This window comes from Prionailurus viverrinus, chromosome C2 (assembly GCF_022837055.1).
Source record: "Prionailurus viverrinus isolate Anna chromosome C2, UM_Priviv_1.0, whole genome shotgun sequence".
Lineage (NCBI taxonomy): Eukaryota > Metazoa > Chordata > Mammalia > Carnivora > Felidae > Prionailurus > Prionailurus viverrinus.
Window position 1 is genome coordinate 117,372,876 of NC_062569.1, and position 144,179 is coordinate 117,517,054.

A 144,179-nucleotide genomic window follows, 5' to 3' on the forward strand; every position below is an offset into this window, starting at 1 on the left:
CATCAGTACTCCTGTATCCCTTGGATAAATTCCTAGCAGTGCTATTGCTGGGTCATAGGGTAGGTCTATTTTCAATTTTCTGAGGAACCTCCACACTGCTTTCCAGAGCGGCTGCACCAATTTGCATTCCCACCAACAGTGCAAGAGGGTTCCCGTTTCTCCACATCCTCTCCAGCATCTATAGTCTCCTGATTTGTTCATTTTGGCCACTCTGACTGGCGTGAGGTGATACCTGAGTGTGGTTTTGATTTGTATTTCCCTGATAAGGAGCGACGCTGAACATCTTTTCATGTGCCTGTTGGCTATCCGGATGTCTTCTTTAGAGAAGTGTCTATTCATGTTTTCTGCCCATTTCTTCACTGGGTTATTTGTTTTTCGGGTGTGGAGTTTGGTGAGCTCTTTATAGATTTTGGATGCTAGCCCTTTGTCTGATATGTCATTTGCGAATATCTTTTCCCATTCCGTTGGTTGCCTTTTAGTTTTGTTGGTTGTTTCCTTTGCTGTGCAGAAGCTTTTTATCTTCATAAGGTCCCAGTAATTCACTTTTGCTTTTAATTCCCTTGCCTTTGGGGATGTGTCGAGTAAGAGATTGCTACGGCTGAGGTCAGAGAGGTCTTTTCCTGCTTTCTCCTCTAAGGTTTTGATGGTTTCCTGTCTCACATTTAGGTCCTTTATCCATTTTGAGTTTATTTTTGTGAATGGTGTGAGAAAGTGGTCTAGTTTCAACCTTCTGCATGTTGCTGTCCAATTCTCCCAGCACCATTTGTTAAAGAGGCTGTCTTTTTTCCATTGGATGTTCTTTCCTGCTTTGTCAAAGATGAGTTGGCCATACGTTTGTGGGTCTAGTTCTGGAGTTTCTATTCTATTCCATTGGTCTATGTGTCTGTTTTTGTGCCAATACCATGCTGTCTTGATGATGACAGCTTTGTAGTAGAGGCTAAAGTCTGGGATTGTGATGCCTCCTGCTTTGGTCTTCTTCTTCAAAATTCCTTTGGCTATTCGGGGCCTTTTGTGGTTCCATATGAATTTTAGGATTGCTTGTTCTAGTTTCGAGAAGAATGCTGGTGCAATTTTGATTGGGATTGCATTGAATGTGTAGATAGCTTTGGGTAGTATTGACATTTTGACAATATTTATTTTTCCAATCCATGAGCAGGGAATGTCTTTCCATTTCTTTATATCTTCTTCAATTACCTTCATAAGCTTTCTATAGTTTTCAGCATACAGATCCTTTGCATCTTTGGTTAGATTTATTCCTACGTATTTTATGCTTCTTGGTGCAATTGTGAATGGGATCAGTTTCTTTATTTGTCTTTCTGTTGCTTCATTGTTAGTGTATAAGAATGCAACTGATTTCTGTACATTGATTTTGTATCCTGCAACTTTGCTGAATTCCTGTATCAGTTCTAGCAGACTTTTGGTGGAGTCTATCGGATTTTCCATGTATAATATCATGTCATCTGCAAAAAGCGAAAGCTTGACTTCATCTTTGCCAATTTTGATGCCTTTGATTTCCTTTTGTTGTCTGATTGCTGATGCTAGAACTTCCAGCACTATGTTAAACAACAGCGGTGAGAGTGGGCATCCCTGTCATGTTCCTGATCTCAGGGAAAAAGCTCTCAGTCTTTCCCCGTTGAGGATGATGTTAGCTGTGGGCTTTTCATAAATGGCTTTGATGATGTTTAAGTATGTTCCTTCTATCCCGACTTTCTCAAGGGTTTTTATTAAGAAAGGGTGCTGGATTAAAAAAAAATTTTTTTAAAATGATTGACTGTAAAAGTTATTTCAGCAAAATTTTATTGTTATAGTGGTTCTTCAAACTTTTTTTTTTTACTATTATTCATATAAACCCAGCTCCAGTCTCTATTAATAACCTTCTTCTAAAATATATATCATGTTTAAAAAGTTGAAGAAAAGAATGCACAAGAAATGAGATAATGTCTTCCATCCTTTTATTGAGTTTCTATAGTTATTTCAATGAATATATTCAAATACTATGAACTAGTTACTTAGGGGAAAAGATAAGTGAAAAACAAATTGTTTCAGAAAAAAGGATTCTCATTTGAAACTAGATTGTACATTAGCAACCAGAAGTCTTTATTACCTGGATGGTAATAACCAGCTGGACATAGCTGTTTCTCCACTTGTTCCACAGATGTCCCTCAGAAACAAAGAAATATCCATTCCCCCCTCACCATTATTGGTGCCAAATGAAGAGCGGGGTAAGTTTCGGTTAAAGTAGAAAGGTAGACTATGTAAGGTTAAATTTTCCCCAAGACTTCCTTTCAATCTGGAAAAATCCAGGTCAATAAATCTGAACCCCATCTGAGATTGGGACCATGGAACAGTCATTGTTGGGGTCAGGTTCACACCAGCTCTATCCTTCAATCACTGTGCTGACCTGAATAAATTCAATCAGAAGGCTTTATTCAATTCCAACTGAAAAAAAAAATCTCTTAAAAAGTAAAAAGCATCTCTTTTTATACATCTACCCTCACACTTACATCTACCTTTCTATCAAGAGAAAAGGATTATCAGAATAGATCATGATCCTAATACCACGTTTTTAGAATCAGCTTATCCAGGCAAGAGTTAATGCACTTCACCCGGTAAACTGTAAAAGAAATAGCAGTCATTGCCCTCCTAAACCTTAGAAGAAATGAAGAATTTCAGTCTTCAGTGCTGTCAAACTGACACCATTCATCATCCTTGAATTGGCTTTTGGCTTTAAGATAAATAAAACAAACCAGAGAACCTCTTCAGACCCCCATAATAAAGGCTACTCCCTACTGCAGCTCACCTTGGGTTTGGAGTTGATAGCAAAAAAAAAAAAAAAGATTTCAAGTCCTTAATACTCCCAAGACTTCAACTCACACTGGAGTCAAACAATCTCAAGGAGTTACTGAACTCAGTATTGATTGCAAACACTAGGGTTGTTTGTTATTTGATTTTTCAATTTTCAAGGAATGAGGTGAAATTCACATCTCTCCGAAAGCAAGCATGCTCTGGTTCCTGGAAGCTAGAGTTTACGTGACTTGAGTTCACGTAAAGAGAATAATTTATATTGGCATGAATAAACAGTTGCAGGGAGTTCTAACTATCTAAACATGATATGTAATGCTCAGAAAAAATTTGGACCACGTTGTAATGGTACCTGTGTTTTATGTTATGGACAACTACACCATCGGTTCAAAATCACCTACCCACTCAGGTTTTTAAAGCTGGATTTGTGGCATCCTGGCATCAGTTAGAGGCACAGGGGCAGGTCATGTAATCAACTGTCTCCTTGCTAAACTTGCCTGGTAAACTTTACAAGGGGTATCAGCTTGACATTGTGCCCTTTTATCAAGCCTCTCTTCATGAGAAATAATAGATATGTACAAAGTGAGTTTTTAGAAAACCACAAACCAAATTGCTTGGTTTGAGAGAGAATATTTCTGCATCTTTAAATTAATTTGTAGTCGGAAACCTCCCCAGCTGTTACAAATTAAGTCCTGCTCACTGCTTCTTGTAGATGTTTTTGGACTGAATGCATTTGCAGGTTTTATCTCCTTTTGTTTATATTAAATCTTAACTAAACCAATTCCAGTGAATTAACCTAATAGCAGTTGACTAATGAGCGCTGTCCTTCTAAATTCTCTCGTTCACAAATCAGACTTTCTTTTTTTTTTTAATTTTTTTAACATTTATTTTTTTTGAGAGAGAGAGTATGAGCAGTAGAGGCGCAGAGAGAGAGGGGGTCACAGATTTGGAAGCAAGCTCCAGGCTCTGAGCTGTCAGCACAGAGCCCTACATGGGGCTCAAACTCAAGAACGGGAGATCATGACCTGAGCCGAGGTCAGATGCTTAACCAAGTGAGCCACCTAGGCGCCCCTTCAAATCAGACTTTCATTGCTAGGGGGTCAGTAGGAATATTTATGTCATTAAATCTAGAAAAAAGACAAAATTTAATTAATGTGCTCTAATTTTAAGGATTGAAGGTACCTGAAAAGGTAAAAACTGGCTTTTTTTTATTTCAGTAAATGACCAGAGAGGAGAGTTGCATAGCTCGAAAGGAAGAGCACGGACCAGGAGTGAGGAAATGTTAGTTCTGATCTCTGCCACTTAGGAGCTCTGGGAACTAAGAGCAGGCGTTTGGCTGAGTCTCACTTTTCTTATCTAAAAAGTAAGGATGATGGGCTGAGATCCTGTCTAGCACTAAAATTCTGTGGTGAGCTAAGGCTTGCGCTGAGCTATTTTAGATTTTACTATCCTAAAGGGATAGCAATAAATTTATTTTTCTTATGTAGAACTCTTAGTGGAGGCATTTGTGAGTAATGGAATTTTACAATAATTTGGCCCCACGTTTACACAGACCATTTCACCAACACGTTTTCACTTCCAGAAATCTACTTTATTTTCACTGCTGAGACCTAAAAAATTGTACTTATAGCAATGATGTGAGAATCACATTAACGAAGATGTCATTGAAATCCAATGTGGTTTCTGAATTTTGAATGCCAGGTTGTTATCTAAAGTATGGGAGCCTAGGGGCCCCTGGTTGGCTCAATCAGTTAAGCTTCCAACTCTTGAACTCTTGATTTCGGCTCAGGTCATGATCTTGTGGTTCACATGATGGAGCCCCGTGCTGGGCTCTGCACTGAGAGTGGTGGAGCCTGCTTGCGATTATCTCTCTCTCTCTCTCTCTCTGCCCTTCCCTTGCTTGCTCTCCCTCTAAAAATAAATAAATAAACTAAAAAAGAAAATAAAGTATGGGAATATATGCCAAATCTTATTCTGCATGTTATATAACATATATTGTTGTTTATGTGTTGTCGTAGGCTCAAAAATAATGCCCCCCAATAAGCCACTGGAACCTGTGAATATTACTTTATGTTGGGAAAAAAAAAAAGTGTTTGTACATGTACATGTGATGAAATTAAAGGTATTGAGATGGGGAGATTATTTTAGATTATCAAGATAGGCCCTAAATGCAATCACATGTATCTTTATGAGAGGGAGTCCGATAGAGATTTTTACACAAATACAAGAGAATAATGCAATGTAACAATGAAGGCAGGGTGATGTAGCCACAAACCAAGGAACTATTATTTTTAGCCAGCAAAGTTGTGGTCATTTATTACAGCAGCCATAGGAAACTCATACATATGCTAATATATTTTTTCCACTCATCATCTAAGAGCACGTGCAATGCAAGTTTTGGTAAACAGCTGGACTCTAGGCACCTTTGCTTCTATTTCACTTCTTTGGACATCTCTTCCTTATTACTTATAGATCCCACAGTTAAGGAGAATTTATTTTTTTTAGAGTACTCTTAGGAAAACAGTGTTCATGATGGTACGTGTGACACTTACTTTTGATAATGAAGAGTATACAATGAGTTTTTCTTGGGTGTTTGGTCTCAAGGAAGCTGAATGTGAAATATAAATGGTTTGCCTCTTAACCATCTGAATATGGTGATGGGCTCCATGGATGTATATGGAGAGAGCAGCTCATCGGCCACATACATCCATCTCCTGATTCCATCTGCAGGTAGCTGTTAGACACTGTCCCCACCCCTAGATTGTCAGGGAGTTAAACCTACCCACTCTCTGTTTAACTATCTCGGGCATGATTTGTCCCCTGTCCTCTGTGTTGCTCAATTCCAGAGAACACATTTCAAAGTCGTCAGAGTGGTCCTCTTGAAACATATCACCCCTTTGAGATGAGGAGAAAGACATCCTTCCATTAGGGTGAGTGAAAATAGCTTTCCCCAGCAATATTTTCCTCATGACATCTTTACTCTTTCTCCACACTCTGACGTTTTTCATTGGTCCCTGATTTGTTGAGAAGATTCAAGAGCCATAAAATCAGTTCACAGTGGTGTGAATATCTATATAGGTGTAACCCTCTCACACTTCCCGTGCGTTTGTTCTCTCCGGCACTGACACGTCAATTTCTGAAGTAGAAAGAGTTGCATTCAAAAATTCTAATAACCTGTGATCCTTCACACAAAATCATGTAGAAGGCATCCTAGAACACAAAAGCCTAGAACGCCTTCTCAGACTATGAATCACAACCTGTGTGGTTCAGCAACTAAAAAATCCAAATTTTGAAGGCCCAAGAGATAAACCTGAAAGGCTGTTAGGGATTTTTTCATTGGTAGGTACTTTCAAGGAAGCATAATGATGTGACATTCATGAATATTTGGGCCTCTTTGGTAGAAAAGTCATGAATATTGTGAATGATGTTTTTAAAAATTCTACAGTTTGTACTCTAATATTTTATATTTTTATTTACAAGACTGTGGCAAATTCTTAACAATACCTCGATAGAGAAATTATTAATGCATAACATCTTCTCCTTTTAAGCAATTTGGATTTTCCTTTTAATTTCCTTTTACTGCCTAGTCATTTAGCAGATAATCAAATATATATTACATGTATCCATAGTTTCTTGGTGTGTGTCATTGCTAAAGAGGCTAGCATTTGTGGAAAGACCATGGTTTCACTCACTTTTTAAATTCAGAACCTTTTCTGAGGCTTCTATTCCCCTAAACACAGTCATAATATTGAAATATGTTTTGATCTACTTCCAGAGAAATAAAGATCTCCAGGAAACTCTGCCTCCAAATGTATAACATGAAAAAAATGTATACTATATGATATTCCAACTAAGAATCATAATTAAACACGTGAGGCAGCCAAATAAAATTTATCAGAAAGAAAAGCATTTGCTCTCCTGATTTCATTGGTGCCATCGTGCCTTTGGATAGAATGCAGAAGCCACTTGATATTACTATGAAGATTTGGGCAGTGTCACTATTGAGTTACTAAATCAATCTTGAAAGTAAAAGATACTTCACGCGAGTATTTTACTCAAGGACTTGTTTTGATATATTTAAACTCTGCTCACACTTGAAAATCTTAAACCACAATATTAAATCTGGAATCAAGTAAGAATTACATTTACATATTTCCATGGGCAGATAAAAGTTCATATTTAAAGTCAGTAACAACAGGCAGTCACCCATGTGGAGTGACTTAAGGGGCTGTGTGGGCACAGTGAAGTTCATAAATATCAGTGCTGATATTTTGACATTAGAGTATTTCTCCTTGGTTTCCCTCTCAAAGTACAAATATTTTACATGCCCAATTAACATGTTATGATGAATGTAATTCCCAAAACTTTATTGGGAATAAATTTGCCAAATTGATTTTCTTTTTAACAAGGAGAGAGATGACAGATAAAAGAACTGAGAATCTGGAGACCCAGAAATGGCAACACAGAGAGGGCAGGAGCCCAAAGGTATTCTTGACTTCATCAAAGATTTGCCTTGGATGACTCTTTTTATTTTAAATCTTATTTACTCCCATGATTCTACTACCATTGTGTTAGTTATCTATTACTATGAAACAAATTACCTCAGAACTTAGTGGCTTAAAATAGCATACCACATGTATTATCTCACAGATTTTGTGGGTCAGAAACCTGGCTCCGGTTTAGTTGGGTGGTTGGCTTTAAAGTCTTCTATAAGAATGTAACCAAGGTGTCAGCCAGGGTTGGAGTCTCACCTGAGGCTTACTGGGGAAGAATCCTCTTTGAAGCTCAGACACATGGTTGCTGGCAGGATTCAGTTCTTTAAGGGGTTATTGGACAAAGGGCTTCGGTTCCTCACCAGCTGTTGGCTGGAGGCTGTCCTCAGTTTGTGCCATGTGGGCTTTTCCAACATGGCAGCCTGCTTCATCAAAGTCAGCAAGAGAAGGAATCTGCTAGCCAAGTGGAAGTCAAAATTTTTCTAACCTAATTATGGAAGTGTCGTCCTATCACCTTTGCAATATGTTAGTGGTGAGGAGCAAATCCTTGGTCCATTTCATTGTCAAGGGGAAGGATTACACAGGATATGAATTCCAGAAGATAAGAATCATTGGGGGCCATCTTAGAAGTCTGCCTTCTAAAGCCATCAACACGCTAAGGATCTTCAAATCTAAATCTTCAGCTAAGACAAGCAAACATATGTGGATTCACTCAAGAACTGTAGCCCAAATATATCCAAATCTGCTTCTCTTCTAGTCTTTTTAAACTTCAGTTAAAGCATCACTAGCCACTCAGCTTCTCATGCTAGAAATTTGATGTCATGCTCAATATTTCTTCATTTTCTCTCACTACCTACATCCAGTTCATGCCTAAGTCAGGTAGGTGCTTTAACCAGAAATTTCTTGAATCTCTCTGAGCTACCCAACTGTCACTGTTCTCTACAGATTATCTTTTACTGGGACCATTGTATGAGTCTTCCAAGATTTCCATAAGTCTTCACTCTAATTAACCACATCCATAATTTCGTACCTTGCTTGGGTTATTTCTTCTTCAGGGACTACTCCTTCCTATCATCATTCCTTGCCCAGAAAGTTATTATTTATTCATTAAAACCAAGTTGAAATGGGTCAAATTAGTGAAAAAAGGATTATACCACATTTAATATAGCAAAGGTTCTATCTCTGAAATGTTAGAGACAGGTGATATATAATAATAATAATAAAGGGGCGCCTGGGTGGCTCAGTTGGTTAAGCATCCAATTTTGGCTCAGGTCATGATCTTGACGTTTGTGGGTTTGAGCCTCGCATCAGACTCTGTGCTGACAACTCGGAGCCTGGAGGCTGTTTTGGATTCTGTGTCTCCCTCTGTCTCTCTGTGCTCCTCCCCTGCTCATGCTCTGTCTCTCTCTCTCCCTTAAAAATAAATAAACTTTAGGGAGTAGCCAAGATGGCAGAATGGCATGGGAGCTTTTTGTGTGTCTTGCGTCCATGAAATACAGCCAGACCAACACTAAACCATCCTACACGCCTAGAAAACTGATTGGAGGATTAACACAACAATCTGCACAACCTGAACCACAGAATTCAGCAGGTACGCGGTGCGGAGAGCTGAACTTGGGGAGCAAGAAGCCATGAAAGGTAGGGAACCACTTTTGTGGGTGGAGAGAGGACAGAGACTGGGGTGGGAGGTAGAATACCGGAAAAGCACCCCTCCCCAAAAGCAGCTGGAGAGAAAGCAGAAAATTGGAAACAGCTGCAGGGACTAAACTAAAAAGGGAGAAAGGAGAAAGCAGAGGGTTTAAATTCCATTAAGACTGTAAACAAGGGGAGTGCAAAGGCTGCAACTCCACCACTCAATACCTGGCAGTGCTCTGGTGGGAAGGCCGAATCCCCAGGAACAGAGTGGGGTCTGGGAGGTTCTCGGGCCACACGGGGAAAAGCAGTTCCACTGCTGGAAGGACATTTGGTAGAGACTGTTGGAGCCACCTGGTCCCAGGAGAACCCAGAAGGCAGCCACATTTGCTGGTGCTGGGGCAAGGTCGTTAATGGTGAAGCCTGGTGCCAGATGTGTGTTGTGATTTTCCATAATCCCTGAAACATTGCTGCTACACTGTCTTGCGAACATTTTCTGGGACAGGCTGGCTGCAGTCTCGGGGCACTAGCAGCACCAGGGTCCAGCGGGTGTTCCTGGGTGCAGCTGATACTCAGCCATTGCTCATTCGGCCATTGCTCGGTGAGACACTCCCACAGAGGGGCAGAGTGGGTCAAGTCCGAGTCCTTCGGAAGTAGGGGGCTGGGGAAAAATGGCTGCATCTGAGACAGAACTTGGGAGAGAGGTACTGCCTGGGGCCTGGTCATGGAGAGTGAAAAAGTAGGGAGTGGATGAGAGCTGAAGACGGAGGACGGGTGCGTGATTGCTGATCTAGGAGAACAGACTGGGTAGCTGGGTGGTGCCATTTTCTCCACTCCCATGCATGCGCATTCGCACCTATGAGCACAGCAATAATCCACCCCAGTAGGCTAGCAGCACCATCTAGTGGAGAGTGGAGCTGTTACACTGAGCCCCACCCAACGGGGCCAACTTTGCTCTTCAAGAATATAAGTCTTACTGCCGGCTTAATTTATGGACTATAAAGAGCTACATAGACTGACTTCTAAGGGAAAATGAAGCAATTTCAGTCCTACTTCAATCTGTTAGCAGGTTCACCTATTCAATTTTCTTTTTTTTTCTTTTTCCTTTTTCTCTTTTACAATTCTTTTCCCTGAATACAGAAAGAGGAAAAATTCATTTTTATTTTCAATTTTTATTAAAAATATCTTTCTTTAATTTTTATTATTATATTTTTTAATTTGTGTAAATTTTTTCAAATTCTACTTTACTTCCATCATTTTATTTTAGTCTACTTCAGTGTAGTCACCTTTTCAAATTTTCAAACAATTTGCTTTTTTTTCTTTCTTTTTCCTTTTTTATTTTTTTCGTTTCTTTTCTTTTTCTTGAATACAGAAAGAGAAAACCTTCATTTTTACTTTCAATTTCTATTAAAAATATTTTCATTTAATTTTTATTACATTTTTTGATTTTATGTGAATTTTTCAAATTCTATTTTACTTCCATCGTTTTATTTTAGTCTACTACAGTGTATTCACTTTTTCAAAATTTCAAATGATTTCTTTTTTCTCTTTTTTCTCTTTTTCATTTCTTTTCTTTTTTCTTAAATACAAAAAACAAAAAAATCATATCTATTTTTAATTTTTATTAAAAATATTTTTCTTTTTTTTTTAAATTTTTTTTTTCAACGTTTATTTATTTTTGGGACAGAGAGAGACAGAGCATGAACGGGGGAGGGGCAGAGAGAGAGGGAGACACAGAATCTGAAACTGGCTCCAGGCTCCGAGCCATCAGCCCAGAGCCTGACCCAGGGCTCGAACTCACGGACCGCAAGATCGTGACCTGGCTGAAGTCGGTCGCTTAACCGACTGCGCCACCCAGGCGCCCCAAAAATATTTTTCTTTAATTTTTCCTACTATATTCTTTACTTTTGTGTATATTTTTTCAAATTATATTTAACCCCCATCATCTCATTTTAGTCTACTTCAGTGTATTCATTTTTTCAAATTCTCAAACAATCCCCTCCCCCCTTTTCTTCTCTAATCTGTCAAATCACTTTCAACACCCAGACCAAAATACACCTAGGATCTAGCATCACCTATTCGATTTGTGTGTGTGTTTAATTTTAATAATTTTAAAATTTTAATTTGTTTTAAATTTCAATTTTTCTACACAATTAATTCCTTTTCTCTCTTCAAAATGACAAAACGAAGGAATTTACCCCAAAAGTAAGAGCACAAAGACAGAGCCAGGGATTTAACCAACACAGATACAAGCAAGATGTCTGAACCAGAATTTAGTATCTCAATAATAAGAATACTAGCTGGAGTCAAAAATAGATTAGAATCCCTTTCTGCAGAGATAAAAGAAGTAAAAAATAGCCAGAATGAAATTAAAAATGCTATAACTGAGCTGCAATCACGGATGGATGCAGCAGCGGCAAGGATGCATGAGGGAGAACAGGGAATCAGCAATATAAAAGACAAACGTTAGAGAAAAATGAAGCAGAAAAAAAGAGGGAGATTAACGCAAAAGAGCAAGATTTAAGAATTAGAGAAATCAGTGACTCATTAAAAAGGAACAATATCAGAATCATAGTGGTCCAGAAGAAGAAGAGAGAGAAATAGGGGTAGAAGGGTTATGTGGGCAAGTCATATTGGAAAACTTTCCTAACCTGGGGAAAGACAGACACCAAAATCCAGGAAGCACAGACGATCCCCATTAGATTCAACAAAAACCAACCATCAACAGGGCATATCATAGTCAAATTCACAAAATACTCAGGCAAGGAGAGAGTCATGAAAGCAGCAAGGGAAAAAAAAGTCCCTAACCTAGAAAGGAAGACAGATCAAGTTTGCAGCAGACCTATCCACAGAAACTTGGCAGGCCAAGAAAGGAGTGCAGGATATAGTCAGTGTGCTGAATCTGAAAAATATGCAGCAAAATAGAAGGAGAGATCAAACGTTTCCCAGACAAACAAAAATTAAAGGAGTTTGTGACCACTAAACCAGCCCTGCAAGAAATTTTAAGGGGGACTGAGGGGAGAAAAGATTAAAAAAAAAACAAAACTGTGTGTGTGTGTGTGTATAGAGAGAGAGAGGGAGAGAGAGAGAAATAAATAAATAAACACCAAAAGCAACAAAGATTAGAAAGGACCAGAGACCACCACCAAAAACTCCAACTCTACAAGCATCATAATGACAATATATTCATATCTTTCAGTATTCACTCTAAACGTCAATGGACTCAATGCTCCAATCAAAAGACATAGGGTAACAGAATGGGTAAGAAAACAAGATCCATCTATATGCTGTTTACAAAAGACCCACTTTAGACCTAAAGACACCTTCAGATTGAAAATAAGGGGATGGAGAACCATCTATCATGCTAATGGTCAATAAAAGAAAGCTGGAGTAGTCATACTTATATCAGACAATCTAGACTTTAAAATAAAGATGTATCAAGAGATGCAGAAGGGCATTATATCATAATTAAGGGGTCTATCCACCAAGAAGACCTAACAATTGTAAACATTTATGCGCCAAATGTGAAAGCACCCAAGTATATGAATCAATTAATCACAAACATAAAGACACTCATCGATAGTAATACCATAATAGCAGGAGACTTCAACACCCCACTCACAGCAATGGAAAGATCATCTAATCAAAAAATCAACAAGGAAACAATGGCTTTGGATGACACACTGGACCAGATGGACTTCATAGATATATTCAGAACATTTCATCCTAAAGCAGCAGAATATACATTCTTCTTCAGTGCACATGGAACGTTCTCCAGAATAGACCATATACTGGGACACAAATCAGCCCTAAGTAAGTACAAAAAGATCGATATCATACTGTGCATATTTTTAGACCACAATGCTATGAAACTCGAAATCAACCACAAGAAAAAATTTGGAAAGGTAACAAATACTTGGAGACTGAACAATATCCTACTAAAGAGTGAATGGGCTAACCGAGCAGTTAAAGAGGAAATTAAAAAGTATATGGAAGTCAATGAAAATGGTAACACCACAACCCCAAACCTCTGGGACACAGCAAAGGTGGTCATAAGAGGAAGTATATAGCAATCCAGGCCTCCCTAAAGAAGGAAGAAAGATCTCAGATACACAACCTAACCTTACACTTAAGAAGCTGGAAAAAGAACAGCAAATAAAACCCATTATAAAATCCACGTGCAATTTAAAGTAAAGAATGCTATCTCCAGTTAATAAGCATTGTCTAGAAGAGTAACATTTTTCATTATGTGGCTTTTCTGCTTCTTTTGCTCCAGATCAGTTTAACACCATGGTTAGCAAAACATACCAGCATTTAAAAGTTATTTAGCAACAGAAAGTTGAAATACCCAGTTTCACAAAATTCACTCAATTTTGTAAACACATTAAGAAAACTATTCTCTGAAGCATTATGGTGTAGCAGGTAAAATATGGGGACCAAGAGACCCAGCTTTTAGTGCTAATTCAGCCACTAAGTGGCTTTGCTGCCTGGAGAATTATTTTTCCATGATGGTTAAGGGTCTTTATAGAATAAAGGAATGGGTCCAGATCAGTGTTATTTAACGTCTATTCTTCAGAACCCTAGGCTGGAAGTGCTTTAAGGGTTCTGAAATAGGGTCTTGATCACAGAAGACTCATTAAATACATGTTTACGTGCTTACCATTCCTCTTCTCTCCACCACTAAGTGTAGTTTAACCTCCGCTAATGATGGCTGCTGCCTCTTAGTTTTTGCTGCCACCATCATGTGAAAATGAAGAAGGCTGGAGTTTGCCGTCCTTCCTCGCCTCACTGCTCCTCTCTCATTGTTCTTGGCCTCAGGACGCTCCGTCTCCACAAATATTTCCTTATAAGCAAATTACTTTTCAGAGAACTTGGGTCTAAGAGCTGTCGTGAACTGAAGTATATTCATACCTGTTGACGGCTACAGAACTGCTAGCTCTGAACAAGTTAGAATTCTTAAAAACAATTATTATAAATGCAAGCTACCCCTTTATTTTTATTCAATACATTGATTTATCCTTTTTGTGGCTTTCTGTATCACAGTTCAATTTCCTGAAAATTTAATGTCGAAAAAATGAAATCATCTTACAGTAATTGCTTTACTGTAATTGCTTTAGTTAAAAGTCCAAGACTCAAACTTGGCCTACCATGCTGATTATTATATGACATATAGAATTAACATACACATGAATTTACATTAGGCTAACCTTAGACTCTGATCATGAGCAGATTGGGAGTGTTCCTTATCTTTCTACTTATTCATTAGAGTCAGGAAAATACTTTGTTGTGAGGGGTGTTATGATTTAGCATTAATATTTTTAGGGGATTTTGTTTTTCTGTCCTTACCTGCTATATTTTTGGTAGTGATGGAGGGAGATGTAGTGTTGAGGTGCAGAAAAGGAAACATAACGATAGTATTATTATTATTAGAGAGAGAGAGAGAGCACGCTCAACTGAAGTGGGGCCCAAGCTCACCCCATGTAGGCCTCGAACTTACGAATTTTGAGTCAAAGTCATATGCTCAACTGACTGAGCCAGCGAGGTGCCCAATATAAGGACATTATTGGAAAAATATTGCTGCAGACCCACTTGTTTCTTATAGCAGGTTTTACTTGTTTTGTCTTGCAGTCAATGTAATTTCTTATTTAGTTATTAGGGTGATCTATTAAGAAGTTGACTGAGAGTAGACACTAATTCCCTATTGAGAAGTTTGAGTGAGCAACTAAATGGGACTCAAGACATGGAAGCTGAATAGCTCCTGTGTCAGAAATGATTTCCTTGAGGGGCACCTGAGTGGCTCAGTCAGCTGAGCATCTGACTTCAGCTTAGGTCATGATCTCGTGGTTCGTGAGTTCAAGTCCTGCCTCCAGGTCTTGAGGCAGCTCAGAGCCTTGAGGCAGGCTCTAACAGCTCAGAGCCTGGAGCCTGCTTTGGATTCTGTGTCTCCCTCTCTCTCTGCCCCTCCCCCACTCATGCTCTGTCTCTCAAAAATGAATAAACATTAAAAAAAATTTAAAAATTATTTCCTAGATACATGATGCATGGAAGCTACATAAGAGATTTTATTCTGCATGTAACAGATGAGACAGCGAACTCCCAGGAGAGCTGCTGTAGCTCTGCCGATCAGGAAACGCCAATATTTCACATTTGAAGATCACTTGTCGGCCTGATTCATCACAGATTTGGATATTTAATTGCTTTGTGCAATAATTGAAAACCTACTTCTCACATGAACCCTGATCCCTTGATGATAAATATAAATTTTACAAGAAAAATCAATATTAGTTTAATAAGAAGAATCAATAGCCTCGTGAAGTCATTGTAATACTAATTTGGAATTTTCAGGATTACTTTACACTCATTCAATATACGTTTATTGAATGAATAGGTACTAGCTTCAAAGGTGGTTGCTACATAATTGTTATTACAGGAGGGTATCTCGCCATGCAGGGGGAGAGATGCTGAGAAATGGCCAAATATTTCATTAGAATCTCTCCTACCACTTCAGATCCTGTAGACAGACTATGACCAGTGAACTATTGGGAGGACTCTGGCAAGGCCTATTTTTTCCAGCTTGGACTAGACATCTTTTTATTATATTATTAAAGTGCTTCCACTCACTGCCAGAGCTGGCGTCTCAGGGCCTACGAGAGGTCACGAGCAAAAGCAGGAAATGCGAGTTCATCTGTGTTAGACATATAAGAAAATCTATCAATGTATTGCAAAGGAAATAACTTTTGAATAAGAAAGACTAAGAAGCATGGGGTGAACACCTGTATTAATGCTGTAGACCAGGTCAGGGGAAAAAAACTTAGTAAAAGTTGACTGTTCAGAAAAATGCTATGAAGTGCCTTGAGGTCTACCTCGAATTTTGCTGTCGTGATCAGCGCTGTCTGTGAGTTATCTGTAGCCCAGGAATTACCAGACACTATCATATTTGTATTTACTCAACTGACTTAAATGCATTGTTAGTCAGGAATGCCAAAGTGAAAATATTATGACTTTGGAGTCGGATTTAACTAGTGTTCAATCCTGGCTCTGATACGAGGCAAATTATTTACCAACTCTGTCTCCATTTTTTCGCTTGTCAAATGGAATAGTACCTATCCCATAGAGTACTTGTGATGATTAAATAGAATAGCGCGATACTTTTGGTGGCCGAGTGCTGAATGAGTCAAATGAATACATGTAAAGCCCCACGTCTAGTTCAAACATGTGGACAATAAATGTTGGTCTCCGTTCCCTTCACATCTCTCTGCATGTGCTACAATTTCTACTGACTCCGTGCTTTTTCAGAAAATTATCTAAGAATGAGCTGATGCATCTAATTGGGTAGCCCTGATCTCGGCTTAGAGGTTTTGCAAAGCTCAGCTCTGATAATTGGGAAACTGAGTGACTATGAGCCTCAGTCTGTAAAATACAATCTCCCTTATGGAACTGATATGAGAATGACATGAATTAATGTATTTAGAGCATCTAGCATATAGTAAGCCCTTTTAAATGGTTTATATTGATAAAATGTTTTTATTGAGATATATTTGATGTACAACATTTTTTAAAGTTTAAGGTATACAACATACTGATTTGATGGATTTATATTGCAGGATGATTGCCATTGTAGCATTAGCTAACTTCTCTATCCCATCGCATAACTATCATCTCTCCTAATGTTGGAAACAATTAAGACCTAATCTTAGCAAGTTTAAGGTTTATGATTCAGTTTTGTTGTCTGCAATCAATGTGCTATACATTAGGTCCTTAGGGTATAATTACCTACTAGTTGCAAGTAGGTATCCTTCCATATCTCTCCTATTCTCCCACCCCTGGTAAGCACCATTTTACTCTCTGTTTTCATGGTTGTGTTTTGTCTTATTTTGGATTACACATATAAGAGATATCACACAGTATTTGCCTTTGATTATCTTGTTGTATAATGTCACCAGGAATATTAGCTCAACATTAACAAAAGACAACTAGGTTATTGCAAAGAGCAACATTTTTTTTTTAAATGTTTACTCATCCTTGAGAGAGAGAGAGACATAGTGCGAGCAGGGGAGGGGTTGAGAGAGCTGGAGAGACAGAATCCGAAGCTGACTCCAGGTTCCAAGCTGTCAGCATAGAGCCAGATGCGGGGCTTGAACTCACGAACTGTGAGACCATGACCTGAGCTGAAGTCGGATGCCGAACCGACTGAGCCACCCAGGAGCCCCCAAAGAGCAACATTTTGAAGCCAGAAGTCAAAATCTTAGTCTCACCTTTACACCTGTTAAATTTCTAAATCAAGGTGATTAATTTACTAAACCTTAGTTTCCTGTTTATAAAATTAGGTTAGTATTACCCACCTGTCCAGCCTATTTTATAGGGACAAACTAAATGAGATTGTGTAAGTCCGATGACAACCATGTTTTGAGCAATGTCATCATCCAAGGAAATGTTGTCTTTACAATCTACCCATGTTGTAAGAAAATAATTTATTAAATAATTATGCACTGTTTTTAAACTCTGAAGAGCTGAATTACATGTGCACTCAATCGCATAACCACCAGATCAGGAAGACAAACATGGACGTCTTCAACTATGATTCAACTTATGCCTGATACCTTATTTTCCTCTTCCATTTGCAACTTTTCTTTGAATAATTACTAATTTGTAAAGATTTCTTTTTAATTCTGAGGAATAAACTCAAGGCAGATTATTATTATTTTTTACTTTTTTTGCTAGCAAAATGTAATTATGTGAACCCAGTAAAGAAGGCATTTCCACAAGTAAAATATTTAAATTATTCTGTAAAAGCTTAACATTTCAAGGGCTTTAACCTACTTAAAAGGAGTGAGTGGTGTGCTGGGATTAAGCCAAACCAATTAATTTGTGGAAAACATACTGAAGATGTTTTTCTATATGCAAGAATGAAAAGTGATAAGGCTGTGGACAGAACGTGGCTGATCTTCACGGTGAATTAATCTGAACCTTCCCGCCTTTTTCCCCTCAAATGCTCACTGCATGATTTCTTTCCAACCTCATTAACTTTAAAGTGAATGTCGTGTACAAAGAAGATAAACAGAGTTAGAAGAAAAAGGACTGAGGAAAGAGAGGCAGGTTTGCAAGGTGAAAAGACTTGTATTGATGCCTTCTATACAAAGAATTTAACTGGGTCCATTTTGGGAAATTCTTTGAATTTATTTATTATGTTTAGATCCCTTAATTTTCTATACACAAGATCTTTTCAATTGTGCTGTTGCCTGTGATATATTTTTAAAATGAGGTCTATTTCTATGATTGCCTATGAAGTTGCTATTTTTTTTTAAGCAGTGTGTCTGGACACACCCTAATTGTCCTTGTTACTATGGTTCAATTAAGTCTAGTTATGCAATCCTGAAAATTTTTTCTTTAAAAAAATTTTTTTAATGTTTGCTTTTGAGAGAGAGAGGCAGATTGTGACCAAGGGAGAGGCAGAGAGAGGGAGGCACAGAATCTGAAGCAGGTTCCAGGCTCTGAGCTGTCAGCACAGAGCCGGACATGGGGCTCAAACCCATGAACATGAGATCATGACCTGAGCTGAAGTCGGACACTCAACCCACTGGGCCACCCAGACGCCCCCTGGCAATTTTTTCATATATAGCTGGAGTCATTATTCGTGAGGATGTAAATAAAACCTTCCCCTTTTGTCAATAGGCCTCTGTTTTCTGTTTCTTTTCTTTTATCTATCTCTCTTGCTGTCTTTTTGTTAACCCTCTCATCATCTTCCAGACTAACTTACTTAAAAAAAAAATTCTTCCTCTTCTAGGATTAGAGTTCAGAATTGAGTAAACCTCAGTCATACATATGTATTTGAATAGATTATATCTCCAAGTAATAAACTTCTGAGCATAATTTTGGGCATGTTTTAGAGTCTTGCATGTATGTGTGTTTGTCTGTCTCTGAAGTGAAAGAACTGGACAGACCATCTCCATGTTTTCATATGCTCTTTTCAAAAGTGATTTTCTGAGAATTCAAACAATTTTAAAAGATACTGAGAGGGATGATTAATTTTATGTGTCAGCTGGGCTACCCTATGATGACCAGTTGTTTGGTTAAACACTAGTCTGGATGCTGCTATAAAGGTATTTTACAGGTCTGATTAACATTTATTGTCAGCTTACTTTAGGAGAGGAGATTGTCGTTGGTAATGTGGATGAGCCTCTGTAATCAGGTCTTAAGAGCCCAAACGTAGGTTTCCCAGAAAAGAATGAATTCTGCCTCAAGATTATGACACAAGACTCTTGCCTGACTTTTCAGCCTACTTGCCTGCCTTGATTTTGGACTTAACAGTCCTCACAATCACATAAGTAAATTCCTTAAAATAAATCTCTCTCTCTCTCTGTATTTATCTGTCCCCTTTTCCCTATATCTCTGTCTGTCTCTCTTTCTTTATATATACATATATATATTAATATTATATATTAAATACCATATATAATTGAAATGAGGTCTATTTCTATGATTGCCCATGAAGGCAAGAATAAATCTGTAATTGGTTCCATTTCTTAGGAGAGCCCTGAACTGACTGATGCATTGAGGCATGCATCATCATATTCTATAGTTTTCATTAAAATCGGCTATTTCATTGGATTGATCTTTTCCAGGGTCTCTTGCTTTTTCAAGAAGGAAGCTCTAGCTAGACATGTAATTCACAAAACTCTCTGCATGGAAGGAAACATTCCTTTACAGGAAATTGGCAAGCAGCCTGGCTGCGTCCAGTACCCCCAGCTCCACCATGTAGTTTGGGGCTGGGACTCAGCGTGTCTGCAGTTGAAAATGAGGTGGGTGCTGTTCAAGACGCTCTACCCAGGTACCTGAACAGACCACGCCTCCACTCCTTGCAGCCTTCACACACTTCACTGTCCCCTGAAATTATGGACTTTCTCCCCACTTACGGCTTCAATCTCTAATAGTAAGTTAGAGATTTCTTTTGTTATCCTTCTAATCTTGAAATATCATGAAGTAAGCAAACGACTACATTGTTATGATGAAACTATGGACAGTAAAACACTTCAGTTCGGTTATTCAACATGACGTTTTTCTTCGTTTGTTCAGCCTGTTATAACGAAGCACTATAGACTTGGTGGCTTATGTAAACAACAGAAATTGATTTCTCACAGTTCTAAAGCCTGGAAGAGTGAGATGAGGGTGCCAGGATGGTCAGCTTTGGGTTCGTATTCTCTTCCAGGTTTCAGACTGCTGACTTCTCACTGTATCCTCACGGGATGAAAAGAGCAGCGAGAGAGGAATCAAGCTCTCTTGTGCCTTTCTATTAAGGGTGTTAATATTATTCACGAGGCCTTCACCCTAATTACCTCTTACAGGCCCCATCTCCTAATAGCATCACATTATTAGGGATTAGAATTTCAACAAATAAATTTTGGGGGACACAAACATTCAGTCCATAACAATGTTTACACTCAATTCATCGGGAAAATAGTACTATGACTATCATATGACTGTATATTGGTAAATTTGGTAGAAGTAGGAGATTATTGGAATTCAACTTACTTAAGTTAGCATAGCTGGTAAGAAGCAATGCCAGGAGTTAAGGCCTGGATCTGCCAGACTCCAAAACCAATAAACCTTTCTGAAATCAGTAAAAATTGATTTCTGGAAAATGTTAGGTTAGGCCAGTGGCTCTCAAAATGAGGTCCCAGAATGAGTACCACCTGGTTAACTTACAATTCCAAAATGTTAGCTAACCTAATGTTCTCCACTTACATCCTTTTTAAAAAAAATTTTTTTAGCGTTTTATTTATTTTTGAGACAGGGAGAGACAGCATGAACAGGGGAGGGTCAGAGAGAGGGAGACACAGAATCTGAAACAGGCTCCAGGCTCTGAGCTGTCAGCACGAGCCCGACGCAGGGCTAGAACTCACGGACCACGAGATCATGACCTGAGCCGGAGTCGGATGCCTAACCGACTGAGCCACCCAGGAGCCCCTCCACTTACATCCTTTACTCTCCTGCCTTACACAAGTAGATCCTTGACTTTGTGTTTACTATAATGGATGAAAAATAATCCAGTGCTAAAAATAGAAGAGAAAATGTCTCTCCAAATTTGAATCCATTACAGACTTATACAATAGTTACTTTTGAGGAAAACTTAACATGTAGGATAAGAGGTCAGGCTGACCCTTCTCTCTCCCCTCAGAAAAAAAATATTTTCCTGGAACCAGGGCTGGGTGAAGCAGGATGCCATGAGCAGAGATGTGTGGGAAGTGACAAGAGTAGACCCTGAAGAGGAAAGGATTGAGTAGGGGCTAGTCTCACAGAGGTCATTTGCCACAGCTTTAAAATAGAAAAGGGATTCTTGTCCACTGGGCCTAGTGAAGAGAAGGCAGGGCAACCACAGGAACTGAATAGCAAGTGTAGATAGGAAGGGAGGGGGGACCTCCAGAGGCAGTAACTGTGGAAGCAGATGAGAGAGTTAGGTGGGGTGAAGAATTCCTCAGTCCAGGCAAGCCTTGTAGGATGACTCAAACCTAGGAAGGTCAGACTCCTTCATGCCCTGACACCAACTCTGTCTTCCCATCCATCCATCCATCCTCACCAGGTTAGACACATCCCTGGAGAAGGGAAAACCTAGAATTTACTGTATTCATTTTCTGTCATTTCAGTGAAATGTGACTCAACATAGAAATGAAATTGAGTAATAGTTTATAAAGTCATGTTTCTTTTTTAAACTTCATTTTTAAGTTATTTCAAACCTATAAAAAACTTGCAAGAATAGTTCAAAGAACTCCCTCATCATATTTTCTCAGATTCAGTCTGTGTTTTATCAGCCTTTCTTGCTCTATGTATATATCCACTGTCATTTGTCGAACCATTTGAGAGCAAATTGCAATTGTGATGCCCCATTACCTCTAAATATTCCAATATCTACTTCTCCAACACAGGGACACCCTCTTACAGAACCTTCACACTGACCCCCATATTAGGAAATCAACAATGAAAAAATACTATCTTCCAATCTATAGGCAGCATTTAAATTTCACCAATGTCTCCAACAATGTTGCTTTTTCCTTTGTGATCTAGAAACCTGTGTTTCCCTTAGTTGTCATATCCTTTCAGTTTTGTTGAGTCTGGAAAAATTCCTCAATGTTTCCTGGCCTCTTAGGACTTTGATAATCTGAACCTCAACATGAGTCCAAATGATGCTTTCTCTTAACTGTAGTTAAGCCTTGCATTCTTGGAAGAAATAACACAGTGCTCTTCTCAATTCGTGAGAATGTAGGCATATCAGTGAAGTTGTCCTACCACTGGTGATATTAATCACTTGGTCAAGACAGAATATTCCAGGAATCTCTACTTTCCCCTTTGTAATTTATTAGTTTTCTGCAAGGAGAAATTCTATTACATTACTGACTTGTTACTTACCAAAATGTCGACCAGTCTTAGCATCCATTGATGACTTTCTCCTGAATTAGCCACCAATCTATAATGGTTGTCAAATGGGTGATATTCTAATTGTCTTCATTTATTAGTTATTCTATTGTAGTAGAGAGATTTTCCTTTTTATTATTATTTGTTTATATTATATGGATTTTATTTTTTTTTATTATTTTCCACCTTATTATATATGGAATTACAAATCCCTATTTTGTTCAGTGAGTTAGAAATCCATTACTCTTGTTATCTATTCTGATGTAAATTGTAATAGATGTGGCCCCTTCAAAGAACTCATTTGTTTTTGTATTTTTTTACTGTTTGGCATAATGAGATGTCTGCGGCTTATCTGGTTTTTGCCTCCCTTCTAGCCCTGGAATCAGTCACTTTCCAAAAAGTTCTGATTCTTTTTTTTTTTTTAATGTTTACTTATTTATTTTGAAAGAGAGAGAGAGAGAGAGAGAAAGAGTATGCATGTATGTGAGTAGGGGAGGGGCAGAGAGAGAGAGGGAGAGAGAGAGCATGTGTGTGAGTAGGGGAGGGGCAGAGAGAGAGAGAGAGAGAGAGGGAGAGAGAGAATCCCAAGCAGGTTCCTTGCTATCAGTGCAGAGCCCCATGCGGGGCTTGAACCCATGAAACACTGAGATCATGACCTGAGCTGAAACCAAGAGTTGGTCCCTTAACCTATTGAGCTGCCCAGGTGCCACAAACTCTGATTCTTTTTAATGAAGGATGGTATTCAGAAACCAAGATCTTAGTACTTTATGTACTAAGTACTTAGTACTTCATAGCTTTTGGAATAGCATTGCTTCAAGTACCTCTCAGAAAACAGAACTAGGAAATACATGTACATATATTCATACAACTGTATGTACATATCACTGTATTATCTTTATGTATCTGAATATTGAAAAAAAATGAGTTCATGCTAGTATCTCTTATTTAAACTCTTCTGAAGACTTCTCTTCTTCTCTGTCCATGTTTGTAAATCCCTTCTCTGACAGTGAGAAATCTGCTCCCTGTTTTCTCTGTCTCTGCTTCTCCCTCTCCATACACCCGTGTAGTCGTGCACACACACACGCACACACACACACACAGTTATTTGCTCAATCAATTTACTACTTTGTTTATAACAATAAATCTCCCAACCATACGGGCTGCCTGTGCACCTGCCAGCTCTGTGTACCCTGCAGCTCACACGACTTCCTTGGCTTCCAGCTACCTAGCTGATGTGTCTGCATTATTCTCACCCCTTCTCTGGCTTGCAGCAACCGATCCCCTGTGCTGAAAATATATTTCTGACACACCTGATTTTTATGGGCACTTACATGTTCTTCTCAAAATTATTACCTGTCTGAAACCTTAAATCATGTCTCAGTTAAAAAAAAAATGCCTTCCTCTTGAAGCCCTTTCAGATTATCCAAGTGGGAATGGCTCCTTCCTACTTTTTGTCTTCCCCATTCTCACCTGTGTCCTCAGGGCATTAGGTCTTTGGGAGACCATCTACCCATGGATACCAGTTGACCGGATGCTGGGTACTTCTTGCCTACATGTTTCTGGCAATTGTTTCCTGTGAAGGGTACTGGACTCAGATGAATTCTCTTTCTTTTCTGCATGTAATCTTTGAACATATTTTGTTGATGTCCTAGATCACAATAAACACTATTATTGTGTCTGTCCATTTTACTATTGCCTACATTTGCCATCCATTATGTTCTCTGTGTACTTATATATAGTCTCTGAAAGCCAGGTTCATTCAAGGGATGCAGATTTTGCCTGTTTCCCCTCATCTGGGCTAATTTTATCCCAAGTCCTGTAACCACACATCTCAAGATCTTCATACTCTATAAAGGACCAGTCTCTTTTGGGACTAGTAATAATTGCCTCTGTCACAGAGTGTATAGTTCTCCTAACAGTTATGAACACCCTTCACATTAAAATGTAAGGTCCTCAAGGTCAAGACTTTTATTTTTGATTTATTTTTATTTTTTTAATGTTCTATTTTATTTTTGAGAGAAAGAGCACAAGTGGGGGAGGGGCACAGATGGAGACAAAGAATCCAAAGCAGACTCCAGGCTCTGAACTGTCAGCACAGAGCCCAGCGGGGCTCAAACCCATGAACCGCGAGATCATGACCTGAGTTGAAGTCTGATGCTTAACCAACTGAACCACCCAGGCTCCCTACTGGCTTTGATTTTTATATACTTTGTATAGAACATAAATCAAAGACTTGCTCAGGATTGGTATTCAATAGATATTTTAAAAATTTTAGCATGGAATAGACTATGCTTCTCCGACATCTCACACTGAGACAATTCCACATCTGGCTATGCATTGTAGTTATGATTTGGTTTGATGATTATTTCCAATATTATAACTCCGCTCAACCAAATGTGGTCCAGAGTAGTATAGTGTGAGACAGTAAAATTCAAGAAAACTTCTTGGAAAAAATTTAAAATAATGTATTTTTGTTGCATTCAATGTATTTATTTGCCCTATGTTTGGAACTTTCAAAGGCCTTGGATTAATGTTAAAGTAATTTTCCAGAGAAAGCCATATTTAAGGAAGAAAACATTATTGATTTCCTTTGGGATTCATTTAACAAATTAGATCATCATACATAGAATTTTATTGATCATTCACATATTTTCCAGGCTACGGCTTGTCTTTCCGAGTATAAACTCATATGTCAGAAATATTCATTTTCACTGTAAACACTTTAAAACGTAACATGGAAAATGGCAATTATTTGTAGAAAAATCACCATATGGTGAATAACTGACTTACCATTGGACAATATAGCAATACTTCAAATAAGTGTCAAACTAAAATAGTATGCTATGTACTTCATCTCTGGAGCCTACAGGTTAGCTGACGTTCAATTTTGAACATGATTTGATGTTTCTTATTCACTTTTGTTTCCTGTGGGCTTTTTTGGCTACCTTAGTAGGAGGCATAGAGATAAATTTATACAGTACTTATAATTTGAGCTCTGTGTTCACACTATTTTCACTCCTGTTTTTAAGGCATTTTTTCTTAAAAAAACGAATATCCGGTTATAGCTTGCACAGAGAAGCTCTTAGTTGCTATTTGGTTAGTCAATGTATTTCAACAAAAAGACTTTCTCATGCCCAAATGACTGATAAAGCAGCCTCTTCATTAATCCAGTGTTCTATCCACTTAAATACTCATATACAATGGGAATTTGGCCACCATCAAGTTCTCATTTCCATGAATTGTTCACTTAATAAGAACTTGACATGAGATGGGTGATTAGGCTTTCTTGGGTTTCACTTTTGTTCCTTTCTTCTTGTTCACTCTCTTTTCCATTTGTGAAATGCATTCTTGTTTCAAGATCCTTGAGCACACAAGAGAAACTGCTCATTAGCTCTTTATGTCTTTTCAATGGAAACAGCAAGATTTTTGCTGATGTTTTCATTGAGTTTGTTTTCAAAATGTAGAACATGGCAAAATCTTTAAGAAGAAAGAAGAACCTTCAGTATTTTTTTTTACAAGCACTGTCACCATGAGTGAATGCCAAACATCCGAAAGAACACATGAAACCAAAAATCTGAAATAAAATCTTTTACTTTTTTGCCAACTGGTATAACATAATCCTGCACGTTGACAGTGAACCAAATTTGCTCTGTAGGATCCTTTAAAAGTGGAAGGGTCTTCATTGTCCCTATTTTGGTGTGAGAAGTCAGATTTAGTTACTGTGATTGCTCCCTTCTCTGCCTAGATCAGGCGTCTCCACCATTGGGCTATTTCAGAATTTGTTGATTAGCGCATATGAACAGAAACTGATGACAACCCAGAGTTGGATTTGACTCACTACGGAATAAGCTGTCAATAAATATTTGTTGGATTGAAATTGCCTTGTGAGGCACTGATGAGAAATCATCAGATATTGATGATGTCTGCTGACCTTTTATCATAGCCACTTTCAAGTCAGACATCAAGCCTACTTTCCATTCGCAGTCTGGAGAACCTATTATCCTTAAAGGCTTTGTTTGCAAAAATACATTATCAGAAAAGCAAAATATGCTGTTAGAAAGATACTGTGTTTACACAGAGCTTAGAAAACTATTTTACCCAGTAGTAAGAAATAAAACCAGTTATGTCTCCTCTTCCCTTATAATGTAAGACACTGCAAATTTCTAGGTCTCAAAAACTATAATAAATGTGCCCCAGGGAAACCATAATGTCTCTAAAATTCACATATGTATTCTCAACAGAAAAATTTGCATTTGATTCATTATGTTGGAACATCCATTCCATGTTTTCTTGAAAAATAAAATTTACATACTGTACCTAGAAGGCTCAAGTACTGAATGTGATTTTAAATTCAGTATATGTTTCAAGGCAAAACACTCACAGTTGGAGTTAGAAATCCTGTTTTACTTGAAGGTTTTAATACAGGTTGAACTGAAAACAGAAATTATAGGATATGTCTTATCAGAATTGGGTTCAATATTACAAAAAACTAATTGCCCTAAAGGCTTTCCACTATCCAATACAGAAATTAATACGGCAGGGCCCTTGTTTATAACACAATATAGGTTTTGACAGCTAATAGCCCTTATTAGTTAAAACCCACTCAGCTTCCTTTCCTAGATCCCAGTTCATTTCCAGCTTAGTACAAATTCTGAAGAATGGAATGAGACATTATTTTTAGGACATTGTTCCAGGGTGGTAGTCATTTAAGAAACTCGTTGTGGGGGCACCTGGATGGTTCTGTCCATTAAGCATTCCACTGTTTGATTCTGGCTCAGGTCATGGCCTGATGGTTTGTAGGCTGGTTGAGCCTGGCGGGGGCTCTGTGCTGGCAGCGTGGAGCCTGCTTGGGATTCTCTCTCTCTCTCTCTCTCTCTCTCTCTCTCTCTCGGCTCTTCCCCTGCTCGCAAATAAGTATTAAAAAAAAATAAATTAATTAAATTAAATTAAAAACAGAGGCTTGTTGCACAGTTGAATTGGTGGCCAGAACAGGGGCAGAGGGCCGAGAGCTCTGGGCAGCCCCACTTCCCCCGCAGGCCTAGTTAGTTATCCGCACACCCGGGAGGAGCGGGGCCACGGCAGGCACGGGTCACCATCACGGTACACCCGGTCAGCGAGGCGGAGCCCGGCAGCCCCGCCTCGCGGCCTCAGCGCTGGGACAGTAGGCCCCGCACTACCCGCTGCGGCGCTGGGAGCGGTGGCGGGAGCCTCACTATGCGGGTTCCTGTGGCGGGAACTACGGGATTACCTCGAGGAAGAGTTGGGGAACCTGAAAACGGCTCAAGGTAACAAACGGATATGGTCTCATCAACAGGAATGCCACCAAGGAAGATGGATTTGTAGAGCAGACGGCCCCAAAGAACAGCCCCAGGGAAGCACCTTCGCAGGGCAGGACTTGAAGTTGCGGGCGCAGCGGGGGCGGGGCAGCCAATGCTGCAGGTGCAGTTAGCTCCAGGGCAAGGCAGGAAACGTGCAGCCGACCGGAAGCGTCACAGACGCCGGCCACCTTGCGGGGGATACGGGCGCCATTACCTGCACCAGTTACCGGCAGAAAGATGAGAGGAGCGAGAGTGGGAAAGTGAGGGACTGGAGGGGGCTAACGCAGGCCAGACCCGACAGCGCCGCCCTACCCCCCGAGCGCCAGCCCAGCGCTCCGGCCCTCCAGTGCGGGGAGAAGTGATGCGCAGTGCGGACAGCAGGGCGCAGCCGAATCATGTGGAATCGGCCCGGAGGCCCTAGACCACGGTTCTGCAGGGGCCCTGCTGACCGAAGAGCCTAGGGACAAAGGCAGTGAACGCGACAAGCAATGTCAAGGCGACGAGACCAAGGAGAGGAGATAGCACGGACTTGAACAGCCACCTCCTCATCAGTACCAACACCTCTTCACTTACCGCACCCGAGGCCCAGAACACCCCACACCGCAAGAAGGCAAAAAGACAAAAGCAGCCTCCACCGGAGAAAATTCCCGGGCTCCAGATGCTAAGCAAGGTGGGGCTGAAGTTTTTACGTTGTTTCGCGTCTGGGCAAGTTGCGATTGTTTTCTTTCTCTTTTTTTCTTTCTCTCTCTCTCTTTTTTTCTTAAAGAACCACACTTTTAATTTGTAATAAAAATTTACAACTTGATTTTTCCCCCCAAAATGTCAACCAAGTACAAGCACCTGTTAACAAAGATCTTCAATTAAAAAAGAAAGAGAGAGAGAGAAGAACCTCGTACTTTGGAAAGGGGAAACATTTGGACAAAGTCTCAAGTTTCTTACGTGACACAAAGGAGTTACAAGACATAAAATTAGGATAACCTCGAAAGGTTTGTTCCAAATAACAAATTTCATGTCTGTGGAATGTTTTACTTGTCTAAATGTGAGAATCAGGAAGAATGGTGTTTTATAATAAAGGGTAATAGATATTAACTGGTAATATTCCCTAGATACTGGAATGAATTTCTCCATTGTACCCAGAAAGTCAGAATTTGTTTATTGATATTTTCCTCTTTCTAAGTGTTTCACTTTTAATTATTTCTTGATCCTTCACTGCCTGATATCACAGTGGAGGAAATAATAAACTCAAAAAGGCGGGCTTTGTTTATGAGTGACCACGTGGAGTAGGAGAAAGGACATAAAACCAGTAGATCTAAGGTCTAGTCTTAATTCCTTTTCTTATTCTTAATATAGTGTGGAACAAGTCGTGTCAACCATTTGGGTCTCAGTTTTCTTTTTACGGATGGGAGGATTGGGAAAAGTAAGCTCCAGTAACCATTCTTGCTTTAAAATTGGATAAATTGTGTTTATCACCATTATTTTTGCACCCAAGAGTCACCAATAAATTCCAAATGAAATTAAAACATAGATTTATCCTATGCTTTAAGAAAGACATCATGCTGAGTATTAGTGAAGAGGAAATAAAGGTTGGAATTAAATTTATTGTTTGTCTTCACGACCCAAAGCTTCAAATACTACTGAGGTTATCTGCGTGACCCATCTGAGCGATGGGAACACAGCCTTCCTGTTAGCCACTGGAAAAGGACTTCTGTCAACGCATGCTGCTTGCTCAAGTGTGCTGGCTCTTGCCTAGCTCACTTGTCTTCCCTACTTAATACATCACATTCACTTTCTCATTCTGTTCGTGTTATTGGCTTCACTCTCGCCTCACTCTTCTTGGTTGCTACTTGATTTCTAAGTGCTGTTGCCTAAGCATCAACAGTATGAACTCTGCCTGTATCCTACCTAAGTCTTGAGTGTCAGAGGGTAGATAGAACATTGAGATCCTTGGAGACAGGGGTTTAAGTAACTCTAAGGTATTATTATTGATAGGTCATTCAGCTTGGAAAAAAAAAAGATGACTACTTTAGATTTTTGTATGTGTTAGTGACATATTTAGAGTGATTGAAATGACATTTACGTTTGACTAATCCCGAGGATCTGGCCTTAGGGAGTGTTTGGAAAAGAGCATAGTTTGTTTAATTGAAATTTCTCTGCCTGTTATGCTTTCCCGTGTCGCAGCAACTAAGTTTACATTCAGTGGTGGTTGTTGAGCTTAGAAAAAACAAAATGTTTGAGGCTTCGCGGTACGCACGTGACTGTGAACATCAGGCTGCCAAAGCAGCTACAGCATCGTATGCAGACCCTGACTTGTGTAGGAAGAACTGCCAGACAGAAAGAGAATTATTTAAAGTCTCAGGGTTTCTCTCTTTAGTTCTTCTTTGCCTCAAGGGAAAGAAGCGGATGTAAAGACATCTGGAAAGCTTTCATAAAGTGAGATTTTACTTATCTACCTCTGGGTAGATAGGTTTAATTTCCAAACTCTTTAACTGTAAGGGGAATACATTTGCTCATCACTCTATGGAGTATTGCAGGAGAGAGAGAGGGCAAGACCTATTACAAATAACAGCCCAGTGCGGCTGAATCTTCCACATGTTGAAATTGAAGATTTTTTCAACTGGAGAATGCAAGGGCACCTAAGAGACTTATTTATGTAGTAGTGGTGATTAAACCTAAGCCCTCTGGTCCATTCTGTAGTGTGAATTGGAGACCAATTTTGGTTTTTCCATCTGGATCTCTTTGTTGTGATAGATCGTTGACACAACTTTAATACAAGGAAAGAATATGTTTTTTTTTATGTTTATTTTTTATTTTTGAGAGATAGAGACAGAGCATGAGTTGGGGAGGAGCAGAGAAAGAGGGAGGCACAGAATCAGAAGCGGGCTCTAGGCTCTGAGCTGTCAGCACAGAGCCCGACTCTGGGCTCGAAAGCACAAACCGTGAGATCGTGACCTGAGCCAAAGTTGGCCGCTTAACCAACAAAGCCACCCAGACGCCACAGGAATATGTTTTTAAAAAACGCAACAACAACAAAAAAGACTGAAATGGGATCAGCAATTGGGACATTGGAATAAGGGTCCCTCTTCTTTTTTAGCTTTCCACTCCTTTGTTGCATCTGAAGATTTTACTTTTGTGCTGACATGGGAATTTGTGCTTGGTTTTGTGTGTCTTTTCTTTGATTGATGGTCTCAAGCTTTAGTGTGTTTGCAACTGAATTACAGATTTATTTATAGAGATTTGTGTGCTGAGAATATTGGACTACATTAGATTCTCAAAACACTGATGTAAGAGAGAAAGAGCAGAAAAGTGTGAGAACAAATTTCTTCGATAAACAGACATGACTGTCACTAAGCAGCTTCAAAGAGAAGGAAGAGGCTTTAGTTGTTGAGTCCCACACCTTGCATGTTGGCTCCTACTGTTCAGAGGAGGAGTGGCTGACAATGACTGGAGAAAGCTTAGAAATGTATGCATGGGAGGGGTGCCTGGGTGGCTCAGTCGGTTAAGTGTCCGACTTCGGCTCAGGTCGTGATCTCACAGTTTGTGAGTTCGAGGCCCACATCAGACTCTGTGCTGACAGCTCAGAGCCTGGAGCCTGCTTCACTTTCTCTATCTCCCTCTCTCTCTGCCCCTCCCCCGCCCTCTCTCACTCTCAAAAATAAATAAACATAAAAAAGAGAAATGTGTGCATGGGATTTTAGATAGTTTTTAAAGCATGTTAAAAGGTAAGTTATTTAAGAAGAACACAGGTTGCAAAAAAATCTGAATCTGAATTTTAATTTAGTGCAAATGATCTGGAAATTGTAGTCGTTATAAACTTTTCTGAAAATATATATTTATCTGAAACTAATTCCCCAACTTCCATTCTGATATAGGTTTTGGTCATTCTACTCAGAATTACTGTTATTGGTTCTCTAATTACATGTAAATAATAAAAGGAAGGTGCACAACTGCAAAACCTTACAGCTTGAGTGTCTAAAATGTTCTGGGTTGTTCTAATGGGAAGGATATGGAGTGCCATAAACAAGCATTTATTGGCTTGGTCTCTGTGCTTTTGATCGAATTCCTTATTTTCTTTAGGAAGACTTTGTGTCTTTCTGCTTGTTTGTTAGTTTCCTTTTGTTACTGGGGTTTTGGTTGTGGAGAAGGAGGGAAAATTTAAAAAGATTAAATTAAATTTAAATTTAAAAGTTTACTCTGTAGGACATCAAGTTTTGAAGAAGCCATATCATTTAGGAGTTTCTTGATGGGTTGTCCTCAAGAATTCCTGAATTTAGAGATCCATTTCAGGTTAACTCCACTATTCTAAAAGTGGTTTGCATTCATTTGTTTCATTTCTTTTGATTTTAATTTTCCGTGGTATGTATACACTTCGCATAGTTAACAATTCATGGTTCCTTTACTATTTACATGGACTGCAGTACATAGGAGTCTATGTTCTCATGGTAGAACTATTTCCAGATGGCCTATAAATTGTCATTTGCCATAATGGTATTTTTTTTTCTAATATGAGGCTAGCAAGAACCTAAAAGTAGATGGAAATACACAACACGTAAGTCTTTAGGCACTCGTACTTTGGGTAACTATCTCATCCTGCTTCCTCAAAGATGATTCACAGACTTATCTAGTAGGGATGGTAGAAAAGCAAAAAATAGAAATAGTAATCTTTGAGAAGAAAAAAGATAAAGGTTGTCTAACATATAGAGGTTCTTGCAATTTCTCCATGGCATGCCAATAGAAAAAAAATGGAAGAGGGGCCATTGGGTGGTTCAGTTGGTTAAGTGTCTGACCTCAGATCAGGTCATGATCTCACGGTTCAGGAGCTGTGCTGACAGCTCAGAGCCTGGAACCTGCTTCAGATTCTTTGTCTCCTTCTCTCTCTCTGCCTCTCCCTGATCACGTTCTGTGTCTCTCTCAAAAATAAATCAACATTAAAAAAATTTTTTTAAAGTGGAAAAAAGAACATCTAGAAGGAAAAGAAAATACATACAAGACCTCTTATTTGGCCTCTATAGGTGGCTTTTGTCTCCAAACTCCTTAATTATAACAAGAATTATCTAAGTTAATCTACGTTCAACATTGATGGTGGAGAAAAGGCCATTCACTTCTAGTTTTAGATGTATAAAACCATTTACTTACTTTTTTCTCGTTTTTCCTTAAACCTAAATATAATTTTGACTTTCATATGTGATTTTTTGTTTCATTATAAAAAAGAGCACATAATGTATATGAAATGAGTTGCTCTTCATTTTAACTGGTGCTGTCACATTATTTTACGTTTTTTAGTTGACACATCAATGACATATGTTTTGGTTTTTTATTACTTTTTAAATGATGTGCTCATAATGTAGCCTAGGCTGTTCTGTGGCATGTCAAAATTCATCTAAATAAAGTTTAAAAGTTGAAAAGAATACTTGTTATAAGACATTTGCAACCAATTATGAAGACTTTGAGAATGTTGTCTCATAGAGACACATGTGTGGTGACAATACTAGAGGTGACAGAGAATAACATATATCTAGTCATTTAAAGGAGGTAGTCCCATTGATTCTAGACAGGTCTTTTCTCTGTTAAATTGTTTTCTCCTTCATAATAAATTTTGTAGATTATATTGCTATTTTTATTTATTTTCATAGATGACAGTATGGCCACACATCTCACTTAGAATGTCCATGCTTATGAAAGTATATATCACTACATTTTGAAGAGGAGTAAGCTCTGTTTTTAAAGGTAATCTTTTGGACTGTTCTCCCTGCAACAATCAATTTATACCGCCAGGGGTCAGCCTTCATGAACAGATGTCCATATATATCACTCAGGTGTCCAGTTTCAGGACGGTGTTACGATTTGATTTCATGCAATGCTTTTTCACTTGGGGATAGAAGAATCTCCTTGGATACTTACGTGGTAATATACAGCTTCTTGCAGTTTGAGTTTTCTAGCTGCACTCTTGACAGGACATTTCTCAAAGGATTTCAGTATATAGCTTAACTGTTCTTTTCCCTTAGCTGTCTCTTTTCTCTTCTGTCTGATGTGGATTCAGAGCCTTCATCTAAAATTTAATATGCAGGGGCAGGAGGATGGCGGACCACAGCAGAATCATAGGTCAGGGTCTTCCCAAAACCTTTATGAATGGGACTGAAGATGACAGTTGCTCACAGAATGCCTGCATTTGGGGTGTGACATGTGGGAGCCATACATATTGGAGCCATATATGAGAGTGACATTATAACTGTAATGCCTTATCTAACTGCCAGTTTCTCTTTTTCTTCTTGTTTCCTCTGCTTCTGGGACATAGCGAGGTCCTTTTTGCCCACTACACTGTAAGGTCTTAGGCAGGGGCTGTATCTGTGTGTGTGTTTTTTTTTCCTAGTACTTATCATAATGTTTCACATATAGTTGACACTCATTGTGCTTTTTGAGCTGTTCTGAATGGAACTCAGTAAATACTGATAGACCAGAATGACCTACTGTATGGCTATTTTTATTGGTAAAGAAATATTGAACATCATTGGAAATACCCACATAGCGATACCCCAAAATATAATGATCTATTTTTCTTTTTCTTTATGCAAAAGGAGAAGGCACATGGTTTATAAGTAATTGGGACAAGTTGGAGCTTTTATCAAACTAATAATTGTTCTGGGTGGAGAAAAATTTTTAGACAAAACTCAAAGAAATATTGCATGTTTTTCCCTGAGGAGGGCATTTCCATTAGCTGGGAGACAACATTGTTTATTTCTCATAATAAATGTCTTTTCTATTTGTTCTGTATCATGTTAAGTTTAACACCATACCGGACCATATTAGAAAGTTAATTTAAAACAACTGAATCTGGCTTTCAGAATTGGGGAGGAATTTATTGTTCATATAGCACGCATCATTGTGCTTCACAGAACACTTTTCACTTTTAAGCAGAATGAATACCAAAGTTTGTAAACAAGGGTGATGGCTTTAGTTACTATACTCAACTATGTAATGTGTGTGTGTGTGTGTGTGTGTGTGTGTGTGTGTGTGTGATACTATACTAAATTACATGCTTGTTAGACTATGATCAAAGATCAGGTTCAACTTGTGACCACTGGGAGTCACTGTAGAGCTATCACAGCTGAGGAGGACCCCCCAGAAGCCACACCAGTTTGCTGGGCAACAGGGGAGATAACACACTCTTCTCTTTGCCCCAACCACTGGCATTTATCCATTTGCCAACTGATAGTCATTAAGTGCCCACAGAGAGCCGGGTGCTGTTTTAAATTAGGCAATGCCGTGAGAACAAGTTGCCTGGGTGGTTAGCCACGTCTCTCCCCTGCTACTCCCACCCCCAAGCAAAGCTCTTTAAATCTCCTTCATGATTTATCCATTTTATTTATTATTATTTATACTTATTTATGAGGTGTTGTCTTTCCTACCAGAGATCCTTGAGAGAGAAGTCAACATTTTTATTCTGTAATTGTTTATCACATTAACTGGCAGGCAGTAGATCCTTATTACATGTTTGTTGGGTAACTGGATGCTATGCCAGTTATTTTTCTTGTCCTTTTGATATTGCTGTTATTTCCTCTTGACTACACTACTACCTGCGTATTGCCATCTATTCTGCATCATGCCTTGTTCATTATCTTCTAACGCTATTGAAGTAATGAAATGGCTATAGACGAACAATTGTTTTTCACGGTCAATTATTCTTCCTCCTCCATTCTGCTGTAACAGATTATAGATTTTTATTTTTTAAATGTTTATTTATTTTTGAGAGAGCGCGAGTGGGGGAGGGGCCAAAAGAGGGGGACAGAGGATCCGAGAGGATTCACACCGACAGCCGCAAGCCCCATGTAGGGGGAACTCATGAAAGGCAAGATTATGACCTGTGCCTAAGTCCGATGCTCAACCGACTGAGCCACACAGGTGCCCCTGCTGTGACAGTTTAGAAGTCTTGTTTATATCACATCAAAAATAAATGGCATCACTTATCAATGGCAGCATTAATTATCTCATTTTGGAATTGGGAATTAGAATTGAACCATGCATAGGAAAAGTTGTGTAGTGTTGGAAAACAACATTAGTTGCTAGAAAGAGCTCTAAATTCACAAGAGGGAAATCTGCATTTTAGTTTCAGAATTTTCACCAAGGAATAATTTCAATATTGAGGACCATACTAATTCTCACCACCTCCCTTTCTTCATTTATAAAATCCATTCAATCTCTATTAAATGCCACATGGGGACCTGGCAATGTACTAGGTGTTGGGGGAGGGGGAACAAAGATGAATTAAGCAGATGCTAGTGCTGTGAAAGGATGACACTACAGTTGTGAGTAGCAACTAGAAGTGACACATAAAACAAATTGAACTTTAAAGGAAGCACTTAAGTGCCAAATAAGTGGAAGAGACCATGGGAGTTTAGATATGTGAGTAATTTCATGTAGATTACATCTGTCGTAATTGGCTTCAGAAAATTGGATTTTGCCTTTCGTTTTGAAATATCAAGACATTCCATCCCCTGAAATGAAAAGCAGAGGATGTGTTGGGAAGAGATGTTCAGCTATGTCTTGGCAACAACGAGGAAGATTTATGTCTGAAAAGGGAAAGATGTGTAGGGGAAAGTGGGAAGAACTATTAAAGATGTAGTGAGTCCATTTTGTGAATACTTTGAATATATATGTAATCATGGGTTTGTGGACCATAGTGGATCACCCTTAAAGTTGGGTCTTGAAGGGCACACCTCATTTTATATCTGACTCGTCTTGTTAGAACAACCGGATGTTCTCTGTAGGTATGACATCTGGAGTTACCATAGTCAGTCGTTTTTTCCTGACACGGGTTCTTGTTAATCACACAAGTCGAAATATTACCAGAGAGCCTTGACTCTTGCGGAAACGTTGGCATTTCATCCACAAAAGTGTTCCCTTGGCAGATGGCTACGGCCAGGACATATGAGGCCTGAAGTTGTTCCAGTGTTGGGGCAGCTGATTTGTTACACAGAGAGCACAGAGCTCCATGTTACATCAAGGATTTTCAGTCTTCCCCATGGCTTCCGTTTGTGAAAAATATTCTGTAGGAAAACTTTCTGCCATATCAGGAGCCACAAATGCTGAGCTTGTGTGATAAAACACTGAGACCCTTGAGGATAAATTAGAGGGAGGAAAAGTCGCTTCCTGAATTAATTAAATTACATTTGCATCTTTAAATATTTTAATCATTGGGTAACTAGAAATGTGTGCTTAGAGTATTGCTAATAATACAATTCTTTTCTTATTCAATTCACTCTTTTCTTACCTTTTCTCCTTCTGCTGTGTTTCAGAACTGCCAATTTAGGGGAACAATCCTTTATTCCCATAATTGAGAACCAACCTTTATTCCCATAACTGCATAAAGACTTCTGTTCCTGTTACTGCCAAATAGATTTTTTTAGTCCCATTAAGGAAAATGGATCTTTATTTTCATGAATGTTGTAGAATGAGATGACTGGAACCTCACAGGTAATAAAGACCAGACAAGCTGATTAAATGAAGAAAACCATAAAGAAACAATTGATTTATGGTAATGATTTTTTTGTTTGTCCAAAAAAATCTCCCTAATTAATTTTTCTCTCATGGGAGTAATAGTGAAGGCACTTATAGAAAATATATATGTGTCTTACTTCAAGCTATGAATTTTTTTTTATAGGATTCCCTCATATACACTGAACTCTCACCTGTAACCCACATTATTAAAGCTACCAAAAAAAAAAAAAAGACCAACCACATTTTTAAACTCACAACTGAAGGAGGTAAATAGAGTACCTGGTACAAAAACATCTTACTTCACATTCTAAGGACCGGATGTAATTCTATGTCTACCCCAGGCTTGCACCATAACTGGGGAGAAAAGTCTCAACAGAAATGTACCATTTAACTCAGTAGATATTTCTATAGACTTTAGAAATGTAAAATTGATCCCTAAATAATTGCAAGAAAATTGATTTTCAAAACTTAAAATTATCACGTAAGTGTACCCCAAATAGTTTCTTATCAAAAACATTGCAGGGATCTTTTTTGGTAGTTAACCTCTTAAATATTGCAAGCAATCTTCTAGATCTCTTAAAATTGGTCAAATATGCAATTTCCTTCTAGTTGAGATTCATAAAGGAAAGAGACACCTATAGCCTTTCTTCAAAATGATACCAGGGGCATTGTTATTGGTGAGCTTGACCTAAATATTGAGCTAGGATAAGAGAGTGGGTCGGCAAGCCATCAAAACAATTCAATTAAAGTTAAATCATTTGTTTTGTCATAAAGATGGATATTTTTAACTACACACATTCGATTTTTATAGAAATTTCTACTTTAACTTTTACTTTATTTTGAATGGTAAGAGGCTGAGTCTCTGTAAATACAACTATAAAACTCAGTACCAAAAGAAAGCCAAATGTACAAATGAAATAAACCCATGAAATTACTGGACTAAATTTTTACAAATGATGTGAGAAATACCTAAGGTATTTTGATTTCTGTTCCTTCAAAGTCACTTTTTGAACATAGATTAGGATTTATATTTGTGTTATGAATTTGGCTGTTCCCAATCCCCATCTCTCACCCTGATTGAGTGGTAAATCTTATTACCTGAAAAGAAAAAAAACTGAACGAACAACAGTAGTGAATACAAATGGAGCTCCTATACTACCGCTTGGTCGTGCAGCAGAAGAAAACCTATTTTACAAATAAATGACCATTTATCCACAAATACTCCTTAGATACACAAACAATGGTAATTTCCAGGTCATATCTCTGTGAGGATAAAGGAATTTTTTAAACGACATTTTTCCATAGAGTAGTGAAAAACCAGAGTGAGAATACTTAGGAGAAGGAAAAAGAAACAGGGAATTTAGAAGGGACCTTAGAAATTAAGTAATAACCGGTATATTTCTCTCAACATATAGGTGGAAAAATCGAGCCACAGAAAGAGATCAACACAGGTTTTTTGACTTTTTTTCTTTTAATTTCTTAATTATAGACAACATTTTTAACATACATGAAAGTAAACTGAATAGCCTAGGACTCTGTTGACTGATCAGGTCATCACATTACAGCTCTCTAGGCTGGTGACACACCTTGAAATAATCATACTTGCATATAATGAGTTAAATCAAATATATTTAAAAGTTTTTAATGTATATTTTATTTTTGAGAGAGACAGAGCACGAGTGGGGGAGGGGCAGAGAGAGGGGGAGACACAGGATTCGAAGCAGGCTCCAGGCTCTGAGCTGTCAGCATAGAGCCTGACGCGGGGCTCGAACTCATGAACCGCAAGATCATGACCTGGGCCTAAGTCAGCGCTTAACCGACTGAGCCACGCAGGTACCCCAATCAAATGTATTTTAAAATGAGTTCCACTTGGGTTGCCTGGGTGGCTCAGTCGGTTGAGCGTCTGACTTTGGCTGGGGACATGATCTCACCACAGTTCGTAAGTTCGTGTCTGGCATCTGGCTCTCTGCTGTCAGCACAGCCTGCTTCAGATCCTTTGTCTCCCTCTCTCTGCACCTCCCCCACTCATGCTCTCTCTCAAAAATAAATAAACGTTAGAAAAATGAATCCCACTTATTTCTTTTTACTTTTTAAAACGTGGCTGTTAGAAAATTTGAAGTTGTGTATATGGCTCACATTATGCTTTTATTGGACAGTGTTGGCCTAGAACTCCCATTTAACGACACCACCCCAGCAGTCATCAACTCAAGACTCATCTTGTTTCATTTATATCCCAGGCACTTTGGAACTGTCTATGGTCATACAGATAATTGGTCCCAGATTTGGCATGGAACACCTGCTTGTTGGCTATTGCTCTTCCCACCACTATACTTTTTTAAACTGAAGTCTTCCCTTATGTGCCAGTTTTACTATCTCCTAATTATTTAGGATTACTTTTGTGACATTTAGTGCTTGTGACAGGTTAATAATGCATTCATTTATTTCCTTTACAGACTATTATTTTAATTTAACTGATAAAGATTCTTGGATCAAATTCCACATTTACTCTACTAAGGAGAGTGAACACATTTGTAAATCAGTGCTCAGTCTTGCAAAATCCTGATCACCTAAGAGTAGCAAAGGAGTTAGTACCTTCTTGGCTATGCTTCTTATTTATATTTTTCATGCAAAATTCCATTGTTCTATTCAAGTAGATGTTAAAAAAACATAATAAACAATTTCCGTTAAACATTTACCATGTAAAAACCTCAGCCTGTGTATACACACACAGACATACACATACCTCATCATTTGGGGGAGTTAGTAGTCTTGCGGGGGAGAGAGGAGTTTGTTTCTACAGAAGCTCGACTTGAAGGGTCAAAGAGAAATGTCTAGAGATGAGCAGGAGCTGAGCTACTGGGAAAAATGTTTCTGTCTACACTTTCTCTTGAGTGATGACTTCTTGAATCAAGAAAGAAAATATTTTGTTAAAACCATTCTGACAATATGCTATTTCAGGAAATATTTACAATTTAATCTCTGCATATATTTTTCTGTATCTTTGTCATACTGATTTCAATGAAGTCTACTAGAATTTTAACATAGTTGTGTATTTGAGGGGATATACGTCGTTACAAGAATCTACTTGATTTTTTTTTTTAACTAAATTACAAATTTGACTTAACTTTCACATTTGCATCTTAGAAAATGAAATGGCTTGATCACAAAGCATCTGGGAGTTTCAACCTGAGGTCAAAACTTCGAGAGGGTGGCTGATGTTTTTCTGGTACTCCTGCCAAGAGCCATCGGCCTTTAGGGGTGACTTAGGCGGGAAGTGATGTCGCGTACTCGGGTATTTTCTGTGTGCCCTACAGATCCACATATACCTTTTTCTGGTCCTGGGAAGCTGACCCGTGGAGACTCAGCCACCTGGATCCCTTTCCTTCTGTTCACTGGTTAAGGTAAAGCCAGCGGGGAAAATGAACAGGAGATAGGGAATAGGGGGGAGGGTTCGCCTGGGAATTTATTCCTCTTGTTCTCTTGTTGGGTTGCTGAGGGTGACTGCAGCCCACCCAGCCCATCTGTGTCTGGGTTTTGGTGACCACTCACTCTCCTACAGCCCTAGGGTTGCTAACTGTCTACCTCTTAAAAGGCCAGGAGTACTGTGTCATCCCTTCTGGGTTTTCCACCCCTTCTCATACATTTGTAACATCTTTTTATTCAACTGCCCTCAAACTATCCGAATTTGAATGTGCCATCTGTTTCTGTGGGATCCTGAAGGTGTATGAGGATTTCCAACCCCAGCTCTTTATGTTGACATTCTAGTTGACTCTGGATACCTCAGCATTCTGTCCTCAGGGCCTGAGTTTCTACTTGAAAAAGAAATCGGCATATTACCGGAGGCCCTGGGACATTAAGCAAAGGCTATAGAACAAGGATTTTCTCACATTCCTTTCTAGCTAAATAATGAAATGTACGCTTCACTGGAATGAAATACAGAACTGACATTCCAGAATGGACTTGAAAACTAAACAATTCTTCAAGGTATACTTGCAATTAGACTAAGGAATGAGGTGGCAGCTGCAGCCCCGAAGTCAATACCTTTGGACTTGACTTTACATTGACGCCACAGACACATTTGGCCTCCTGTTGCTGGCAACAGTATTAAGTCCTGGTGCACTTAAGAGCTTCAGGTTTCTAATAAGCATTTTCTTCAAAGCAGGGGCTTGATTTGCTCTGTGATTTTTGTCAAGTGCATATCATATCAAAGGATAAGTGTTTGCCAAAGCCTTTCTTCAGCCACAAAAAGGGGAGTTTTGTTTGAAGAAAGTCAAGTTACACTGACTGGCTCCCACTGGGAAGATGAAAGGAATGACTGGATTTCCTGTTACTCTGTTGTTGTTGTTTGTATCCCTCAAATATTTTAATCAACATGAAAGGACTCCTTGCACTGTGAGAGCAGTGCAATCTGAGAAAGCCATTTAGAAACCGCCAAATAGATTTGCAGCTAATAAAGTTGTATTTGTCTGTGGTGTCAAAGACCAGATTTATGGGAGGTGATTAATAAGGGCCAGAAATGCCAGGCTTGGCGAGATGGTCAGGAGATTATTTTTCAAATGGATTTCCCCACTGCAGATTCTTAATATGCACTATGTACATTTAAGGAAACAAGACAGATTGCAAAGCCTGATTTTGGTCTAGTTACAACGCAGCATTGAGACAGGATTATGATATAAACTGTGCAAATTCTATATATGTACATGGTCTAATGAATCAAGAATAACAATTTCAAATCAAAAATTAAAAATATTTTAAATGTTTTTTTTTAATGTTTCATTTATTTTTGAAAGAGAGAGAGAGAGAGAGAGAGAGAGAGAGAGTGAGCATGAGCGGGAGAGGGACAGAAAGGGAGGGAAACGCAGAATCTGAAGCAGGCTCCAGGCTCTGAGCTGTCAGCATAGAGCCTGATGTGGGGCTCGAACCCACGAACTGTAAGATCATGACCTGAGCCAAAGTCAGACGCTTCACTGACTGAGCCACCTAGGCACCCCCAAAATTAAAAATATTTTATTAATGATCTGTATTTTATAATATGAAAGGGTTCATCTTTATTCATTGCTGAGTATTGTTTTCTTATTACATTTCTGTGCCATATGTATTACAGCATAGGCCCTCAATACAAGTGTGTTTAAGGAATGAATGACTAGATAGTTCAAGCACATCTATTCTCTCAATTTTAAAGTCTTAAAAGTTCTATTATAGTCGTGTAATGATTCTTGTGCTGTGAAAAAAAAAATAAGAAAAAGTATACCATCATCATTGAGTTTATTATAATTTATAATTGCCAGCAAGGAAATTAGTGACATAGGATATTTTTATTCAAATGAAGCAAGTCTCAGTTTCCTTATTGTCAGTGCTTGAGGCAGGAAGGAAGTGTGGCATTGTACTTACTCTATCAAAAGCCTGAAATCTGCATCCCTTCATGAGGAACACATGGGAGAACATTACTCCTACCCCACATTTCTTTGTGTTTGAATCTCATCTTTTCATGTTCTTGTTTCTTATCTCTTTTTTGTCCTATTATTTCTTTTCTTCCTATTCAAAAAAGTTATACAAGAAGTTAAATTAACCATATTCCTGTTTATGGGACATGCTCAACAGTGCTCTGAACAAGGGCCTTCTATTTTATTCCTTGATGAATTTCCTTTATTCTCATTGTTCAACACCCTTCTCCACAAAAGACAATCATAATGTATATCTTTTTGCCCCTACACTCTTATAAAATATGCATTACTGTTTCACATGCATCTGTTTTTAATTTATGTCAATGGTACTAGAATAGATTTATTTTCTTGTTCTTATCATTTTCACTCAGAAGGATGGTTTAAGGCTTCATTGTGGCTATATATATAGCCATATAGTCACTGTATAATTATATAATTATAATATATTGTATAGTCACTGTATAATATAATATATAGTATATATATTTTATATATTCTTTATGTATTATATAGTCACTGTATAATAATATAGTATATATAATATGTATAATATATATCACATATATAGTCACTGTATAATATAATATATTATATTATAATATATTATAATAATATAATATATTATAATATAAGTATTATGTTATAATATATTATATATAATAATATACTATAATAGAAATAGTATATATAATGTAGTATATATAATAATATACCATATTATAGTACATATAGTATAATACGTGTTACATATATAGTCACTGTATAATAATATAATATATTATAGTATATATAATATTTATAATATGTTATATGTATTATATAGTCACTGTATAATACTATATTATATATATTATATAATATATAGTATAATATATATTATATATATTATATATAATATAGTCACTTTATAATATAGTCACGTGGGTATCTGCCATGTGTTCCCTCTTGATTTCCTCAGTGGTGTCATCCATGTCTGCAGCCTCCGTCCTCCACACAAAGCTACATGTTTCTATGGACCTATGTGAGGAGCTCTTTGACATTTACATAAGAACAAAGTTGCTGGGTTACAGGTGATACACATCATTAATGAAAATAAGTATTACCACATTGCTGTCTGCACCAGTCTCCGTTCCTACCTGCAGTTCCTGAGGATTCTTACATTCCCACAAGCCTGCAGACACTTGAAATTATCTAGTTTGCTAAGTTTTGTCAGTCTGCAGGTATTATAACATCTCATTGTTTTAATGGGCACTCTAAAAAGTTACTAATGGGTTTGAAGATCTCCTCATATGTTAGCTGGCTTTTTAGACTACCTCCTCTATAAATTCCCAGAACATATATTTTGGCCAGTTTTCAGTTGGGATTTATGTTTTCCTTTTTGATTCTCTCAGCACAGTCTGTATGTTGGAACCTTGATAGTTTTAGACAATGAAAACTTCCAATCCTCCATTTTTCTCTGATCTTTATTTATGACATTCTTCCTTGAGCAAAATCTTCACATTCAATATAATTATTTATGTCTAATTTCATGTGTAGTTTGAGTTTGTTTAAGAAGTCATTTCTGACCAACATGTCCTCAAGTTATTCTTCCATGTTAATTATCATCAACTATGATTTTCACATTACATATTTGAGTCCTTAATATATTTGTAGTCTACATTTATATTTGATGTGGATGGGGATTGCTATAGACTTAATGTTTGTGTCCCTCATCACCCTCCCCAATTCATATGTTGAAATCCTACCTCTCAGTGTGATGGTATTAGGAGGTGTGGTCTTTGGGAGGTGATTAGGTCAGGAGGAGGGGCCCTCAGGAGTGGGATTAGTGACTTAAAGGAGACACCAAAGAGCTCTCTTACCCCTTCCACAGTGAGAACATGACCATCTATGAACTGGAACATGGAACCTCACCAGTCCCTTGTTTAGGCTTCCTGGGTTCCAGAACTGTGAGAAATAAATTTCTGTTGTTTATAACTCCCCCTAGTCCATGGCTTGTTAGAGCAGCCTGGAAACACAAAGACAGAGTTCCAATTATATTTTTCTCCATATGCAGTAGTCCTCCTTTATCCGTGGCTTTGGTTTCCCTGGTTTCTGTTTTCCATCGTCAAGTGTGGTCTGGAAGCAGATGATTCTTCTAATATATTGCCAGAATGTCAATAGTAATCTAATACTACATTATAGTGCCTACATCATTCACCTCACTTCATCTACTGTAGTGCCATTTTTTCCAACTCCATCTATTAATTCATCTGCCATTTGCCCATTGGTTGTGTTGCCACTTTTGTAATACATATCTGTTCACGGGTAAGTGTCTGAACTCTCTATTTTCTTTCTTTGGATCAGTGCTGTTCTTGTGGCAATAACACACTGCCATTATAGTATGTAAGTGTGTGTACTTATATTTATATCTATTTATATCTAGATATTTTAATAAGGCTGTATACTATGAACAAATATCAGATATTGCCACATTTTCCTTTTTTTCCTCTTCTTCTTTATAGCCTCTTCTTCTTAAATAGACTTTGCTACTTGTGGACCTTTTTTCTCCATATCAATTTTAGAGTAAACCTATCAAATTGCTCAAAAACCCCTACTGGATTAGGGCTGCACTGAATTTATAGTGGAGAACTCGTGTCTTTATACTTTTAAGTTGTCTTCCGTGTTTAACTTTAGGAATTTTATCTTCATTCTTTCTTACTTTTCTAAAAATTTAGAAATTTTTATTTCCTTTATTTCAGGGATTCCCACTATCTGGATGTTGGCGACTGGACTCTGTACCCACCCTTTTTAAATTTTATGTCTTATGCCATTTTAGATTGTATTTTTTCTTGTTCTCTTCTGGAAGATTGCTTGAGTCTGATCTCCTGCCCAGTAATCTGTATTTAAACTGTGTTCATCATGCTGTTTATTCAATATCTCTGTTCTTCTTTCTTTCCACTCTTATTGTTCTTAGACCTAATGTGTTTCTTCTTCCTATTTGGCATTGATAGCATCTTCCTTCATATACTTAAGTGTTATAAAATATATTTTATATTTTACTTATACTTTAATATTTCTACTTTTCTGTTCAACTTTAATTCATGCATATTCAATTCACTGTTTTTCTTTTATAGTGGTTGTATTTGTTCTTTTGTCTTGTAAGCACATTATCCTATGGAGTTATCAGCTACTCTGCTTGGTAATGTGTATTGGAAAACACTGAGGACTAACTTTTAATTGCTTCTCTCCTAGTAAATTTTGGGATATGGAAAGACATGAAGCTCACAGTAAAGATTTTCAGGCACTATAGAACCACTTGTTTAGTCTTGCTTATCATCATCAGATGAGGACCACTGGTGATAGATCACCTGCTTACATCATCAGACCACTCCTATGGTCAAGGACTCATTTTTTAAATTCTTGATAAGACAGAAGACTGCTTCCTTAGTTTGTAAATCATTCTTATCTGGGGATAGGAAGACATTAAAGAATGAATGCTGGAGAGCAGACGGTCACCCTAGATCTGTTTGAACCCACTTCTCACCCAAAAGGGATTTTGCAGCACTCTGAGATGTGGATGTTGGTGGCTTCTGTGCCCAAGTGGCAACTGGTGATTTTCCTAAGTCAACCCAGGAGAAAGGAAAAGGGCAAAATATGAACATCTCCTGACCACAATGACCAGGTTGGGACAACCTGTAGTTGTCTCCATGGTTTCTTGCAGGTTTCAGTTGTGCTTGCTGGGTTTTGTTTTTTCCTCTGATGCATTCTCTCCTGTAATTTCTGTAGATTTTCAGGAGAAATCCAGTAGGAACTTTCTGACAGTTTTTCTGTCCACTACTTTTTCATTGTCTCTCACTCTCTCTCTACCTCTCCCTTCCCCTACCATCCCCCCTCTATTTACTTATTCATTGACTCTTTCTTTAAAAATCCTTGTGAGCTTTTTCTATACTATAGTTATTCTGTTGTCATTTTCCTTACCATTTCCTGAGTTTAATTACTTCCATATTCTATGTAGCTTATATAATTCTAGAGTTTTCAGTTCCTAGAGTTCTCAGTTGCAATTGGTTAAAGTACAGTTGCTCTAAGAGACACCCAAGAATTGGTCAAATATTCTTGGGAGAAGTTTAGTCCTGTCTGTTTTCTTTATAAAATCCAGAATCTCCAAGAACTTGTTGGCTTTCGAAGCAGAGGAGAATTTGCCACCCCTAAATGCATCTCTTGGTCTAAGGACTATTTTAAGGGGGTTATTTTTAAGAAAAAGCAGACATAGGAGAAGATCCTAAAATAGTAGAAGTTAGTTTTTTTGTAAGAGATATTTACATGTGTAACGAAAATCTCTATTTATAAGGAGATCTCCCTTGCTATACCAGGAAAAGGGGGTTGACCAAATTTCTAGAAACTCTTACCAGTGCAGAAGGCAACAACTTAAATCTACACAACAACCTTAAACTTATTTAGTGTGTTTTTCCTGGTAACCTCCCACAGCTGAATCCCCATTCACAGTATCTTTGTCTTTAGCTGAAAATGATATTTAAGGTGATAACTTTAGTCATTTTGGGGAGTTACTCACTTTTCCTGGATATCTTCCATGTATAGAGGCGGTATACATTTTTTAAAATGTTTTATTTATTTTCGAGAGAGACAGAAACAGAAAGAGAGAGAGGTGGGAGAGGGAGACACGGAATCTGAAGCAGGTTCCAGGCTCCGAGCTGTCAGCACAGAGCCCAATGTGGGGCTCAAACCCACGAACTGCGAGATCAGGACCTGAGCCAAAGTCAGGCGCTTACCCAGCTGAGCCACCCAGGTGCCCAGGCGGTATACATAGTTTTAAAAATTTATTTTCTCCAATTAATCTGTCTTTTTATTGCAGGCATGTCTCAGTCACAAACATGGGAGATAGAAAATTATTTTTCCTCCCCCTACACCTTTATCATAATTTTGGTGACAACTTCCATCCTTCTTAGGAAAAAAACAAAAAACCGTTACATTAAATATGGCTGTACTTACTTACAGAGAATGTACCATTCTCTGAATGGACTTAGAAATTAACTTTTTCCCAGTTATTATAGATTTTCTGTATTTAAAATTTTTCCCCAGTGAACTAGCTTGATAAAAAAAAAATATAAGAGAAGGTGTTTAAAAGGGGTAAGGATTAAAAAGTAATAAATATTAAAAGAAATGCCTAAAGCTTTAGGACCTGTTAGTAAACCCAGTCATCATTCTGTGTTTTTCCAAATTCAGTAAGATGATCATTTAGATATCTGGAAGGGAATTTTCTTTTTAAGTCACTCCATAAATAAAATCTATATGAAATTTTTTCTAATATTTCACGCTTCACAGGAACTATATTAAGTAAAAGATGAAAAACAGGTAACATTATAATATCTGATTCCTGGAAAAGATTTAATCACAGTTAATGATGGCAGAAGTTTTCACCTTCTACACTTGGATCAACATATGGCATTGTTTGTTCAACGTCAGCTAGTGCAGCACGTGGCTCAGACATCAGGTTATTTTTTTATTTTTTCTTGTAGCAACAATTGAAACCAATAAAAGAAAAATAAAACATCTGTAAACCTTACGGAGAGAGGGAGAGGTAAGATTTTCCTTTGGAACTTCACAGTGAAAATTGCCATGCAAAGTATAAGAGATCTAATGCATCAAGAATTGTTCTTTTTGGCTTTTAAAAGATTCTGTCTATTGAGCTCCCACACTAAACACAGTTGTACCTCTCCATAAAACTGAAACGGTTCTGTGATGAGGAGAAGAGGCAACTATTTAAAGCACATGTCTACTTTGGTATAGTTACACACAACATTTTCACTTGCATATACATTGCTAATGTTTTACTGTGAAACCTTGTATATCTTCGCACATTTGGTTAACCATATGCCTTTGATGACAATCCAGTCTTAAAGCATGCTTGTTATAGGGTATGAAGAGTACAATTAAGCTAAAATTTTACACTAAGTCTGTAATGCATTTTGATTTCTCATGAGGTTCTAATCCAGTTTACAAAATGTTTCCAGATGTACAGTCTAGTTCCAGATCAATTTATATGTATATACAGAAATCCTAATGCTTAAATTATAAAAAAAATATAATATTTTTAGTCTTTGTTGTGGAAATTCCATTTGGAACATCATCTTGAAATTATTAAGATCATGCTAAGTTGTACAGAGTAGTTTTTAAAATTTTGCATTTGTGTTCAAAATTAATAACCATAATCTTTCAAAATTTAGGCCCTATACATTAATCTTAGAGATTTAAGATATTTAAATTTATTCCATTTGATTCTTCTATTGTATCTTTAGAGATGAATCACACTGTAAGGAACAGAACTAGGGGCAGAAGCTGGCACAAAAAACTTGTCATTTTGGGCCAAATATCTTTTCTTCCAGTTCTTTGATTCTGGATGTTTCCTAAATTCATTTGTTCATGTATATGAGTACATTTCAAATATAATGCTAGGGATTGGAGACATGAAGATGAATGAAAGAATGTTCTGAAGGAACTCACGGTCTGGTGGAGTCATCAGAAATATACATACATCTTTTGGGATAAATAGGATGAAACAAAATTAACATTGAGGGGAAGAACTCCATAGGCAGAAGTTTCAGCATTAGCAAAGATGCGAGTGCGCTAACAGCACAATAGGTAATTTCAAACGGTTCTATGACTCTAGCGAGTCAGGTTTAATGTCAGTACTGACAACAGATCAGGCTGGAAAAGAAGTGAGCAAAAAGTGCAGCAAGGGCCTTTCTTATTTGCCTTTAAGGACTGTGAAGTTTTCCTGCGATGGGAAACATGTCAAATGCCTTTAAGAAGTTGTGGTTATTTGGGCCACACAGAGAATTGTTTAGGTTATAATGGTACTCACCTCATGTATAGGTAAGCATATCCCTGTGATATGAGATGTGAGATCATCCCCAACAAAAACAAGTGCTTATGGTCATCAAAATACGTGCAAAACAATGTTTCTTACAGCTTTACTCCTAATAACCTCAAACTAAAACAACTTGATCTCTATCAACAGAAAAATGGATAAATTCATTGTGGATATTCACACAGTAGAGTAAATACATCAAAAGAAAAGAACACATTAGAGTAACTGCAAGGATACAATCACGCAGATGCAAGTATACAGATGCATCTCAGAGACGCGGTGCGGAGCAAAATGAACCAGACTCAAAATGGAACACGCTATATAATCCCATTTGTATAAAATTTATGAATAGTGAAAACATATCTTTTTTGATACAAGTTAGGTTAGTTTTGGGGAGCATATTGACTGCGAGGGGCGGGTGGGAGCCCCCTGGGATGCTGAAGATACTCAATATTGTAGGGATGTAGACCTGTGCAAAATTTCATCGATTCATTGAGCTAGGAGGACAGGTGAACTTCTCCCCATGTATTTTATACCTTAATACAAATTAAAAGCAAATAATAGTCTTTTCTCTTGTGTTTTGTTGGTGCTTGTGTGCACATGTGTCATAACAATGCACATTGGACTTTGACTCAAAAGAATTGAATTTGAACCGTAGTTCAGTTTATTAGCTGTGAGATCTTGTGTGAATAATTTAGAGTCTTGAAGCTTCATTTTTGTCTCTGTAACATGGAGATAATAATAATTATTTTACAGGATTGGTATGAGAACCAAATAAGACACAGTGTTAGTCCATGTCCTCTAGAAAGTAGAGGAAGGAAAGTGAAACTTCTTCAAAAAGGACAATTATACTCATTTTCTTAAAAAAATTGTTTCTTTGTTTCTGGTCTTCCAGAGGTGAACAACTTTTAAAATGTTCTTTTATTTTTCTTTCCTTTTCTTTTCTTCCTTCTCCTTTCTTTTTCTTTCATTTTATTCAATTTTATCAATCTTAAGGACTCAGAGGATGATAGAATTTGAATTACTCAGTTGTTTTTACCAAACATTTGTATAATTCATGTAGAATTGCAGTACTAATATTAACACCTACGAAAAACTGACTGAAAACAGGGTGCCCTGGGTGGCTCAGTCAGTTAAGGTTCCTACTTCAGCTCAGATCATGATCTCACAGTCGATGAGCCCGAGCCCTGCGTCGGGCTCTGTGCTGACAGCTCAGAGCCTGGAGCCTGCTTCCGATTCTGTGTCTCCCTCTCTCTCTGCCCCTCTCTGCTCATGCTCTGTCTCTCTGTCTCAAAAATAAATAATAAAAACATTTAAAAAATATAAAAAAACGGGCTGAAAACAGTTAAAAATATCTTTTGCATGTTTCCCTCATTTTCCTATTGTTTGCAGTCATTGTACATCCACCTTGTCGGAACAGACAGACATTACATATTGTACTTTGTCTCTCTCTTTTTTTTTTTTTTCAACGTTTATTTATTTTTGGGACAGAGAGAGACAGAGCATGAACGGGGGAGGGGCAGAGAGAGAGGGAAACACAGAATCGGAAGCAGGCTCCAGGCTCTGAGCCATCAGCCCAGAGCCCGACGCGGGGCTCGAACTCACGGACCGCGAGATCGCGACCTGGCCGAAGTCAGACGCTTAACCGACTGCGCCACCCAGGCGCCCCTGTACTTTGTCTCTTAACTGGTTTTAGTTGTCCCTGTAACTGTACCCTTAATGTTCACCTCAGTCCTTAAGGCAGGGTCTCTCTAGTCATTTTGGTTGTTTGAAATTGTTCTGTAGTAGATTCTTCAGGAAGGGATCAAAGGAACATCTTGAAGTTTTGCACATTGATATCAGATAAATTTATACGGGGAATTCAGTTTTGTTGCTTATACAGTCCTTGGTTCACATTTTCTTTCCTTCGCTAACCAGCATGTTACTCCATTTCTTGTACTATAAAGCAGTGAATCAAACCATTTGATAATAACCCAGTTGTCCTTCTTTTGTTAGCTGGCTGTTCGTCACTTGACTTTTTTACCTTAATACTCAAAGATTTTTCTTTCTGTAAAGCTCAGTAACTTTAGTAGAATATATCTTAGTGTTTGATAGTCTCAGGTATGAAGTATACTATTTGAATATGTAGTTACAAATATATTTTTATTTAAGTTTCTGGAGAGTTTTCTTAGGATATAGGTTTTTTTGGTGTGTTTGTCCTGTATCCTTGCTTTGTTTTCTTCAGGATCCTCTGGTATCTGTTAGAGCATATCTGTCTTCCACAATCATCACATTCTGTTAATCCTATTTATCTCTTCCTTTCCCTTGATCTTCTATTTATACTAAGACACCATCTACTGTTTTCATTGTTGTTGTATTCTTCCTAGTTTAGTCTGCATTTCTGCATGATTGTTTTATTTTTAATTCTTTCCAAAGTACTACTTCATTTCTTATTTTTTTTCTAATTCAGATTTACGTGATTTATTTTGTGTCTTGTATCATTGTTTTCATATTTTTAGCTGTTTCCAAAACAGTGAGTTAAAGTTTACATTTGTTATTTTTAGGATTGTAGTTTACCTTATTTTCACGGTAGGGTTTTATTCTGCTCCTTACTTTGTCTTTTTTTTTCTTACAATAACTTTGTATAGAAATTACTATGACCCTTTTGTGCTGTCTCTTATTTTTTCTTACTAGATTATTGGTGTATTATAAAATAGGGTGCTGAGCCTCTATGCCCTCTCTGGTCATGCCACACCCCCAGCCCTTGAACGTGTTCATCCAACCCTGAGACTCTCTGAACCTCTTTGGTTAGCTTTTCTTTAAAAAATGTTTTTTTATAGGAGCGCCTGGGTGACTTAGTCGGTTAAGCATCTGACTCTTGATCTCGGTTCAGGTCATGATCTCAAGGTTTGTGAGTTCGAGCCCCATGTTGGGCTCTGTGCTGACCATGCCGAGCCTGCTTGGGATTCTGTTTCTCCCTCTTTCTGCCCCTCTTCTTCTTGCATTTTCTTTCTCTAAATAAATAAATACACTTTTAAAAATTAAAAAAAAATTGTATCTTTTCTTATTTGAATATAGTTGGCACACACTGTTACATTAGTTTCAGGTGTGTACAATAGGGACTCACAAGTTTATACATTATGCTGTGTTCAGCACAAGTGTAGCTACCATCTGTCCCCATGTATCACTATGACAGTATCATTGGCTATATTCCTTCGGCTGTGCTTTTATTCCTGTGACATACTCATTTCATAACTGGAAGCCTGAATCTCCCTTTCCCCGTCACCCATTTTGCCCAACAGCCTCTAACCCCTCTTGTTGCCCCTCTTTTTTTTTAAATTAGGCTTCTTAATCTTTCAGAAAGATTTACTTTACTGATGTACTGATTTACCTGGATGAACTTAAAAAATAAATTTCCCTGAACTTAAGCCTATGTTTTAAATCTAAGTGGTTTGAGTGAAGTCTTTTTAATTACTCCCAGTCCCTATATCTAAACTTCAAGGGCCATTCTCAGTCAAATCGTCTTATACAGGATCCCATCTTTGTGCTCGTTTCTTGTTTTGAGCTGGTTCAAGGTTGGTCCTGGGATAAGCATTGGTGCATGCCATGCTTCATGTTAACTTGACCCTGTTACTTACCACTGAATCACAATATTAGCAGAAGCCCATCTTTACTAGAGTACTCAATACAATGAATGTATTTTTTCCATACTGTGGTAACTCATATCAAGATATGTTTTCTTTACCCTTCATTTTTGTTAAATAAGAATAAAACATTTCATCATTTCATTTCATCATTTAAAAAAGGAGAAGAAGATGTGGTTTAACATAGTTCTAATTTCCAGAGCTCCTTCTCCTTTTTTTTTTTAATTTCAAAATGATTTTTATAGTGCTGAAACATGGTGAGTTGCTTTCTGCGATTTACTGACCTCACTCCCCTCCCCAATTTGAATTTTAGTGTTCCTGGTCTTTGTTTCCATTGCCTTCTCAAGCCATTGTTCTGCTTTTATTAGGAGATTGGAGATACATCTGCCACTGCCATTTTCCCCAAATCCTCTTATTGTCGGAATTCTAATTATAGAAACAAAATGAATAAAGAATGCAACGCTAAGCTGTCAAAGTAAAGTTACCCGGAGAGATTGGCATGAGACAGCAAAGTGAAAATAAGAGAGCGTGGTAGAACAGTAGCTGTATAACATCAGAGGTATTCTTTGAAGGGATAGAATGCAAGAGTAGGTAGCAGCATTCGATCAAGTAAAAGTGTCTAGAAAAGTAAAATTTGTTAATGAGTTGGCCTGTAGGGGAAAATATGTATCCCTTTTCCTAAAACCCATAAACCATGTGGTTTTACTTGTTTCAGATTATAACACAGGACGAAGTGTTAGCAAGAAGCTGTACTTCTACCGAAGACTATATATGTCTTTAAAATGCTTTTCCTTAAAATGTGGAGATGCAAGTTGGCATGACTAAATAGAAATCATTATACAGATTGCCGTATCTATTGGGACTCTTGATTGGCATGGACAGGAGAGAAATGTATTCTTAACATTAAAAAAAAAAAAAGATTTTCGCTTTCAATCAAGTGTTCAAATCTACGACATTTGAAGGATTGTTGTGTATGCATACAGGAAATATAATGATATTATATTGACAGTGACATAGCCATCCCATCAAAACTACTCTTACCTTCCCAAGCAATGAAAATTCTGCTTTCGTCAGTTGCAATTAATGCTCAAAATGGCGTTATCTGGAGAATGATTCATAGCGAAAAAACCAACAAGATTTTAGTAACAGATATAAGTAATTAAAGGAAAAATTAAAATTGCTTTTCTGTAGAGGTGCCTGGGTGGCTCAGTCAGTTGAATGTCTGACTCTTGATTATGATCTCATGGTTTGTGAGTTCAACCCCCCCATTGGGCTCCAGTATGGAGCCCTTGGGATTCTCTCTCTCTGCCCCTCCCCTCCTCTCAAAATAAATAAGTAAACAACGACAACAAAAATGCTTTTCTCTATAATTGCCTATTAGAACTAAACTACCTTAAAATCTTATGTAAAGAGTCCCATTTTAGGGTAAGTTTTCAGGATTTATTTTTTTTTGAACCTTTGAGTAAATCACTCTTTACGTATACTTTCATTTATTTATTTTGAGAGAGAGACGGGGTGGGGGGAGAGGCAGAGAGGAGAGAGACAGAGAATCCCAAGCAGGCTCTGTGCTGTCAGTGCAGAGCCAGACTAGGGGCTCCGTCCCATAAACTGTGAGATCATGACCTGAGCTGAAATCAAGAGTCCACGCTTAACTGACTAAACCTCCAGGTGCCTTTGTATACTTTCATTTTTAAAGGCACTACTAACTTTTTTTTTTAATGTTTATTTCTGAGACAGAGAGAGAGAGAGAGAGAGAGAGAGAGAGAGAGAGCGCGAGTGGGAGAGGGGCAGAGACAGAAGCAGGGAGACACAGAATCTGAAGCAGGCTCTAGGCTCTGAGCTATCAGCACAGAGCCCTACGCGGGGCTCGAACTCACAAACCACAAGATCATGACCTGAGCTGAAGTCGGATACTTAACCGACTGAGCCACCCAGCTGCCCCTAACATGTTTGTTTGTTTGTTTGTTTGTTTGTTTTACTGAGAAATTTTAAATAATGAGAGAAATACACAGAGAGAAATACACATTTTCATGCATCAAATAGTTGCAAGCATCACATATGACAAAAATCCCTAATCTCCAGGAAATTCCATTACAGAATTATAACCAAGCTGTTTGCTGTCTGCTGCTGGGCCAGCAATTGTCTGTCCCGTCTAGAACAACGGACTGCACCCATTCCTAGTATACACAAATAAGGAAATAAATTAGCAATAAGAAATATCCTATTACCAGCTTATTAAATACCACAGCACTTTAAATGAACCTGGCATACATAGTGTTTACACATGAATAAAAATTACATATGTAATAAACTATTTTCTAACTATCCAGCTTTTTCTCTTTTAATATATATTGTAAGCAAAATAAAATAAAACTTCAACTTCCATCCTAGCAAATTCTGGGCATTCCAGTACATTCACAGGATTTCCAAGGATTTCCACTGCAGAAAGAAGAAACACTCTGTTCTTGCTCCTGTCTTTTGCTTGATTAGGCTGAACTGTCGCTTCATTCTTTCTGTATGTCTCCATTCTTCAGTGCACAAATAACACAAGTTTTTCCTTTTGCTATGTGGGAGATTTTAAGTCAATACTTAGGAATGATGGTGGTTAATTACAAATCTAAAAAGGGAACAACTTGAAATTTGGACATTAGCCATTACTTAAATAACCACTCATTGACCATGCTCTGTGACTGGAAATTTCTTTCTTGAAGGTTCACATCTGAAGCTCTCTCCCATTGCGAGTTGATGTGGCTGTTTTATTTTCCCTCGAGAGAATCTTTACCCATCTGTTGTGTTATCAGGGGGATAAATGAGAAATTCCTGTTATTCTATATTTAGAGGGATTTAGATATCATCCTTCCTCTCCACTCCTATCATGGATAACCAGAGATTTCTATGCCATAATGTGAAGCTTAGTTACTGAGATAACTTTAGTCTTTACCAGTGTTTCCCTTTCTTATCAACTGTCATTTTAAGTGGAAAAGGGAGGATTTTGTAGGGCTGGAAGTACTATTCTGTCCCTTATCAGAGCAAACCCTACAAATGGTGGCACTTGTCCCTCCTACTTTAGCTAGCAAGTCTGATTCAAGAAGAGTGAACATTCCATTTCCTAATGTCAGCTTTAAAAAGGTGGACACAACTGTATTAGCTTTATTTTAAGAAGCTTGAAGTATTTTCATATTCATTACTATTAACCAAAAGGTTACATAAAATGCATGTAATCAGTATCATTTCTGTAATGGACACATTTTGATAATATAATGTGTTTTAAATAACAGTGTAAAGTAAGTGATGCTATACCAGGAAAATGAAATTTATGATTTGTTAAAACAATATTTTTAGGCATGCTACATTTCTAAATTCAAAATTTTATTATTTTTGATTAATTTATTATCTTATTGTTTACTTCATTAAGTGTACCTAAAATACAAATGTGTTATTTTTCATTTGAAAAATGGCCAGCGTTTTAGAAAACAAACAAAGAGGTTTTGGGTCCCCACTGATCCAGTCAGACATTGCCTGAGCTAGCAAACTAAAGATTTAAAAAAAAAAAAAAAAAAAAAAGCACACACTGCATTATTCTTCCAGCTTTCTCCTCCCCTGGCCCTCAAACTTTATAATGCAGCACACATTTTCTAGGGTCTTATCTATGCAAATTGACCACCTGGTCTCTCATGCAAATTAGTTACATTTTTTTTTGAAAGGATAAGAAATAAGGTAATGTAATGTTCTTTAGCTCCACTGACTCTCCTAGAACATTTAAAAATGACTAATTCAATTCCAATGGTTTATGCTTGAATATCGCCTTGATAAATTCCCAACTCATAAGATAATATTGTCAGACAGCAATAGAAATCCATAGGGTGTCAGACCTAAACTCCAGATAAATATCTTTCTTTACCAAAAAATTTTGTGAAGATTGAATGAGACAGGATATTTGAAAGGGCTTTGTTAATACAAAGAATTATACAAATTATGAGATATTATTACTCATTACATTTATGAGTTTTAATTTCCATTTAAAATCTATTACTTGTTCTACTTGGCATTTGCTTGGATGCATATGTGGTGGTTACTTTTGCTTCATAGAATCCCTTTCCTTAAAATGAGACTCATAATGGATTCTTATTAAAACAGTATAAATGTCAATGTAAGATTCAGATGGGCCAAATTAGTTCTAATAACTGCAGCACAGTTCAGCACTCAATCAATTTACATATCTTGAGTTAATTTCTCTGAAATATACTGTCATTACAAAGTTCCATGTAAGACTGGGTGAAGTATATTAGAATTCTATTAATGTAGTAGAGCTATTTATTTCTTGAGTACATCATAGATCAGTCTCTCACTTTCTTAAGACTGAAATTTTTTCTGTTTTTTCTGACAATATGTGTCAAGAATGATAATCTGGTCAAGTTGCCAAGGGTGATATGCCTATCCCGGCCATCAGACAATGGATTTATTTTATTATTATTATTTTGGTGATCTATTAATGATCAAAACACAAGATTAAAAATAAGTTTCCATTATATTGCCATTGCCAAGAATGTATTTGTCAAGAGGATTTAGTTAATCAAATGCAGTGAATCACTGTCTTCTCAAGCTTGCCTCTGGGAGAAAAGTATATGGTCCAGTTCATACCGGGAGAACAATGTTGAAAGCTGTGTTCAGACCTGAAACCAGCTCTGATTGACTTCACAGAGTAAGACATGTTACAGAATGTTGTATGACATCTTTTCTCATTAATCAAAAATAGTGGTTACTAATCAAGAAGTTATCTGGAGACCTAGAAGGAAAGGTTGTCAAGGGATATTTTGCAGCTGATATCTGACTGGTCAATTTTAGAAAGGTTGGGCAAAGAAGTTTTCTTGAGAGAAGTAAAATCAAACCTTCCCTTTCCTGGGTCCTTTTAAGGCACATGAAATTGAGTCTTGAGGATCTAAAGTAAAACATGGTGGTTGTAGGTGACAATGCTGTATTGTATAATTGGATTTGGGGGAGAAAGGAGAATCCTTTCACAATGTCTATCAGATTTCCACAAGGTACACTTTAAATATCTTACAATTTTGTCAATCACATCTCAATAAAGTTCAACTTAAAAAAAAAAAAAGAAGTTGAGTCTTTCCTATATTCCGGGAAAGTTGATCTCCTTTTGTGAATAGAGAGAAATCCAATGGGTACTTCTCAAGTTTGTGCACATGAATGATCTGTGCTCAGTATTCCGATTCTATAATAATACTGATGATGATGATGGCCAAGGCCTGGCAATGCTTTCCATGTTTCAGGCAATGTTTTCAATGCCCTGTGTGGATTAACTCATTTAAATCTCATAACAATCCCATACCGAAGACTGGCTGAGACGTGGAGAACTTTGGTAACTTGCAAAAACGTTACAGATAGGAATGAGGCAGGCAGCATTCAGATCCAGGGCAGTCTGGCTTCGGTGCCCGTTCTCTTAGCTATTACCCTGAAGCTCCAAGTCAACTGTGGTGACTGATGGTGACATTCAGAATTATGCCCAGATGTAAGGGAAGAAGAATAAATTCTGGACTAGGCTCCCAGCGTCAACAATCCCAGCCCCATTCACAAAGGGTCACATGTATAAAGGAGCCATTCTTTTTTCTATTCATTCATGTCCCAAACTTTTCTGTGCAAAGCCTATGCTAGGCGGTATAATGATACAAACGTGAATCAGATACCCGAGGAATGTACAGAGAGGAGACATTGTGAAATAGCTATAAAGAAGGCAGGACATGATAAGAGTCACAAAAGGGGTACAGAATTCCTCTGACATAAAGGATGAGAGGAAGAGATGTTTTCTTTCAAGGAGTGGGCAGATTATTTTCTTTTTTGCATGTCTGAGTGTCCCAAACAGGATCACAGACACTACAACTTAGTTTTGAATATTAGCAGGGAATTTGAATCAAGCACTGGGGTTCCACGGACAATAGTTGACTGGAACGTATTCCCACCTTCTCCACGTTCTTGTTTGGGAAATCCTTTTCCCTTCATTATCTACACACCTGAACTTCCACGCCATTCAGAATTGTGGACGTGGGTAATCTAGCATAAACAGTTCTGCTGAAGTAAAGTGTTTTCCGATAGAAGGCAGGTGATTTTCACAGTTAATCCTAGTTATCATTTAGTGAACTGAAAGAGTAAGAATTAAAAAATGTGCCCTATTTGGTGGGTGACTGCTTATAGCATTTTTGCATTTCTCTAAACTTTCTTGCTTTGTCTTTCCTCTCTCTCCCTCTTTCCTCCCTCCCTTCCTTTCTTTCTTTTCTTTCTTCTTTTCCTTCTCCCTCCCACTCCCCTCCCTCCCAGCCTTCATCCTCTTTTGCTTCTTTTCTTTCAAAACCCAATAGACTTATACTTACCCATCATCTGGTTAAAAATGACGGAGCTATTGAACTACCAACTTCACAAACATTTATCCATTAATCAAGTGAAGCGGAGTTTTTACCTCAGAGAGTCTGCTGCAAAAAATAAGACTAGTGACATAAAATTTATACTTTAAAATTCATAAATCATATTGAAAAAAGTTGATACTTAATAAGAACCCTCAATTATAACATTATGGCAAAATAATCTCTCAGAAATTTATGATTAATATCAGACTTAAAAATTCTGATTTTAAATATTATAATTTTTGTTTATATAAATTTAGCAGGTGTATAAGAAGTGAAATAATTTTTAAAATTTTTTTAATGTTTATTTTTGAGAGAGAAAGAGAGAGTGGGGGAGGGGGAGAGAGAAGGAGACACAGAATCTAAAGCAGGCTCCAGGCTCTGAGATGTCAGTACAGAGCCCAATGTGGGGCTTGAACTCATGAACCATGAGATCATGACCTGAGCCGAAGTTGGACACTTAACTAACTAAGCCACCCAGGCACCCCCGAAGTGGAATAATATTATAACACTGAAATATAATGAAAATAACATGAAGCATTTTCCTAAGAATGTATATAAAGATATCTTATTTCTGTGTTCTAAAATATCCTTTAAACATTATTTGTGGAATATTTCTGACTCTAGTATGTAACAATAAGAATCGGTTATAAAACTCATTTGAGACAAAAATGGCAACCAACTGAATTATCTTACTTGGATCTTTGCCAACTACGAGACACTGGAAGTTTGAATCCAGTTTAGGTCATTCTGACTATAAACTTTAAATGAACCCAAATATATTAACTATATTGATATTTTTGAATGAGATGCCCCTACTAGTATTACATCCATATGTGCTGGCTGTAATTGGGAAAAATTAGATTTAATATTTACAAGAAGTCAGGCCCCAAAAACCAGCTGTTCCCAAGGCCTGTGTCCCTTTGGGCCTTTATACTCAAATGTCCCAGAGTATATATTCCTGCTATCCATTCCAGAAAGGATGAAGTACATTTTCCACAATTGTAGAAAAGATCCAGATTACAAAAGTTTTATAAATAATTTCACAACTGATCTTAAAGCACAACATCCTTTAATTACTCTTATTATATACCGGCATATTCATACCCTGAAAGAAGGCATATACCTAGGTAGATCAGTTGAAACTATCACACATTTGTACATAATGCAAAAATATACAGCACTCAGGGGGTTCAGTATAACCGCCATGGGACTGGTTGCTGCTTGCAGTATTTCCTTTTCCAGTAATTCTGGAATTGCATGAGTCGTTCATTATAGATACATCTTTTGTACGGCTCAGCTGGCAAAGCAATAGTCTAAGAGTTATAATCCCACTTTAATAACTCCTGAAAAGTATTTTCTTAAACAATTGTTACTCTGTTATTTAGGATCTTTATATTTCAATGGAAAAATATGAATTTCCCAAATTGTACCTATGAAATGAAGGCAAGCCTGTTTATGTGTATGTGTATATATATATATATATATATATATATATTTTTTTTTTTTTTTTTTTTTTTTCAGTTTGAGGCTAGATAGTGAGAACTATGTTCTTGTATATGTCTCTGCTTAACTGAAAGAGAGAAATTTGTCCATTAGGAAAAAAATGCACAAATTAACAACTCTGGAAATTATATGCAGGGTTTTTTTTGCTTATTCTGGACACCCTCCTGCCCCCATCTCCCATGCTAGGTACATATTTGCTTTGAAAGTTCTGACCACTCTCAAGAATGGTAAAAGGTCTGAGATTTTACTCTACCAGAAAGCTGGTGAGTTGGCCTGCTACCGTGTTTTGAATTCTGGTAGAAAACATGGGGCTCCTGTGTCAGAATCAAAGGGTGTGTTACTCCCAGCACAGCAAGTACTACGAGCTTCATGTGTATGTCAGTTGTCCTTGCCCCTCAAGACCCATAAGAGGGAGATGCAAAAGGGCTCAGGTGAATGCTGTGAATTTAGTAGATTTCCATCATAGCTGAGGAACCCCAAGTTTAAGAAACCCCAATATTTTATAACAAACTGCAAGCAGATGTGTTTGATCTTTGCCCTATAGGAGACATTATAATACTAGAGGGTTTGTTTACTCTCTTGGAGGGAAACACACTGTTTCTATCTTCCAAGGTATTTGCTATACAGACATCTTTAGAAAGAGTCCAGAAAAAAGCATAGTTAGTGGTAGTATCCTTGCTCACAAAATGTGCAGAAATATGAGATATCAGTGGGGAATTTTCTCCAAATAATTTTATCTTTTGTTTCTGCATCATCTTTGCTATGGCAGACATGTCCAAGATGACAACATTCTAGCTAATCTAACTGATAGGAGCTGGGACCAAATCTATTTAGTTTGTCTCAAACAGCATTTAATTGGGACTATTCTAGGCAAGGTTCCAAGCAGAAGGATAGGGCTAACATGCACTATTTACCTCAATCATGCCATGACTCCATGAACCATTAGGGTGTCCTGTAGAAAACCAGATGGTTTCTCCTTAAATTTCCAAATTGATCTTTCCACCTGGCTTGAGGAATTAAGCTGGATGCACAAAAATGTATTCAAGATTGCCCAACATCTACATTGTCTTGCAAGTAAGAAATATAGGGCAATTCTCTCTCAACCCTGGTCAGTGAGTTCTGACCGAGCTGGATGCCTTCCAGGGCAGAGGGGGTATTCCTTAAACATGGAAGGTCCGTTATGACCCCTGCTAAGGTGCAAGCCACTATGTTTTGGGGAGGAAGACATGTCAGTGCCTGGCTTCTACATGAAAAGGCAATTCTGAGGATGCTCTTGGAAAGAAAGTGTTGTTTATAATTGATGGTGACCAAATAGAACCTACATCAGTCATGGAAGCAGAAGTTGAGAGTCATTCCAATGTAATCCACCTGGCTGGATTGTCGCCTTGAGGTTCAAAATTCAGTTTAAATAATTAAATCTACTTTTCTTTTTTCTTTCTTTCTTTCTTTCTTTCTTTCTTTCTTTCTTTCTTTCTCTCTTTCAGGACTACCAGTTTTCCACACTACCAGCTAGTTGACATTCTTCTGCCATATGAATGATTAAAAATTAGAGTGGAGAAGACATCTAGATGTATTTTGGGAGTAAGGGCCATACAGTTCTCAGGTAGACATAGTGAGAAAATTAAGAGGAATGGTCAGATTCATCTGGAAGGGATTAGATGGCTGACCTAGGATTCAATTGACTTTAAGTAACTAAAGTTAAGTTTTGAAGAGCCTTACTGAGACATTTTCTTTCATGTGAAATTTTCGATAGGAGGCTCTGAAAGGAAATTATCGTTAATTTTCCTCCTTTCCTTATTTTTCTTGGTATGTAAGATGTTCCCTCTTCAGGTGCCAGGATCATTCCTCTTCTTCATCTTCATAAAATCAGTGTTTCCATTCCAGTAGCTATAACCTCACCCTTTTTCCAGTCATCCTGCACTCACACCAACCCTTTTATACAAAGGATCATTTGCAAGAGCAGCCAAGGCATTCCTATAAAACTTACACATACGTACTATGTCCCATACTTCGTCCTGTATGGGCTACTGTAGGAGGACTCACTAAGTAGTGGAGAGCCAAATGGTCATTATCCTGATGATGTAAGACCATATCAAGTGAGAAGAGATCCAGGTGGCTGGACTTTAATTAAGTTTGAATCTCATATGCCCCTTTTTGGGTTGGCAGTCAAGAAGGTGTGACAACCAACCTAGCCAAGAATTGTCCTTGGGAGAAAGAAAGTAGCAATATGCCCAAGAATGGTTAGAATAAAATCTCACATTTTCAAAAGATGTCTGTATGTCACCCCCACACTTTGCTCATCATTGTCACCCAGGAAGTGGCTGAGAGAGGATTATTTCTTTCTGAGATGACCATACTCAGTGACCAAACTACCTTACTAAGCTGTGGACAAGGAGAAGGTAAGGAAGCAAAAGACAGAAATGTTCTGTGTTGTTTTTGAGAAGATAATTCCAAAACTAAGTAATACCAGCTGCTTGGGAGGTCAGGGAGTGTGGAAGGTCTGTCCATATGGACCGTTGAATATTTTAACACTCAACCAATTTTTCAGTTGTTTTTGAAATAAAAAGCATACCATTGTCTGATTGAAGATGATCTGAAAAGACAGGTATAGTCTTTGTATTTGGTCCCTGAGAGGTCATCTCCAAGCTCTTGGTGTATTGTGCCTGCTAAAAATATATTTGTTTACCTGCAGGTTTTGAGACACAGTATGATTTAAGGTGGAGGCTTTGAGTCAAGAAATCTCGGTCAGCTGTCTCTCTCTGTCTCAGAAATAAACATTTTTAAAAAATTGAAAAAAATAGGGGGCGCCTGGGTGGCTCAGTCGGTTGAATGACCAACTTCAGTTCAGGTCATGATCTCTCGGTTTGTGCGTTCGTGTCCTGTGTTGGGCTCTGTGCTGACAGCTCAGAGCCTGAAGCCTGCTTCGGATTCTGTGTCTCCCTCTCTCTCTGCCCCTCCCCCACTCACACTCTGTTTCCCTCTGTCTCAGAAATAAACATTAAAAAATTTTTTTTAAATAAAAAAGAAGAAATCTCAGTCAGTCACTCAAGGCACTGGAGACTGTGGCCAGCCATGTGGGTGGCCAATAAGGTTTATGTGATTAAGTCTCAGTAAAGACTCTGGGCACCAAGCATCAAGTAAGCTTCCCTGGTTGATAATATACCATGCATATTATCACAAAGCAATTCTGAGAAGGTAACATTAAGACTCTTTGGGAAGGGCAACTGGAAGCTCCACATTTTGGACATTTCCTGGGCTCTGCCCTATGTACTTCTTCCTGTGGCTGAGTTTACTTTGTATCCGTTCCCCAGAAGAATCCATAACTGTGAGCATAATAGCTTTCAGTGAGTGTGGTGAGTTCTTCTAGTGAACTGTTGAACCTAAGGAGAGTCTTGAAGGCTGCCGAACCTACAATTGCTGCCGGAAGTGAGGGTGGCTTATGAACTGTGCTTCTTAACTTTGCAACAGGTGGCAGAAGTGAAGGGAGCCTGTGGACATCACAGTGACTCATATTAATTCAAAGACCAGAATGTTGTTGCCAGAGTGGACCGAAAAAGGAAGTCTGTAACCTAAAAATGGGTCAACAGTCGGAAGGCACCAATAATAGTCCTGAGATGAAGTCAAATGTAGAATGCTGTTGATCTGCCTTGAGTTTTGCCCACTGAGCAGCGTGAACACTTCTGTTTTTTTTTAATTGAGACATAATTGACAAATATAACATCATGTTAGTTTTAAGTGTGCAACATAATGATTGTATATTTGTATATACTGCAAAATGATCACCATAATAAGTCTAGTTAACATCATCACGCGTAGTTACAACATTTTTTTTCTTGTGATGAGAACTTCGAAGATCTACTCTCAAATAAGTAATATAGTATTGTTAACTATAGTCACCATGCTGCACATTACATCCCCATAACTTATTTATCTTATAGCTAGAAGTCTGTACCTCTTAACCCCCTTCACCCATTTCACCCACCCCTCTCCCCTTACCTTTGGCAACTACCAATCTGTTCTCTGTATTTATGAGTTCACTCTTTTTCTTTCTTTGTTTTTTCCTTTTAGATTCCACATATAAGTGAGATCACACAGTAATTTCTATTTTTGATGCTATATAGCTGGTACTGAGGTTGGATAGCTTTAACAGCCCAGTGGTCATCACTTGATTCAGTCTACTTGAATCAAGACCAGGCTTTTCCAGGAATCTCTGTGAGCTGGGGGCTAATGAACCAGTAGCTTTGACTCAGGAAGTAGAGTGGAGAGTTGCACTTTTTCATATAAAGTTGAGATACCACTAGAGTCAGGCCTAGTATGTTTTTGAAAATGCCAAGAGTGGCTTGCTGGCCCCTTCACATCTTTATAACTATTGAGTGCAAGTTGACCCACCCCAAAATGGGAAGTTTAGGCTACAGAGTCATAAGACCTGCCTGAGTTAGTCATTTGTTTCTGGCAAGAGCTCACTGGTGAGCTGATAGCGGCTTCTGAAAGGAATGCATTCAGTAGCTGTATCATGGAAGCCCAAGGACAGAATCACAAGGGGATCTTCCTGGTGGAGGCTACTTTCCATTGCGCAGTCTCTCTCACACAGATCAGTTATTCATAGCTCAAAGGCGTCATTAAAACTATGGGACTGCAAAGATCTAGGGTGTTCCATAGCTGGCTGGATAGGTTCCAGGGCAACTTTCTGGTCTGAGCTCTGCTCAGACGATGCTGACTTGTACATTGTTTGATATAAAGAATCAAGTAAAATTCCCAGGTGAGAGTATTATCTCCAAAGCCTGAAGTGTATTAACATGATGATTCTCCTTTTTTGTCACAGAGATCCAGAGAGATAGTAGTTTTTCTTTGATTTCTGGAAGCACTGAACATTGTTAGTCCACCTAAATAGTCCCAGTAAATCACCTGGTGTGAAGGCCCTTACATATTTTTGCCAGGATTAATCATCCACTCTTGCTGAAGAGATGTGATGATGCTACATTAAGCGCCATTGACACTAGAACTTCTGACTCACCAACCAACAGGACATTTCCTATCTAGTGACAGCTTTGGGCATTAGAAGGTAGAGGCATGCATGCTAAATTCTGACCTGCCCCTAGGTAGAAACTTTGTCCTACTAACAGTTCTTTTGCTGTGGTTCTTCCCTAACGGATAGCAGCCCTGTTGGCACTTACAAAATAGTGAATTATAAACCTGTAACACATCAATCCTACTGTACATTCAGATGTAGAAGCATCAACAGCACATTGAATTGACCCCAAAGGATCCACCTACAAAGTCACATTGAATTTTTAAAATGTTTATTTATTTTTGAGAGAGACAGAGACAGAGCACAAGTGGGGGAGGGCAGAGAGAGAGGGGGACACAGAATCGGAAGCAGGATCCAGGCTCTGAGCGGTCAGCACAGAGCCGAGTGGGGAACTCAAACTCACAGACCTTGAGATCATGACTCGAGCTGACGTTGGACACTTAACCAACTGAGCCACCCAAGTACCCCACCCCATACACAGTCACATTAGATGCCCACCCTGACACCCCTGTGAACACTGTCCAAATAGCAACAGTTGAATTTTGTCATCTTCTTGTGTGTAGGACAGGGTAGGATGGTGAGTTGGGGCCTATATTTAACAGAGTCATAAAAGTTAGTTCCTCTTGTCCCTGAAGTTTCCCAGTATACATTAATGGGTGCATGTGGTTCTTAGTGCCTCTTGATGACAGGGGAACTTCAGCTCACCACTAATTTTCTTTCTCCATAAAGCAATTGAGATTAGGAGAGTGCGGAGAGGGAAGGGTAGAGGATATAGTGGGAGAGAACAGTCCACATTAGTAAGCACATCACATTCATTTTTGGTTTCAGGTGGTGTAGGAGCTGCACATAATTCAACTGAGAAAACAAAACAAAACAATGTTTTTGACCTGCTTAGTGACTATACCAGGTGGCAAGTTCATCATTACTGACACCATCTATTTTAGCCTGAGGGACTCCTGGACTCATAGCTGCAGCCACATTTTCTTTCAGCCAGGGTAGGGATGTTTGCTGCTCCATTGCCTTGATGATATCCCCACCTCCTCCTGCCTGGAGGACAGTGACCAATAATTATATCCCCTTTGGGGCAACTTAATTCAATCCTAATTTTCATCAGTCACTCAGCCCATAAACATTCATTAACAAGTAGGAGAGAAGGGGACACTTACTTCCTCCCTGAATCCCCCCTCCCTGCTGCCTCTGCTTACTCTAAAGTATTCCTTCCTGAATCCTAGGGAGTCCTTTCATCTCCTGAACACAGGCCTATGAGGCACTTGTTATTATTATTGTTATTATTATTATTTTTAATTTTTGAGAGACAGAGAGAACACTCATACAATTGGGGAGGGACAGAGGGAGAGAGAGAGTCTTAAGCAGACTTCATGCCCACAGCAGAGACTGACGTAGGGCTCGATTTCACCACCATGACATCATGAACTGAGCCAAAATCCAGAGTCAGATGCTTAGCCGACTGAGCCACCCAGGCACCCCTTTACTTTTTTTTCTTCCAGAAAGCCATGGCTCTGTTAACATTCGATCTCCAGTGAGAGATGTTGCTACTTGCAAACTACTAAGTTAGCCTGGCATATGTTCATGGAAGCTGGAGGAAGACATGGGACTCCAAGTCAGAAACAAAGGATTCTTATCACTCATAACACATCAGAAAATATGAGCCTTATGTTTGCAATGGTACACCTTTCCCCATACCCCACCAAGTGCCACGGTGGTGGTTGGGGGGGGGGGGGGTGGCTTGACACAGTTGAGGAACACCGAGCTTAAGGAACCTGAATCTTTTATAATCAGTTATAAGCAATTCTAAACAATTTTTACCCTAGAAGAAGACATTATTTTTTTTTATACTGGACAATTAAAAAAACCCTGCATTCTTCTTTGAAGGGAGACACTATTTTCCAAGGCTGCTTTCCATGTAAACATACTTGAAAGGTTGTTTGGAACCAAAGGGAAGTAAATGGGTTTGTTTGCAAGAAGTGTGGAATTGCTTAAGATATATGGAGAGTTGTCTTCCAACAACTAGTTCTTAAAAGTAGTGACTTTTTCTTTTTATATTCCTACCAAAATATTACTGTATTTGCTTTTATTCAATAAAAGTGTGGGTTAAAATAGAATCTCTCATGGGGAGAAGAATAGCAAACCAAGCTTGCTAGAGGTGCGCATATTAGGACAAAAGTGAAGGGTCTCCAGTAATTTAGCTTACATGTATTTGGGGCATGCTGATCTACTAATAGGGTAGCGTTCAAGAATTAATGCAGCATATATTTATTGAGCACTTACAATGTCCTAAATACAGTTTATTACTTTTGGACATACAAAAGCTACAGTAGAGACATGTAAAGTAACTATAATGTAATTATATCACGGATATGGTGGTACTTCAGACGAGGGACTATCCCTCGGAAGAGTGGTAGGAATCAGGTGAAGAACAAGTGTCTTTACGCGGGTCTTAGGAGGATACTGTGAGTTTTCCAAGGGTAATAATGTAACTCGTTGGGGAAAGGAATTCTATGAAGAAAGCAGTGTGAGATCTGGCAAACATCTGCAGAATATCTCAAGAAACATTTGGTAGTTTGACTGAAATAAAGATAACAGAATGGCATAGGATCTATAACTGGCTAGGTAAATGGGGCCAGCTAATGGCAAGCTGTAACTGCTATAATAAGAAGTCTGGGCTATATCTCTAGGGTAAGAAAACCTTTAAAGATATAAAGATGGAGGTAAGGCATGATCAATCTGCATATGCAGAGAACTTTTTGACTGTTGTGAAACAATTAGAAGAAAGGACAGGAGCTAGAGACAGCTAACAGGCAGATGTGATCATACTTGTAAAAAGTACTAGGGGGGAAAGTCAGGGTAATAGAAGACAGTGGAAGACAGTCTTTTCAAACTAGAGGGGAAGGTGTATGTGTTAGAAGGGCAGAAAAAAATGACACCCCTGTTTTAAAACCTGTTTATGGGAAAAGTAGCCAACCAGTGTCATTTTGATGATTTATATCACTTTGATAATGATCGAGGTTCATTCACAAAACTTTTAAGAATCAACTTGTTAAATATTGTAAGGTAAAGAATGTTCTGTGACTTTCAACTCTCCCATTTTATTTTATGCATTTGTAAAGTGGCATAGATTGTACAAAGCCTCCTCATTACCAAAGTTACACATATCCGAAGTAGTCTCCTGCAAAAACAGAATTAATATTTGGACACTTTTTCCTGTCTTTAACTATCATGAATTTATTTTTTTTATTTGAATCAATGGAAAGTAGAATACAACTATTTGTTAGAATTTCTAAGATTTAAAAAATAAAGGCCAAATGCTCAAAGAGTCACCACTCTAGCTTTATTAAATTTGAAATCAAATTTCTAATCTATCAAATAATCACAAAAAACTATAGCTTTGTTAAATTTTGAAATAAAAAAATCTTTATGTCTATACTCGGAGGCTATTAATATCGCTATTAAAGGGAAAACTTTTTATGTACAGTAATCAGTGGCTTTATGCAGAGATAAAAAATACAAAGAATCCTTGCAAATGATGAAACATCCTAATTCTGGATAGTCTTTGATTAATACAGTGGAAGGCAAAGCACCTCCAGTGTCTTGGAATGTGGCACTGTGATAATACTGCAGCTGATCTTCATTGTTCTAGCTGAAGATTAATTATCTCCCTTCCTCTTATAATATCCGTTTAGTGCCTTATAAATTGGATCCAGCTATTAGCACTATTCATTTATTTCCTGTGAAGATGGTCGAAGCTTTATCTACTCGAGTGTTAGATTTAGCATCACTTTTCATTTCCTTCTTAGCTAAATACATGTTCTTCTAAATAGCTTTATTCTAATGCCTTTCCCTCCCCTCAAAACTCCCCCACCCAGAGACACAAACACAATACACACACTCACACACTAATACAAAAGATCTTTTCCTCTTTTCCCTGGTAGCTTTGCAATCCTTTGTCGAGGTTGAAAAAAGCATCACAAAAAGAGGGAAAGATCATGACTGTCAGGGAGGCTGTGCCTCTGGACTGTGATGTTCACAAGGTTTTTCTTTTTTTCTTCCCCCCTCTTGGTGGGACAGGATGGCCAGAGTGGGCTGGAGTTGGGTATTTCTCTGACTGCAGGTCAGTTAGGCTCTGATAAAACCCTAGCCTGTTAGACTTTTATAGCCTGTTAGCCTGTTAGGTTAACTAGTTTCCCTTGAGGTTAACTAGTTTCCCCTGAGGGCAGGCCTTGTTAGGAAACTAGTGCTCTGGTGTGTTTCAAAACAGTTCCATTTCACCCAACCATTGCCAGAAGCAAGAGGGAATTTTTCTCTGATATTTACTGTGAGAACCTGGTTGCTCTTCTAGAGGTAAAACTCACAGAAGCATGGGGACCCCCTATAACTGGGTCCCCTTGGAATTTTTAACTCTCCGACTTGTTCACACTGAGCCTCCAGCAATTTGTCAATTACAGTTCAAGTTTTCCTACCCCAGCGCTGGTTCCTGAGGCAGTTTCGCATAGCTCCAGTAAGCCTCGACTCCCTGTGTGCACTTCTTTGTCTCTCCTGTCTTGGGATCAGGGTTTTCTCTGTGTCCTCCTCTCCTTTGTGGATCCCAGGAGAGTTGTCGATTCTTCACTGTGTGCAGCTTCTTACTTGTTGGGGCAGAGTGATTTCTTAGCAACACATGTTGACAGAAAGAGAGAAGTAAGCTGGGTTCCGGTAGCTGCCCGTCTTCTCAATTTAGGCAGTTATGGGGCATCCAGGTAGGTATACTGTTTCACAGAGTGTAGGTTTCTTATCGTACTTCTATGTTGAGAGGTCAGAGAATTAGGCTGCTATGACAGGGCAATAGGCAATCAGCCGAGTGGCTAATACTTTTTAGACATCTTACCTAACTGATGTGCACCCTACAAAGATACCGGGAATGTGAAGGTGGGTACAGCTTTTAACCTCACAAAAAAGGAGCTAGGAGCCCAAGCCTATGGCCAAATGATTGCAGTCGTTTTCAGGGTAATTCTGCACTCGGAGTACACACGGGGAAGATGATCAGAACAAAGGGAAATGTTGGCTTATTTGCAAATGTTATTTATGGCCTTGATTAAAATGAATATTTGTCCAATCTTTGCAAGGTATAGCTGTTCTCCGAGCTTAAAGTATAGTGGAATAAAAAGTAATATGCAAGATCACTCACCAAAAAATGGACCTGACTATAAAAAGTTAAGCTTCTGTTGCTAATGTCCAAGTTCCTTTGACTTCATCAAGCGTTTTTTTTTTTTTTTAATTTATTTTGAGAGAGAGAGAGAGAGAGAGAGAGCGTGCACACACACACACACACACACACACAGGGAAGGGGCATGGAAAGAGGGAGAGAGAGAATCCTAAGCAGGCCTGGAGCTGTCAGCACAGAGTCGGACGCTGGGCTCGAACTCACAAACCATGAGATCATGACCTGAGCAGAAAGCAAGAGTCGGCCACTTAACTAACTGAGCCACCCAGGCACTCCTCATCAAGCTTTCCAAGACATAGGAACTGTGTGTAAGTAGGTGGGCCTGGGAGTTAGACTAGGGGGTTCAGATATTAGTTCTGATATTACTAGCTATGTGATTTGGGGTAAATCATTTAAATTCTGTATGTTTTTAAAATTTATTTATTTATTTATTTAAAATATTTTATTTATTTTTGAGAGAGACAGAGAGAGAGAAAGAGAACACAAGCAGGGGAGGGGCAGGGAGAGAGGGCGACAGAGAATCCAAAGCAGGTTCTGTGCTGAGAGCAGACAACCCACTGCGGGGCTCACACTCCAATCATGAGATTATGACCTGAATCAAGGATTATGACCTTATCCAACTCACTTAACCAACTGAGTCACCCAGGTGCCCTTCTGTGCCTTTATTTATTATCCCATCTATAAAAATAGGTAAGATAATTTATTTCGTGAGGATTTACATAAGCTAAAAAAAAAGTACTTAGAACAGTACCCACTTAGTCTGTCATCAACTTTTAATAAATGTTAGCTATTGCTATTATTCTCTAAAGTTAACAGTGATACTGTAAGATGAGATTAAAAAACTTTTTAATGTTTATTTATTTTTGAGAGACAGAGCAGGAGCGTAGGAGGGGCAGAGAGAGAGGGAGATGCAGAATCTGAAGCAGGTTCCAGGCTCCAAGCTGCCAGCTCAGAGCCTGATGCGGAGCTTGACCTCGTGAACTGCAAGATCATGACCTGAGCTGAACTCGGAGGCTTAACCCTGTGAGTCATCTAGGCATCCCTGTAAGATGAGATTTTACAATCACGAAGTCCAAGCATACAGACTTACTTTACCATTATTGAAGTACCATTAAACCCAATGAAATGGAAAATATAACTTGGTGATTGTTATTTTCTGTTTTTCAGGCTATAAAACTTTTTTAAAAAATCGGGGCGCATGGATGCTCAGTGGGTTAAGTGTCTGACTTTGGCCCAGGTCACCAACTTGCGGTCTGTTAGTTTGAGCCCTACATGGGACTCTGTGCTGACAGCTCAGAGCCTGGAGCCTGCTTCAGAATCTCTCTCTCTGCCCCTCCCCTGCTCATGTTCAGTCTCTCTCTCTCTCTCTCTCTCTCTCTCTCTCTCTCTCTCAAAAATAAATAAAAATTAAAAATAAAAAAAAACAATTAATTAGAATTACAATATCAGTGTCTACATCCTTAAATATTTGCTCTTCTCCTTATGGTCCTAAATATCCCGAGTACCAGGTCTCCTTCTGTTTGAAAATGGTGGGCTTATTGTTCTGAAAATTGTTGCTTCTCAGGTAGTTTGATAGTTCCTCATTGAAACAACTTGTTGAGTTGATTTACTTTCTCCCTCTTGTTCTTGCTACTTGTTTGTAGAGAAATACATACTTGAAAGACTGTTTCCCACTCTGGTTATGGATTTCTGTTCTTTCTTTGAGTACCTTCTCTTATTGGGCAGCAAGACATATTGAGGTCGTATAGGGCAGGGGTGTTGTCTGTTTTTATAGTGTTATTCTTTTGTGAAACTGTTACTCAATTTAAAGAATAAATTGCCTTGTGTGTGAAATGCTGCGAGGCAAGTTTGGCCAGATGACCCAGGTAGACTTCTTTTTTAAGATACACTTTTGGTTCCTGTCCTTTTGGAATGGGGATATGTTCTGTGTTTCTAGTCTACAATGGACCATCTTACCATTTTCAAATCCAAAAGAAGTATGGAGATATAGAAAACACAGAACCTACAGTATTTTTTCAAGTTACTAAAACCTCTTTTAAATTTTAGAGGCTAAACTGAAAGCTGATTTGGTTATGCTGACATGTTAATAATCTATTATATATACAGTTAATGCTACGTTTACTTTTTAGAATAATTTACTAAATGGAAAAAAGAGGGATTCCTTCCCCCTTTTTTAAGAAGTTAAATAATTTAGAAACCTGGTATTCAAATTTAGGAGGATTTTTACATTAAACATAGATCTTTGCATTGCTGAATCCAGGAGAAAATATGGTGGAGGAGGCGACCCTCAAGCTTTCAAAGTTGTAACAAAATTCTAGCATTGTTATATTTATAATTCAGGAATGATCCAAATATGTTAGGCATATTTTTCTTCCTTGAGACATCACTGCAAAATAATACATTACTTTTACTTATATTGTGTGAAATATATTTAAACTAAAATATTTCCAGGAAGACCATGAACTTAATGAAAATCTCCAGTTAATGAGTTGCTTATCAAATCTTTTTCTTTACATTGTTTAAGTCTCCAATTGAGAATTGTATGTAGAAGGAAAGTATTTCAGGATACCATTTGCATTTAAATAAGGTTTGAAGTATCTGCAGTGGAAGTTGAGTTTCTCAAGTAAAAAATGCATACTACTGGGGGGGGGGGGGAGATAAATTTGCTAGTTTTTAAAATTTAGAAAGTAATTGTTATAAACTATTTCTTTATTCCCAAAGAGACAACTTAACATTCTTGTACAATAATAGGGATAAAGAATCCTACCATTTCAGTTGTTAACAAAATTATATTGAATACATAGGCAGTGTTTTGTTTGGAAATGAGAACAATCTGATACCAGAGTTTGAAACAGTCTTCATGACTTCTTGCTATAACACAACATTTCAAGCTTTAACAAATCAGTTTAATGATAATGTAATTAACTTTCAATGTGAGAGAATTTGCAGATGGTGCTGAAATTCTAATTTTATTTTACAGAATAGAATTGTAGTGGTTGCTGAGTAGAAGAACATTTTTCTTAATTGATGCAAAGCAAGGAATTGAACTGGTTGTCTAGATTCTATTTTTCTTTAACTATATAAACATCGACCTTTAAATGATTAGTTTTATGGACTTTTTGTTGCCAATTTGTATAGGAAACCTAATAACTAATTTATTGCCAGTGAAGTGGGAATTAAATAGAGGGACATTAGTAGCTGTAAATGTATAATATTTTCACCAGGGAAGATTCATTCAGCCTTCATCAGCTAGAAAAGCATCTCAATTAGCTATAATATCGAAGTGGGGGAGGAATCGCAAGACCAAAAGAACAAAATGTCTGTCTGGGAAAGAAAATGATAAACTTTGCTACAAAATTATTAACTTCCTGGTTTTCCATTGCAGCAAGGAAGGAGTATCACATTACTTTGTGGTTAGAAGTCAGTGATATAAAACACTGACCCAGATTCTCATTCTATAAAACTCTGTGGGAGAATTATACTCCACTGGTAGATTTCAGTGTGTAGAAGCATAACCACAATTATTAGATGCTTTTCTCCTAGGAAAATTAACTCCCTGGTTGTTTAAATAGAAAAAAAGAAGTTCTTTGAAACTATTCAGCAGCAAATAGACTAAAAAGATATTCACTTAGAGTGATAACTTCTACTTCCTTCACATTACTAGTTGAAACAATCTTTCCCTTTCTCAGTAGTAGCTTTTATCATGTTCATTTCAGTACTGAAGATGAAATTCCCACCGACTGGCAGAAGCCAATAGTTTAGTTCAAGGAGATTGTAAATTTAGATTCAGGAAGACATCTCTCTTTTCTATTACCATTTTACATTCAGACAAGCTAAACCACAGTCATCTGTGCTCTTTTTGAGAAATGAATTTATCAGACTATTGGATTTCAATTTGGTGAAATTAGGAATTGTAAACTGAATTTCAAAGCCCTATATTTTTAAATACTCAATAATGCTGGAAATTTCTTCCTTTGCACTTTTGATTGTTATAAATTTCTGTGATAAATGAGCTGTGATTTTGTTAATATGAACAAGTGGAAAGAATATGGTATGAGTAATTAGAAGATTTGGTTCTAATCCTAGTTTTGCACCACCTGACTTTTTAACATTCTTCAATACACTTAACATCTTTGGGCTTAATTGTCCTCGTTAATTAAATAAGGAGGTTGGATAAAATGATTTTTTTTTTGGCTTTCACCTCCTGGGCTTGCACCTGCTGTGACTTGCTCCAAAACAGAGGCTACCTGTTTTGAAGTTTCTGAACAGAACATTCATATTTATTATGTATTTATTACTTATTATATATTTATTATTTATCATGTTGTATTCATTTCCTGATTGTTGTGCACTTTGTGATGTCCACAGAGCTCACATTTTTCACATTTAAGTTACAGAAGCAGAAATCTATCTAATTCATTTAACAAGTACTTTAAATTAAATTTAACAATTATCTTAAGTTACATCATTCAACAAAATAGGCAAAGATCAGAGCTTACATTTAACTGAAAAGAGAAATAGACAAGAAACAAAACAAACCCGTAATTTATAAGAAACAAAAAAAAACCCCCATATGCAACATTATGTAAGAAATTCTTCCAGGTTATAGAAAAGGAAAAAGAACAAGTAAGGGGGTTGTGGTGGATTGTCTTATTAAATAGAGTGGGCAGGTAGGGCTCATGAAGGAAAGGTTAGAACAGAAACTTGAAATAAGTGAGTCAGCCAAGCCAATATCTAATGAAAAGCAGTTCTGGCAGAAGGAACAGCTAAGTTAAGATCCCAATGCAGGAAGCGGTCTGTTGTGTTCACAGAACAGCAAGAAAGTCAGTATGGTTGGGCTTGTGTGATCGAAAGGAAGGGTAGCAAAAAGTGTAAAAAAGAAAAGTGTGAATGATTTTCACAATGGCCCCAATATTTTCTGCCTTCCTTTCTCCATACTCTTTGATCATGATTCTCAATACTGACTCCTTCTCAATACTGGCTATGGGCTTGGTCAGCTGTCTTGTTTTCAGCAAAGGGATGGCAGCATACTTGATTTGAAGGAGCTGGTAAAAGCCTCTCCCTTTCCCTTGGAACCCTACCGCTGCCACGGAGGAAGCCCAGGGCAGCCCAGGGAGGATGAAAGACCACACGGAGTGGAGCAGAGGCATCTGGCATCTGCCTGGGGTCCTCCTGGACCAGTCAGCTCTGGGGAACCCACCAGCTGACAGTGGACACTACATAGTTGACCATTAGGTTCCTAAGAACTAATTGAGTGTTTAAAGTCAATTTTAAGGTGGTTTGTTTCACAGCACTGATCCCAGAAGTGTTGTCAGGGAGATAATGGAGGTTGGGAGTGAATACTGAGGGGCCCTGTTTAGAATTGTATACATTTTGGGGGTGCGTGGGTGGCTCAGTTGGTTAAGCATCCGACTCTTGGTTTTGGCTCAGGTCACGATCTCATGGTTCATGAGTTCGAGCCCTGTGTGGGCTCCATGCTGACAGTGCAGAGGCTGCTTGGGATTCTGTTTCTCCCTCTGTCTGCCCCTCACACCCCTCTATCTCTCAAAATAAATAAATAAACTTCAAAAAAAAAGAAGTTATTTCACTCTGAGTATAAGAAATCATGATAAGGGTTTGAGCAGACATATGGCATGATCTTTTATTTTAGAATGCTCACCCTAGCTGCTATACCTAAAGGGGTGTCTATACATCTTCATTCAAATTCTTGCTTCTCTGGCCCATCCTTATTCATAACTCCAGAGTGCAGAAGAGGGATTTCTACCTTATTTGGCACATTTGCTCAACTTATGAAGAGAAATGTTATCGTCAATTTAACTTGGATGTGGTATTACCTTCTTGTGGATACCAAAGTTTGTTCTGACTTTTCGCCTTTCCTCCAAGGAATTATTTCAATTCCCTTTTGCTCAAAGATGAGTACTGTATGTCAAGTATGACCTTCTTACCCAATTTCCATGTTTAAGAGAGCTAGTGGCATTACCTGGCTAGAGTCTCATGGATATTTTGAGAAAAAGCCAGGGGAGGTAGAACCTATTACATTTTTCTAATATTGTAGAATCTCAGATTTCGGGATATAAAGCAACAAGATGAAATGGCTTCTAACAGTCTAGAATTCTGTGTTCTTCTTTTATTCTAAGATCCAATCTCTTCATGACAGTTTATTTACTACCTCACACAAAGTGATACTTCTTGGACACCATTGGCAACAAATGTCACCCAGAGCATCTCAGATCTGTATTCCAAGTTATAAGAGTCATATTCTTTTGCTAAAACAGAAACTTCTATGGTTTCAAAGATGATTGTACTTCTTGCTTTGACAATAATTATTTAAGAAAAATGTGTAGCTTTGGGAGAATCTTTTCTATCTCTGAGAATAAATAAAATTTTGTTTGAGTAAATTATATATTAATTCTTCAATATCTTTGTCTTGCTCTCTCTCTCTCTCTCTCTCTCTCTCTGCTTCTCTCCTCTCCTTCTCTCTCTTTTTCATATCCAGCTATCTGGTTATCATTTACCTAAGAAATAGAAGATCCTGATGGACTATAATTCTTAGAAAATTAATGAGTATCAGAGTATCTGAGCCCTAGTCCTGGTTCAATTATATAGTGGGGAACATAGAACAAATATCAATTAATCTGTTTTCCTTACAGATATTTAAAATTGTTAGTAACTTTTTATTTTTTTTGAAGTTTATTTATTATGAGAAAGAGATAGAGATGAGAGAGAGAGAGTGAGAGAGAGAAAGAGAGAGAGAGAGACAATGGGGGAGGGGCAGAGACCAAGGGAGAGAGAGAGAGAGTCCCAAGCAAGCTCTGCATTGTCAGCACTGAGCCCGATGTGAGGCTTGAACTCATGAACTGTGAGATCATGACCTGAGCCGAAATCAAGAGGTGAAGCATAACCGGCTGAGCCACCTAGGCACCCCCCAAAATTGTTAGTAACTTTTTAAAAGATATTTCTTTTACAAAAGCAAATTTGCATTATTATAACTAATCCTCGTAACAGCCATTTGAGGAAAATATTAACATCATCTACATCTAAGCTACAATATATTTCTAGATATTAAAAGAAAACTCTGACTATTAGGGTAATTACACGTTTTTTCATAGAAAAGAGAAAAAAGTTATCTTCCCAGTATTAAAAATTAAACTATTAAGGCTGTAAATGAAATAATTAAGTGTCTAGCATAGGTTGAGTACACATTAGGATATATTATTTCATTAGGAGACTGTGCACTGGTGAAAAAGAAATAAGCAGACTTCTCAGGAATTTGTAAACACTGGCTCTGAACTGATACTGTTTCCAGGAGACCCAAAACACCTCTGTGATCTACCAAAGTGAGAGCATTTGAAGGCCAGTTCTTGTTGTTGTTGTTCGGGTGTTTGTTTGTTTTTATCTCAGATCCATTTCACAGTGGGGCCAGTGAGTCCCTTCACCCATCCTGTGGTTATTTGTCCAGTTCTGGAATGTGTGATCGGAATAGACACACTTAACAACTAGCAAAATCCCTACACTGGTCTCTTGATCCGTGGATTGAGGGCTCTTCAGGTGGGAAAGGCAAAGTGGAAGGCTCTATGTAGGACAACTGCCTCTACGAAAATAGGGAATCAAAAGCAGTATCTTATTTCTGCAGGGATGGCCGAGAGTAGAGCTACCACCCGCGACTTGAAAGATGCAGGGGTGGTAATCCCTCTACATTCCCATTCGGCTTGCCTATTTGGCTGTGCAGGAAACATGAATTTTAGAGAATGGCAATGGATCATCCTAAGCACAACCAGGTGGTGACTGCGGTTGCAGCTGCTGTGCCAGGTGTAGTTTCATTGCTTGAGTAAATTAACACGTTCCCTGGTACCTGGTATGTACCAGGGAAGAAAATAATTTTTCTTCATCCATGTTAGTGAAGACCAGCAGAGTAGTTCAATCAGCTGGCAGAGCCAACAACACACATTCACTATCTTATGTTGGGGTTATGTCAACTCTCCTGCTCTATGTTATAATTTAGTTCGCAGGAATCTTGATCACTTTTCCCTTCCACAAGATAACCCACTGGTCGTTATATTGATGACATTCATCCATCGAGCAAAAAGTAGCAGCTACTCTAGACTTACTGGTATGACATTGCAGACCAGAGGGTGAGAAATAAATCTGACAACAATTCAGGGGCCTCCTACGTCACTGACATTTCTAGGACTCAAGTGCTGTGGGGCACGTCAAGATATCCACTTTAATATGAAGGATAGGTTGTTGCATCTGGACCCTCCCACAACCAAAAACGGGATGTAAAATTGAGCGGGTCTCTTTAGATGTTGGAGGCAATATATTTTTCTCATTTTGGTGTGTTCTTCCAGCCCACTTACCAAGTGACCAAAAAACTGCACTTTTTATTGGGATCCAGAACAACAGAAGGCTCTGTGACAGGTCCAGTCTGCCATGTGAGCTGCTCTTCCACTTGGGCCATCTGATTTAGTAGATCCAATGGGGCTTGATGTGTCAGTGGCAAATAAAGATTTTGCTTGGAGCCTTTGCATGCCCCTATAGATGAATATCAGCTTAAAACCTTCAGATTTTGGAAGAAAACCTTGTCATCTTCTGTGGATAATTATTCTCCTTTTCAGAAACAGCCTTTGGTTTGCTATTGGGCCTTAGTAGAGACTGAATTTTAACCATGAGCCACTACGTTATCAGGCAACCTGACGTACCACGAACTGGGTGTTGTCTGACTCCCAAGCCATGAAGTTGGGTATTCACATTAGCACACCACCATCAAAAGCAAGTAGTTCGTGTGGAATTGGGTTCCAACGGGCTCTGGAGGCTCAAGTAGGTTCCATTAAGAAATTCCCAAATACCCGTGGTCCCCACTCCTGTTACTTTACCTTATTTCTCACAGCCTGCAGCTATGGCCTCATAAGGAAGTTCTTTATGATAAGTTGATAAGGAAAGAGGAAATTTGGGCCTAGTTCACAGATGAGTCTGTATGATAGGCAGACACCATCTGGAAGTGGGTAGCTACAACACTATAGCCCTTCTCTGGGACATCCCTGAAGAACAGTGGTGAAGGGAGATCCTCTCAGTGGACAGAACTTCAACAGTGTATCTGGTTGTTCCTTTTTTGTTCAAGGAGAAATGGCTAGATATGGGATTGTATACCAATTCATGGGCTGTGGCCAGTGGTTTGAGTAGATGGTTAGGAACTTGGAAGATGATTGGAAAGTTAGTAAGAAGGAGATCTGGGAAGAGGTATGTGGATAGGGCTCTCAGAATGGATAAAAAATTTAAGTGTTTGTGTCCCATGTGAATGTTCACCAAAGAGTGACATCAGTATAGGAGTATTTTAATAATCAAGTGGATGGGATGACCCATTCTGTGGATGGCAGTTAGCCTCTTTTTCTAGCCATCCTTCCTTGTCAGTGCCCAATGGTCTCATGAATAAAGTGTCCATGGTGGCAGGTTATGTATGAGCTCAGTAACAGGGACTTCTACTCATGAGGGCCAACAGCCACTGCTGCAGTCACTGCCAAGTGTCCAGTGTGCCGGAAGCAGAGAGTTTCTGATGTAGAGACATTCTCTGGAGTAGTCATCCAGCTACCGGGGGGCAGATTGATTACATTGGATCACTTCCATCATGGAAGGGTCAGCAATTTTGTTCTTACTGGAATAGACACTTACTCTGGATACAGATTTGCCTTCCCTGCATGTAATGCTTCTGCCAAAACTACTGTTTGTAGACTCACATAATGCCTTATCTCCTCTCATGGTATTCCACACAGCATTGATTCTGATCAAGGAACCCACTTCACAGCAAATGGGCCGATACTCATGGAATTCACTGGTCTTACTAAGATCTGGCTGTGTGAAGCAGCTGGCTTGATAGAGTGGGGGAACGGTCTTTCGAAAATTCAGTTGCAGTTCCAGCGAGGAGGCAAGGGCTGTACCTCACAGGGCTGAGGCAAAGTTCTCAGGAGTTGGTACATACTCACAATCAGTGTTTAACATAAGGTGCTGTTTCTTCCACACTCACGATTCATGGATCCAGAAATTAAGGGGTAGAAATGAGAGTATCACCACTCATTATTACCTCTAGGGATCTGCTGATTACACTTTTGCTCCCTATCCACATAATCTTCAGACCTTGCTCGTCAAGAACTCTTGACCAAAGACAGAAATGCTTCCACTGGGAGATACAGAAATGTTTCCAGTTATATGAGCCAATTCCTTAAAATAAATCTGTCTATATACATCATATTGGTTCTCTTACTTTGGAGAATCCTAACTAATACAACTAGCAGTGTCTGCCAGAGGAGACTTCAGAAGTGTTTGTTTACATTATAATGCTACATTTTACAGTATATGTTCTTTTCAACTATAATGCACTTAAAAATAAAGACAATTTACATGGGAAATGTTATGATTTAATGGATGAAGGAATTAAGACTCTTTATTTTTTTAAACAAACTTTATTTATTTTTGAGACAGAGAGAGAGAGAGAGACAGAGCACGAGCAGGGGTGGTTCAGAGAGAGAGGGAGACACAGAATTTGAAGCAGGCTCCAGACTGAACTATCAGCACAGAGCTCGATGTGGGGCTCGAACTCATGAGCTGTGAGATCGTGATTGAGCCAGGGTCGGATGCTTAACTGAGTCACCCAGGTACCCCAGGAATTAAGACTTTTGAGTGGCTAAGTGAATTTCTAAAGATGATATAAACAATAAATATCAGGTTGACGCTCAAATATGAGATTGACGCTCATATTCCAGAGCTACAAATAACACAGTGGCTTTCCAAGGGGCAGTATTCACTTACACCTATTAGATTGGACTTGGGCAACATGATTGCTTATTAATAAAATGAACATAATTATATCTAAAATCAGAAGATTTTTTGAAAATTGATTGAGTTGTGTATTTCAGGCATCCTGGATAGTGCCTGATTATGCCATATATTTAATATTTTATGTTGTTATTTCTTACTAAAATGAAAATGCTACTTTTTGTATTAAATCCATTACTTTTATGAAGAAATAATCTATATTTTGCTAAGAGTTAAAGTGATATAAAAAAAGTTATGGTTTGGGGCGCCTGGGTGGCGCAGTCGGTTAAGCATCCGACTTCAGCCAGGTCACGATCTCGCGGTCCGTGAGTTTGAGCCCCGCGTCAGGCACTGGGCTGATGGCTCAGAGCCTGGAGCCTGTTTCCGATTCTGTGTCTCCCTCTCTCTCTGCCCCTCCCCTGTTCATGCTCTGTCTCCCTCTGTCCCAAAAATAAATAAACGTTGAAAAAAAAAATTAAAAAAAAAGTTATGGTTTGAAAAACTTTTGGGTTTTAAGTGATTAGCTTTAATTGAGAAATCTTTTAAAATAAAGCTTAGATGAACTATTGGCATATCTAATTATGTGATATTTACTGATAAGACAAGAGATGGTCTGGGTACCCTGGATTTTGGATGCTTCAAGTTGAGAGAATTAGTGAAGCATGACACCAAGTATGAATTCATACTCTAAAAAAAATCTAAGAATGCCTTTAGATTCTTCTTTTAAAACTCTAGTATTAATGTTTAGAAAGCACTTAGGAAGGGTTTTATCTCTAATTTCCCACAAAGACCTCTTTGGAAAATGATTGATTGGCATTTGGCAGACATCCTTTACTGTGTTATAGTTTTGTGTTATGGTCTTTTAAGCTTCAATATTAGGGAAAAAAATTTCAAAGCATGCACTTCTGTATTATTCCCAAAGGTAATAATATGAGGATTAAATGCAATCAGTTTTCTGAGTCAGGCACAGCCATAAATATGGTATTGAACATATGTTGAAACAGTCTATAAGGTTTCAGAAAATGAAGAATGAGCTGAAGATTTTTTTTTTGTAACCCAAATTCCTTCTATTCAAGAGCAAAAAGCAATTGGAAGATGCCAAAAATTGTAGATTTGGGTTCAGTAGCCACCACTATCATGGAAATTTTGGCTGCTGAAATCCAATTCAGATACATCCCATGTGAGGAATGATAGTATCTTTACTAAGATCAAGAGTTTTAACAGACAGCAGAGAGATGCTAACAGAAACTCTGTAACTTTTGATAGACCTTTTTATTGAAGACTTACGCTGTTGGTTATTTGATTACTGGTTTCCAGAACAAAATGTAATTCTGTCTATATATCTGAATTCTAACACTATCATGGCTGTTTTTACTGGAAGTATTGAACCTATCGGTAGCATTTGGTATAGTTGATCTCTCTCTCTTTCCTTCTACATTGCCTTTTAAAATTTTATTTCCAGGGGTGCCTGGGTGGCGCAGTCGGTTAAGCGTCCGACTTCAGCCAGGTCACGATCTTGCGGTCCGTGAGTTCGAGCCCCGCGTCGGGCTCTGGGCTGATGGCTAGGAGCCTGGAGCCTGTTTCCAATTCTGTGTCTCCCTCTCTCTCTGCCCCTCCCCCATTCATGCTCTGTCTGTCTCTGTCCCAAAAAAAAAAAAAAAAAAAAAAAGTTGAAAAAAAAATTAAAAATAAATAAATAAATAAATAAAAAATTTTATTTCCAGATCACTGCACTTGATTGGTTTTCTTCTTAGCTTACTGGTTGTTCAGTTACCTCTGTCAATTCCTTCTCTTTTAACCGACCCATTACCGTTGGCATGGCCTAGAGCTTGGTTTGTGGACTTCTCTTTTTTAGCTAAAGATTTATGGTGATCTCATCTAGTCTTTAGAAACTGTATGCTGATGACTTCCCAAATTTTTATGCCTCTTAATCAGACTGTACTCCAAACTACAGACTTATATATCCAACTGCCTACTCAACATCTCTGTGTCTGTGTCTGTCTAATAGACATCACAAATGTACCATGTATAAAGCTTCTGACATTCCAAATAATCCTTCCTTTGGACATCTGCTGTACTTCCATTGTTCCTCTGGTATAAGCTGAGACCCTTGGAGCAATGCTTACCTCCATTCTTTCTCTTGCATTCTATATCAAATCTGTTAGGAAATGATGGTAATTCTGTCTTCAAAAAGTTACTTCCACTGTTACCTCCTTGGTCTGAATTACCATCATCTCTTGCCTGGATACTGAGTTATCCTTGTAAAATATAAGTCAAACGATGCCATATCTCCATTTCACTCAGATTAGAAGCCTGAATCCAGAAAGTGGCCAATGTGGTCTCTCATGTTCTGCTACCCACCTCTGCTCTCTGACTCCTCCTACCATTTTTGCACATGCTCAGTCAGCTTCAGCATACTGGCTTCCTTGATGTTATGTGAGCATACCAGATATATTCTTATTTTAAGGTTTTTGCTCTATCTGTTCTGGAAAGTTCTTCTACCAGATAATCAGTTTGGCTAACCTTACCACCTTGTCTAAATTTCACCATTTCAAGGAGGCTTACCCTGGTCACCGTACTTAATACTAAATCCTGGCCTCCCCCCACACCTTCTGTACTGCTCCTCACATCCCCAAACTGGACTCCCTTTACCGTGCTTGATTATTTTAACTTTTTTTCCCCATAGAATTACTTTTGATACCTTTTCCCAACTAGAATATAAACTCTAGTTGGCCACTGGTGTGTCTAAGCATCTAGAACAGTGTTAGGTACTTAGTAAACATTTTAAACAAGTTTTGAATGAATAAATAAGTTACATATGAGAAAAGCTATACATTCTGGCCCAAATTTCATCTGCAGGCAAGAAAAACTAAGTAGTGTGAGTTTGAAGAGGACAGTAGTTTGAAAGAAAAAAAACCAAAAGTTTTCTCTTTGCAATCTACCAAGTTCAGTTTACTCTATTATCTTTTACACATTTAACATTTTTATGCAAAAAATATTTACCATTTTCATATTATCTATTACAGATAACAGAACTATGTATTTTTTATATTAAAGGGAAGAAGACACAATGACTGCCCTAGGGAAATAATAGGACAGCATAGAACCAAGGCAGGCATTGCTGTGATCTGAAGAGTGACCAAAACTCCAATACCAACAAGACATCAAAGATAACTTCAAAGCACCTGAGTTTTAAAGCGGGTATAATGTCTGGCGTGATCTGGCAGGTTTTGAAAGGATAACGTTCTGTCTGAGTTATGATAAAACTTCATAAAGATTTATGTGTTTCTTGAAGCTTATGATTTGTATATTTCCTTCATCTTTCCCCTCATTTGTTATTATAAATCCCAGCTGTTATTGTATGCATTTTTAAAGTACCGTGTGCTATATATTTTCCTGCTAGAGACTGTTTGGATGTTTTCAATCCATGAAATGCATTCAGATTTTGAAAACTTCACAACAGAGACTCCTTAGAAAATAGAAAAAAAAATCAAGTAAAAGTGTATATTGCTAGTATCATGAAGCATTAGGAAAGCATAGCTCAATGTTAAAAATTCCTAGTAGAACTAGAAATTAAAAAGAGATGAGGGAATTGGATGGAAAAAATAGCAGAAATCTCCTGGGACCAGAGTGGGGAAAAACTCAGAGGAACATTGACAGAAGTATTATTTTAAATTTTAAACTGTTTATTATTTCTTTGAGAATTGGATATAATGTGTATGTCAACAGTAAGGTTTTCAAAGACATCTTTTGGGCTAACCTAAAGCGAATTGGTTAATTACATTTCTTTAATAATTAAACGTTTTTGGCTCATGTTAAAATATCCATTTTTGATGGAAAAATAGGTTCCATTTATTCCTGTTTCTCAACATACTGAAAGGCAATATAGCAGGCTGTTTTTGAGCAACGATGAAGCAATCTTAAGAATTCAGCATGGCTGTTAACTTTTGAAACTTTGTAGTTGGAGTGAGAACATTACTCCAAGAGTGATGCATGGAGTGAGAGAAGAAGCCAGCGTCCCGTGTGCCATTTTTCTGACCTGGATTGTTTTATACTCACAGTGTTACTATGAAATGATAGGGATAAATAAAATTGTTTTGAGATTGTTTCTATGAAAAATAATTGGGATCACTGAAAAGTGCCATTGTAAAACATGAAATTATTAGCATTTGCATGAAACTGTCCTTAATTATAAAAACAAAATTAGGGGCGCCTGGGTGGTGCAGTCGGTTAAGCGTCCGACTTCAGCCAGGTCACGATCTCGCGGTCCGTCAGTTCGAGCCCCGCGTCAGGCTCTGGGCTGATGGCTCAGAGCCTGGAGCCTGTTTCCGATTCTGTGTCTCCCTCTCTCTCTGCCCCTCCCCCGTTCATGCTGTGTCTCTCTCTGTCCCAAAAATAAATAAACGTTGAAAAAAAATAAAAACAAAATAAAAACAAAATAAAAACAAAATTAATATGATTTTTTTTGTTTTAACTGTTCTAATTTCTTTGTAATTTTAATTATGCATCAATTAAATCAACTATAAAATGTGGATATGTGTGACATCCACTTGAAATTATCATTCATAGGTGTTCATTCTTTAATTAAATATCTAAAATATGCCAAAGCAGAAAAAATCTTTAATTGCTTTACGAACAATATGGGATTATATACAATGTGTTGAATATTTGGGAAGAAAGTGAAATTTTCATCTTACTCTTTAAACTTGGTAATATTTTGTTTCCTAATGCATTATAATATCACAATTATTTTGTATACTCTCGTGTATTGTGTGTCAGCACGTACAATATTATTATATATTGGGAAGCAAAATAATACCAAGTTTTTTCATATTAACAAAATTAGTAAAACGTTTTCCCCTGTTAAAAATATTAAAGTTTTCTCATATTAAAAATACCAAGTATTACAAAATACTTATAGTGGGCAAAAACTAAGACTGCGGTGTGCTGTCTAAAGTGATTTATGATCTTCCAATGCTTATAGTACTGTCAAGTTTCAGTTTTGGATCACACTATTATAACGTGTCAAACAATTTTAAAAATACTCCAACAGTTGACTACACCTGTTTCCACTTTGCAAATCCTTTCAAGTTCATAGCACTTTGATCGAAAAGGAAATATTTAACTTCTGTCTTTCTTTTTCAATCTAAAAGTTGGAAATTTTTTCTTATTGTAATTTTTGTATGATGTATTAACATTAGCAGGATCGTAAATTGCTAAGCTTAGTAAGTCATCTATTTGATCATTTGTAAAGAGATTTTTCACAGACTTTCATTTGGGTTATTTTCAAAGATGTGAACAGAACAAAATGTGGTAAAATTTTACTAAACTATATTATCATATCCTAATGAATAACTTTTAACACTTAATCCAAGTATTGGGGGTATGCTTCCTTATATTTGACATATATATCTGCATATATACATGTTCTCCATTTAAATATTTAACAGCGTCTTCCGGTTATGCCCAAAGTAGGACACATTCTTCATGTGGTTATTATTTAGCATTTTGTCCAACTTACTTATTTTGGGCAGCTTTAAGCGGAATGAAGTCCTTGTTATCTTAACTCTTTCATGTGACCTGATTGTCATTGGAAGCCACCATTTCTCTGTTCAGTCACCCCTCATAGGCAGAAATCATGGAGATGACATAAAGCCATTGTACTATTATTTCTCTCATTCTTAGCACAAGCATTTGATTATTTCTATATTGCGTTAGTGAGGATTCAGGGAGTCACATTTAAACTGTGAAAATAACAATAACATAAATTTTCACAAGAAGACACTGAGAAGCAATCCGCAGATAAAGAAAAATCCATGGAGTGCTGCAGGTGAATTTGACAATCTTTACTAAGTAGAACATCATTTTTTTTCATTATGCTTTGGATTTTATGGATATTAATTCTCTCAGTTTTCAGACGTTCTCTAGTTTCATGAGGCACTTTGAGAAATTCTTTTTTTCAGTCCGTTGTGGAATTTTAATAGAAGGCTTAGCAGTGTCTTAATCCAAATAAGTTATCAAATAAATATAAAAGAATCAAGTGCAGCCAAGAAATCCCCCTTGGCAGAAATATTATAAAGGTAATAGTTGGATGAGAAATTTCAAAATATGTTATTAAAATGCTCAAGGAAGATTTCTAGGGATGTAATTTAGTGTGCTATTTAGGTAACTTCTTAAAGATACAAAGTACTTTTTTTAAAAAAAATGAAGACATTTATGCCTTCAATAAGCTCAGTTTTTAAAAAATCAAGCTTGAGAGTAAGAATCGTAATTCTTACTGAAAAGAGCCTAATTTTAAGAGAAACTTCAGTATACGCATGCTGGATCACTCAGATACTCAACAAGAATGACTTTTGTGCTAGGCCTTGTTGAGCTGTGTTTATTGTTACTTAGAAGTTAGGCTCCGGGGTGCCTTGGTGGCTCAGTCAGTTAAGCGTCTGACTCTTGGTTTTGGCTCAGGTCCTGATCTCACGGTTCCTGAGTTCAAACCCTACACTGAACCCCGCGCTGGGCTGTGCACTGACAGCTCAGAGCCTGTTTGGGATTCTGTCTCTCCTTCTCTCTCTCTTCCCCTCTCCCACTCGCTCTCTAGTGTGTGTGCATGTACGTGCTCTCGTTCTCTTTCTCAAAATAAATAAGTAAACATCAAAAAAAAAAAAGAAGTTAGGCTCTGAATGAAATTTGCAGGCACAAGCTGTAGAGCTTATGCTTTATAGAGTCCCATAGTGAACAAAACAGAGGGATATAAAATTATATCTTCTTATTTACAAAAAAAAATAGATAACGTTTCAAACTCTGAAGTTTTTTCCAGAGTTAGACCTACAGCTCTCAGGTGGAGCTGGTAAATCAACAGTGGTTTGCAGGAAGAAGAAAAGATGTACAATGCTTTCAGTATTGACAGTCGTTTTTCTATCAACTCATTGGTAGCAAAGAGAATACTGAAATCTACATTATGGTGTTGGTCTGAGGGTTGAAGATCATCTTCGGGAGACATCTAATATACTGTCAGGCATATAATAAACTTCTGGACAATAATACCCTAATAAAAAGAGAACATATCAGCAATCTCAAGATGTTCATTCAAATTCATGATCATATTACAGCTAAATTATTTGCATCTCTATTTTCCTGGGGGACATCAGCATCATAATCACTTTCTGTTTGAGTTCTTGGCTCCATGATAGTACCTTCCTAAGACATGTTGATGATCTGGAATAATGCTTATTGGAAACATTCAGCACTAGTTCTGTCTCTTGTTTTTCTTGCTAATTGTCTCGGATTGGAGTGAGCTTATTGACGTTCACAAATGACATATTCCACAAAATATTCCATCTTAATCAACCTCTTAGTGATATAGAAAACATCCAGATTTACACTCTAAATGATTATATTTAAAAAGGGAGTGTGTTAAGGATTAAAAGTAGAAAACAAAAAAAAAAAATTCAGTATCAAAACCATAGTCCAACTAGTGAGGATAGACACTTAAATACCTAGTAGAAGGTGGTAATTGCCATCATAGATAAATGGGTTCTGAAATAGAGAGATGAGACCAATTTTTTTCTCTCTCAGGATTGTCTGACTACTTTTGTATCTTTTGTGCTCAGTAATACTTAAGCAAGGTATTTATTAGAAAAGCTACTTTAGCCATATTTCGTTACCTTTCAAACCCTGTTGCATTTTAAATTAACCCCCAAACACTGTATTTACCCCCAGTAACCCCCATCCTCTTTATTTTTATCATGGCTTCCATACTAATTTTCATGTCTATTGTCATGTCTTATGGAATGGTTACTTAAATACTCATATAGGCTTAACTACCGTAACTTTTCAGTTCTTTCTTTAGTTATGATGAACACAAATAGTGCAGGTAATAGAAAAATGAGGAAAATAGGGGCACCTGGGTGGCTCAGTTGGTTAAGCGTCCGACTTCAGCTCAGGTCACGATCTCGCGGTCCGTGAGTTCGAGCCCGGCGTCGGGCTCTGGGCTGATGGCTCAGAGCCTGGAGCCTGCTTCTGATTCTTTGTCTCCCTCTCTCTCTGACCCTCCCCCATTCATGCTCTGTCTCTCTCTGTCTCAAAAAATAAATAAACTTAAAAAAAATTTAGAAAAATGAGGAAAATAAATTTAGAATACAGTGTAATAAAGGATGCTATAGACTATGTTCCCTTTTATATTCAAATTCTCTTTTTACGATAGCTCTTTTGTCAGCCTAGTTTCGTAAATTGTTAGGGGTAAGTACATAATGCAGTTGTATGTTTTAAAAACATGTTATAATTTGGGGTACCTGGGTGGCTCAGTTGGTTGAGCATCTGACTTTGGCTCAGGTCATGATCTCATGGTCCATGGGTTCAAGTCCCACGCCATTCTTTGTACTCACAGTACAGAGCCTGCTTGGGATCCTCTGTCTCCTTCTCTCTCTGCCCCTCCCCTGCTCATGATCTCTCTCTCTCTCTCCTTCAAAAATAAATAGACATTAAAAAAATATAAAAACACGTTATGACTCAATTCATGAATTGACTCCAAAGAGCCTTTCTACTAAAAACTCCAGGGTTTTTTTTAACTTTACTTATAATAATATTTTTAAAAGTAAAATGTAATATTCTTTGTTATAATTTGGATACTTTGTCCAAGGGTCCATTATTCAGGGTATCAAAAGATCATACCTTATTTCATTTCATATTCTCCATGCCATTTGGCAACACCAGGTTAATATCACCACTATAGACTACATACTACTTGTTTCTTCACATGTTTTTCCCTTGTCTCGTTTTTCCTAGCTTAAGCCATCTCATTCATAATTTTTCTGACTTGGTCTTTTAGAGCCTTTCTTCCTATTTCGTCATTTATTTCTTTTTCTTGACCTCAAAGTCTACTGTGTCTTTTGAACGTTACTTCTTTGACTTTGTTGAACTCCATTAAATTATGTTTGAAGTTTTTAAATTGTGTAACGTGCTATTAGGCCTAAGGCTGGCTTCATTCTGGCCCACATGCTGAAAAAAAAAAAAAAGGATATATTAGTTTGCCAGGGCTTCCAAAATGAAGCGGGGGGGGGGGGGCGTTTGAATAGCAGACGTATATTTTCTCACAGTTCTGGAGGCTAGAAACTGGAAATCAAGGTGTCTGCAGGGCGGTCTCGTCTGAAGCCTTTGTCCTGGGCTTGTAGATGGCTGTCTTCCTCTGGTGTCTTCACATGGTCTTCCCTTTTGTTGGTGTCCTAACCTTCTGTTTTCCTAAGGTCATCAGTCATTTAAATTGAGCCCCAGCTATAAGATCTCATTTTATCTTAATTACATCTTTAAAGCCCCTATCTGATTTTTTAAAGTTTATTTATTTATTATTTCTGAGAGAGAGAGAGAGAGAGAGAGAGAGAGAGAGAGAGAACGCATACAAGTGGGGGAAGGGCAGAGTGAGAGGGAGACACAGAATCCAAAGCAGGCTCCAGGCTCAGAGCTGTCAGTGCAGAGCCAGATGTGGGGCTCGAACTCACAACCGTGAGATCATGACCTGAGCCGAAGCCGGATACTTGGCTGACTGAGCCACCCAGGCATCCCTAAAGGTCCTATCTTTAAATCCACTCAACATATGAATTTGAGGGGATGTAATTGAGCTGAAAAATATGATGTAGAGTTTGTTGTGTAGTTGTTCCTTGTAGTTGTTCCTGAATAACCTCTAATAGAAATCAGCATCCTCAGGAGCTCATCCTCCTGGCTGTCCAAAGGACGTCCCTCTGCTGCCCCAGAAGTGTGTGTCACTTTACAATGTGCCCTGGGTTTAGGTCATCACCAAGCTGCACGCACTCTTTTCAAAAACTACTTAGTTTGTTACAGTTCCTAATCTCTGGTGGAAAGCTAAAATAAAAATCTAATTTTACTACATGAGATCATGAGGGCCAAGATGATAAGCTGCTACACATGATGGATAATGTATTTCCTTTACACAAGGACCTCTTGAAAATGCATACATTTAGTCCTAGAAACAAAAAATAATGGCAGGTATTTCTAGTGCAGGAGGCACACTTTGTGGGATTACATGAGTTTTAGGAACCTTGAAGTTACGTGGCAAAGGTGGTCTTTTACTGAATATTTCTTTGTGAGGGTACATAGGATCATGTAGGAGGACCTTCATTGTTTTGGGGAAAATGTCCTGTGTGCTGACTGGTTTGCAATTTTCTCCTGTGGAAAACATGGATCTTGCCGTAGTCCACTTGAGTGCGTCTGTATTCTTGAGGGATATAGAATAACAATGATTAGGTATCATTATCCATCTGACATTTATTATTGAGTTAAATAAAATAAAATTACTAATACTAAGCACCAGCTGTGTCCAAAATAATACGTTTATGTCTAAGTGATTGTGCTAATTTGATAAGAAGAGACTTTTCACAATATGCCCCAGAGTCACTGGCTTTCTACCAACCCTCTCAGGGCTGTATTTTCCAAACTAACGGAGACACAGAATAGAACATGCATGGCTTTCCAGGTGTCGGCGGCAGAATGGAATAGGCATTTTTGAGGCAAAAATGTTGAAATATCTAGAATATTTTATGCTTGATGAAAGATACTTGAAATCTGGTACATATGGTAAACATCATACCTACCCAAGTATTTTTCCTTTCTACCCTTGCCCTTGGTAATTTTCAAAACGTGTGGGGTTAAGGTAGGAATTATATAAGCATCTGGGCCCTGTTCTCCCTTAAGACAGAGCAAAAGATACGTAATAGGGAACACTTCTGTATGCTGGTGTGTTTACAAATCACTTTGGGTATTCCCCATGATTCAGGCACACAGTGATTGAAGGGTGATGATGTTTACAAATCAGCATTTCCTTTTCTGTGAAGTTTCAGGCTTAAGGCATAAGCATCTTCAGGAAGACAGTCCAACAGCTGCTGCCTTCCTGATGAGCTATAGGAATCGGAGACAGGCAGGTACCCAAGGAAATAAGGACAAGAGCATATGGCCCCAGTGGAAGAATGAATGCTGACTCCCCCACCGTCAGGGCACAAACCCCCAGGCCCAGGCATTGGCAAGCTCTTTGAACTCTCCTTTGCACCAAAGACATCCCATCAGATTTTTTTTTTCAAGAGAAGTTTCCCTAAATAGGATGCTCTGACTTCATGTTCTTAGGACTGAAGGAGCATTTGCTGGAAGTTCTGATTAGAGTTTCAAAGCTGGAAAGTGATGTATTAAAACAAATAGCTTGATTTTCTTCAAAATGAGATTGCTAGGCAATCACCTAGGCAATCTGTTCAAATCCCACGGAGACAAATCAGTTATGTCACACCAAAACAACAAATAAAGATTTAGAAAAATTTCATCTCCAGATATCACATACATTTCTATCAGTAGTTGATTTTTTACAAATTCCTAACTTACACTTTTCTTAATTTTGAAATGTCAAGCAATGTTATGCTATAGTATCTAATTTAGTGCATCTTTCAAGAGCTATTGATCTCTCGGTTTTCTGTTTAAATACCTGATTTTGTTGGCTTTAATAATTTGATAAAAACAATGATTACCTAAAATAAAATAATGCTGGTATTTTTATATTGTAGGACTACTTTAAAAATTTCATACAAAATTTGCCCACGCCAATGTCTACACTGCACAAAGGATTACAATAACGACTACAGTAATTCAAATATCTTATTCATCATGCTCTCTTTAGGATATAATATTAATAGCTAGCACATCACATAGCCAGATTTATATTTTCCATTTAGACAGGCACACTGATTATAAATTCAGTGTTTTAATTTGTCCTGGGTGTGAAATGTACTTATATATTATTTCTAAAACCAAAAATAATGATCTTGTTGAGAAGCACTGGCATTATCTCTTCTCAAAACAGTCGACAAGAACCTGTCTTCTTCTTCTTCTTTTTTTTAATCCCGTCTCCTTTGGGAATGTAAAGCTATTACACAGTTGTCTCAGCTGCTACTTGGCATTCCAACCAGATCCTTGAGCTGCCAGACATTTCTAAATCCCACTCTCTCCGCTCTCCCCAAGTAGTTAACGGTTGGAGTATGGCACCCATAAGCTGCATCTCTCAAGGGGCCATCCGGCTGACAGCAGCAGGAACAGGCCAGCCCGCTGCTCAGGTCTCTCCATGAAGACCTGAGCACACTTGCAAGTTGACATGCATCCAGCCATCTAACTCACTGGACTTCTCAAAGGCCAATTTATATTCCAGAGTTGTTCCTCTAAGGCATTGCTCCAGGACAGAAATATTCCAAATCCTCAATCCAGAAATTTTAAAACCTCCTGAAGCTTGTAGCGGCACTATGTGTGGCAATAAATAATTTTTTTTTTCCAACAGAAATGATGAAATGTCCCTCTCAGTACTTTAAATGCTTTGCAAAGGTTTCAAATGGCCAGTGTTAGCTTTTTGGAGGTGATGGCTTCCAATGTATAAAAAGGGATAGGGTGCTCTTTTCTTCATTTAATCAAATGTGTGTGTGTGTGTGTGTGTGTGTGTGTGTGTGCGTGTGCGTGTGTGTAAGCTTGCGCAAACACAAAAGTCTGAGGCAGGAAACCAAATTAAAAAACCTGTTATGTTGTGTTGAATGTTAAAGTGACCAGGAACTTGTCTTTGAGATCTATATTAACAGACATTTTATAAGAAGGAAAAGTTAATATGCCCCTGGAGCTACTATTTAAATGACTTTAGCTTTATGGTCTTTTAATGTGGGACCTTTCAGCCTGGAAATGAGGTGGATTTTCCATCCTCTGACTTAAATCTCACAGCAGGGTAGCTTCCCCACTATCCTCGGAGCAGCTGTTAGTAGCAGGAGGAAAAGTGTCCTGCAATAAAATTGATTGCTTCAACCCACACTGCTCTCCAGCCCTCCACAGCTCCACTTTTTGTTGGGTCTCTTCGCACCTGCTCCCCGAAGCACCAGATCTTATCTCCAATTGGTCTAAATGCAAATTCCAAAAAGAGAATGGATGCCCAGAAAAACCATAAGGTGGTTTCGTGAGAATTGTGAGGAATTGAGTGCCTGTTATTGCTGAGGTCTTTATGAAGATAACAGGAAAGGTCTGCCAAGGCAGGGGTTTTATTGTGATTAAGATCTTAGTTCTAAATCAAGACATGGCAGCCGGTATTCCTAAATCATTCCTGTGTAGACACTAGGGAGAAGGACAGAATGCATTAAGTGAATTTCCAGCAATATTGAGCCTAACAAATTTCCCTGGTCTTCCTGGAAGCCTCACATGCGGATAAGTAACACCTACTTGATATTTCCTTTCAGATTCCTGAGGATCAGTTGTCAACCTTTTGAAATGTCCCTTTCAGTAGAAGACAGGAGCTGGTATTGTCATAATTTGGTAACATAAGAGACGCAGTTCAGCCTTAAGTGTCAGGAGTGATTGGTGTGATGGCAAATTGTTAATCTTAATTTTAAAATGCCACAATTCTTCATTTTAGCAATTAATAACTGTCACTGAGTCTTTATACATGGGACTCTGGTTGTACCTTACTCCAATTTGATGTTAAAAGAATATTCAAATCAACTTGCAGACAACTTTTCCTGATGAAATACCCTGAATTATTAATTCTTATCATAATGCAGTCTATGTGTTGCTGTATCGTTCTTAAAGATATATAATGCGATTTGTACATACATTTATTTCGTTGTTTTTTTGTTGTTGTTGTTTGGATCACTCTTAGGATATTATGAAATTGGGAAAGCTAATTAAATATAGCCATCATATGTAACTTTTAAAATTTTCTACCAAGAACTTGGATATTTGGAACAACTTATCCCTTCCCATGCCATGTTAGTGAAATGTAGTTTTCAATTTTTTTTTTTAAGAAAAATATCTTCCAAGTTTGGAGTTAAAACAATTTATTCTAGAAAAAGCCATCATGAACTACACAGTAGTTGGCCAAGCCAAATACAGTGATGAAATAATTAGTGGGAGAAATATGTATCCAGTTTAGAAGAGAGACATAGAGTTTATTTCCACTTCAAGGAGAACTATCTGTCTAAAACAGTACAATTTTGCCACTTTGTAAGAACCAAAGGACACACGAAGTGTTAGATGGAAAAATATAGATACTGACTTGACCAGGGTTGTTAATATTACTCCTAGGGCACTCTGTTTGGGAGTTCCTTGCACAAAACAGTGGGATTTCAGCAAAGATAATTTGACCATTGACAGAATTATGTCACTCTTAAGACTGTCCAATTTAGGAAGTCATTATTTGCCACAGTTCTTGCTTAACAGACAACTCAGCAGGTTGCTTTGCTCCAGATAATTTCACATTCATTTTCACTGAAGTGTTTGTATTAAAGGATGAATGTGCTGATATATTCAAACATAGAATGCTAAAATACAGATAATTCTGTATTTTAATATGATATTAAAATAGTTTATGTAAGACAACCACAGATTATGCAATTTCATGTTAAGTTCAGAACAAGAATATTCAGAGGTATCGGAACACAAAAATATCTATTTGTTAATAAAAATGTGATTATCTGATTTCTGAGGAACAGACAATGCTACTATAGAATCTCCTCATTGAAAACCATAAAATAGAATATGAGAAATTGACTGACTTAAGCCTACTTAAACAAAAATTTACTAGATCTGTTATTCCAATGCCAATTTCAATGAAAAAGAAAATCAGTAGTGTAGTAGGATTGGAGTAAGAATATTGGTAAGGTGAAATGGATAGGAAGAGTTGGGTTTGTTAGAAGGAAATAGCTGTGCGTTTCACCAGAATGTTTTCAAAATTTAGCCCACTTTAGGCCATGTTTACTTCTGGACATTAAAGGATATGACCCTTCTGTCAAGGTCTATAAGGGGAAGCTATTTCTAATAATTATCTATTGCTACATTACAAATTTTATCTTGAAATGTTGGGACTGAAAACAGCAAACATTTATTCTCTTATACTTTCTATGGGTCAAAAATTTGAAGATGGTTTAGCTGGATGGTTCTAGGTCAGAGTCAAGTAAAGTTTTTGGCTGTGGCTACTATCATCTGAAAGTTTGACCAGGGCTATAGGATTCACTTCCAATAGGTCTTAGTTATATAACTTTTGGCAGAAGGTCTCAATTCCTTGATGTTGTTACTGCTTTTTGTTTGTTTTTTATTTTTATTTAAAAAATTTTTATTTATTAATTTTTTTTTTGGCAGAAGGTTTCAGTTCCTGGCCACATGGACATTCACATAGGGTTACTTGAGTGGCCTCCTGGCATGGCGTCACCAGAACCACTAATTCAAAGGAGAGTAGAGAGAAATTGCAAAGTCCTTAATTATCTAACCTTGTAAGTCACACATGGTCACTTTTCCATAGCCTGTTTGATAAAAGCAAGTTGCCAATCCAGCCCACACTCAAGGGGAAGACAATTAAACTCTACCTCTTAAAGAGAAGTATATCAAAGAATTTGTGGATATATTTTAAAACTCCCACCTTATACTTTCATTTTACCTAAAATTTTCTAAGTGATACTTTGTCTTATCTCAATGTATTTTCACCATTGCTGTCTTTAGTCATTGTTCCCAAAGCTCAGATAAAATGCTACCTTCAAATGAACTGAAAAAGCACAATTTCACAATGAGGGCTTTCATATGTAAAGAAACAAAATTCCCAATTGAAATATTAAAATGTCAAAGGAAATTTGAAAACATATCAGGTAACATATCTGATTCACTGGAAACATAGATGTATAAGCCATAAAATATTGAATGTGAGCCCTCAGGAAAATAAAAAAAATCTTTCATAAAAAATCAGTATGAAACATGTATTTTCTATAGATAACAGACACAAAATAACATGTTAAACTCTTTAAGTATTATTATTCAATAAACCATATTTTAAGGTTATAGTTGTTTGAATACAACTGCCTCAGAAAAGCATACATCCAATTTTGTTTAGGACTCAGTCTTGCATAAAATCACTCAATGTGAGAGTGTTCAAAGGCATTAAAACCCAATAATTCTGAAAGTATTTTCCCCACCAAATTAAAGGTTAGCAATTAATCCTCTTCTTAAATGCTCTGTTTAAAGATAGAATCATCTTGAAAGATATTAGATTTTCACCTCTTTTTCTGTTATTCGGTCATGAATATAGTATCTGTGTCCTTCCAAATTTTAAAACCATGCAATGTTATTTAAATGATTTATAATGCATTTAGAGGTATGATTAATAAACATTTTTGTAAGATTGTAATTTGATATATTAAGCTTTTTTTTTTCTTGAGAGAGATAGAGAGTGCTCATGAGCAAGAGACAGAGAGAGAATGGGAGTGGGAAAGAAAGAAAGAGAAGCGCGGCTCTCTGGAAGCAAGGCTTGTGCTCATCTGAATGGGAACTTGAGCTCATGAAATGAAATCATGAACTGAGCCCAAGTCAGATGCTTAACTGACTGAGCCACCCAGGTGCCCCTGATATAGTAAGCTTTTAAATATAGTGTTTCCAGGAGCACCTGGGTGGCTCAGTTGGTTAAGCAGCAGACCCTTGGTTTCAGCTCAGGTCATGATCTCACAGTTCCTGGGTCCAGGCCCCATGTTAGGCCCTGTGTCATGTTCTGCACTGACAATGTGAGGCCTGCTTGGGATTCTCTCTCTCTTTCCCTCTCTCTCTCTACCACCCCACCTCCCATGCCGCTTGTGTGCATGTTCTCTCTAAAAGATAAATTTTAAAACGTTTAAAAACACCTGTGTTTTCAGGGGCACCTGGGTAGCTCAGCTGGTTAAAACATTTGATTCTTGTTTGGCTCAGGTCATGATCTCACAGTTCATGACATTAAGCCCCGCACTGGGCTCTGTGCTGAGAGTGCAGAGCCTGCTTGGGGTTCTCTCTCTCTCTTTGTCTCTCTCTCCCTCTTTCTCTCCCCAACCCTGCATCCACTCTCTTTCTCTCAAAATAAATAAATAAACTTCAAAAAAAAAAAAAATAGTGTTTCCACAAACAATTTCTATATGTATAAGAATAATTTCACCAATTTTATATAGGCCAGAATTTTATATTTCTAAGTGGAATTTCTATTATTTTTCATATCTACACAAGAATCGAAGTTATATTAAAAATTAATGAAGAAGATTTCAACTGTCATCAAGATCACAAGTTATGTTTGTTAATTCATTTTGTGTGTGTGGGGGGGGATTGGGAAGTGAGAAAAAAGCAAAATTTTACAGATAATGTGGAAATTTGGTTTTTAAATGTACCGTTGGCTTACAGTCCAAACAAGATGGCATTGGACCTGTTTCTCCCTGCTAAGTCCAACTCATAAACTTGGACACAGTGAAAGTGACAACTCAAGGAGAATTCTAAAATGTGGCAAGAAAAAGACAAACAGGTATGAAACTCCAAGACTAGAGGAAACACACAGTGGCAGGATGTCTGCCTCCCCAACAGAGAAGGTCACCCCAGCCTAGTGCTTTCTGACCCCATCTTAGCAACAGAAGCAGCCCAAGTAAACTCATCCTTCTTCCATGTCCAGAGGGAGTCCCTCTGACAGTATCAGGTGAGTTGGACACCACCCACAAAGGGGATTGATAGACAGCTCCCCCTACCAGTAAGCAGTCCTGAGACTCCTTTCTTCACCAAAGGATACTGAGGCAGTGGGAAGGATTGGCAATAGGAACACAGATATAGCAAATGATCTAGTCTGAAAAGCCACTTTATTCCTCTGGGCCTGTCTCATGGAGATACTACAGCATGTGGGCAGAATGGGCAGGAAAGACCCAGTCAAAATAAATAGGTGTGTTATAGGTCCTCTTTGTCTCCAAAGGCATGAGACTCCTCACCCACAGACATGGGGCAGGTGGGCAGAACCAGCAAGAAGGAAGTGCTCTCGGCATGTAGCCAGGCCCCAGAAGCCTTTTTGACCCCATGGGTGTGAGACTCCTTTCCCTGTCCAGAGATACCAGGGCAGCCAGGGACATAAGTAAGAGGGAACCCCCCAATATCTTTCACCCACTAGTCACCTTGGGTGGTAGGGGTACTCCTTGCACCCCCACAAGGAATACTAGAAAGAGACAAGTGGGAGCCCCAGTGGCATCAGAAAAATCAAGCAGAAATCAAGCTCTGAAAATTAAACTGACATTGGAATCAAAACACGCAAAAGTAGACCAAGAGCTGGGTGAACCCAAACAAGGTGATTGCCTGCTAAAATAAAATATTTAAATAAGACCTAGAATCTCCTAACAAAACAGATGAAGTGTCCATGATCTAATTGAAAATCACCTGTCTTACTAAGAAACAAGAAAATCACAACTTGAATGAGGAAAGATGTTGACTGATGCCAAAACTGATATGAATCAGATGCTTGAATTATCTGGCAAGGATTGCAAAGAGCATTTATAAAAATGCTTTATTGGTCAATTACACATTCTTTGGAAACAAATGAAAAACAAATAGAAAGATTTCAACAAAAAGTAGAAATAGTAAAAGATCGCCAAATGGAAGATATAAGATGGAAAAATATAATAATCATAATAACAATAAAAAAAACCCTTGCTGGATAGGTTCAACAGTAGATTGAAGGGACAAAGGATAATAATCAGTGACCTTGAAGAAAAATGGATGAAATATACCCAATTTGAAAAACAGACATAAAATATACTGGAAAAAGTTGAATAGAGACTTGTATCTGTGAGACAGTAACAAAAGATGCAATATTTATATCATTGGATTCCCAGAGGGAAGAAAGAAAATGAGGCTGAAAGAATATTTGAAGAAATAATGTTTGAAAAATCCCACATTTTGGTGATAGATACAAACCTACAGATTCAAGAAGCTGAGCAAACCTCAAATAAGACATACCTCCTCCCCCCAGATCCATACCGGACACACTGTAATTTATTTTTGAAAACTGAAAACAAAAGAAAAAGTCTTGAGAGCAAAGGGAAACAACACTTACCGGAAAAGACCAATTTATACTATGATGAATTTCTCATTTGAAACCGTGGGGGCCAAAAGGAGGTAGGTGCACATTTTCAAGTGCTGAGAGAAAAGAATGGTCAGTCATGAACTTTATATCCAGTGAAACATTTCTTAGGGAATGAGAAGAAATAAAGATATTGAATGGTGAAGGGAGAACATGGGAATTTGTCACTATCAGACTTACTCTTAACATTTCAAACAGAAAGAAATGAGAAAAGAATCCTGGAGCATCAGTAAAAAAGAAAAAAAAACAAAGGAAAGTGAAAAATTATGGGTATATACAATGGACATCCTTTATTTCATAAATTTTATAAGTCATATTTGATGAGTAAAATTACTCTAAACAATGATGTTTAAAGATGGGGAGAGTGAAGATCTACCTAAATGGAAATGAGGTTTCCACATTTCAAAGTGGTAAAGTGTTGTTACCAGCAGACTGCTTTGAGTTACGTTTGTATCAAATTAGGTCACAGTTAATAATTGCCTAAAATGTAAATTGTCTAAATATACCAATAAAAAACCAGAGACTGATCGGTGGATTAAAAGAAAGAATGACACAATTGTACACTGTTTACATAAAATTCACTTCAAATTTAGTCAGTTGAAAATAAAATGATGGAAAAACACTATGCAAACAATAAAATTAAAAAATAGGATTAGTTATACTAATATTACAGTAGACTTCAGAGCAAGGAAATTACCATAGACAAAGAGGGGCAATGTATAATGGTAAAAAAAATAATAATCCGTCAGGAAAACATAATGATACCAAATGTGCATGCACGAAATATCAGGTCCTCAAAATACATGAAACAAAAACTGATAGAATTGAAATGAGAAATAGACAAATTTACAGTTATCAACGGGGGCTTCAAAGTCCCCTTCTCAGCTACTGATAGAAATACTATGGGAATGCCAGCTGGTGCAGCCACTGTGGAAAACAGTATGGAGATTTCTCAAAAAACTAAAAATAGAACGACCCTATGACCCAGCAATTGCACTACTAGGTATTTATCCAAGGGATACAGGTGTGCTGTTTTGAAGGGACACATGCACCCCAATGTTTATAGCAGCACTATCAACAATAGCCAAAGTATGGAAAGACCCCAAATGTCCATCGACTGATGAATGGATAAAGAAGATGTGATATATATAGATATATGTATATATATCTATATATATAGATATATATATACACACACACAATGGAGTATTACTCAGCAATCAAAAAGAATGAAATCTTGCCATTTGCAACTATGTGGATGGAACTGGAGGGTATTATGCTATGTGAAATTAGTCAGTCAGAGAAAGACAACTATCATATAACTTCATTCATATGAGGACTTTAAGAGACAAAACAGATGAACATAGGGAAGGGAAACAAAAATAATATAAAAACAGGATGGGGGACAAAACAGAAGAGACTCTTAAGTATGGAGAACAAACTGAAGGTTGCTGGAGGGGTTGTGGGAGGGGGGATGGTCTAAATGGGTAAGGGGCACTAAGGAATCTACTCCTGAAATCATTGTTGCACTATATGCTAACTAATTTGGATGTAAATTAAAATAAATAAATAAATAAATAAATAAAATTAAAAATTAAAAATTAAAAAAAAAGAAGCAAAGTCTAGATACAAATTCTTGATGATTTATTGCCATAGGTGGCTCCACAAAAGGTAAATTACTTAAAATTCTTGAAGTTTATTTCCAGAATAATAAAGTTAATGAGTTTGGAGGAAAAAAAAAAGAAATACTAGACAAAAAATCAAGACAAGATGAAGAAGATGTGAGCAGTCAACCAACAACTGAACCAACATATATATATGTGTACATATATTCTGATCACTTATGGAACATTCACTAAAATAATGTGGGCCATAAAAATCCTCAACAAATTTTAAAAATTGAAATAATGCACAAGTGTTCTCTGACCAGAATGTAATCAAACTAGAAATCAGTAATAGGAAAAAACAGGAAATGCTCTAAACACATAAAAATTAAATAGCATTTCCAAATAACCTATAAGGATAAGAAATGTAAAAAAATACATAGAACTTAATGAAAATAAAAACATGATTTATCAAAGTACATAAGATGCCACTAAAGCAGTGTTAAAAGAAAAACTTATGCAGTAATAAGTACTTGAATTAGAAATAGGGAAAGCTTTCAAATCAGTAACCTAAGTTCTTACCTCAAGAAACTAGAAAAAGAGGGGCGCCTGGGTGGCGCAGTCCGTTAAGCGTCCGACTTCAGCCAGGTCACGATCTCATGGTCCGTGAGTTCGAGCCCCGCGTCAGGCTCTGGGCTGATGGCTCAGAGCCTGGAGCCTGTTTCCGATTCTGTGTCTCCCTCTCTCTCTGCCCCTCCCCCGTTCATGCTCTGTCTCTCTCTGTCCCAAAAATAAATAAAAAAACGTTGAAAAAAAATTAAGAAAAAAAAAAGAAACTAGAAAAAGAAAAATAAAATAAATCCAAAGCATAAAAAAAGAAACTAGAAAAAGAAAAATAAAATAAATCCAAAGCAGAAGAAAGGAAATAATAAAGATAAGAGCATAAATCAATGAAATTGAAAATAGTAAAATAATAAAGTTAATGAAGCAAACTGTTCTTTTTTAAAAAAATCACTAACAGTAATAAAAATAAAAAGTGAGAAAGGAAAAATTGTCAATACAAGGAATGAAATATTGGATATCATTACAGATCCTGCAGCCTTTAACAAATGAACAAGGGGATAGTATTACCAACTGCATACTAAAAAATTAGGTAACTTAGAAGAAATAGAATACTCAGCAATAAAAAGAAAAAGTACTGATATATGGAACAACTTGGGTGACTCTCTAGAGATTTATGCTGAGTTAAAAAAGCCAATCCTTAAAGGTTACATACTTTGTAATTCCATTTATGTAACATTTTTGAAATGACAAAATTAAAAAATGCAGGACTCATTGGTTGCCAGGGAATAAGAATGGTGGAGAGTAGGTGGGTGTGATTCTAATAGTAAACCAGGAAGAACACTTTTGGTGGTGGAATTGTTCAGTTTCTTGACTGTTGGTGGTAGATACACGAGTCTATATGTGTGAGATATATAGAGAAGAAAATACACACATACATAAATGAGTAAAGTAGAACTGGGAAAATCTGAGTAAGACTAGTGGATTAGATCAATGTCAATGACATGATTCAAAATGTTACCAAGGAGGGGCGCCTGGGTGGCTTGGTCGGTTAAGCGGCTGACTTCGGCTCAGGTCATGACCTCACGGTTTGTGAGTTCGAGCCCCGTGTCGGGCTCTGTGCTGACAGCTCAGAGCCTGGAGCCTGCTTCTGATTCTGTGTCTCCCTCTCTCTCTGCCCCTCCCCCGTTCATGCTCTGTCTCTCTCTGTCTCAAAAATAAATACACGTTAAAAAAAATTAAAAAACAAAAAACAAAATGTTACCAAGGAAGAACCTGGCTAAAGGATACACAGGATCTCCCCATATTATTTTTTACAATAGCAAGTCAATCTATAATTTGCTTAAAATCTCAAATATGTACTGTTGTTAAAATTTTTTAAATAGCCATTATCTTTAGACATGCCATTTTAACCATTTTTTTTTCATCCTGATGCCATGATTTTCTACTTCTTATTCTACCTATTTTATCTCTCTCTTCCTTCTTCTAATTCCCTCCTAGTTTTGGTTCTATGTTATATTTTTTCTTCTGTTTTCAAGATTATAAAGACTACATATGAAACATTTTAAATAGAAAAAGTATTAGATGAAACTCTTGAATATAGCTATTGCAAAAAATGTAACATTAATATTTGGTTAATATTTCAAAATACAGAATTCTTATTACTTTTCAACTTGAGATCCATTCATATTGCCAAGAAAATTTTGTAAAATAGTCCTGGCCAAGTTTTATAAAGTGAGTATCAGTACATACTACCTATATGTTTACTCTCTTTGGGGGAAATTATCATTACTGCCCTTTCACTGCCAAGATACCATTATTTATTGTTTATCTTAATGGAAAAGAAAAAAGAACATTTATGCAAGTTAAAACAGCCAGCATGGAAACTCTGGTTTGGCAAAATTCCAATTGTGACCATTTTATTGTCACGTGATCCATAATAAAATGTTCTGCTTCTATTTAATATTTTAGTCAGTGAAGGGCCACTGATGGCTTTGGAACAGTGATGTATCATAATTCATATTTGTGGGATCAACATGAATGAAGAGAGGGAGAGAGTCCACTTAGGAGGCTGTTGTTTAAGTGCATAAAAAGAGGATACTCCATAGGCAGTACAAACTATGATTATTATTTTTTTTTTTTGGTAAGATCAAATTTATTTCCAGATTCTCATTTAAAACATGTTATTGTTACTTGTTTAGGCCGCACAGTAATTTGAGTAGTTGAAAATTAATACATTCATATTGTTATGTAGGATAAACAATAATGTAAATGCTAAAATGCATATATCTTGGAGATGATTAATGTGGTTTAATCCTGCCTGAATACCAAATACTGATTTATATTAAAAGATTGATGGGTATTCCTTAAAAGATCAAGAATTTTATACCTTATAACTCTCCTCTTGTTAATGTTTAGGGAGTGCAAAAAATGCTGTGGAAATTTCCACCCTTTGTTTATAATGCTTGTTTGCAAGAGAACCATGGAAACTTCATTCACAAGGTTAAAAAACCTGCAGTTTTCCCTGGAAGATTTAGCGTGAAGGGAGGAAAGAGAGCCTAACTTGTTTCCCATTGTAACCCAGTCCTTCTCTTCTTCTTTGAAATCCAGGCAAATTAGACTTAAACTCTACCTATGTATGTTTACTGGCTCAAAACCATCCCCAAATTCTCAGGCCTACTTCCTTGTAAAGTTCCATCTTCTAATTTAATCATCATGGTCATGGTCATGGCAAAGCCTTCTTTGATGCAAGATTCTCCCTGCTGCTGGTCACCCCTGCAAGTACAGCACAGTCACATAATTTGGCTTTTTTTTCTCATGGGTTATAGCCTACTTAGAAAGCCCACCCTTTTGCACCTTTATCATTTAGGGGAAAAAATAGGCCTTCTTGGTTAAGTTCTTGATCACCTGATATGTAGAAGGCATTAAATCTGATAGCCCTGTACACATCATGCACCATTTCCCTGAGCCTGCTTAATGGAGGCAGAAGATTTAATATTAGATATTTAACTGTGTTTTTGTGTATTTTGATGGAAACATAGTTATTCACATACTTTATCACGTTTCCAAACGATGTACAAAATGGTATGGACACCAAGTCATTGACTCTGAATTGATCTAAAACACATATGTTCTCAGACATAGACACATATTTGTGGTCTGGAGTGTTGAAAGTTTGAGAAAGCTTTTGGTGCAGCCAGAAACCCAATGCAGTGGAAGCTGGATTATGTTACTGTGGGGCAGTGAGCAATTACTTGCTTAAACTCAGGGCTGCATGGGCTGAACCGACCAACCGCCCTGATTCCTCAGCCTAAGAGGGGTTAACATTAGCAAAGTTCTGGGTTCCTCTAACATGGAGGATGGTGGAGATCACCAGATGTCAGACTTGCCCCTGATGATACATCAGATCTACTGGCACTGTTTGCCAATTGTGCCAGTTAATTGGAGGGAAAAGTACAGAGATCAGGTCTTGGAATGCAGACCTATGTAGGTAGTCTAATCAAGAATATGAGATAAAACGTGGAGGAGCTTGTATGATAGTCTAGAGTGGACCACGGACTTTGCAGCTGACCATCAGTTCGAATCCTACTTCTGGCAATATCTGTGTCACTTTGCGCAAAATATTTACCTTCTTTGTGTTTCTTCTTCTTCTTCTTCTTTTTTTAACAGTGGCATTTCACATGATTATTATGAAGATTAAAGGAGTTCACATATGTAAACCACTGAGGACATTTTCCTGGTATGTTTTAAGCCCTATGTCAGCATTTTCGACTATTATTTAAAAAATGCACAAGATATATCTTCATTCTTACACTTTTCTATGTGTAGGACAGAACTCATCATTTAAACTTACTATTTCACAATAATTCAAACATCTATTTACTTTTTTTGTAACAGGTTTTTTTAAAGAGAAGGAACCTGTCACATTAATACGATCCCCTGACCTTTCAAAGAATTTTTTTATTAGAAAATCGTAAACTGTTATAAAGTTTGTTAAGCAAGATGGCAGCTCCCATTAGGCCCAATAACTTTTGCAGGTGATGGTAAAGCTGAGAGGTAAGGAAATGCAGATTGTCTCAACATTGTAAATTTTAAATTTAGTCGGCTACCAAATGTCTCTTTTCCCATCCTTTTTCCTAGCCCTTGGAATCTGTGCTGACTGAGCCCATCTGGGAAAGCAAACCAACCAGATGGTCATTGTGAACTGTTGGGGGGACCCCGAGGCAGTGAGAGCTAGTTTCAGAAAAGAAAGCTCTTTGGGACACAATGAATATAGGCCTAATTTATATTTTAAGGCTTTAAAAAGGAGATTAAGGCCAACGGTGGCATGATTTTAAACCACAGTTGGGAGGTTTTTTTGTCTTCATGCCAGGGAAGCTGAATTATAAGTTTGGGGAGCTTTGCAAGTGTGAAAGAGATGCCATAAAAACAAAAGGAGGCTGAATAATTGTATGGCTGTGCAGATTACAAACAGTATGTAAAAGGATCGAGGTGAAAGAGCCTCATCAAAGCAATGCCCTCTTCAATCGATTTTTGTCACAAGGATTATGACTTTAGGAGAGGTACAACCAGCAGGGGATAAAGGAGTGGCATTCCCCATCCTTTTAATGCCAAACTACTTGAACAATTGATAACAAGGGATTAGAAACTGAATATGTTGTGGCCTTATCCTATTCAGACTGGTGTCAAGGTTGAAAGGACATGGTTCATGAACTTGAGAAGCATTAGTGCACTAGTTGTAGGGCATCCGCAGATCTCATGTGTCTTAGCAAATACCATGATGATAAAAATTAGTTCTGGCTTAAGTTAATCGGTAAATCAGATACAGATACTCATCTGGCATTTCAGACATGATCTTAATCCTCCCTTCATTTTTTCTTTATTAGATGGCATGTTTTAGATTTAGTTATTTCATTGAAGAATCTTTTCCTATGGGAGATGTTTCATAAACACTGATGAAGGATTCTGGGACGATAAACTGAAGCTCAATCAACACCAGTCTAAGTGAAAAATACAATTAATGTTTGTTATATTTTTCCATGCTTGATGACTCTAATAACTATTAAACCACATTTTGCAATTCACAGTTGCCTTAGACAGTTTGTGACTGGCTCTATCATGACGATTAATTAATTATCCATTCATTAACTAACAGCACTGTGTTGAGGTGCTAGGTGCAAGGGGATGCAAAGATAAACACTCCTCCTACCTTCAGGCATCTCACTGCCTAGTAGTTTGAAAAGAAATATTAGAAGTTATCATACAAAGTGACAAATGCAATGATAGAGATACATTCAGGACATTAAGATACCACCAACCCCTCTAACATAAATAGGGCTACAGAGAGGCAGAAAATGCAGAAAATGGAAGTGGGTAGATAGGAAAAATGGAAAACATCATAATGTGTGAAAGTTTGAGATTTCTGGACTAGTGATATAAATTTGAGAATCATCCAAGTGGGTGTGTGAAATTCTCTAATGAATGGCTGTGAGTTAGGATGTACAAGGCTTTGAAAGGTCTTTAGTCCTGTTGCATTAGTTATCTTTTGCTGTATGACAAGTTACTCCCAATCTTAGCAGCTTAAAACATTATTGTCTCACACACTTTGTATGGATCAGGAATCCGAGAGTGGTTTAGTTCAGTAGTTCTGACTCGGTATTTCATGAGCTTGCAGACAAGTCCCTTGGGCCTGCAGTCATCTAAGGCCTCAGTCATAGAAAGTCCACTTCCAAGAAAGCTCATTAGCACAGGTATTGACTGGAGTACGCAGTTCCTGAACATGAGGGCCTCTACACAGACTGCCTGAACATTCTTAGCACACAGAAGCTGATTCCCCCAAAGCAAGTGATCTGATCAAGAGAATGAGACAGAGTATCTTCCCTAGCCTGGAGGCTGCAGTCTTTGGAAACATGCCAACACTTTAGCCATATTTTATTCAGAAGTGTGTCCCTAAATCCAGCCGACACTCTAATGGAGAGGAATAAAATTTCATCTGTTTAAGGAAGAAGAATTTCAAAGTGATTGTAAAAATGTGTTTTAAACTACCAAATTGCTATAATAACACGAAATCCTGGCTAAATGAAAAAAAAAATCCTGCTTTTCTTTAAAGTCATTGGAGAGCTGTGGATGCATTGAAATCTGAAGAAGCTAAGTGTCAGAAGAATAGTGTCTTCTAAAAAGATTGAGGGCCAAAGGATGTTTCTGTGCCTGGAGTCAGTTGATAAAGTTGAGTAGGGATGATGCTGGCATTTTTTTTTTTTTTAAGTACTGTCTCATTTTTTTTCTTGAATTGATGATTAATGATGATTAATCATAGAGAGCTTTCATTATCTCTCTATAACAAATCAACACGATTCAGGAGTATCCACATAATTCTAAGGCCTTATTTTTATAGTTTCCCTAGTTTCTTTCTAGTATTAGATATAACAACCAGTGGGACCCCTCTACCAGTATGCATCCAAATTTACCACCAGTGAAATTTGTAACCATTGTACTGTCACAGGATGCCAGGGGCTTTCCACATTCTGTAGATTACCAGTGTAGGATTCTCACTGCTAGAGTGGCCATCATCTGAGATGGGCATGTTAACTAGGGGCTCAGACTCCTCAGGGAGGAGGGTCACCCCACCAAAAATTCTACCCAGACCAGGGGAGGTGTTAGCTGAAGGAAGAAGCCTTTAAGCACAGATAGCGAAGGGGGATGATTAAGTATCAGTTATGGGCTCAAGATCAACTACAACAACAGATCTTAAAGTAGTACCCCAAATGGGGCAAAATTCCTCACAGAAGCAAGTGCTATCAGTGGCCCGAGGAATGGACTAGAGTGGATACTCTTCCGAGTCAAAGCCATCATTCCTCTGTTGCTAGAAATATCTACTGCTGATGGTTCATGGATGTATCTTTTATGGGAATTTCACTGGGGTGCTGAGAACAGCTCTCTCTAGTGTCGCACTCCCACCCAGAGAATGATTCTCAGCTAAAAATTGGCTGAAGAAAGCATACAAAGCCCTGGCCATGTAGCTTTGATTGGAGACAACTCTCACTCTAGTCCCATGTGAGATCAGTTGATATCCTGGTTGCAACCACATTGTCCGTCAGCTTCTCCCTCTTCCTAATGTGCTTTCTTCACTTCCTTATAGGCAGATTCCCCAAGAGTGTTTCTATATAAATCTTATGTATACAACTGTACCTCCAAATCTGTTTCTAGAGATCTCTGTCTAAGATGGGATATTGGAGGAAAAGAGAAGGAAAAAATATTATTAACTTAAAAAAACATATACATTTTCAAAGACACTGGTAATTCAGACCTTTACCATTCATTAGGTTGTCACTTGGAGAAATACGAATGACTCAAGTGACGTTCATTATCTGCATACTGTCTTTAGTCATTACTTCGTTTTAAATGGGAGTTTTACACTTGTAAAATTGTAATTTGGGATAACTTTTTATTGAAAGATAATAAATCCATCTTAGGTTATGTTCTATATCCAAGTCGCTTTTCCAAACACTGCCCAGCTGCCCTACAGTGATCGCAGGCCCATCACGAGAACTTTGGCAGTGAATTCACAGAAGGGCAGGCATAAAGAATCAACAACCTTTCATAGACTCATACACCATCGCACTTTGCAGTCACTCTCCAGCAGCTGGACCTGCATAAATTCCAGATTTTTCTTCCAGCTTGGAGTCATTCATTCATGTCTGGGCTTACTAGTGACCGTTCTCTGATTCTTCACCTCCTTTCTTTGGACCTTATTTTCCAGGATCCTTCCACAATGGTTTATTGTCTAATTTTATAATAAATTCCTTTCTTCAGAATACTTACAATGGTTTGGCTTCCCTGACTGATTCCCTTGACTAGTTCAAATGTCCTTAAATTGCACTATAATATATGTAGTTTTCTTCTTCCTCTTCTTCTTCTTCTTCTTCTTCTTCTTGTTCTTGTTCTTTTCAAGCTTTCTATATAGTTTGGCTTTTGGTAAGCCCTTTCAATATCTTTTTTAACTTCAGGAATTTTGTTAAATGTTTCACTTGGGGTATATTTTCCTAATCAATTTATTCATTAATTTATTTTTAAAATTTTTCCTATTCTATTTGGACTCTATCAAAAAAGATGTTGTCATTTGTACTCTTATCCTTTTTATCTCTTACTTCTCCATTTATATCTTTCCATTTTTTATCTTATATTGATAGCTTATAAAGGCATTCCTAATAAAGTGTTAGCATATTGATTTATTCTTCAGGTATACCCATTTTCATATTTAACTTGCTTTTCAAATGATTTATTTCTCCTATATTATATTTTATAGTGAATACTTCCAGTGGGTTCTTCTTTAAGACTTTTTGTTCTTGATTTATATTTTCCAGATTCTCCCTTATTTCCCTGATTATAATTCATATGTTTATTTTAAATACTTGTTCTGTCTGGTCCTTTATGCTGTTTTATCAAGTATTTAATAACTAGTTTGTTGCTTTTCCCTTAGGGTGACAAAAGCTGTAATAGTGTTTCCTTTGTGTTATAAGTCTACATAAATTATACCTAAGAAACAATCAACATATTATCATTAAGATGGGCGGGGAGAATAAAAGAAAGATACCTATTATCTCTGCTACTATCAAAGTAGTACTGGATTCCAAAGTCTGCGGTTAATGCGATAGGACACAAAGCACGTGAAAAAGTACAGTACGTATCTCTGGTAGGTAGAGAAGCAAACTGTTATTAGAGATGTTACGATCATTTACTTACAAAACAAGAATTTTCCTAATGTAGTCGTTTTACATTAGGATATAAAATGCAACAAAATGATATACAATAATGATATAAAATGCAATAAAAATGAATACAATGTCAACCCATATAAGCTAAGAAGCCCTCTACGCTGGCAAAACTAACTAAAAAATATAATAAAGTTATAATAGCAATAAAAGTATATAAAAGACCTAAGACTTTACTTAATGAAAAGAACAAGAACTTTATAAAAAAAAAAATCCACTCTTTTAAAAGACACACAGGAATATTTGAAATAAAAAAATAAAATGCAACTTGCCCATGGAGAGAGTGACTTAACAGTTTATGCACAGGGGTTGTGGACATACACTACTAAAGCCATGTGGTACAAGTGCAATATAAAGTTTATGGAAGGAATACTTGCAGCAGAGTAGTGCAGAACTTGCACAAACGCCTCAGGATTCTACAGCCGAGGTAGAGTTTATAGATGGTTTGTGAACAGAGTGGCCAATGATCCCATAGAGGCCTGCCTTGGCTGATAGGTTGGATGTACAACTGGGTGTACTCCAAGAACAAGAACAAACTCCGCCCCTAAACCTCATTACATATCCATAATCTATCCAACAAGGGTAGAGAACACCTAGCTTTTCTAAATAACAAGAACTATAGCAAAGGATTTTCTAGCCAAGGAGCAACCCTGAGGACTATGCATATGAAAGACGGAGATCTGCAGACAAGAGTTGTGGGAACAGCCTTGCATGCCAAGGATACTGACATCAGCCAAAGGCTGAGCCAGTTCTCTGATAAGCTAGTGACAGAGGGCACCCAGGGAGTCTCCAGGGCCATCCAGAGTTGTCTCTCATCATTAACACTGTAAAGATGTTTATTCTTCTAATTTCCATCTAAAAAAATCAATATGTAATTCCAACCAAAATTCTAGCCCGTTATTTTGAGGGACCAAACAACTTATTATAATATGTATCTGTTAAAACCTATTTGTTTTCTTAAACAGAGGAAGCCTACATCCTAATTGATATGAAGATATACTATATGAATACACAGTAATAAAAATACTTTGGTACTGAGGCAACCACAAGCATACAGACGATTGGAACAGAATAAAGCAGAGGTCCTCAACTTCAGGCTTATTTATATTTTGAGCCAAATTGTTGGTGGGGTGGGGGTGGGGCTGTTCTGTGTATTGTAAGATGTTTAGGCCTCTACTCACCAGATTCCAGTAGGACTCCCTGGCTCCCCACCCAGCCTGCCCTGGTTTTGACAAGCAAAATGTTCTTCGGATATTTCCAAATGTCCTCCAGGAAGTGAAATTGCTTCTAGTTGAGAGCCATTAGACTAGATTACTCAAAAATAAAGCTATGTATTATGAGAGATGTTGTTTTTGATGAAATTGGCAGTATAAACCAATAAGGGGAAAGATTAATAGAGGGCATTAAGAGAACTGGCTCACATATAGAGTAAAATAAGGCAGGATACATTGGTGTGCTGAATAATGGCCTACTCAGAGTCGTAATCTACAGAACCTGTGAATATTACCTTATAAAAGGGTTCAAAGGAAACTTTGCGTATCTTCAGGAGTTTAAGATGAGGAGATTAATTTGGATTATCCAATGGGCCGGATGTAATCGGAAGGGTCCTTATAAAAGAAAAGACAGTGTGAAGATGGAAGCAGAGAAATTTGAAGATGCTGTGTTACTGGCTTTGACAATGGCGGAAGGGACTATGAACTAAAGAATGTAAGAAATGCAGCTCTAGAAACTGAAAAGGCAAGGCACTGAATTCTCTAAAGCTTCCAGGAGGAGCACAGCTTCACTGGAACCTTGATCTTGGCCCAGTGAAATCCATTTCAGATTTCTCTTCTTCAAACCAGTAGGAGCATAAGTTTCTTTTATTTTAGGTCTTTAAGTTAGTGATAGTTGCTTGTAACAGCAATAGGAAAGTAACACAGACATCTATCTCTAATTATGAATGTTAAAAGGATTAAGACATTACATAAAACAATAAATGGAATAAAGCCAGTTAACAGAAATATTTGGAAACTAATTTTGCATTTGGGTGGGGTTGGGAGTTTTTAACCAAGATCTGTAAAGCATAAATAAATTGACAGTCAAAAATCAAGCACATTTAAGCACATGTAAAATTTAATTCAATGGACCTTGGATAGAGAAACTATTTATAAAATCTGGACAGAGTTGAGGGACAAAGGTTTAATTAACTTAGAAGCTGCCTGAAGTGGCAATTAACAGTTGGGATCAGCACAAAGCTGACCAAAAAGCTTAAAAAGGAAATGCTGGGTACTGAGAGGGCCAGAAAGGGCTTCGGTGAGCTTTGAGATAACCTTGGGAGTCTATAAGGCTCCACACATGAGTCCAGGAGAGACCTGAGAGGCCTTTGATCTCTCATCTTCAGTGAACCGTGGAGCTCTGTGCAAGCAGAAAGTAAAGGCTGAAGGAGAATGTTGACAGCCAGGTGGATCACTGAAGGTGTGCCACATCGTACAAACATAGTCCCTTGGTAAAATGCTTTAAGGCATTTAAGGAAATCTCTGTTTAATGGCTAGCTGACCATTAAAATAATCCGGCAGAGACAAGTGGCTACTTGTGACACAAAGTGCATAATTTACAAAATTTGGTCAAGTAGGTCAATAAATGAACAAATAACCCCAGCAATAACAACAACAACTACACCACACTGGGGATGGGTAGGATCTGAGTTACGACATTGCATTATTTAAGATTTTTGAAATGAATGAATGAATAAATGAATGAATGAATGAATTTAGAGAGAGATAGCACAAGCAGGGGAGGGGCAAGGAGAGAGGGAGAGAGAGAGAATCCCAAATAGGCTCTACACTGTCAGCACAGAGCCCAGTGTGGGATTTGAACTCACAAACTGTGAGATCATGAGCTGAGCCAAAACCAAGAGTCAGAAGTTTAACTGACTGAGCCACCCAGGTGCCCCACAATGTTACATTATTTAAAATGTCTAGATTTCAATAAAAAATATTACAAGACTTGCAGAAACAAGAAAGTAAGGCCCATATGCTGGATGAAAAAGCAGGCAGTAGAATAAAAACTGTCTTTGAAGGAATCCAGACATTGGCGTTACCAGAAGAAACTCTGTATCAGCTATCTTTAATATGTTCATAGAACTAAAGAAAACCTTGTCTAAAGAGCTAAAGGAACACATGAAAACGATGTCTCGCCAAATAGAGAATATCAATAAAGAGATAGAAATTGTTTAACAAAAGTAGAAATTCTCAAGTTGAAATCTGTAATAACTGAAATGACAAATCTCACTAGAGGGCTCGACTGCAGATTTGAGCTGGCAGAGGAAAGAAGTAGCAACCTTCAAGGTAGGTCAATGGAGATGATCTAGTCTGAGGAACAGAAAGAAAAAAGAGTGAAGAAAAATGAATAGAGCCTCAGAGACATGAGACAGCAGTTTGAGCTGTGTTCCTCCACTCAAGGTCACTGCTCCTCTCAGGAGGTAGACTTCAACATAATTGTCTTTTCTCAGGTTTTAGCAACCACCCACTACACATCCAAGGCTTTAAGCTTAGGGATTGTAGAACTCTAGGCTTTTAGCCCTGGGCTACTAAACCAACCCCTGTGGTTCCCTTAATCCTATCCATACCTTAAAAAAAATAGTCCATTTGTAAATATTCTTTCTCAAATTGTCTTACATGAGTAATAACTATACACATATTTATTAAACTAGACAGATGGAGAACACCTACTGGTCTGTCATCAGGGGAATAAATACGTAAAACAATGATATATGCGCTATTCCACTGCTAAAAGCAATGAATGAGATACATTTATAGTAACATTTCTGTAATGTACAGTGTGGAATAAAAAAATAAAAAAAAGAACATAAACCTGTAGCTTTATGTCTATTTAAATTCTACAGAATTTTATTGTGTTTTCAAATATAAACAGATATTTAATGATGTGTACTATAGTGAGAACCCAGGGGAAAAAGAGGGGGTGGGAGTGATATCAGGAATGAAGGGAAGAATAAAATTATATATGTGAAGAGCTTTCATGGACAAATAGACTATGTCATGAGCTGAGGAGTTTGGCTAATTGAACTCATACATGGATGTCCAGAAAAAGGCATGTACATAAAAATAAAAATAAAATTAGGAGTCTGAGTTAAGTGATTGACAAAGTCGTAATTATGAATTTAAGATTTCGTAAGATGAAACAAAGTAACTCCATTTAAAAATGGCATATTAATTGGGGCACCTGGGTGGCTCAGTTGGCTAAGCAACTGACTTTGGCTCAGGTCATGATCTCACAGATCGTGAGTTCGAGCCCCGTGTCGGGCTCTGTGCTGACAGCTCAGAGCCTGGAGCCTACTTCAGATTCTGTGTCTCCCCCTGTCTCTACCCACCCCTGCTCATGTTCTGTCTCTCAATAATAAATAAAAATTAAAAAATTTTTAAAAATGGCGTATTAATGATTATTCTGCCTATGATGTGCACATTCAACACAAAAGTGGAGAGTTTAGCCCAATGGAAGTAACCATTTTGACCAGATAGAAGAGAATGAGGGATAGGGTCATGAGTAGAATAGGGAGATGGATGGGTTGAGGGTTAGAACTGTTGATAGGTAGAGTAGAACTTTGGGATGTGGTAATTAGGAGACTTGGAGGGGCAGAATGAGTATATAGATAGAACCAGGGATGAGGTGACACTCAAGAAGGGGGCATAAAACTTCTTTGTTAATTGGCTGTATGTTTTCAGACAGTTACATCCTATTGTTCTTAATGTTGCCTGTCAATGTATTGTTATATTAGGTCACATGGAATTGTCCCTGAATTAAAATAATGATATTAAAATGACATACATTTTTGTCTTTGAATAATCTAAATTAACAGAAATGATGAAAGCCACTGATCATTGATGGGAAGGATTAAAAAAAAAAAGAGTAGGTTTGATTGGTGAAGGAGAGGTCTTTTGAGGAGGTGGTGAGGAAAGAAAAATACCAGCTGTCACTCTATTCAGAAGGAAGAGATGACTATTTATTTTGATTAACATTTCATGTGCCTGTCAGGCAAACCCAAATAATTTAGATGTAGGAGAGTGTGGGCTGTGTAAGATTTATTTGGGGCGATAAGTGTGGGAAGGAGATTTGGCAGGAAGATTCCAAAGATAGAGAACAGATAATTTTTAAAAGAAAACTCTTTTGCTTATGACATTGATTTAACTAATAAGAGTAGAAATTGTTTAATGCCAGTTGTTTCTTCATTTTGGGGATATTGAATTTTCACGTGAATGATGATTCACACACACACTAACTTAAAAGCAGTTGTGTATTCTTAGTGGATTGGTTTCAGTAGGCATGTTCCAAGAAAATGGCAGCCCACAAGTAGCATTACTGAATGTCTTTGGAAAGGGAATCTATGTATATAATTGCTTACGTTATATGATCTGAGATTAAATGAAATAAGCTCTGTTTATTCTGTGGAACAAAAGGGGCCAGCTGGATTCCTGTGGTGCTAGCCCCTAACCAGAGAGAATCTCCACCAGGTCCAGTTAATCTCCCTTCTCATTGAGGGAATGAATATTCTCAGAGGCAACTCCACACATTGAATCGCAGTTTAGAGTAGTCTCATTCTGGACAAGGGAAATCTTCATTCATAGTAAAGGTAAAGGGTAGAGAGAAATGTGTTCTCTTATATTGAGAAAATAGTTTGGCGTTAAGTCGTGCCAGTCACATTATTGACAGTCAAAAGCACTGTTAAGGTTTTCAAGACCCAGAGGTCATAGTCGTTGGTATCACATCTGTTTCACATGCATGCTCAAGCCCCCAAATCACAATGGCGGAGATTACTGTTGTTTTATTTTCCCAGCCAGTTGTTATTTGTGTTCAACTGTGCAAGAAACATGCCTCTCGATTGACGTAAGTTTCTAGGCGAAACAGAAAAGCAGGTGGGGGCAATGCTGTAATTCTGCAAGCTTTCAGAATCATGCAGCTTTCCCCTTATCTGTGAGCAGGGAAATGCTTTCTGAAGTGATGTGAACATTCACCAGACTTCTGTGTTACTTTGAAGTGCTTGTCTTTCCTAGCGGTTCTGACTGGTCTTTAGGGGGAAGTGGAATTCTCTAAGCTGGTGCCTTATGGAGCATGGAGAGTAGCTGGTGTACAGCTGGCTTCAAGAGAGTGGAAGCTGCAGCCGGAGACAATTCTCTCTCCTTGGAAAGTTTCGGTGCTCTCCAGGCTTGTAATGAAAGCAACACAAGCCCTTGGCTGACTGACCTCTTTGCTTCCCTGATGATTTAGCTCGTGTGAGAAACAGGAGGGACACTGACTTGTTGTGCTGTAGGAATCTCATACTGGGAATGTGCTGAATATTCTCTTGAATATTCATTGCCTGTCAACTGGAGGAACAGTTATCACAGATCAGTGATAACTCAATGTCCCCGTTCCTCCCTGTTTCCATGTCACTGAGAGCATCAGCTATGGAATAGTCCCCTCAATGCCTGTGTGATCTGCACCCCACGTCGCCTGCTGTTCCCCACCTGCAGCTCACCTGTCTGACCTCTTGTATCATACACCACCTTGCTCCCTCTCTTCTAGGCACACTGATCTCTTTCTTGTTCCTCTAACAGATCAAATGCACTTCTCCCATAGGGCCTTCACACTTGTTTCCCGAGCCTAGAAAACTTTTCACCCTGAAAAGTCTTCATGGCTTGCTTTCTCATCACCCTCAAGTCTTTTCTCACCTATACCACCTTTCCAGTGACATTTCCCTAGCCATCCTGCCTAAAATTGCTTCCTCGGCCCTGAGACGTCTTGTCTCTCCCCAGATAGTACTTTTCACAAGCAGAGTATACATTTAACGTATGTTAATTGTCGATCTTCCCATTGGGATGTAATCTTCACGAAGGAAGCTATTCTAATCTAATCGTTTGTGTTCACTACTATCTCTCAGGCAACCAGAACAATGTACAGAGCACAGTAATCACTCCATAAATATTTGTTCAAAAATAAATAGCTGACATTTATTCACGTTCCTGCTCTGCTATGCACGCTTTTAACTGCTTTTTACATGTATCATTTATTACTCACAAGAATACAATAAAAGCAGTGGTCCTGCTTCCCTTCATTTTACTTAAGGGAAAACTGATGCAGATTTTGAAATACTTCAGGATTATCTCACTTGAATGTAGCAGAGTGGGATGTAAACTCTGATAGCCTGAATCTTACAGATCAAACTCTTAGCACTATTTCACACCATTAACCACAATAGAACTCTATCTACCTAAGACCTGTATTTTGTTAAGATTTTTGGGGAGAATTTAAATTTGTCTTTCCTAAGGTTAATTTTCAAAAGAGTCTCATAGCCATGTCTCACGCAAATTTATTTTGGGCGTGAAAACTTGCAAATGGCATTTACTGTCTGCTCCAACAGCAGAGTATACAAACCCTTTAAAACCGTCAGCTGCAGAGCCCATAAAACCAATGAAATCAATATTTTTAGAGAGATATGAAACAATGTATCTGAATGACAACACTGTTAATATCTCTTAGTTTTGTTTGCAGACATCAATTACAGAAGCTTTATAAATTTATTATTTTTTATTTTTAAAGAAAAGCAATGGCTTTTTAAGATGTTGTTATAAATGTGTCATTCATGCAGTCCTTTCAGAATACAGATGAGACAATTAAAGCTCACAGACAGTGACCCCTAAGCCCAAATAAGTTGTTAGCAACTCCTAGTTACCCTAGGAGGACAGTTACATGATATTTACACATACTGTTGGCTGACTGCAGAAGTATCTGTTGCCTCCTATAAACTGAAGTTAGTTGTTTATACTCATTTATCTTGCAAATAAGAAATGCATAAAATGTTTTAGAGAAAAAATGAAATGTGTACATATATTGTTTAAAGTATACTTAGCCATCACTGAGATTATTCTTCCATGCGCATAAGTTATTTTCATTTGTCTTTGCACAGGCAAATGGAATGTTCACCTTTGCAGAATAAAGCCATAAGTATTTCTGATTTGTTGATAGTGGATGTAAATGGAGTAAACTAAATTCTAAATACCTTTTCCCCTAAAGCTTTCAGAAAATATACCATGGGAGCATCAATAGATGCTTTAGACTTTTTTTCTTTAAGTTAATTTATTTATTTTGAGAAAGGGAGAGAGAGAAAGCACTAGCAGGGGAGGGGCAGAGAGAAAGGGAGAGAGAATTCCAATCAGGCTCCGTGCTATCACTGCAGAGCCCAACTCAGGGCTCCAACTCATGAATCGTGAGATCATGACCTGAGCCAAAATCAAGAGTCGGATGTCCATCCAACTGAGGCACCTCGGCACCCCAGGTGCTTTAAACTTTTTATATTCAAGATTAAAATTGCTAAATTGGTTAACCCCCCTTTGGCACACCCCTCCCCCCCCCCCCCCAATGATACGACATAGGATAATGTACACTTGTTCTCATTGTGTTTCGTGTTCAAAATGAAATACTTTAGAGGACACTGTGATGGACACACTTTTCAAATGAGAGCATGCCTCCTCTCTGTATTGCCATCTAAGACAGCATGGCCATTATCCCCACCTGCTCTGTGTGTCCAGGGTGAGCCTGACAAGGTTTACGGGGAAGGAGATAGAAATTAGAGGAATAGGGAGAAAAGTAAGGGAAGAGAAAAGTAAAGAGAAAAAGAGAGGAAAAAGTAGTCTTCTTATTTTTCACTTTCCCAAGAAAATTCACCAGTTCAAGGGCTTTCACTTCACATCAAAGGCAGGTGACTTTGGAATATGCTGGCCTCATGACAGCAGCCACTAGCTACAGGAAAGCATTTCTTCCCCAGCAGCCAGAGGGATGTGGGTTCAGGGATACAATTCTCAAAACAGAATAAATGAGACTCCCTGTATTATGTGATCACAAGGGCCTTTCTTAGGGAGACATGAAGAATTGCCATCTTAATATTTGAATCAATGCATATTGTTGACATAATTCATTTCACCTATAACTTTCAAGCATCTGTCTAATGGGATGCAGTACATTGAGTTCGTTACTTGGCATATGGACAGTACTAATAATGCTCTGCTATTTTACTCTTTATTTTCTCACTTCAGTTTCTGAAATGGGGGAGGCAAAGTACTGCATCATAGTCTTACTACCCTACTTACACTTCTCAAACACCTGTCTGCTTCCCCGCTTCTGCAAATTGACCTCACACTAATTTCTCAGCAGACTGGGCTGCAGGCCCATCAGAGGGACAGCTTCTTGCTGTCTGCTCCTTAATAATACTTCCTTGTTACTCTCTCACTCTTCCCAGATCCCATCTTGACTTAGTTCCTGCCTTATGTAAACTCCATGGGTATGCGTTGGTGAGATGTTAATTTGGGAAGCATGGCTTGCAATCTGTGGAGTACCAAGAACAGCTGGTGCTGCTGCTGTTTAGTTTTTCTTGGCAGATGGACACAGAATTACGAATGGGGGAATTTGCTTCAGTCTTGGCTGCCACTTCCTACAGAAATGTTACATTCGCCAGCTCTCTTTCTCCTATACCGCTCTAGCACCAGGGCATAGGATTTTAATGCGTTCCCCCTCAATGCATGGTCCAGAACTTCCTGCATAGCCTTTGTTCTAAGCTTCATACTCAGTAGCCCTTTGGCTACTTGACCACAGTGAGAGGCAGATTTGATTATACTTCAGCAGCTTGAAGTATCACTAACTATATGCCGTTCCATATCCCTAAGAATTTTAGCTCAATACTTAACTGTGTTATCGTCCATTTGTTTATTAAAATAAGCATCAGTGAACATCTTGGTCTTCTAGTCTGTTATAACAAAATACCACATACTGGGTGGCTTCAATGACAGAAATTGATTTCTTACAGTTCTGGAGTCTGAGATGTCCTCTATCAAGGGGCTAGTCAATTCAATTCCTGGTGAAGGTCTTCTTTCTGGCTTGCAGATGGACATCTTCTTGGTCTGTCCTCACATGACAGAGAGAGAGAGAGCTCTGGCCCCTCTTCCTCTTCTTATAAAGGTACTGATCTCAACACAGGGGCTCCACCCTCATGACCTCCTTTAAACCTACCCCAAGACCCCACATCCTCATACCAAAGTCCCCACCTCCTAATACCATCACATTGGAGGTCACGATTTCAACATGTGAATTTTAGGGAGACAAAACCATTCTGTCCATAGCAGCGAGTTCTAATCTATGTACCATAAGTTAAATGTAGAAATTAATATGTTTTGAACCATCAGCACAATCTTGATATCAAAGCATTTTCATCACCCCCAAAATTTGTGTCCCTTTGCTGTTAATCCTGTTTCCTACTCCCAGCCAGCCTCTGGCAACTACTATGTTTTTTGTCACTATAGTTTGCCTTTTTAAGAATATCATTTAAATAGAATCATGTAGTGTGTAGGTTATCTTTACTATCTTGCTTCTTTCATTTAGTTTCATGATTTAAAATCCATTCATGTTCTTGTGTATATCATTAGTTTCTTCTTTCTTTTTTTTTCCCCCTGGGTTTATTTATTCTCCAACTGATGGACATGTGGGTTGTTTCCAGTTTTTACCTATATGAATAAATCTTGTATAAATGTTGGAGGACAAGTCTTCCTGGAAACATAAATTCTCATTTTGGGGAGTAATGTCTAGGGGCAGAATCAGTGGGTTGTATGAGCATAAGTTTAGTTTGATAAGAAAGTATCACCCTAAACTTCAAATTGCATACCATTTTGAATTTCTTTTAGCAATATATGAGTTCCAGTTGCTCTATATACTTGCCAGAACTTGTCAGTTTTTAAAAAATTTTAGAGGCACCTAGGTGGCTGAGTCAGTTGTGTTCCAATCTTGACTTCAGCTCAGGTCATGATCTCACAGTTCATGAGTTCGAGACCCGTGTCAGGCTCTGAGCTGGCTGTGTGGAGCCTGCTTGAGATTCTCTCTCTCTCTCTCTCTCTCTCTCTCTCTCTCTCTCTCTCTTTCCCACCCCCTCCCTGCCCCTTCCCCACTCATGCTCTCTCTCTCTCAAAATAAAAAATAAACTTAGAAAAACTTTAACCATCCTAGTGTGTTTTCAGTGGCATGATGCTTTATTATGAATTTCCATATTGACTAATGATATTCAAGATCATTTCGTATGCTTATTTACTATTTGTATATCCTTATTTGGTGTATTTTCTATTCAAATATTTTATCCATATCTTATTGAGTAATATTTCTCATTATTGTAAGAGTTATTTGTATTTTCTGTATACCAGTCCTTTATTAGACATATGTTATGCAAATATTTTTTCCTAGTCTATGGCTGTCTTTTCGCTTTCTTAACAGTATCTTTGAAAGTGGGGGAAAAAAACCCTTTATTTTTTGATATTTTATCAATATTTTATTTCATGGTTAGTGCTTTTTGTGTTCTACCTAATGCATCTCTGCTACCCCAAGGTCACAAGTTTTGGTGTGTTTTCTTCTAGAAATTTTAGAGCTTTAGGTCTTCTTTTAGGCATATGATTCATCTTCTTCTAGTTAATATTTTACATGATATGTGGTAGAGTTTGATGTCCATTATTTGCATTTGGATATTCAAATGTTCTAGCACCATTTGGTGAATACAGTTCCTGTTATCCTTAAAATGCCCAGAAGCAGAAATCTCCCAAGTATGGCTTTGATAGATTCTAGATATAGTTCATATGTTATAATTTTAATTTAATATAATTATATTTTTCCAAACAAAAGATGTATTGATATGTCTTACTTTTATGAGTTTTCATTTAGAATAATCACAAATACAGGGCTCCTGGGTGGCTGAATTTGTTAAGCGTCCAACTCTTGGTTTTGACTCAGGTCCTGATCTCAAGGTTGTGAGATTGAGCCCAGTGTTGGGCTCCATGCCGGGCGTGGAGCCTACTTGAGATTCTCTCTCTCCCTCTCCTCGCTCATGCTCTCTCTCTCTGAAAAAAAAAATTCAATTAATTACAAAGTCAAAAGATACTCCTATCATTATTTCCTATATCAAGCTAATGGAGCACCCAAAATGATTTAGTAATAGCATCGCTTCCATTTGGACAAAGACTGTATGTATTTCTATTCTGAAAGAACTGACAATTGTATCATTTAGGCAAGTAAGACCTTGTGTTCTAGTAGTATTTGTGGAAAATTATTAGGTGAAGCCCTACAGTGAAAAGGCAGTTACTATTTACAGGAGCTATATTTGAATTAACAATATGCTTATCTCTAAAATTTGGAGAGAAATCAATACAAAAACCCACAGAGAAAATATGTTAACCACTAGGCTTTTGTATTGATTTCTCTCCAAATTTTAGAGATAAGCATATTGTGAATTCAAACATAGCTCCTGTAAATAGTAACTGCCTTTTCACTGTAGGGCTTCACCTAATAATTTTCCACAAATACTTACTAGAACACAAGGTCCTCCTTGCTTAAATGATATAATTGTCAGTTCTTTCAGAATAGAAATACATACAGTCTTTGTCCAAATGGAAGCGATGCTATTACTAAATCGTTTTGGGTGCTCCATTAGCTTGATATAGGAAATAGTGATAGGAGGGTCTATGTTTTCCATAACCATGAAATGGATCCATCGTTTACTTTCGTGGTTCATATTTGTAGCTTGTCCTTATAACAAAAGTGTTTTCACTTTGTTTCAGTCATAGATGATTTATATATTAACTTGATACATTAAGCCTTCTGCCTTTCTGTTGCAGACTCTAACTTGATTTGTCACCATTTTAACGTGTATAAACTCCATGCACATGCCACAATAATCAGATGACCTATTCTTGAACACTGTAAGATGACCTGACAAGAGATATCACAGCTGAACACACAGATTTAGTCTTGTTCTTTAAATAACCAAAGGGTGCGACAGACCTGGGGAATTCATTTAGGGCTTTCTTGTGTGATAGAGATGTAATGTACTCTAAATCTATTCTTAATTCTCCCTTATGCAGCCTCACAACAAGATTTCGCACATGCAAATGAGAGTTTGTTAAAAAGACGCCTGAAAAAAAAATCTGTTAATTTAAGTGGCATTGAGATGTGAGAGCCAATTTTGCATCTTAATGCCAAGTTAACCAAAAAATTACTGTAAACTTATGCCAAATTTTCTTTTGCATTAAGATATGTGATCTAAATGGTTAAAACATATCCAATTAAACTTTTGGGACTTCACCAAAATAAAAAGCTTTTGCACAGTAAAAGGAAGCATCAAAACAAAAAGGCAACCTGGGGCAAATGGGTGACTTAGTCTTTTAAGCACGGGCTCTTGATAGTGGCTCAGGTCATGCTCTCGTGGTTTGTGGGGTGAAACCCCACTTTGGGTTCTGTGCTGACAGCACACAGAGACTGCTAGGGATTCTCTCCCTCTCTCTCTCTCTCTCTGCCCTTTCTCCACTCACATGTGTTCTCTCTCTCTTTCAAAATAAATAAGTAAATAAACAAACATTTAAAACGATGCTCTCAAAAAAAGGCAACCTACTAAATGGGAGAAGATATTTGCAAATGTTTTACCTGACAAGGGGTTAATATCCAAAATGTATAAAGAATTTATACAATTCAATACCAAAGACACAAATAATTAGATTAAAAAATGGGCAGAGGACATGAATAGACATTTTTCCAAAGAAAACATGCAAATGATCAATAGAAACATGAAAAAAATGTCAACATCACTGATCATCAGGGAATGTAAATCAAAACCACAATGAGACATCACCTTATATCTGTCAGAATAGCTAAAATAGACTTAAAGAAAAAAAAAAGAAATAACAAGTGTTGACAAGATGTGAAGAAAAATGAACCTCCTTGCACTGTTGGTGGGAATGCAAATTGGTGCCCTACAGTGGAAAATAGTAGGGCGTTTCCTTAAAAAATTTAAAATAGAATTACCCTATGATTCTGTAATTCCACTACTGGATATTTACCCGTCCAAAATGGAAACACTAATTTAAAAAGATACATACACTCCTGTATTTATTGGAGTATTATTTACAATAGGTAAATATGGAAGCAATGCAACTATCCATCCATAGATGAATGGATAAGAGGAAGTGGTATATATATATATATATACACACACACACACACACCAACACACACACATACACACATACATACAATGGAATATTACTCAACCATAAAAAGGAGTGGAATCCTGCCATTTGCAATAACATGGATGGATCTAGAGGGTATAATACTAAGTCAAATAAGTCAGTCATAGAAAAGCAAATACTATATGATTCACTCATATCTGGAATTGAAGAAACAAAGCAAATGAGCAAACAAAGGGGAAGAAAAGACAAACAAAAAACACCCAGACTCTTAATTTTAGAGAACAAACTGATGGTTGCCATAGAAGAGGTAGGAGAGGGGCACTTAGGTGGCTCAGTCAGTTAAGCGTCCAGCTTCAGCCCAGGTCATCATCTCACGGTCTGTGAGTTCAAGCCCTGCATTGGGCTCTGTGCTGACAGCTCAGAGCCCAGAGCCTGCTTCGGATTTTGTTGTCTCCCTCTCTCTCTGCCCCTCCCCCACTCACGCTGTCTCTGTCAAAAATAAATACATGCTAAAAAAAATTTAAAAAAGAAGAGATAGGAGAGGGGATGGGTAAAAGAAATAAAGAGGATTAAGAGTATATTTATCATGAAAAACACTGAGTAATGTGTAGAATTGTTGAATCACTACATTGTACACTTAAAACTAATATAACACTGTAATTGACACTGCAATTAAAAAACACATACAGTACTGAAAACAGTGCCTAGTACATAGTAAATGTTCAATAAATGTTATTATCGTTGTCATCATAAGTGGAGGGAGGAAAAAGACCACAAATTTATATTTTAGGTTTGCCCAGTAAAGAAAAGCTATATGGCATCTGGAATGGTTTGAAGAGTATCAACATTAACTATTAAATGGGGGTATTAATCAGTTGCAACTAGGAAAATAAAAGATAGCCAAGTGTACAAACCCCAAATTATTTAGATGAAGACACAGAATCTGATCATTGCATATTTTATACTTAATAAAATGTTTACGCTTAATTCATTTTAAAATTAACCATTTGGCTGCAATAACAAATTTATAGATAATGAGGAACTTTTACCAAATCTCATTAAAAAATTTTCCTTTATGCTTTGTGACAGACTAGTTGATATAGTGTCCAGAACTATTTCATTTCTTTTTTCTCTTCTTATTGTATACAAATACCTCTTTATTTTAGGGAACCCATTTCCTGCTGCTTCAATGAATTGCCTCTTAATACCCTCTCTGAATTAGATACATTAATAAGGAATTAATAAGGAATGGCAAATGGCCGGTCAGGATATCCTATTTTCCCTGGCAAAGTCATTGATTGATCATTGGGCATATCAATTCCACTTTCTCTAAAATGCATGCATCGTGAGATTTCCTCCTCCTTTAGTAGGTTGCAATGATCACTTGCTATTTCTACTGAGGAGAGGCTGGTTGGGGTATGTCTTTTTGAGATGATTAGTAGACAGTGTCTTAAACAATAGAAAGATACATTATTCTAGTTAAACAGTGAAAATGACTGATGACTGTGTTATTTAAGTGCAGTAGGGTGAGGATTTTAGATACACTGTGAAACATGGATCTAAGGAGCATGTGTTCCTTGATATGTTAGATCTAAGCTGTAGTGCTAGGCTTACCCTTCTATTCTAGTCACTGCTTTGTGGAACTTAATGCCTGTCACAATATCCTTTTCCTGGTCCAAGTACATCCCAAATTAGAATTCTAGTCTTTTTTTTTAATGTTTATTTATTATTGATAGAGAGACACAGAGCATGAACCCGGGAGGGGCCGAGAGATGGAGAGACACAGAATCTGAAGCAGGCTCCAGGCTCTGAGCTATCAGCACAGAGCCCAACGCAGGGCTCGAACTCACAAACCACGAAATCATGACCTGAGCTGAAGTCGGACGCTTAACCGACTGAGCCACCCAGGCGCCCCTAGAATTCTAGTCTTAAGCTAAGGAACTTTTCATTTTGTTTTGTTTTCCTTTTTAAGTTCCTACTCTATCTCTGATAAAAAAAAAGTTGCTGATTCCAAATTTTATCCCATGGAAATTCTTACATGACATGTTGGAATATTTTAGAGTGTGTGTGGACATGTGTGTAGGTGTAGATATTTGGAAGGTGAATACCTTTGGAAATCTTTGAAAAATGAAGTAACAGGAACTAATCTGTCTGAGGTCAGTAAGTCTGGATAGAGCAAGAAAATGGGATAGAAATTGTACACATTGAAGGGCTAGTGACAAGAAGACTACTTAAGAAAGGACAAGAGTAAAAGACATTTTGAAGCATAGAGATAAAATGTTTAAAATGCTCAGTAGGAATGAACCCAGATTTGTGGATGTTGTAATGGTGAGTTTTTATTTTTTACATTGATTAATAAATTATGATTATTATAGCAGAAAAACTGGTGACTTTGGTCTCATAATTCACATAGCTAGTTGTATGTATTTTTCTAGTTTCTCATATTTTGACAATTTAAACATATAAATATATCTTGAAGTTGAAACACTTGGGTTTTGAGATGAGGAACTAATAAAGTTTGGTTGCTGACTCTAACTAGGTCAAGAGTGAGAGAGAGAGACAAGTATTAAAGCTCTCCTTGAAATTTCTAGTGGAACTCGTCTAGAAGTCAGTGGAATGGTACAGATATTAATAGACTGAAAGAACAGATTTATAGAGCTTCTAATTTTAATAACCTCTAGTGTATGTTAGCTTTCTAAATCTTAGTTTCTTGTTTAAAATGAATGTGATGAGGGACACTTGGGTGGCTCAGTTGGGCATCTGACTTTGGCTCAGGTCATGATCTTCACAGCTTGTGAGTTCAAAGCCTGCGTTGGGCTCTGTGCTGATAGCTCAGAGCTTGGAACCTGCTTCGAATTCTGTGTCTCCCTCTCTCTCTGCCCCTCACCACTCGTGCTCTGTTTCTCTCTCTCTCTCTCTCAAAAATAAATAAACATTAAAAAGCATTTTAAAAATAAATGTGATGAGCCAGAACTCTATAAATCATTTCAAGTCCTACTGTTCTGTGTTTCTGTGTGATTGCTAAATAAACAGCTCAATCTGCTATTTTCCTGGACTGTATATTTTTGCTACATTGCTTACATTTCTTACAGTTTTTTTTTTCTTATCGGGTATAATGGACAGAAAAATTGCATACATTTAAAGTGTACAATGTAATGATTCGATACATATATACTTTGTGAAATAATTGCCACAACCAGGTTAATTAACATACACATCACCTCACATAGTTATCTATTTTGTGTGTGTGCAGTGAGAATGCTTAAGGTCAACTTTTTTAGCAAATTTCAAGTATACAATTCAGTGTTATTAACTACAGTCATCATGCTGTTCATCAGATCCCCAGAACTTATTCATCTTATAACCGAAAGCTTGCACCATTTGAAGAGAGTCTTCTACTTAGTCCACCCACCAGCTCCTGGTGATCACCATTCTACTGTGAACCACAATGAGATACTGTCTCAACCTGTTAGGATGGCACTTACCAAAAACAGAAGAAGTAACAAGTGTTGGTGGTGATGTGGAGAAAAGGGACCCCTTGTGTACTGTTGGTGGAAATGTAATTTGGTGCAACCGCTATGGGAAACAGTATGGAGGCTCCTCAAAAAAATAAAAATAGAACTACCATATGATTCTGCATTCCCCTTTGGGGTATATATCTGTAGGACACAAAATCAGTATCGTAAAAAGATATCGACACCTGTAGGTTCATTGCAGCTTTCTTTACAAATAGCCAAGATACAGATGAAATATAAATGTCTGTCAATGGGTGAATGGAACAAGAATATGGGATGGTATTCCACCATGAGAAAGAAAGAAATCCTGCCGTTTGTGGCAACATGGATGAAACACAGGACATTATGTTAAGTGAAGTAAGCCAAAGAGAGAAAGACAAATACTACATGATATAACTCACAAGTGGAATATTTTAAAAAATTATATTTATAAGTACTTTGGAGAATGACAAATAACACAGGACGCTGGGCTTATTTGCATACTTGGGGGAGATCCTTGGGATTCTACAAAGCCTTCGTAATTAAAAAAAGGAATCTTTTTCTCTTATTTTTCCAGGACTTTCACAACTGGATCTTCCAACTTTCATATCAGACAAGCCGGTCAAACACCAGACCATGAGTAATTTTTTATGATTTTGTAAGTTTTGCTTCATCATACCCCTTATCCTGGCTGATCTGCAATCAGTACATTTTCCCTTTATATAATTTGTTGCGACACTGGTTGGAGTGATGTATTAGTATTACTATTACATTTTTTAATTTTGAAAAATTTACGAGAAACATGGAAAATTACAAATGCTAAAATGGTATTATTGACTTTTTAGAAATAGTCATTGTGAACATTATGTCATAGTTCTCTCATCTTCCTCCTTCCTATTTTTTCAAGGAAATAAACATGAGGTCTTTCATATTTCTTATGTGAATGCTATTCTTACTTTCACTTTCTAGCAGTAACCACTCTATTATATTTACACACGGAGAAACTATACGTTTAAATGTAATCGCACAAGCCACTCAGGTAATGATGAGTGACAATGCGAGTTTCAAGGCACAGGTCTCTAGATTCTTGATATACTGTTCCATCTACAAGACCAGTGATCTAATTATTGGCTGAATTGAAATCATTCATGTGTTGAGTCATGAATTCATATCGTTGAAATCATGTCAATGGAGATCACAATTATATGATTTTAAAATTAAAACCTTATGGCAATTTTGGTTTTAGTTCAGCTTTGGAAAGTGGCAAGGGACTTATCTTAACAACCAAAACAATCCAGATAACTTACAGAAACTAGTTTTATAAACCCTCAGAGATCTGAGTACACAAAGAAACACATAAAGAACTAAACTCCAAAAATATACTTAATGGGAGAAAATTACACAATTACTTTTACCTCTGGTAGAATGGCAAGAGGAAGAGGAATTTGCTGTAGAAAAAAAATGGAAACATTAGAGTGAAGACATTATCAGAAATGAAAAATTCACTAAAGAGTCTTAGCAGGAGCATGGAAATAGCAGAAAAGGAGGAGTGAACTTAAAGACAAGTTGATAGACTACATCCACACTAAAACAAAAAGAAAAATATTTGAAACAAAAGATATTTGTAACAATTCCCAATTTGTTTATAAATGGAATATCTGAAAAGGGGCAGAGGGAGAATGGGGAATAAAGAATATTTAAAGAGATAAAGACCAAGAATTTTCCAAAATTGATGAATTATATCAACTTATACTACCAGAAATCTTACTCATCTCTGAACAGGATAATAGGATTTTAAATTTTTTTTTTTCCAACGTTTATTTATTTTTGGGACAGAGAGAGACAGAGCATGAATGGGGGAGGGGCAGAGAGAGAGGGAGACACAGAATCGGAAACAGGCTCCAGGCTCTGAGCCATCAGCCCAGAGCCTGACGCGGGGCTTGAACTCACGGACCGCGAGATGGTGACCTGGCTGAAGTCGGACGCTTAACCGACTGCGCCACCCAGGCGCCCCCAGGATAATAGGATTTTAGAAAAGACATGAGAATCATGGTTCCTTTTCTAATCTCTGCAATCATAATGGACTAAATTAGAAAAAACACAGTAGCCCAAAGTGAATTGGCTAAAAAGAAAATTGAAGTGATATCTTTGAATAAAGACAGCAGGAATTTCAAAGGCATCTAGCAATGAATGTTTTGCCTGAAGTGATAAAGTAGTATCTAAAGAGAAAGGAAAATAAATACTGTTAAAATTTGTAGTATTTTCAGTGAACTAGTAGCATTCCGATATGAGTGAAAATGGAGCTCACCAACAAATTTTGAATAAAGACAGAAGCTACCTCAGGAGGTATGAGTTTCCTGTCACTGGAAGTGATACAGGGTTGACTAATGACCAACTGGAACAGAACTCAAGCTTCAGATGTATTGTTCAATTAAAGGATCATCGTCATCCTATTCTCATCTTAGCATTCTTTGATTACAGAAAAAGAAGACAAAGAACTTAATTAGCCAAGTATGTGACTTAACAAACAGCATCCTTTGCTTTCAACCTTTTAAGCAAATTAATAGAAAATTATTTTCTCTTTAATTGTTTGCCAAATAATTTAAGATAATGTAACTAAACTGTAAAAATCATGAGGCACAATACTTCTAGCTACAGAAATATTTGTTAGACTTAAGATATCAGAAGAGATGCAGTTATGACCGTTTAACTTGTTATGTAAAATCTATTTTGAAATGATTTAAATTATAAAGGGATTTATTCAGATCACTTCAAATTTTCAGAGAAATAACACACCTAGATACAATTTATCAAGTCTTTGGCCTAAATGTGTTTTATCTGTATCTTTAAATTGGCGTCCTTCAGGGTGGCAGACTGATGGCACATTGATAAAACACATCATTAGGAGAAGATGGGCATCCGGCTCCAGAATTTAATTTATTATTACCAATTTTCGTGATGATTGGGCTAATCTTCAACTAATTTCAGTGGCCAAGAAAATGCTATACATTAAGTGAATCTGTCTTAGATTGCCAGACATTTGCTGTGTGAGTTGCTGTGACAATGGTTATAGTAAGGAATGTGGGATTAACCCAAAGGATGTGGACCTCTCAGGGTCCACCCAATCCCATACAACCCACACAGTTGCTTCACGATAAAGAATGTTTAGAGATTGCTGGGGGAGATTATCACAATGACCATTACTGAAGAAGTACTCCAAAAAGTTTGAAATTAAAAGAAAAAAAAAACACCATGACTTCGTGGCCTCAACTTCAGAGGTTTTAAAAGATACTACGGGATCAGAAATTGAAATTGCCAGTTTTACAAATGGAGTTGCCAGCCACCTTATAATTACTACCTTCACAAAACTTTTATTTTCAATGATAGAGGCAACTAGCAGATTTATTGAGGGTTGAAGAACAGAGATTACAAAGTCCATTGTGCCTTCAAAATGAATTGTAAAGTCACCAAAGACTCAATCCAACATTCACATACCTGGGAAAAAATAGATTCAAATATCTACTGCTGTCTATGGCCACAATGGCTGTCAAATGAGCTACTAAAGAAAAAGGAAAAACAACAACAACAACAACACAACTTGTAGCCATGTTTTTTGACCAAGAATAATCCTAGGATAAAACTCTATTAATCCTTAAAGATAGATATCTTCTTTGGGATTTCTGTCACTGCAGACTGTGAGTTTAATCTAAAATGAATGATTTTAACGGACACATGCTTTCAGTACCATTGGCTTTTTCTACCTATCTTGAAGAAATAACTACCATCAGTTTTCACTCTATCTTCTTGAGTCTCACACAGATTGCTGCCAAATGACAAAAGAGAAATACAGGAACTCAATCATCTCTGTATTGAATATGTTTTCTGAATAAATTGGTTTTGGAGAATGAGTTATTGTACCCAATTCCAGTAATAGCACAGAAAACTTAACTTTCATTATCAAATGGCAGAAAGCCATAAATTGTGTCCTGTGATGAAAAAGTTATTAGAGGAGATTTCAATCTTTCTTTTCAATATAAATCTGTGTTAGTCTAATGGTTTGAAATCTAGAAACATGCAGTTGTTTCATTTCAGAGTATTGTTTGCTCTTTTCCCAATATTTTGAAAGTTACTTAAATGATTATACATATATATTTCAGGTATTATATGAAAAAAGATATGGTATAGGAAAGGCAAGGAAGCTCTAGGCTAGATTTTAGCCCTATCAGTTAGTGTCAGATAAAACTGAATCATCACTTAAATTATGTGTAAAATGTGGCACCTTAGCTTTCTCGTGTATAAAAGGGTTGCCCCGTGTTATTCAACATGTTATTCAACAACATGTTATTCAACATGTTAATTCTACTCAATATAACTTACAGGGTTATTATAAGAACATAAGATAGAAAGTATATAAATGAGAGGATTATGAAGATAATTATGTTATTAATAGTCTTACCTTACCATTATTCTATAAATTGGTGGTATTCACTACAGTGGAGAGTATCTGTCTTTAAACTGCAATTACATGAATTCTATATGGCTTTTGATTTAACTAGCCTGCACCTGGGGACAACAAAGTTTCCATATTGAGTTTTCGAACTTAAACATTTTTTCAAGTGGGTTGTAAGTATCAAAAGCAAAATTTGGAAGCCTCAGATCCCCTACTTATAGCATAAACAAAAGAATGAAGAGTATTGAATGAAGAATGTAGGCACCATACACATCATATACTTACTTCCACATTAAAAAAAAAAAAGGCAAGAATGATTTCTGGGCTCAGGGGAGAAGTTTAGGGAAGATTGAGAAAGGGAAACAAAATTTAACCACTACTGTGGTGTTCTCTTCCTCGTCAATCTCTATTTCAGCTACCCTCCCAGTGGGGAGGATAGAAGCTTCTAGATGTGAGAATCTGTGGATAGATGTGATATTTGTATTTGGGACTATGAGAAGTTTTTATCATTGTGGAATTCCTGTGCTAACATGGAATCGTTGCAATAGAAAAAAAAAATGTTGGCAGTGTGTGTCTACCTAGAAAATGTTCAGAGAGCTATCCCCTGTCCCCATTCACCATTTAAATTTTAAATATAGAAAAAATATGGAAATATATTCATGGTAGAGCCAAATAAGTGATGGAAAAAAAAAGACCTGAAGATGGTTCGCTTGTCAAAGAATTGTCACTGTAAGGGATGAAGGACTTCCTAGCAGAGTCAATGGGACAAAGGCCTAGCTGGCTTCTGAAGGGACAGTGTGGGAGCTGAGGAGAAAGATGAAACAATCAGATAAGACTGCTAAGTATTCTCCACCTGTTATTTTGCCTTTCCCCAGCTGGGAAAAGAATGGAGGAATTACTCACTAATGGATACCTGAAGATAACGATGGGATTCAGGACACTACCCAAGACCATGGCTTGGCTTATTAAATATCGTTAGAGGAATTTTAAAAAACGGTAGAAGCAGGCCACTCTGACCTTTCACCCCCTCGCCCTTCTGATCTGAAACAAATTCTAAAAATTCCATGTGAAAGGTACTCTCTCTGAATAAGAAGGAGCAAAGATTCTTATCACAAGAGCCTTTGAGGAATTTGGTGCCAACAAATAAACCTTGTCAAACTAACCCTTCTCTTCCTAGTTATTTCTTCACCATTTACTACCCCTTGCCCAAACCCATTTGTTTATTCAAATTTATTGTTTCTTTGTCTCAAAGGTATAAAAACTGCCTGCAGTAGCCAATTCTTTGGGTCTTCATTCTCTTGCAAAGGCCCTTGTGTCCATGTAAAAATGCAATGAAAGTTGTGCACTTTTCTCCTGTTAATCTTAGTTTAATTTTCAGACCCAGCCAGGGACTCTAAGAGGATCAGGGGAAACTTTTATGTCCCCTACAATAAGAATCTCCAAAGTGAACTCTCCTTCCTCAAAGTCATGCTAATAGGACCCTGAAACTTAGATTACTCCCCGGAAAAGGAGAACAGAGAGGGAGAGAACTCTGGATTTGGTTGGCTATCAAAAAAGAGACTTTTATATGAACAGGAAGTGAACATGTTTATTATCTAGAGTGGTTCCTCCTGTTGAAAGAAATAAGCATTTGATAGCCAAATTATGGAAAGAGCCTAAACGTCCATCAACTGATGAATGATTAAAGAAATTGTGGTTTATATACACAATGGAATACTATGTGGCAATGAGAAAGAATGAAATATGGCCTTTTGTAGCAACGTGGATGGAACTGGAGAGTGTTATGCTAAGTGAAATAAGTCATACAGAGAAAGACAGATACCATATGTTTTCACTTCTATGTGGATCCTGAGAAACTTGACAGAAGACCATGGGGGAGGGGAGGGGGAAAAAAAAGGGTTAGAGAGGGAGGGAGCCAAAGCATAAGAGACTCTTAAAAACTGAGAACAAACTGAGGGTTGATGGGGGGTGGGAGGGTTGATGGGAGGTGGGTGAGGGGTATTGAGGGCACCTGTTGGGATGAGCACTGGGTGTTGTATGGAAACTAATATGACAATAAATTTCATATTAAAAATAAAAAAAAGAAATAAGCATTTGAGAATTATAATGAATTTAGTAAGAGGAAAATAAAGTTCTATTTTTGAATGTCAGAGTTGTTTCAACTAGCATTACAGCAAATTTTGGAACTGTTATGTAAAGTTTTTATATTTATCAAACTGTATTTATTAATTATTTTTCAGTTTTTTTTAAAAAATTTTTTTTTCAATGTTTATTTATTTTTGGGACAGAGAGAGACAGAGCATGAGCAGGGGAGGGGCAGAGAAAGAGGGAGACACAGAATCGGAAACAGGCTCCAGGCTCTGAGCCATCAGCCCAGAGCCTGACGCGGGGCTCGAACTCACGGACCGCGAGATGGTGACCTGGCTGAAGTCGGACGCTTAACCGACTGCGCCACCCAGGCGCCCCATTCAGTTTTATTAAGTAGAAGTGTATTTAGTTAAAACTTATAGATTCTGCTCACCCTGAAATAACCAGAATTTTTGCCAGCTTGTAATGTGCTAATCTTTAAAATTCAAAAATAGTAAAAATAACTTTGTTTTATTGCATTTATTAGCCACTCTCAACTTACTCTGGGTTGAATGATATGAAATTGCTGATGTTTGGCCATTTTTGTAGTTCAAAAATGGCCAGTTGATGTGGTGGACCTTCAGGTGGTTCGTGTGGTAGATCTAGATATTCCAGAATATCTAGACCTTTGGGCACTCTAGTTTCGAATCATCTAGAATAAATGATAAACAATGGTTGATAAGATTTACGGAAAGATGTATTTAGCAAGAAACTTGTTTATGGTGAACATAAAATGGAACATAATTTTTGAAAATCATTACATATGCCGAACATTTATTCATGTTTCCCAAAATTTAATCCAATTTTCCAGCGCGGTCTGCTCAACAAACAACAAACACAAAAAGAATTTTTCCTGGTATTGATACTTTGATTAAAGCAGACTATTAAGTTATTTTGAAAAGTCTTACTTATGTAATACTTTTGATTGATTAAACCATTCTGGTTGTTTTTCTGCTAATTCTTATCTATATACATGTTGAAAGCAATGTTCAAGTAAGCCTTAAACTGAGGCTTTATAATAGTTTTTAATAGTTACTAAGCAGTAACTATTAAATACTCATCAAGTGGAGATAAGTGTTCCTTATGCAAATATGGTGGAATTTTAGGAAGCACCCTAATGAAAGTGGCAATTCAGATAAAAGGAGGGTGTTTGGGGCAGGGGGCACAGCCTTGTGTTCTCATACCATACTGTGCAGTTCTGTTTTTTTGTGTTTAATTCCAGATTCAAATGATTACATTTTATATAGAAAAAAAAAAGTTGCTTTTCTGAAATGTATAGGAAAGTAAATTGTTGGGATCATTCATTTCTTATCCTGTGTTCACTCACAAAACTTCAGTAGAGCCAACGGTAAGAAAGTTTATCATCACAAATATAAACCTGCACTTATGGACAGCAGTTTGGAAAAAAATTTTCTTTAATGGGGATTTTTGAAGTGTATGGGAATGTAGCAGCTGAAAAAATTTGTTTTCTTTCTCTTTTTCTTGAGCACACTCTGTAAAGGGCTCTCTTACCTCCATGGAGGTCCAGGCCAAAACCCCTTTTGGAGCAGTCACAGCATTGAGCTGTACGGTGATTCTCTGTGTGAGGAAGCTTCAGAAACCCTAAGGACCAGTTGCCTCTGAAATCTGGAAAAGGGAATTGCATTCCATATATTCTTTCCATCTGTGATGTGCTAAGGACAGAAATGCATACGATCAATCTTGAAAACATTCCAGGAAAGTCATTGGTGATGCAGTGTTCATGATCTGTTGACATCTAAGATGAATTCGAGATGCCACAGTGATTCTCAATGCCAAATGTATTAATACTGATAATTTAATATTTAAATTATATCATTCTCATCTGTTTCTATACAAGAAACCTTTCATTTCTCTCGCTTGCAAAACGTTCCCAAATACAGCATCATGATCCTGTTAACAATCCAAAGAAACCACCGTTTCATGTTCACTCAAAGCCACAATACCTCAGGATTTAATTATTTAGAAATAATAAACAATGGCATCAATGTTTTTCTTTAATCTACAGGTGCATGTTGGTGAGATTTGAAAGTCTGGTTCATTTGACTCGTGACAAAAAAAAAAAATCCAGTTGTTTAAAACATTGTATTAGTTTAGCCTTGCTGTGAGTTTTTATGGGAACTATGTTTGCCATGGGAAACAAAATTATTGAAGTATTCTCAGAGCAAAACATCTTCCTTAAATTATTGTGGATTCTATTTACTATGGTTTTTTTTCACAGAGAAGATTGTCACATGTAAAAAAAAAAAAGGAATGTTTTAAATGCTAATGTCAGAAGTAGTGAACTGGAGAGAAACAAAACAAGCCAAAGTAATTTCCTTCCAACGCATGATAAAGGCCAGAATCTAGGAAGAACCTAAGGAAAATAATGTCCAACATTTTTTTAGACTCTTTTCCCTATTTTGAGTATACAGAGCTCTCTCACATTTAATCTCTTTCAAAATGTTTATTTTGAGAGACAGAGAGAGAGAGAGAATGGATGCATGAATGGGGGAGGGGCAGACAGAGCGGGAGAGAGAGAGAATCCCAAGCAGGCTCTGCACCGTCAGCACAGAGCCTGATGTGGGGATCCATCTCAGGAAAAATGAGAACATGACCTGACCTGAAACGCTTAACCGACTGAGCCACTCAGGCGCCCCTCTCCCATTTAACTATACGTGTACATGCAATGGCCTTGTATTATTGCTTCCTTTGAGAATGAAGGAGAGAGCCTTGTGTGGGTTATAGTGACCAAAAACAGGACAGCACCTGTGAGCTGTTGTAATTCATAGTAAGAGGTGATGGAGACAAGGGCTGCAATTCCCCAGGGGAATCATGAAAAATTATGAAATGTCTTGGAATTCTGAAATGTCCCTTAGCATGTGGGATACAGACTTGAATTACTCAATTTAGATATTTATGAAAACGAACCCAGAAGAACAGGGGATTTTTAGGGAGAAACAAATTAAATGTATTTCTCCCTCATAATTCTACTTCAAACTGGTTTTCTTCCTTTTGGAAGATTAGAAAGAGAGGTTTATAAATAGTGTTACTGGGAGGGTAAAATTTTATATTTATGAGAGGTCTTGAAACTAGTTAGCTATTTTTCTGTCATGTATAATTAAAGTGATAATTAGAGTAGATCCTCTCTGTTTGCTAGAAAAGTTCAGCTAACGTGTACATAGTTTACGATAACAGTGAACAGCTTAGCCCTCTGAAACAGTACCCCACAGGCTAGATATAAACTGTAAACATAATTACATTTGCTCTGTACACTTAAAATGTTAACTTCCAATATTTAAAAACTGGGAGATTTCACAAATCTGAAATTTTGGCCTTTTCCTGAAAAATGGTAAACACCTGCAAAGGGGGTTCAAATTCCAAGGGCAGCAAGTAGCTGGAGCTGATGATCCAGACCACTGACTCCTCGAGGTGGGGTGTATAAGCTCCAGTTCTCTGTGGGCCACTCATCTGTGCCCTTGTTTGCCTCCTGTTCGGCCCCTGTAGACATTTGAATTACTTAGAAGAGACTTCCCTGGGTTTAGCTGAACATCCGGAAACAGACTATTTTGATTAGGGAAGTACTGTTTTCTCTCCCCCGATTTCTCTAGCCTGTTAGGCTCCAGAAAATGGCTGGGTAGCCAAGAATGACACACAGAGACAGGAAAAAGCTGCCTTCTATAAGAAATCAGGAGAAATTTTCAAGTTGGAGGAGCACATGAGGAGCAGGGGAAAGGAAAATGAAATTCTAGAAATCAAGTAGAAGCAGTATATAAACACACTCTTTAGAGGTGAGAACAGTTGGGAATTTAAATAAAGGATGTCTAATATTAAATTTTAAGGTAGTTCCTGTCCTTCACCAGGGACATAACTCTGTTTTGTCCCAAACCTTGTATAAGATCCCTATTCACCTGGCCTTAGGTTGATGGACTTTGGAAAACAAAGGGACTGTGATGTGCCACTTGAATCCCATTGGTAGGCAAAGAACTATGCACCCAGGAGGGCAAATGGAGAATTCAGCAGAGGAAGAACTGAAAAAAGATGAGAAACTGCTCTCACCGCACCCATCCTGCGTAGTGGGAGAGAAACTGGGATCCCTGCATCTCCTGAAACAGAGAGTCTGGCTGATTTTCCTTTAAATATGATGTGATTCCTGAAAACCACAGGGAATGCTGATATCCAAGAAACTGACAAAGGAGTTACAACCATTAAAACATTCTGTTACAACCCCAAACACGGGCTTCTTTAACTTAAAACTTTTGTTTAAAGACTCTTTATTTTCCAAGTCTTAACGTTAAGCACTTTGTCAGAAATAATTTCTGTAGGTAGGATAGTCAATGTAAGCCACAAAAATTGTATCAGAATCCTTTAAGATAGATGCAGAATAGTGTGGACTCACATCATGAGAAAGTAAGATTCTAAAGTAAGGACATAAGACAAACACCACACACATTTAAAATTATCCTTGAAAAATTGCTTCACTGCCATTAAATCACCAGGGTGGGATTCTTTGCATCAAAATCTGTGGCCTCATAACCCGGGGAAATGGGTAACAAGATAAATCAAAGTGTATTTTCCCACACCCTCCATCCACAGCTGCCCCGAAAAGTGCAGACACACAGGATGAAAAACTGAACGTGTATAAATGCCACCCCACTATGGACCAAGTAAGTGGATTTTGAGAATTCTATGATGGGGTGGTTTTTGGTACTCTTTGTAAAGTGTTCTCAAGTTTTGATTTGTTTTTCATGATACTGTTTCTAAAATTTAAATGAAACAACAATTACATGAGGCAATTAATAAGTATGGTTTATTTTACAGTCTCATTGCTTTGGGTAGCCGTGAACTTCTTTTGAAAGGAAAGCAAATGCTGTGTTTCCTAACATGATGGTCATTCTTTGTACATGGATGGGTTAATGTGTATGTAACAGCCTGATGAAACATACTATTTGCCTCAAGTTTCTTCTCCAGCTTGCTTTTAAAGGGGACAAAATCCACCTAAGAGAGAATTAATCAACCCAAATGCTGACTACACATTACTACATGTCTCTTCAGAGTTTGTGAGATACCAGTAATTCTCTCGCCTTTAAAACCACACAGGGCAGCTGTTTTCCCACACTTTTTAACACTGTTGAGCAAAAGATGGAGGAAAAGCATGTAGCTGGAAAAGTTTTATGACTTGAAAAAAATTAAGAGTGACCTGATTTTAAGACTTGTAACTTCCTTTTACGTTCTATTCTCATATATACTCACATCTCTCTTCTTATAATTCATATGTACTTCCTATCTATAGCCTTGTTAACATTAGGTAAATAATAAAAATATCCAGGATTTAACTAAAACATTACTGTTTTCGTTAGGATCCTGAAACAAAACTTTATAAGGAATTTATAAATGTTTTGAAAGGAGCTAAAATCAACACATCTGTTTTTTGTTTAGTGACAACTTTTAAGGTGTGGTTGGGGACAGGATTCATCCATCTTTGAGTTCACTCAACTTTGCCAAACTGGAGCTTACATACCAGTGTGTCTGTGTTTCTATAAAACTAATGGAATGTCAGCATGATTCTGGGAAAAAGTTGTGTTTTTTTTCCGTCTTCCCAGATTGTATTTTACTACTGCTGATCCAACAAACATCAAGCAAAATTGTAAAGTATACGTCTGGAGTGCATTTCTGTTGTAAGGAACGACTGGGATGGAATTAACCCCAAATAAACTTAATTTGTTAAAATATTTTTTCTCAGGGGTACAATCAATCCACATTTAGAGAAGGCTTATATTGTAGCCGAATACTGTACAGAAAAGTAACCTGAATAAAGAGATGGTTTGGATTTATCAAACTAATATTTGCCAATATATTTTTTATAACCTCTGAAATCTGCACTGTTTTTCTTTTAATTTACTTATTTGAACTCAAGTAAGTTAACATAGTGTAGTATGGGTTTCAGGAGTAGAATGCAGGGGTTCATCACTTACACGTAACACTCGGTGCTCATCCCAACAAGTGCCCTCTTGTGCCTAAATGGGTAGGTACCACCCATTTAGCCCATCCCCCCAACCAACTCCCTTCCAGCAACCCACAGTTTGTTCACTGTATTTAAGAGTCTTTTATGGGTTTCTCTATTTTTATCTTATTTTTCCTTTTTTTCCCCTATGTTTATCTGTTTGGTTTCTTAAATTCCACATATGAGTGAAATCATATGGTGTTTGTCTTTCTCTGACTGCTTATTTCACTTAGCATAAGTGCTAGTTCAATCCACATTGTTACAAATGGCAAGATTTCCTTCTTTTTGATCACCAAGTAATATTCCATTGCATCCATTTACCCCTTCTTTGTCCATTTGTTAGTCTATGGACATTTGGGATCTTTCCATAATTTGGCTGTTGTTGATAGCACTGCTATAAACATTGGGGTGCATGCACCCCCTTCGAATCAGCATTTTTGTATCCTTTGGACAAATACTTAGTAGTGCAATTGCTAGGTCATAGGGTAGCTCTATTTTAAATTTTTTGAGGAACCTCCATACCGTTTCCAGAGTGGCTGCAACAGTTTGCATTCCCACCAGCACTGCAAAAGGGTTCCTCTTTCTCTATATCCTTGACAACATTTGTTGTTTCCTGCATTGTTGATTTTAACCATTCTGACAGGTGTGAGCTGATATCTCATTGTGGTTTTGATTTGTATTTCTCTGATGATGAGTCATGTTGAGCGTCTTTTCATATGTCTGTCAGCTATCTGTCTTCCTTAGAAAAGTGTCTGTACATGTCTTCTGCCCATTTCTTCACTGGATTATTTGTTTTTTGGGTGTTGAGTTTGAAAAGTTCTTTGTAGATTTTGGATACTAATGCTGTATATGATATGTCATTTGCAAATATCTTCTTCCATTCCACTGGGTGCCTTTTGGTTTTGTTGATTGTTTCCTTTGCTGTGCAGAAGCTTTATATCTTGATGAGGTCTCAATGGTTCATTTTTGCTTTTGTTTCCCTTGCTCCCAGAGACATGTCTACTAAGAAGTTGTTGCAGCTGAGGTCAAAGATGTTGTTGCCTATTTTCTCCCTAGGATTTTGTTGGTTTCCTGTTTTACGTTTAGGTCTTTCATCCATTTTGAGTTTATTTTTGTGTATCGAGTAAGAAAGTGGTCCAGGTTCATTCCTCTGCAGGTCACTGTCCAGTTCTCTGAGCACCATTTTCTGAAGGGACTGTCTTTTCCATTGGATATTATTTCCTGTTTTGTTGAAGATTAGTTGGCCATATCTTTGTGGGTCCATTTGTGGGTTCTCTTTTCTTTTCCATTGACCTATAGGTCTGTTTTTGTGCCAGTACCATACTGTCTTGATGGTTACTTTGTAATGCAGCTTGACATCTGGAATTGTGACGCCTCCAGCTTTGGTTTTCTTTTTCAACATTACAGTGGGTATTTGGGGGCTTTCCCAGTTCCATACAAATTTTAAGATTGTTTGTTCTAGTTCTGTGAAGAATGCTGGTGTTATTTCGACAGGGATTGCATTGAATGTGTAGATTGCTTTGGGTAGTATAGGCATTTTAACGATATTTGTTCTTCTGATCCATAAGCATGGAATGTTTTTCCATTTCTTTGGGTCTTCTTCATTTTCTTTAATAAGCTTTCTATAGTTTTCAGCATACAGACCTTTTACCTCTGTAAAAGTTAGATTTATTCCAAGGTATCTTATGGTTTTTGGTGCAATTGTAAATGTGATTGATGCCTTCCTTGATTTCTCTTTCTGCTGCTTCATTATTGGTTTATAGAGATTCAACTGATTTCTGTGCATTGATTTTATATCCTGTGTCTTTGCTGAATTTATATGTTGGGTCTAACAGTTTTTTGGTGGAGACTGTCACGTGTTTCATGTAGAGTATCATGTCATCTGCAAAGAGTGAAAGTTTCACTTATTCTTTGCTAATTTGGATAACTTTCCTTTCTTTTTTTTCCTGATTGCTGAGGATTTCAAGTACTATGTTGAACAACAGTGGTGAGAGTGGACATCCTTGTCGTGTTTCTGACCCTAGGGGGAAAGGTCTCAGTTTTTCCCCATTGAGGATGATGTTAGTTGTAGGCCTTTCATATATGGCTTTTATGATGCTGAGGTTTATTCCTTCTATCCCTTCTTTCTTGAGGGTTTTTTTTATCAAGAAAGGATGCTGTATTTTGCCAAATCTTTTTTCTGCATTTATTGAAAGGATTAT